Raw genomic sequence first — 136,568 nt, forward strand, 5'->3', positions numbered from 1 at the left:
ACGTACTGAGCTGAGTACCTTGGCACTTCCAGTGGAAGAGCCCATAATAGGAAGAAGGTGTTCTGCTTTTATAGTTTTATTTTATCCCCTGTGTCACATCTTAGGGGTGAAAACTGTCATGAAGCACTCACATGTGATGGCAATGAGCTTCACAGGACACTCCTTCAGAGGTGGGGCTGGCCAACATACAGTAAAAAAAGGCGTGCATTGAACTGGGAAACATTACTTTCTTACAAAGCACATGCTGCCCATCCTGCACACTGACTGAGGTGCCCTGTAGAAAAACATAAATAAATATGTTACCATGTAATTAAAAACTGGGTTATGATACATAAGCAGAAAGAAAGCAAGAAATAGGATTGCTCAGATGGTCATAATTCCAGCACTTCAAACTTTCTGAGCAACTGACTTTGCAGCCTTAATAGCCTTCTTTTAATGTTGTTTCTTGTGGTGTTTGTGTCCATGTGCGTCTCAGTAGCTGCAAACACTCAACAGTACGCATATGTAACCATTCGTTAGGTATATCTAATGTTTAATTCAGATATCACACCCAGAAAATAAACACATGCATAAACTCAAGAAAAATATCACTGACTCACCAGCCATTCAGAGTCATTCACCTCTTTTCTGCCTCTCTTTTTTTTTTTCTTCTCACTGTGTCAAGTCTCTGTCTTCCAGAGCCACCATATTAATTTCCTCCTCTCTTCCCAGGGGCAGGTAAATGTCAGCCCTGGTTTCCCTGGGAATATCAGACTCTGTGTGTGTGTGCACGGCTGTTTGCATTAGACACAAAAGTGTAGAATTCAATTTCACAGGAGGTAATACTTATTCCATGACTATGCCGTTTACCTGCCAACTACTTTTGCCTGCTCATTAAAAAGATGATCATGCTATACAAATGGAATAATGTCCCCAGGCATAACACTATTAGCACTGGTGTGCTTTTTCACGTCACATTTGTGCACAATTGAAGCTCCTGTTCTTTGTTTTCAGCAATTTGCATTGCCCCCCTCTATCAGCACCGCAGCCTTTAGTTCCATAATTCAGGTACCCACCAAAAGGTGGTTAAAGGGCTGTCCCGCAGCTCCTGGCGAGATGCTGTGTCCCCCTAACGTCCTGCTACACCACTGCCAGCCCTGCCCCAGGTTCCCAGCCTTGTGGCCCAGCTGCCTGCTGTGTTTGGCAGCAACCACATCCATGGACACAACCATCAGGTCAGAGTAAGAACTAGCTGTCAAAGCCAGGATGAAGTTCTGAGGGAAATCAGACCACAATGACTGCCTAGCACAGCGTATGGGAATAGAGCCTGCACTTGGGAAGCCAGAAAAACCAGCTGCACATTCTTTTAATGAAATCCTCCTGCAATTACTCCCTCCATGTGGTTTTATCAGATGAGATTATTGAACATTAGCGCTTGTCAGCTATTTTCATGCAGCTAGACATTTGCCTTGTGCTCCTAACAATCAACCTTTTGTTATGAACACGCCTCTTACAGAAAGGAAGAAGTATTTAAATGTGCCTCATATCCAACAGGTATTTTCATAAATTTGATTTAGATTCAGTATTCTGAGGTGCTCAGAAATCTACGGAGCCTAACAAAAATGTCAATAGCACACTTTCTATTTTTTCTCCAGAGTATAATAACCATCTCACTGCCATACGTGGAGGAAAAGATAGTGAAGATTGAATATAGCCTAACCACAGACAAGATCTTCTCTATTCAATACTGTGAGCCTTGAAATAGTTATTATAGAGCACATTATTTTTAGTTTTTAGTTTATTACCAAGAATTTTTATTTCATTTAGAATTTTTAGTTTACTTCTCTTCCACATGTAGAGCTGGGGACAGGACTAAGCACTCGCTAGCATTGGTTGTCTTTAAACAGGCTGTCTTAGTACACTTGCAAACATGTTGTGAATGAGATCTGTAGGAAAACAAGGAGTCTGCCAAATGAGAAATAAACATGGTTTGAAAGAAATATGAGAAATATGTTTACACTTTTGGATACAGCCGAGCAAAAAGAAATGCTACTTTCAGCTATGATATGTGATTGCTGAACTGTCAGCTCACCCTTTCAAGAGCTCTTACAGGGACTGATATTTAACAAATATTTCATGATGCTAGCCAGTGAAAAGCAAAGCAACCAAGACCAGTAAACCCATGTCCTTTTTTTAAAAAAATAGATTTGTGTCTGAGATACAGAGGTACAGAGTATTTGCACTTCTGGAAGTGTTCTTATTGCTATTCAAACCAGTGCAGTGGCATTTTAGCCTGTTCCAACAGATAGGGTACAGCTGTGGTGCTGCTAACTGCTGCCTTAGCACAAGCAAAAATGAGTTCATGCCTTTTTGTCCAGGACACAACAGTGACCTGGCACCTTCTGTACAGGCCAACACACAAAAAGTAGTTCCTGAACAGTGGGAGAGAGTATCTTCAGCAATAGAAAAGGAACAAAAATTTCCTATACTGCTTTTGATTTTCCATTAAAAAAAAAAAAAAAAAAAAAGAGAGACTTAAAAAATGTCCTGGTTCCCCTCTCTAAAATAGTGCTGTTATTGGGATGACCAGAGGAACCAGCTTTTCTATGTCTCCACCCTACTGATGCAGGAGAGAGTAAAGACAAATGGGTCATGCAAGGGCGGATCAGGGGTTTTAAATACTGCTGCTTCATATGTGGAAGTGAAGTATGCTGCTGCAGCTGGAAATGCTGGCCTGCCCAAATATATAATCACCCCACTGCTACAAGCAAAATCTACTCGAGAGGCAGGTCTACGCTATAGGCTGCTGCCTGCATAAATATGTGGATGAGAGTGGTGGAGGGATGTGATACCTGACCCACATAGGTGTGCTGGAGAAGCCTTACTAGCATAACTCGTTTTGCTGTGGGGTAGGGAGGGGTGGTAACTTTCCTATGATGAACAACTACAGAGCATAATTTTGCTGCTGTAAGAGCATCCACGTGCTTTGCTGGTTTAATATCACAGGATTCCCATATACCAAGGTACCAGCTTCCTAATGGAGGCAGAGATTACACCATCGTGTACTGTCCAAAGGGATAAAGTAGGAGAACCTTATGCCAGCGCAGGGTTGGGTAAAGGAGAAATTTGGAATACCTTTTAAATCATTAGAGTTTGAAATGCTATTACGTTGCAATGCTTTGGCAAGACTAAAAAAAAAAAAAAAAAAAAAGCAGGCTGAGTGTAAGCGCAGGCTTTTTAATGTCATACCTTGCATGTACATGCCGAAAAATGCCGAGGCTGGAGACGCGAATTCCCTGAGCACATTTGCCTTCTCTTCCTGCCCCTCCTATGTATCTGGGGGAGTGGCTGGCAATGTGGAAGATGAGATTTGCAGCACAGCCCTGGAATGTCACTTCTTCAGAGCTGTCACCCCTCGGCTGCGCCCCACCGTGCCCCAGACCTTCAAGGAGAACCTCTCAAACAAATGACAGGCAGCTCCCAAGAGCAAAGCTGCCCAGCCTGCGGGGCTCTACGCGGTGTCTCCCGCAAGATAAAAGGCAGGCTGCTGGGGTATATTCACTCTGGTCTTTAAGATGCTATCACAAGGGATGAGCAGGGCTGCAGCCTGTCTGCTAAGCCCTCTGTGCTTCAGAACTTCAAACAGATGCTACGGAGGCGGCAGGGCATGGGGCTGAGTCACCAGCCCGGCTGGGGGGATGCAGCCATGCCCCAGCACGTCCCAGCTTCCCTGCTCCCAAACGGGTTGTCTCAGGCATTCCCGGTGCCCTCAGCTCCCTCACAGCTCTCTTGCTTTGCACATTGGTTTAGTAATTTATTTTTTTTTTTTTTTGGGGGGGGGGGGGGTTGGCTTGCTTTGGCTCTTTTGGCTCTTCCCATTTCCCTGCAGAGTGAGGGTGGGGCATTGCAGGATTCCCTGCATGGCACACGGGAGGGATTGCTTTGCATTGCTACACACCTGGCTGCACGGCCAGTGAAGTGCTAAAGTGCTTAAGGATTTTAATGTGGGTGATTAAATTCTCCAGTATTAAGGCTACGGGTGTTCCTCTCTATAAAATAACGCCACTCATATAAACTTGATCAGTGAATACAAGCAGCCATCAGAAGTTAACACTGTAGTTGCACAAGTGCTACTAAGTTATAGCCGCTTTATAACCTTCCCATGGGCTTGGTCTTTTACACAGCCCTATACAAGAATAAGCAAAATTCAGAAAGGCAAAGCCACAACTTAGGCAAAAGGAGGCGGCTTTCCCTTCAGGACAGTGCCGAGGATGAGGCATGCTGAGTGTGGAAGCAATGAAACTGCAGATTTTAGACCAGATTATTTTCCTGGCTTTGGCAAACTCATTTCAAATGTGCAACTACTCCACAGAACTACCTGTACAGATCAAATACTCCTATTTGCGAACGAAGAGAAGCATTTTCCCCCTCTGACACCTCCTTGATTTCTTTAAGAAACCAGGTGGAAAAATTATACCCACTGGAGTCAGCGGGGAGTTACCACTAACTTCAGCAGGAAAAGTTTCTCTCTGCGGTAAGTTCAACACACTGAAAACCAACTCAAAGTTCTTTGCTTTATAAACCAATTAGACCAATGCGAGGAATCCAGCTCTGAGCTCTTCAACTTTTCTGCCTCTTGCATTTTGGGGAGCTGTTTACATATTTGAAAGGTTACTTTGTACTTTGAGACTTCCAATCTTTCCAGTTGTGCAAGCAAGCAGAAGTTTCTCATCCTTAAAATGTACCCCACAATCTGTCCAGGCTAAAAAGTATCCCATTTTCAGAAAAATAAATAATAATAATAAAAATAAATAAATAAATAAATAAAAAACAACCCACAATTATCCAGCTTTAGCCTGTGCACGTCCTCGGCCGCTTGGGTGCTTTAACTCCCAGTATCTGGAGAAGTGCCTTGCTCCCGTGGTCCCTGTTACTCCGGCCTGCCCCTCCACCGAAACGCAGCCACCAGCACAGAGCAGCAGTGACCGAGGTGAGCGAAAGGACAGGTGACAAACAAACCTGCTGCCTGCATTTAGCCAAATTAGCTCTGCAATACATTTAAATAGACGCTTGGGAAAAACAACAAGAAATTGTACTTAATAACTGGGAAGCGACACTGAAGAACGCACACCAAGAACTGGAGAGCAAAGGAAACCATGTGGCGAGGACAATTACAAGTCAGTCAACAGAAAAAAAAAATAGTTAACCTTAATTTACAGTGACCACGGGTGCTACCTGCCCCTTATCGGCGCCCTGTTTTACTGGGTCCTGGTTAGGAAGCACACATCTGATGAAGTATTGCAGTTTGCAGCAACAACTTGTCTCTTACAGATGTCCTATTGCTATTCATAAATGTATTTCTCTATTAGATCCTGGGAAAAATTAATCAAAAAGTCATAGTGTCTTCTGCATTCTTGGGGTCGTGTATTTGCTACAGTCTGGAAATCCAGGGGTTGGTTGCCAGGAAAATGCTGCCTACCTAAACACCAAAACCACCCAGCGTGATTACAGCCTTCTGAGATTTTGCTTAAGTAGTCAGCAGGTGCTTAAGTTGCAGTCATTGACTTTTCAAGTCCTACTGTGATTGTACTTCCATTTACATATGAACCGTTCAATAAACTTTAAGTGGTTTTGAGTAATTTAAGACAACAGCTGATCAAACAAGCTTTTTACAAGCCTCACATTCCAGTAGCGACTGTAACCCCTCTCTGTAACCACGCGATAGTGCGCACGAACCAGCAGCCTGCGCTTGGCAAGCCAGCCGAGAGAAACCCGCCTCGTAAACCAGCCTTTTACATCTCCGCTGGTATCAAACACTACGCAAGCTTATTTTAGCCTGCCCCATTATAACAAAACATCCCACAGAGGTGTTTTCTCTATCACCTGCGAGCTCACGGGATTTGAGCCCGGAAAGCTGTTGGAGCTGCAGAAGGCGCAGTGCCTGCCCCGCTCACCCAAACAAGAGCGAGCCTGCTGATTTCCTGCAACTGCCCGCTGCCGAGCAGTTTTTTCCCTTAAAGGACAAGGCAGCCCGAAATGTGCATGTCAGCAGGCTCTTCCACTACAGCTAATTAGCTCTCGGCTCCTCTGACTCTAAACACTGCTGTTTTGCTTTCTGAAACAAATCAAGAGCTCCAGAGACTGCTTGGAGGAGAGCTAGTAGAGTTTAACTACTACAGAATTTGCCTATTCTATCAGCTTTGGCATCCTGACTCATTATTCAGCATTCACTGCGCTCAGGATCCTTGGCAGCCTTACTTTCAATCAACTTAGGAGAGGAAAAACACTTTCAATACAAAAAAAAAATAGAAGCTCGGGTTGCATGCAAGCAACCCAAGAATAACTCAGCAGTTTATATAGCTGGCCACACGCTGCATTACCAAGCCCAGCTGTCCCCAAAGCAGAACAGTCTAATTGTGCTCATTTCCATGCCGCCCCACTCAGGGGGCACTGGCACAACAAGGGGCCCTGTGCCCCACACCCCACAGCTGGAGGGAGTCCAGCCCAAGCCCCCCATGCCAGCCTGAAGCAGGAAGCTCAGTCCCCCAAGGAGGGGATGAGTCCACCCAGGAGCTCTGTAGCTTGGGCTCCACGGCAGCTCCGTGCCTGTCAGGAAAGGCACCCCCAGGGCTGCTTGGGGCTCCCTGTCACCACCCCAGCCCCACTCAGGGGGCTGGGGGCATCTACCCACCCCTCCCACCCCCACCCACAAAATGAAGGAAGCTAGATTTATGCTTTAAATACATTTTATTTATTACCAAAATTTCCAGAAGCCATTTGGCATTTCTCATCTTCCATAAAGATTTTCTTTCCCCATGCATAACTTGAAACTTGTCAACTGCAACAGTTGCGTGGTTACTTTAGAAGAGACACTTAAACAGAGACAAACATCCAGAATACAAGTAGCTGTATCTGAATTAACAAAACTCCTCTATTACTAACCTTATAAAGCAGGACGTGCCTTCCCTTTTATCAAAACCAAGCTGATAGATCTGCCTTTATACACACCCAACAGAATAAACTCTGTTATTGGCAATGACGTTTTTCTTAAACGTTAGAAAAATATAAAGCAAAGAATGGAGTGACTGTCCATAAACCAGTCTATACTCAGTCCTTTTAATCTACTTCTTCGATGGTTGGGCCACCAGATCCACCTGCCCCAGCTCCTCCAGCTCCCTGGTACAATTTTGTGACGATCGGGTTGCAGAGTTTCTCCAGCTCTTTCTGCTTGTGCTCATACTCTTCTTTCTCAGCCATCTGGTTGCGATCGAGCCAAGAGATCACCTCCCGGCACTTGTCGAGCACTTTCTGCTTGTCCTGGTCACTGATCTTTCCCTTCAGTTTATCATCCTCCACCGTCTGCTTCATGTTGTAAGTGTAGGACTCAAGCGAGTTCTTGGCTCCCACCCGATCTCTGTTGGCTTCGTCCTCTGCTTTGTATTTCTCTGCTTCTTGCACCATACGGTCAATGTCATCCTTGCTAAGGCGACCCTTGTCATTGGTGATGGTTATCTTGTTCTCCTTACCCGTGCTCTTGTCTACTGCACTGACATTCAGGATACCATTGGCATCTATGTCGAAAGTAACCTCGATCTGGGGCACTCCGCGGGGCGCTGGCGGGATGCCTGTTAGATCAAACTTGCCCAGCAAGTTGTTGTCCTTGGTCATAGCCCTCTCACCCTCGTAAACTTGGACCAGGACACTGCTCTGGTTGTCTGAGTAGGTGGTGAAGGTCTGAGTTTGTTTGGTGGGAATGGTGGTGTTACGCTTGATGAGGGCGGTCATCACTCCACCGGCTGTCTCGATGCCCAGGGACAGGGGGGTGACATCCAGCAGGAGCAGATCCTGCACATTCTCGGACTTGTCTCCCATGAGGATAGCCGCTTGCACGGCAGCGCCGTAAGCAACAGCCTCATCAGGATTGATGCTCTTGTTGAGCTCTTTGCCATTGAAGAAGTCCTGTAGTAGTTTTTGGATCTTGGGGATACGGGTGGAGCCTCCAACCAGCACTATCTCCTGGATCTGGCCTTTGTCTAGCTTGGCATCACGCAGGGCCTTTTCTACTGGCTCCAGGGTACCACGGAAGAGGTCAGCATTGAGCTCCTCAAAGCGGGCACGAGTAATGGAAGTGTAGAAGTCAATTCCCTCGTACAGTGAGTCGATCTCAATGCTAGCTTGCGTGGAAGAGCTGAGAGTGCGCTTTGCCCTCTCACAAGCTGTACGCAGTCGCCTTACCGCACGCTTATTGCCCGCAATGTCACGCTTGTGCTTACGCTTGAATTCTTCTACGAAATGGTTCACCATGCGGTTGTCAAAGTCCTCCCCCCCTAGGTGGGTGTCCCCAGCTGTGGACTTCACCTCAAAGATACCATCCTCAATGGTAAGGATGGAAACATCAAAAGTGCCCCCTCCCAAGTCAAAGATGAGCACATTCTTCTCACCAGCCCGAGTACCTTTCTTATCCAAGCCATAGGCAATCGCAGCTGCTGTGGGCTCGTTGATAATACGCATCACATTCAGGCCAGTGATGGTACCAGCATCTTTGGTGGCCTGGCGCTGGGAGTCATTGAAGTAAGCAGGCACTGTGATGACAGCATTCTGCACTTTACGCCCCAGATAGGCCTCAGCAATCTCCTTCATCTTGGTAAGCACCATGGAGCTGATCTCCTCGGGGAAGAAGGTCTTCATTTCGCCCTTGTACTCCACCTGCACCTTGGGCTTGCCACCCTCATTCACCACGCGGAAGGGCCAGTGCTTCATGTCCGACTGCACCGTGGGGTCATCGTACTTGCGGCCGATGAGGCGCTTGGCATCAAAGATGGTGTTGGTGGGGTTCATCGCCACCTGGTTCTTGGCAGCATCGCCGATGAGCCGCTCGGTATCAGTGAAGGCCACATAGCTGGGCGTGGTGCGGTTGCCCTGGTCATTGGCGATGATCTCCACTTTGCCATGCTGGAAGACGCCCACGCATGAGTACGTAGTGCCCAGGTCGATGCCGATCGCCGGCCCTTTGCCAGACATGACGGCGGCTTCCTGTGATCAGCTGCTTGTTCGGCTGCTCGTTCACTCCCGGTCACGTCCCCGCCACCCGCTCCCGCTGCCTTCCTCGGCGCGTTCTGCCGGTGTCGCGCCGCCCGCGCCCCTTTTATAGCCCGCTCAGCCTCCTTCTGGAACCTGCCAGAACCCCGCGGACCAATCCAGACGCCCGCCTGCCGCGAGCGACCAATCGCCGCCGCGCCTCCACGAGGAGAGCCCGTCCCCTGCCTCCTAGCCAATCAGCAGAGTGACGCCCCCCCGCCAGCCCCGCCCCTCCCCGCCGAGCGGCGGCAGGCGGCCTTCTTCCTGTTGTTTCTCGATCCGTCTCGCTTGCCAGCGTGCGCCACGGCCGCGGGCCAATCACAGCGCGCGCTCCCCGTTCGCCCCGCCCCCCCCGCCCCGAAACTCTGCTAGAAAGTTCCAGTGGACGTTAGACGCGAGGGCCGGGGATCGACGTCAGCACTATCCAATAGGAAGCGGGCAGGAGGGCGAGGGGGCGGGGTGGGCGGGGGCGGGGTGTGGTCGCTACGCAACTCGCGCCGCGCTGCCAAGGGGTTGGGCACGCGTCCCCCCCCCCCCCCCCCCCCCCAGCCCCGGGGGGGCGCCCGGGGGAGGGGACGGGGGGGGGGGGGGGGGGACAGCATCTCGTCTCGCAGTGTTTGTAATTCCTGAAAGTTCCGTCAAACGCTGCGTGTCACCTCCCAGCCGGCCGCCGGCTGGTGGCGAATTTACCCTTATTTGGTCGCAAGGCAGCAGTTGCCCCCCCCCCCCCCCCCCCTCACGCCGCCAGCCCGCCCCCGTCTCGTCAGCGAGCTGCGGCCGCTGAGGCGCCCCCTCCTCCCCGCCCCATTCCTGAGGAGAATTCTCCTCAGGGCTCGGCTCGTTCCCTCTATGGCAGAGCGACAGTCCCGCCGCCAGCGGGGCCGAGGCAATTTTTAGCCTTATTTCGGCTTAACTTGGCGGGCTGACAGCCGCCGCGGCCGGGCAGACGGACGGACGGACGGACAAACTGCCCGCCGCTTCCCCCCCCCCCTCAGCCCGCCGCCCCGAGCAGCCTGCCCGCGGGGGGCTGTCACCTCCGGTGGCCGCCCAGGCACCTCGCTGTCCCTTCTGGAAAAGAGCAGCGTGGGCGGCTGGGGAGCCCTGTTGCTGCCTGTTGGCCATTCTTGAAACGTCTCCAAATTTTTGTCTGTTGTGCTAATGTGAAATGTCGTCACGCCTACATTTAGCAAAGGCTGTGAGGCTATTAACTGGGAGCGAGGCGAGGGCTTTGATGAAAATATATTAAACATGAAAATCTGCCGTGGTTGCTCCAAGTTATTCCTCCTAAATTTGAGACAAACAGTTCAAAATATTCCGATTATAGTCAGGAGAGCAAAATGCCGCGCTGAGATCTCTCTTCCCCTGAGCAAGTTGTGGATTGCTGCTTCAGAAGTGCAGCCGAAAGTCTGCTACACACACTTCAGTGTTCCGTGAAGGAAGGATTAAACGCACTGTATGTTTAAATCATCTTTCGTTAATGGTGTCCCCAGCCTTTAGCATTACGTTAAAGCAGCCCTCGTAGAAAATGTTACAGCTTTTGCCAGTATGGCTTATGCTCATGCAGTTATTACGCCCTCTCAGAAGCATCCTTGTTTCAATTAGGTTGTTTTTGAAAGCATTTTTACATGACATGGGAATTCTGCCTCATGTAGCAGGCATGTATGTAGTTTTGGGGACAGAAGGGCTTCCATTTCTGATGCTAAATAACACGCTTAGGTTAACTATTGCTCTTCCACACATCCCAGTCCTTTTTAATGCAGCGGTTCCGACCTTGGAGAAATCCAGAAGTGAATGGAAAATGGAAGGTGTCAGCCTCCGTACCTCCAGCAGGAGGTTCTCTGTACCTCCTGTATGCATATTTCTTTGATGGGAAGGGTGTCGATTTCTCTTGTAGTCAGACCAGTGACTGATTCATCACTGAACTATCTCTTCCTGTAATTCCCTGCTACTTCATTCAGTTGATTGTATCATATGGAGCAGAGAGAAATGCTGGAGAAATATAAAGAGTTGGCTGATAAATTCAACTCCAGGTGAAAAATAGATGTCATCTGTTATTTGTATCCTTGTGAGGATTGTATCGGACGAACATGTATGAAAATATATGAGGACCCTGTTCTGGTAGATGTAATATAAACTCAGGCACTGTTATTTCAGAGTAAAAAGAGGATTTCTGCCTCTGTAGAAAGAGATGGAAAGACCAAATGGACCAGGAAATAACACAGAAATCTTGATTAGCAGAATAAGCACGTAATAATGTCTTTATATCAAAATTAATTTGATATCTCATTTAAATGTAGTTGTAATCAAACAGCTTCTATCAGCTTCAGAAAGGGGATTTCATGAATTTGGCCCAAAGCTTTTAGCTGTGAGTTTCATCAGCCCAGGCACAGAATATGCACAGCTGCTCCAGACAAAACTTGTTTGGGGTGATGGTTGCTAATAACTAATATGGGCCTGGCGTAGTTGTGCAGATATCCAGATGTGCTGATAACCCGCTAAAGAGCTGTTTGCACTGATTGGGATTACTGCTTACCCTAATAGTACTCCCTCAGTCCTATTTATTTAAAATTTTTAATTGTAGTGTTGCTATCATGAATTTGGAGAAAATAGCTGGGAGGAATGCCTAAGCATGCCATTTTAATGCTAATGGTGTGAATTATGGACAATCATGGACAATGTCAGGAAAAATCAAAAGGCCTGTAGACTCAGGTTACCAAATATTTCATTTAGCCTGCTGCAGAAGACTTTCTTTTCCAGCTGAGCACACAGGTGCTGTTTTCTTCTCGTACAACAATACACATAGGTCTGAGCTTCTTTTTAAAACTTTTGTTCCCAATCAAAAATTGACGTGATTCTCTTGGCCATCATCTCTCATCTCCTACAGATGTCCTTAGAGAAAGCCCAGTCTAACTCGAGGGAACAACCTCTAAAGCCTCATTAGACTTATTCTCTCTTCTCAGCAGAGCTATTACACACCTGCTTTTTGTCAGCAGTTCTCTTAAGACTTGCAGCACAATTTGTGCACCAACTCATCTCTACAGTCATCCTCTCATATGGGAAGAGCCACATGATTTTCTTTTATGTTGCTTCATATGCAGTCATGTTACAGGTGAGCCAAACAGACTGGTTCAGAAATTAGAGAGTGCGCTTTATGCTGAGGAGTTTAGCACAAGTCTGATTTTCCCTTTAAAGAAAACGTTTGCTGGTATTCCCTCATCCCGAATCTGTAAGACATATTTTAATACTTCCAGAACAGCAGGTCGGCACCTCTGGAAGCATGCGGGGCTCTTTCGGATGCATTTATTTGCGTTTGGGATCGATCCCATGTCTCCTGTTTGGCAGTTATGCAATGTGCTGTAGGCTATTCTCCATGACACCACCCAGCCAGAACTGCAGATGATATTTAGATTTCTTCAGTGAAGCAAGAGCTCAGTATCTGGAGTAGAACTGAGCACTCAGCCCATATCTTTATCTTGATAAAAGTATGATTATTTTTTTTTCCCAACGTATGTCATAAAGCAATGCAGTATAGAAATAGGAGTGAACACTAGTCACAGTTTAATCAGATATCAGCTGCTTGGTTCATTGAGATGATAAAGTTAAAATGTAATGACCTGTCATATACAGGAGTTCAGGTCATCTGATGATAAGAAGATCATAGACCTTAAATTCTGGAGATTAGTAGCCATTTCCTTACCAAAACTGTCCAAAAATAGCATAAATCAGATTGTATCGGTGAGGGTAAATGAATTACTTTACGATACCCAGTTCAGAACAATATGTTCCAAGAACAAATAACACTTTATCTCACTACCCTTCCATTGCTGAAATTCTTCATCTCATCCCTATTTGTGAATATATATACAGGAATTGGAATTCAGACAAGAATACCAGTGTTTGAAATGGCAACAGATTCTTCTGGCAAGTTGCTGCTGTGTTAAAAACTCTAATTTTAACTTTGTAACTTTTTCTGTTATTTTTCTAATTTTTTTTTTTATTTTGTCTTCAGATAATTCCACTTTTTGCATGCAGACACTATTTGTTTTGAAAGACACTTATAATACATGTGTTTTTCTTAAATAAATGCTACTTTTTTGTGTGTGAAAAAAAGAAGAATCTGCAAGTCAGTATAACATATTTTCTGCAAATTACACAAATGCATGTTCAGGAATATGGAAATATTCAGAATAGCAGAATATAGGGCACCGTAATTTAGTATTGCCAAGCCAGAAGTTCAGAAATCATGAGTCAGATCTCCTAAAATTATAAACTTGTTTAAAATTAGGAGCTTAAGAATCACATGACTTTATTCACCTCTGGCTTTTTAATTTTTAGCATATGTTCTGATTACACTTTGGGGGTTTTCCATGTAATTTTTAGAGGTTTCTGGTTTTTGTTTTGTTTTGGTTTGGTTTGATTTTATAATTTAAGAAATAGAATATCTGATTACACCATTTCACAACTAAAAGCAGACTGCATCAGATTGATTAGACTCAATAAAATCAAGAACATTGGTAACACTGATTAAACTAACTCTTGATGCTTCAAGGAATAATGATTTTGTAATTAAGTGGTTTTAGAGCATCTCATTTACATATACTTCTGACAGTTTCTGAGGCATGATTAAAAGCTGAGGTTAGTATCACTAATGCTAAGTAGATAAACTGGTGTGCTGTGCATCTTACGCATTCCTTTCTTGACTACTTTTTATAACTGCAACCTCCGTTTCTAACAGACAGTGCCAGCCCTACTGAGAGCAACAAATAAGGGACTTTAAAGCAGCTACTTTGCAATTAATCGTAGAATCACATCAGAAAAAGACCTCAGCAGGGCACTTAGTCTACTTGTGCCTAACCAAAGTCTCCTTTCTTGCAATTTAAGCCAATTATTTTTCTACTCCTATCAATTGTGGATCTGAGAAAACATTATTCCGTTTTTGTTTGCCAGCAGCTTTTATAGGTATGAAGATCATATTTCCCCTCTGCCATCTCTTCTGTAAGATGACCTAAAATCATTCGATCTATCCTCAAAGGCAATGTTTTCTACATATCATATTCACATTGCTTTCTCTGGGATTCTCTGCATGTGACCTGTATCTTTTTTTTTTTTTTTTTTTTTTGTTTCCCCCAAGTGCCATAATCAGAACTGGAGACATGAGACATTAGTAGCTCACACCCTAGCAGTTCTGATGAGCAGATTATGCTACAGTTTATATATCAAAAATTTCACCTCTACTTGCAACAGCATAATGTTGCAGAGTCATTTTTGGAATGTGATCCAAAATAACAAATTCTTTTCAATGGAAAATAAGCAGCTGTTCCTTAACTTACACTGCTAATGATTCCAACTTGCACATGTTCCTATTAAATAACACCTTATCTTTTCAGATCATATCTGCACCTTGCCAAAATTATTTTGAATTCTTATGTTATCTTCCTTTACACTTAAAGACTAAATCTGCTTGCTCTTGTTTGAAGATATTAAAACAATGCTACATGGTACGGGTGGTTAATACATGAAAACAAAGAATTTTGTGTAGAACAGCTATGAATGGCATTAAACATACTGTAATTATTGGCAGTAACTATAGAGCTGAACAAATGATGATGTCTTAAGGAAAATGGTATCCTGTAAACACAAGAAAGACCAATACTTCGTACTCACAGGTCAATATCATTTGATTAATCTCTGAGATTCACTTAAATGCTTAATGTGAAGAATTTTGGTGATAATTCAGCTATAGCAGTGCTATGGATTTCACATATTTTTTCATTCCTGTGATTGATTTTTACTCATCTCGGTTTTCAACACTGTCACTCTGATCAGGTGAATGGGCAAAATGCAGGAGCAGATGCAGCAGATGGTAACTGGAACTTCACCCTGTTGCTGCAACTGTTATGAACTCAGGTGTAAGATGGAATTAAATAAAAATAATAAGCAGACTTGTAAGAACATTTTATTTAAAATACTGTATCAAAGCACAGATTAAGCTTTAAAGGTGATGAAAACTAACCTGGAATGTCTTCACTGGTAGTCTACATAGGCTACAAGTAATCTCTAAGTTACAGAACAGTAACAGCCTGTTCTAGATGTCCTATGCTTAAGGCTAAAAAAGGAAGAAGAAAAAAAAAAAAAAAAAAAAAAAGAAGAAGAAGAAGAAGCAAGATTTGTCTCAGTGCTTCCAGGCCTATCTTTAGGTGTTGTTATAAACACAGTTCCCTTCTCTCCTTTGCTTAGTGGTGGTCCTACTGTGAGGGTGCTTCCTGTTCTCTACGGAAAAGATACCGGATTTTCTGTTAGAGTTCCCAGCTATGCTGAGCCTTCTCCCTGAGGACTCCCCAGTGGTACCTTACATGTTCTAGATATTCACTGGCTTCCCCATTGCTCTAGCACAGCAACTGGGACAGAAGGGTTGGCGTTCCACTATTGCACTGAAGGCTTTTAAAATTCCTGTTTACGATGTTTTGTGTTAATACCGCTGATAACTTAAACACCTAAATGCTGAAATGTCTGGGGCTACGTAATCAGATTAAGCAACCACATTCAAAGATATCTGAACATCTTTTCTTGCATTTGTATAGCAACTTTATAAACTCAAAAAGAGTAAAGCAAGCACAGACATATGCCCTATACAAGCTGCAATACAGACAATATTGTACACACTTCATAACAACAGTAATGAAAATAATGCTGATTATAAATAAAATTGTAGACAGACTTATTGAGATAACAGTTGTACTCAACAATGAAACATCCTTTTATGGTCATGAGTAGAATTAGTAATATGCATAACTACAGCAGAATATAGATCAGCATGTTTAGTCTGCTTACATGTCTCAAAGTGATCCACTGTTGTTTGGAGGAGCAAAAAAAAAAAAATTAAGCCATTCTGGCCCTAATTTGAAACATTTACTGCCTTGTTTTGTTTTGTTTGCTTGTTTGTTTTCCATAAATTTGGCTGGAAATATTAGGGTTCCTACAATACTCAAATCTGAATATGAATGCCTGATTTTCTTCTTCAAACCAGCTTTTGCACGGCTTAGATCCAGAACATTGTGCACACTGTGCCCTGTGAAGGTTATTTCACGTTTACTCATCTCCTTGTTGGTCACAATTTTTCACCATTCTTGTAATAAGACCAGAGCACCATTTCTTTACTCTCCACATACAAGCACTGAGCTCCAGGGAAGGTCCTCTTCAGCTTGCAAATGATGATCATGGCAGCAAGGGTCAGCTGTATCTTTCTCAACATCCTGGCCTTCCTCAGGGGCCCTTTGTGCTCAGGTTTTAAGTTTTTTTTTGACCTTGTAGTTCAGACTAAAGCATTTTTTCTCTCTTCTAACACTTGGTAGTTTAGCATTGTAACTGTCTGAAAATGCGTGAGTTTTACTTTGTGAGTATATACTTTTAATGTTTAAGCTAAGAAGTCTAAACAGCTTTTGATAGAAATTCTAATAAGCCACGTTTCGTATAAGCAGTGCTGCAGCACAAGAACAGCAAATTCTGCAAGCTCATTTCAGTGAGCCCTCAATACCTGGCATCTGTCTCTTTCGGCTGTCTGCTCCATGAAAGAGACTTCAAATTTGTTTTTGACAGGTGTAAGTAATAGTCACAAGGAAGTAATTTTTGTAACACAGAGAAGAGTCCAAAACAACTTTTACTGAATGTTCTAATTTGACTGCTTTGGTGCCTTTTGCGACTGCTGCAGCATGTCAAAAAAGCAAAGGTGGTGCCAATGCAGATCTGGCACACGCGGTTCTGAGTTTTTATGAAATCTTTTGCCGACCAGTTCTTCCTCATGTCTTCTTCAAACCTGGTTCTCTCAGTTGTTCAGAAGCTTAGAAGTCCCTATTTCACTACTGCCATGCAGAAAAGAAATGCAAGAAAAATATTAAAAGTCAGAAGCCCACACTCTAGTACTATATTTGCTAGCATGATGTGGTCCCTCCCACCTCACTGTGGTGTGGTTTTGCTCTAAATACCAACCTTCAGTTATATTCAGAGCACCCATCACAGCAGGGAACTCTGTTTAAAAGCCATATGGTTCCTTTCCTTCAAGCCCTACCCCACCAAAACACGACTTAACCTTAAACAAAGTTCTGATCTTGTTTCAGAAACTTTTCATTTGTTTCTTTCCTTCTCCTTTGCTTTTCATTTTCTAAACAAATAAAGATTTTCTGAAGAAAAACTTCAATTCCTAAGCCTCCCAGAGGTTATTTTTGCTGCTGTATGTGTAACTTTCCAGCAGTGGTTTACGGCTTGGCTTAGTGGATGCTTGAAAAGTTACATGAGTATTATTTCCCTTCAGCCTACTCTTCTCATAGCTTGGAACACCCACCGCTCTGGAACACTTCTTACTGCCTCATATTTGCCTCTTCATTCATTTTCATTGTTTTTACTTGCCTCATTCGGGGATGACTGTTACGTATTTACTCACCCTCCCCAGTATTATTATTTTGGGTTAAATGCAGCTAAATGATATAAATATTTGCAATTCCTGTGATTTTTTTGGACCACACTAATTTACGACACGTGTGAGCAGCTTTGTATCCGATACGAACAGTCAAGAAAGTGGAAACATGTGGATGCAACTTTTAAAGACAATCCTCTGAGGGTTTTTTCTTGGTATCACTGACTTCTTTCTCTGGGTAGGTAAATCACGTTGTACAAAGTATACGATTGTCCCACTTTCACATAACTACTGGCTAATTAACACCTGATGTTCTAAGGGCACGATGACAGCAGTGGACCTAGTGGTTGCATCTGAACTGCAGAGCAGGACGGGCTTCAAGGCTGCACGGGAAGCCAGGTTTATCAGCACTGCATACCTGCTAGAGCATCCTGAAGGCTGAATTTCCTGGCACACCTTTGGGCACACTGCTAGCTTCAACAGGCTGCTGGTTCTGGCAGCGAGTATGAGTATGGTCAATGCAGCTACCTACTACACGCTTTGAATCTTGGTGGGGAATTCATTGGACTGCTGCTGTTATCTGAAAGAAGCTCTTATGTGACTAGCTCAAAGGTCAGGAAATGCATTTTTTTTTGTTTATAAATTAACAAAGGAGAAAAAATATTGTAATTACGATATGCATATGAACATTATTTTTACCCAGGCAATATCAATGCTTAATACCAATGTTTGTTAAGATGCTGGCCTACATTTTCCAAAGATCCCCGTTACTTGCCGATCACACACAAGTCATGCGGCATGACTGAGCTTCTTTACACCACCACCCTCAAATACACCAACTGTGCTGTGTGGGACCACCCTGAGTGTGGGAAGGTGGGTTGCCTGTGAATATTAAATTACATTTTTCCAATGAGACTGCAGAAATACCGTTAATTAGTGCCAACTGTGGTCATGTGGTGTACGTGCAGAGCTATGAATACCAAAGTACTGCTGGTGTTGGTAATAGTTTGTAGCCCACAGTGAGCTACATTAGAGGTAAAACGTTGTGCCCTCCTCCCAGACTCTAAAATCTTCTAGCTACCCTAAAAACAGAAGTTGTTGTAGGAATACACAGAGGATCTTCAACACTCGTCACATTAAACTCTGCTAAACTGCAGTCTGCCTTTTAAGTCGAAATGTGCGTGTTTTAAGTCAGCCACCAGATGGAGCTCATACCTCCCAGCGCACAAATCCATGAACATCTGCAAAGTTAACAAACTGCATAGATGTTACAAAGGATGCAGTTTTTTCCACTTCATAAAAGTCAGAGGAAGTCTGTGATTAGCTGGATGTTTACAAATAAAAGGGGGATCTGGAGATAGATCAAAGATAACTCTCCAGATTTGGCACGATACCAGGTTCCTGTACTAGTAGCATCTGCATGGGTTTGACTGTTACATTAAGTGGTTGAACGCGGTCTATCTCACCACGTACTAATAATGCTTTTTTAATGCTTAGCATATTTATTAGAAATCTGAATATTCAGCCAACTAAGGACCTAAGGAAGAAAGAAAAAAAAAGAAAAAAAAAAAAAAAGCCAGCACCAACCCAACTAACAGTATCTTCCAGGCTTCGTTTAAAAGAGAAGCATCTACAGGGTTTTTCGTCCCCCTGCTTTCTTTAATGTAAAGGGGATCAGGAAGGGAAGATAAGCCCTGCTCTAAAATCTGAAGGATGTAGTACTTCAAGCTCAGTAAACAGGAGCAGTAGCTCTCAAAGCCTGTTCTCTAATAATCTAAGTTAGACAGCCCATTCATACACGGCATGATTTTTGCTGAGTAGTCTATAGCTCATCGAGGATCTCAGGGATTTTGGCACAGCCATAGTGAGTGGGGAGGAAAGCTGATCTGAGATAAAAGGTTGTGGCATATGAAAGACACTGAGTTAATGTGCATGCGTTTTAAGGGACATCTTTGTTTTGACTCTGTGTAACAAACCAACATAGTTTGTGAGGTCTAGAAGGCCACAGACTATTTCTACTTTTATAGTAGTGCTCTGTTTGAAACTAGTATTTTTATTTGGGGTCTAAGCCACACTGAACTCAATCAAATAAACATTCTACAAAGAAAAATGCCTTTGAACTATTTAACTGTTTGTTTGCACAGCAAAATAAAGCAGAAAGAATTGTAATAATTACTGTGAGGTTTCTTGTGTCTTAATTAATACATTTTTTCATTTTTTAAGTTACTGTTTGTCAGGAACTGTCTCTTGTGGCAGAATGGCAACGTTAGCATCAGCCAGTGAAAGTTATGTGAAACACAACCCCGCCTGAAAGCAGACTGGGTGGGGCTTACCCTCATACGTCCAGGCACCCAGACTGTAATTGGTGCTGGGCGTTACAATACATCTAAGTGTAAAAAAATTAGGTTTAATCTATCTGATAGCAATGCAGCTCAGAGATCGGAGCTCTCCTGGGCTGTGGGAGGTACTAAGATCAGTTCCCAGGGTCGCTTCCCTGTATTTCCCCCTACACTAATACTGTATCTTTCCTTCTGCTGAAGGAAGGATAGTGTAGATTTCATCTCAAAATACTTCTCCTTTGTATAAATAATTAAATAACCAATGGCTAGAAACCAGAATCTCAGCAGTTTGTTAGTTGGAACTCTCTCATGGGATGTAGAAACCCTGTAGGCAGGGACAGAAGAGAAGTGCCATCTTTTACACCCCGAAAAAATGCTCTAACAATGACATTTATAAAAGAAAGGAGTGTGACAGACACCACAGGCCTGGTGTATTTATTGCCAAAACCAAAATTAATCTATGATATTCAGAACCCCCTATTCTTAGTCAGTGTATTGGTATTTCCACAGACTTTCATGGTCTTGTGTTTTGTTTTGTTTTCCATGGAGAGAACATCACATTATTCTTCCTATTCATTTTCTGGGGACTCAGAAGCAGATGCCCCTCTGGTAACCATCCTCAGTGTAGTGGGACAGTTACCTAAAAAAGGAGAGGATAGGTATCACTGCGTCACTGACTCTCACTACTTTTATCATTTATTTTTTAAAGCAGTAGGTTCAAATGAACATATCAGAAAAAGGCAATTTTTTAGCCCTCGTCTTCACAAACAGAACAGCTGAAAGGATGACTTTTTAACATAGCAACCTCGTAACAGGGAAGAAAGAGAACAAGCCCAAGGGAAGGGCTGATTTTTGCATCTTTCATGCTGGCAACACTACTGCTGCAGAGACCTTGGCAATGCATTGACACGGACGGCACTTTGCCTTACAGACAGGTTTGGAAACCAAGGATTTACAGATAGCCCTGGATTTCCCGGTGGATTTCTGACAGTCCACCCAGCTTCCGGGATTTTGAGACCTTTGAGGAATGCTCTCTTCTCATTCCCTGTCAGGAGTCTTGTGATGTCTATGGAACCACAAGGCACACTTGTCTGAGATCATCTCATTTACAATACACACACACACAAATGTATATACACCCAAAAATCTCATTGATGAAAATCACAGTTTGAATAAAAACAACGCCAGCATCAGGACGTAGTCATTGAGAGGGAAGTTCTTGAACAGCTCTGAAAGGGCTCGATTTTTTTTTTTTCTCCCACAGGAAATGCTAGAAACAGCATTGTTTTTGTGGTTGTAGTTGCAGGAAGACTTACTATAGTTTTAGTATGCCAGAAGGCATACGAAAGGATTAAACCTTTTTATGTTTTCTCTGAATGGTAAAAGTTAGAGTTGTACTTTTTAATCCATCATGAGACACATGCGTACTTTAGAAAACAATTATTAATATGGGGCACAAGACCATACTGCCCAAAAGAGGTATCCCTCTGACTTACAAGAAAATCAAAGGAATTGGACACTTCTGAAATTCTAGGTTCTCGGGATGAGGCGTGGCACGCTAGCTACGTGAAACAAAGGGGCAGTTAAAATCTGGTCTTTGTTTGCCCTTCTTATAATTTCAATATCTTCCCTTACATATACTAATCTGAAACTTTAAAAATACATTTTCAACTACTTTTTAATAGGAAATGTATACTGGAAACAGTTTCTCTAAAAGCATGATGCCCAATATTGACTTCAATTAAAAAGACAGAAGACATTTGAGGACAAAAATGACCCAAGGAACGATCTGATAGCATCTCTCCTGTCAAGTTGGCAGTGGTCATTGTAGCACACAAGAAGGAACACGGGCTGTTTGTTTCAGGGCTGAACATTTATAGTCATGACAAGCTGACTCCTGAGTCATGCGGTCAGTTGCCCTGTATCAAATTAGGATTTGTCTTTCCTCATGAAAACATAAAATCACAATTAGTTCCAGAAATGTAAAGTAATTCTGTAAAAAGTGGCAGAAGACATAATTTATAAAACGTGTCCTGTTTTTCTGGCATCCTACACCTTCAAAAACTCAGCCTACTAACTTGTCTCGAACACACTGCACAGTAATTTTTTAGGAAGTTTTTTGAAAGTTGGATGATAATGCAGAAAACTGGTTTATAGCAACTGAGAGCTACAGAAATGTCAGCTTTTAAAAACATGTTCCTAATTTCTAGCCCTTGGCAGACTTTTATAAAGTCAAATTAGTCATGCTCCATCTTTATGTCAGTGACAAGCTTCAAACCAATTGAGAATATTTGATTTTTAACCCTTTCAGATCAGGAAGCACCTAAAAATTCAGAAGCAGGCACAGTGGGACACTAACAGATACTGCCAGCATCTCCTTCGCTTTAAAAGGAATTATCCCAATCTCTCAACATTAGACCAAAGCACACAACTGTCTCCCATTATCACAAGATACAGAAAAGCATGGCAGCATGAGAGCAGGGTCCAGCTGTAGCCAGAGGGCACAGAGAGCAGAGGAAGGTGGCAGCAGTTCCTGGTGCTTGGCTGGCCAAGGGGCCCAGCTCATTCCTGGCCTCGGGCCCAGGCCAACCGCACTCACCCAGCACGGAGTGCTACGTCGTCTATTTCAAGAAAGATGAAGAAAGCTCCAGAGCATATTTGAGGGGTGAGCTGAAAGCAGGAAGGTTTCCAATTCTCATAAAGAGGGCAGATAGCATAGATGTGTCTCATCTGCATGCAAGAGGCTGGGCTGCCTTTTTTCCTTATCAGGAAATAGGAGATGAATTAAGAGTGCAGCTTCCACAAAGATGCTGGGGGGAGACAGAGACTTAGTTAAGCTCCAACCACACTATGAGTTCTGCCACAGCTTGTGTAAGTAAACGAGCCCCCTCCCGTTTCTCCCCTCATGCCACGCCACCCCTTCTATTGTGCTTGCACAAGGCTTGAGACAGAGGTGGAGAGGGAAGCGCAATGGGGAACTGGTCCAGCCAAAAAAAATCCCCACAGGGAAAAATAAATTCCATTGTCTATGTAGCTCATTGTTAAGCGACATAGACACATGCTCTACAACAACAGAGAAGATGGCACACAAGGGTATGAGAGCTGAAACGAGGTGGGGGGGAAGAAGGGGCTTGCCAGTGCCCAGGCTGGCACTGCCAGCAGGAACAAACTTGTATCCTCAGCAATAGCTGAGATGCTCACGATGTTTTTAGCACTGTGTGTTCAAATAGTAGTGTACTCAAAGTATTTGCTTTTCTAACAATATATTTGTTACACATTCTCCAGAACAGTAGGTTTTCTGTCTTCAGCTTTGAATAAAAAATATTGTGAACTGTATTTTCTCCATTAACTGAAAACATTAAATAGAGAAGTCCCCTAGTAAAAGTATAAATTCTTACAATTCTGTGATATTCTAATGTATTCAAATCAAGGTTTCTCCGTGGACCTGCTAGCTACAAATATTATTCTACACAAATGTAAATACTCTTTGAATTAACAAGTTGCCAATAAGCATTAACAAGTATTTTACAAGTGCGTATACATATATATGCATTAAACATCTCCTCTGATATGAATAAGAAGCTTGGCAGCTTCTGTTATATTTTAAAGCTTATCCAAGGTCTTTATGAATTCCCTCTAAGTTTCAGTAAATCCTGAACGCTAAGAGTTATGCTAGCCTCTAATAAATTATTTTTCAGGGTTGCAACCCACCCCACTGCCAAAATGAGGAAAATAACCTCTCCAGAGAAAACCTCTAGAAATAAAAACAGCAGATCACTTTGAAATATAAGACAGAACATCCAGCAAGCCATTGTTTCTTTCTGGCTATGCTTTGTCCAATGTGATACACTCACATGTCCACACTCAAGGATCCTTAAGTGCTTTAAGGGTTTTACACTCTAACACTCAAGACAGTTCCTTTGCATCCTCTTCCTGCACTATGATAACATGACTGAGAAGTACAAATTTGTTAGAGGAAACAGAACTCTAAATGAAGTATTTTTGCTTCCCCTTCATTATCTTTCAAGTATCAGTAAGACTTCTAGGATATTGTTACTGCAATTGTTTTTTCAGGTCTGCTTTAATTCTGTCTACACAGTGACTGATTTTTCTCACAGCAGAAGAGCTGAAACACATTATTTTACACTCCTGTGGACATTATCCCATTCTGGGGAGAACACTCCTGTCCTCAGGAGCAAACACCTGTAGGTGGGCTTAGCACCCACCCCTTCTCCCTGCTCAGGGCACCTAAGGTCCTCCTGGCACTCCAGCCATTTTCTTCAATAGTCCAATGCTGTTACTCTGCATACCTGTTTATATGGTTTATCACTGTAAACATTCTCCTCATCTATTTGGGAGCAAGGCTGTCTTGTTTCTGCCTTATTACCTTTTTGTTCTCACATACTCCCCAATCACTTTTTGGGCTATTTCAGTCACTCTCTTTTTCCTCTGCCTGCATACAAGTAGATCTACTCTAAGCTGCTTTGCACTGCAATTCATGCTCTTTTTGAGCCTTAGTCTAGGCATTCATACATGTGAACTCCAAGCTACAGTTTTTGTTTTGTAAGAACAGGAAAAAACATCTATTCAAGTTCAGTAGGAAAGTTTTAACAAACTTTCCTTTGAGCAGATAGTACAACACAACTTATATTTGAAAAACAAAGGTACTCCAGTGTTTGTAGAGTTAGGTATTACACATATGTATTCACAATTCCTAGATTTAACTTCTGTAATTGACACTCTACCCAAATTAGGAAGTTGGGTTTGTTTGTTGGGTTTTTATTGTCGTTGTTGAAGTATTTTTGGGTCAAGTTCAGATTTTAAAGAAGGGCTCTTGACCCTGAGCAGAGGTGTCCACAAATTACCGTTAGCCTTCCCCTGTATTCTGGAATGATCTTTTAGTTTGCACAAGTCACCTCCTCCTTTTCAACAAGATCCTTAATCTGCTCTCTGCTGTGCCGCTGCAGTCCTTCCAGCACAGGGGCTGGCCGTCCTTAGCATACGATCCACACTACGAGTCTGTGCCGTAGTGAGCTAATCATACAGGCCGATAGCTCTCCCAGCCAAGCTGAGTCATACTCACTGTGGTCTCACAGGCGTCTACAGGACATTTTATCCACCCACTCCTCCAGGCTCCCCATCCGTGCCACCTTTGAGATGTTTTCCCCTCTGCTTCCCACTGTACGACTAGTTCTGCAGAGCCCCTCCAGAGTTTGCTGGTCCCTCCTCTCCCACCAAGCCATCCCACTCCTGCAGCTCACCCCATACCACAAGGCTCCTCTGTCAACTCCCCTGGCACCTTCCAGCTCTCCACTTCCCTCAGCTGCTTTTCCTGATTCAGCCACAGCTGATATCTTTAAGAATCTGCATGCCAGAGAAATGTTGTGTGCACCCCATTAGGCCCCCAACCCCTCTACAGCACTTGACTGACTGCTTTGTCTCTAAGATGATCACTACAGACAGTTAAATATTTTAATATCCTGCTAATTACCTTCTTGCCACTGACCCAGAGTTACAATTGTTATAAGTGGCTATTTTAATTCTTATACACTTCCAGCTTGGAAGCACCGAACAAATCCCAGGAAGAGAGAAGCTCAGAATTAACTGAAACACTGGAGTGCATTAACATCAGCAGTGTTTTTAGTCCCAGTGCTATTCAGGACTTGGTTGGCTTCAGATCTGTACAAGAAACAGCAAGATTGAGCAGTCACAGCAAAAATGCAAAAAGCCTACGCTGCAACTGAAGCAGCGCCCTGGGAGCCAGCTGCAAGCTCAGGGCTGCGGCCTGGTGGCTGGGCCCGTCGCCATCACCGCGCCTTAGGAGAAATGCTCGTTAAGCACCCGAGAGAAATTCTGATGCTCGCTTAAAACTGAATAAATGCAAGACAGTGGATACTCAGTTATAGTGGAGATACTGAACTCTGTTAGAGTCTCTAAATAGTCTAACATTAAAGCTGGATACCATTCAATCTCCAAGAAACAACTCTGACAGCAACACGAGCGTGGAAGCCCTGGACTAGGCCATCAGCTCCTGCTCTCAGCACCAGCACTGACATACAAGGTGGTCAAAATTACTTTCTTCTCTCCATGGCTCAGCGGGAGATAGTGTTATTACCCTCTTTGTATTACCCTCATCTGCTGGGTGAAAGTCCAGGTAGCCTTTATTTTGTAATAGTTTTCTCTACCATTTCATATTACGATCCTGTTCCCCCACAATTAAAAACCATGCACTTAAACATTTAGACAGCTGATGCCTAAGAGTTAAAGCTGGTTGCTCTCTCAAAGGCCAAAATTGCCTCACTGAATCATTGCCAGCTAATATTTAGTAGGATTTTTAAATTCAATTGAATTAAGAGACAAGCTACACAGATTGGGCTATACTAGAATCAGAAAGAAATCTTTAAAGGCATTAAATGTCTTTGCATTTATTAAGCAAACTCTGCAGTCTTTTCTTTTTATATTCTCATTGAAAAACAGAACATTCAGAAAATTTCATGAAAACAAGAAACAAAAAAAATCTAAGATAAACATGAGCCACGCTCCCCCTTCCCCTACCCACCCAAGCAATGGGACTATCTTCACATCCATCCCACTTAACTTCCCAACAAAAGCAGCAAGGCACCCATTTACAGCTAGGCTGAGAAATCCAGTCTTCAATGCACATCACAATTCTGCATTCCTAGCGATCCACCATAGCCAGTCTTCCCTTGTATATTACGATAAGCAGGTTATACAGACCCACATGGGTACAGATAGACAATGCAAGGCCAACGTCAGTTGTACAGCAGAAGTGCCCATTACATTTCTGCTAGGATTTCAAGTCTGGAAAAATGACCACTCTGCAGGGAACTCGTCAGTTATCACAAGTCATCAACTCCCTTTCCCTTTGCGCACGCCAGTCCAACTCTGCAAGGTTTAACTGAGCCTGTGCACTCTGACCACTGGGATGCAAATTTCAACAAAGCCAAGAAGCAGAGGATCAGGACAGCCAGCTCTACCCTTACAGCAGGGTCAGAGAGCAAAGGATTATTTCTTGTCTTTTTTTTTTTTTTTTTCATTTTGAAAATTAATTTGGGGAGCATGAACAATTATGCTCTTGCATGTTAATCACTGTGATCTAAAATTTTCACATGAAGAAACAACACATGGAAATATTGAAGCACTCATCTTATGGACATGGATCCGAGAACTGTTTAATAGCAGTCAGTGAAGGGGTAACATTGTGCTTTTAATCTACAGTTTAAAAATAATGATTTGTATATCTACTTAGTAAAACAATAAAATTAAGAACAGAAACTGGTATTAGGAAACAGTGAAAATGTAATAATTAAACACATGATGCTTTTCAAAACTATATACTTAATGAGCCTAAATAGACACCTATGATTAAGAGGGTCTTAAAAAAAAATAATAAAAAATACTTATTTTCAAAAAAATTTTTTTGTAATTTTTGTCTACTATACTGTATGCCTTGCTTTGGTGTTCTCTCTCTGCTGCCAACTTAACGCTTTAACATTATGGTTACGCTTATGTTCTTTTCAAATGCTTGGCATTATAGTGGGATCTCATATCTTTTCTCAAATTAAATTTTGCTCCACATACTCCACATGTATACAGATGAACATCCATGTGCTGCTCCAGTTGCTCATTACTCGGGAATATCTGAAAGCAGACCTGGCATATAGTCTCTCCAGCTGATAAGTGAGATATCATATGCCGTACATGGTCATGTTTTCTGAAGTTTCCTTGATCACAAATGGAACAGACATACCTGGCCATTCCTTTGTGCATATCATTGTGGAGCCGCAACTGGCGCTCTCTTAAGAACTGCTTCCCACATGTCTGACAAACAAACTGTTTTTCCTTGGTATGAACAGTATAGTGTTCCCTCAAGTGACAACGCTGATAAAATCCTTTCCCACAAAGATTGCAGAAATGCTTACGTCTGTGATCTCTTTCATTCTCTTCCATCATGGAATTCTTGAACAGATCTTGCTCTAGGCAGTTTGACATATGTTCAACCACTAGGTTTTCAGTTTCAAAACGTTGACCACAATTAGGACATCGGAAAGGACATGCAGAATGCTTATATAACTGCTTTTTTTGAAGGCTGTTCATTTGGAAATGACTGTCCCTGAAGTCCTCTAGCATCTCGGCAAACATCATGTCCCTTATTTCTGACTGCTCCTCAGGGTTTTCTTCCAAGTCCATTTTTTCCTCAGAATTTCTGATACCATTCATGGTCAGGTCCTGGGGTTCTCCACAGGTCTGTGCATGATCTTGTAACTGTTTGCCTTTGACCAGTATTTGACCACACTTGCCACAGGCACATATATTTTCTATGTGTTTGGATAAATAATGAGAGGACAAATCTTCCTCGGTGATTGTTAGCCCACAAAGTTCACAGGGAGCGTTCTCCACATCTTCCTGTACTGAAGGAGCTTTCCTGTTAAGGTGCCGTGGACTCTGTAAACACTTTCTTTCATCGTCATCCATGGATAAACGGGGTTTTAAAGTCTTCCGAGCATTTCTTTTCTCTCTGATCTCTTCCTCAACATAGTACCTGTAAAGCGGCTCTTCCTGCTCATCATCTAGGTCATCATTGTCAGACGACTCATTGCAGTCTTTATCTGTCACTTTAATAATATTAAAATCTTTCAGCTCGTCTGCAGGGCTGTCCTCTGGTTCCATCTTGATAATAATCCTCTTCCTCTCAGAGGCTCTACTTCCTTCTTCACCTGATGTCTCTGATGCAACTGTGCTGCTTTTCCTGCTTGTAACGTTGGACACAGGAGACGAAGAATCATCAGCAGCCTGGCTCGAGTCCCCTTTGTATTTTTCTGTTTGTGTAGAGATTTTAGAAGTAGAGTCCTTTTCATTAAAGTCTAGTTTTTCAGCACCGTAGTACCTGGCACTTTGGTACGAATGCCTGTTAGTGCACGTCAACACGTGCTCATCCAGTAACTTTTCACAGCTAAAGCTAAACCCACAGCTGTCACAGGTGAAGCTTCTTCCAAAACGGCGTGAGTGGGACACACGCTCTTTTGTGTGAGAGAATTTGGAGGTGGTGCTTTTCTTGCAGACATCAAACAGTTGCTCGGGGAAACTGCCTAGCTGCAAAGCTTCTTCGTCGGGCTCTTTGTTATGGGATGTATTAACTGTTGAACTTGGCGGCTCCATGCCCCACCTGTTTGCTTCGCTGCCATTTCTAATGAGCGTGTCTTCATACATTCTCACGCCAAATATCATTTTACTATTCTGGGTGCTAGAAGCAGAAGATGAGCACTTTAAACTAGATGAGTCTGTATCCTGTATATCTTCTAGACACTCAGGTACGTTATATAGCTGTAAATAGTTCATGGCCACTTTAAATTGCTCAAAATTGGCAGGGGCTGTCATAATTTTTCCTAAATACATGAACTGTAAAATAAGATCAAAGCATTCAGCACTAATCTTCATGTTGCTCAGATTCAGCTGGGCTGTAGTGTGTTGATGGTTCATAAAAAACATCCTAAAATAGGAGCTGCATGCAGCAAGGACTGCCTTATGTGCTTGAAAATAAATATCATCGATAGCAATACAGCAGTCACACAGAAACCCCCATTCTCTTTGGTTGTTTAGCTGCTGAAGAACATAGTTGCTGTGGCTGGTTCTTGCCATCTTGTACTTCAATTATAGCCCTGCATAGAGAAGAAGACATCTGTTAAACCATGAGCACAAAAAGCAGAATGCCTTTAAATGTAGGGAGGAACTGCCATCTCTTTCCTCTCCCGATCTTCCTATTCTCACACTGTTTGTGGTATAATTTCCTGTCTGGAGATCTTTGCTGGTAACTATTGTTGATGCCAGTGAAAACATCCATAATTCCACGTTCTCACCACTAGACTTACAAGACTAGCAAACTAATAAACATAACCACCACACATGTCAGTCAGGGCAACGCTGCTAGAATATAAATTAGCAAATATATCTCAAAGTCCTCCAGCCAAGATTTTCAGATATGAATTCTGGATGCAGAACTTCAAAAACTTCATAGGGCAGACTTCTGTAAGATGGCCCCAGGACAACAGCTATACGAGGTAAGCCGACTGTAAGAAACCACCTGTTCAGTCTCAACTTGCCTTTTTCACCTGTCAGTCCAAGGGACATATGATGCAACACACTACTGGAAACCAGGCTGGGCTCAAACTGGTCTTTCCCTCCCCATTAAAGGCGGCTGAGAAGAGACACCAGTGCAATACCCACACCAGCTTCATCTGTACAGTTTGCTCTTTAGGGCAGCTCAGGGATCTTCTCAACCTTATCTGCGAGGCATCTTGCAAACCAGGAACCGTAAAACTGAAGCGGGTTCTCAGAAGCGCGGGGCTGGCCAGGCCCCGCGGGCCCGCTGCCGACGGTCACTAGGCTGGCTGTGCGGCAGCCCGGGGACGGCACGGGGGCAGGAAGTGGTGCATGCCGTGCCTCCAGCTCCTCTCAAAACCGCTCTTTCAGAGCAGTATAATACAGCCAAAACATTTAGATTGGAGACCGGACAAAGTAAGAAAAACCTCAGCTAATGGAGAACTGTAAAGGCCGGCAAGCCAGAGATGGAGCCTCTGAGAGATGCAGCCTCAATGAGGAACTGCAAACACTTGAGGGAAAGTTCTGTGAGTGCTGAAAGCTGGTTTAAATGAAAGGACTAACTGGTCTTAAACAGAAAAGAGGAAGAAAACGTGCTGCTTATGTTAAGAAAAACATCCAGAAGAAATATATTGCACACAGGAGGTGTGCATTCAATTTACAGAAGATAAACTGTAACCAAGTAAGGCCAAATTCAATGGCTTGTCACTACTGACTTCGGAAAAACCTTTACTGATACACAAAATTCATAGTAAATACACAGGGAGCAGGGTGGGGCAGTTTGAGAAAGCAAAAAAGTATAAAGAATACCCTAACTGAAAAGAAAAACCTAAAGCAATAATGAGCACTCTTAACATCTTGAAATATTATTGCAAGCAATAGAAATAACTGCAAGAGATTTGTATACACAAAGTGCAGGCTAGCAAACAACATAAATCAATCCGTGCATTTCATTGAGTCATAAACTGCAGTTTAATATGTTACTGTTGTTTCAATTGTCCAACATTTAAACAAAATGCACACAAAAATGCTCCCTGGTTTCTTCTTATTCCCTCCCCATCATCTCCCTGACAGCCTACATCTCCTAGAGGCTGCAAAATGAGCAGAGATATTAAATTCCACAATTAGCATTGAATTCACGAGTCAGAGGTGTTGCCTGGGTTGTTAAGTAGCAGACCTAACGTTTGTCACTGCTCTCCTTCATTCCACGAAGCACCACCACGGAACAAATGCATTCAAGCTCTCTAGACGAGGAAAGGCTCACCCCTGCCCAGCAATATTCCCTGCTGCCAATTCTACTGCAGCACTTATGGATCACTGCCAGCAGAAGACTGTCTGGCAACAGGAACCTTGAGATCTGGGTTGCATTATACTGATGAAGAGCACCTGAACAACAGCTGCTCCTCTCCCCTCAACCCAGTCCTCAAAACTCAAGGTGAGCACCATAACAATTCTCTGTCCAGTTTGGCCCACTGATGTCCACCGCAGAAATGCAACTTTTAACGTTAAAGTCCTTTAATGGTTTTCTTACTAAGTAACAAAAAGGAAGCTGTGGAAGTAGAATCTCTGAAACAACTTCATGTCTTTTCTACAGAAACTTAATTATTGTCTAAGTCACTGGGTAACTTCAGTTATTTCTGAAGGAAAAAAAACAAGGCTCTCAACACCAAGCACTATAAAAGGGCACTTAATTTTTCCAAGTGCTAAGGTGTTTTGTATTTGAGGTAATCCATTACATACTTAATACTTGATGAAGTATGCTTTATTATATTCAAGAACAGGAGCTGCATAATGACAAAGAACTGACTTTAACCTCCATATCATAAGACTGACCACCACCAAGAGGCAGCGAGAGATGCAGTCTAAGACACCTCTGGCCTCTGGTATGAATTGCCATCAAGACAAGAAAAGGCTCAGGACTAGCAGATAAAAACAACGTGTTTTAATCTTCTCCTCATAAAGTTTCAAGTTTAAACTTTTCATTTAAATTTGAAGGGTTTTGTGCACTCTAAGTATTCCACTGTTTTCCAACAAAAAAGTAGTGCAGGCAGCAAGCCTGTACCAAGAAGTTCACAAATATCTGCACGCACCTGCAAGGAGAGGCATTGCAAAACAGTGGGAGTGATCCAGCAGTCACTGGAGCGATGGCACACACTCGACTTCTCTAAGTTTCTTTCTTCTGTGATAAAGGTGAAAGGTATCTCCTGTTTTGACAGGGGAACTCTTGCAGAGCTTTCAGCACTTAAGTCCTGATATGCAAAAACAACCCTTTGGCAATGCCTATCTCCTACCACAGCTCTGTAAGAAACCAGCCTGAGCATGAGTTTGCTTGATCAGAACAGCAAGGTGTTCAGGTGCGTACACAGCCTCTATCGCTGTAGTACTATATGTAGGTATTAAAATAGAGCGCGTTTGAAGTTATCTATGTTAATGAAAGTACTGGCAGACTTCCTCTGGATGCTGTATTAACCTGCTGTATGTAACTATTTATTTACAGCTGCCAACGCTTCCCATTATGAGAGCCTGTGTTGGTCTATTTAAAACTTCAACACATCTCAACCAGCAAAGGCAGAACTTTCATTGTGAATTGCCTGCTTTGCCTTTTTTTTTTTTTTTTGCCAGAAAACTTCAGCTGAAATGGTTACAAAAATTAGGAAAAAAAAAATGTGTATCTAAATTATTACTCTTTAAAATTCAAAAAAAGTTTCTCTTCCAAAATCTTGAAACAGAGACTTCATATTGTAGAAAGAGGTACGTCTTAGACAAGTTCTTTGTCACAATACAAAAATCTACCTGAATTTGGCCAAATTAGAAGCTTAGGGGGAAAGAAGGATCAAAAGATGGTAAAACGATAAATTTGTTCACACTTCCAACTGCTGTGAGTTACTAAAATGTCAGATTATAGCCTTGCTGAGAATATTTCATCCTCGTGCAGCTCCTTTGTATACGAAGGCCTGCTAGCTAGCTTTGTATACAAGGCCATTCTGCTGCTGCGTGTCACCTCCACAAAGCCACGAACTGGTGGAAGGGCTTGCTGCAGTTTGCTCCACACCACGACTTGCCACTGGGTTTTAGCATCCTACCTGGCAGCCGTAAGGGAAAGATACCTGGTTTTCTTGGGGAGAGCCAGGGCAAGGAGCAGGCTTAGTGAAACTGCATGGAGATTGGGAACTGTAAGAAGGAAGCGAGGGGAAGGAGTGAGGGGAAAGCCCTGGGAGTAGGGAGCGCAGGGCAAGACAGGCTGGGAGGGAAATGCTGAGCTGAGAGGAGGGGATTAGGAACAGCAGTGGGAGGAAAAGATGGCGCAATGAGAATCTAAATTGGAGAGGGAAGCTGCTTGGGCAAGAGACAGGGAAGAGACAAATAACTAAGGTGGGGGGATATGCTTATGCAGGGGAACAGACAGAAAATTATTGTAGCACGCACCCGTTCAGACTGGAATTCAACCCTTGATTCCCAGTTCTGCTGTTCCTTTGCCACCAGCAATTATCACAGGTTTGCTGACAAGTTCCCTCCCAATCAAGAGCAAGCACTGAGAAAGTCATCATTTGTCATTATTTTATTTTAATTACTAAAATGTCAGGGACCTGCATTTAACACCCACATGAATGGTTCGACGCTGAAAATTATTTTTCAAGTTTTATTCGGAAAGAAAGCAGGCATTAGAATAAAAACACATCTTTTTTAAAGGAAACCCAAGGTTTCAAAGTTAAGTGCATTCACAAGAAATGACAATTAAGCTGAACTCCAATGCAGTATTAATTCAGCAGCCTGTTATGCATATATTGTAGTCGTCCAGCCTTTCTCTCACCAGAGGTTCCTTTCCTTACTCAGCACACCCAGGGATCCGTCCGGGGATAGATCCAAGCAGCAGTGCTCTTTGCACAACAACACAAGATCCCTGCTCATTTGGCATAGGATTTGGAGGAGGTGAAGCGAATCAAAACGGGGGAAGAAGAGGAGAATCTCATGACAAAGAACACTGCTCTGGAGAACAGCACCCCAGCTCTCTCTGTGGCAGGACAAGTCATGCTAACCTCCCTCCCCCCGGCCCTTTGGTAAGTTTGGCATGTATCTTCTCAGATGCCCAACTTCCTCACACAAGGAGAAACAAGCAGCAACAGCTGACAACAACAGGAGCTATACCCTCCGTGTATTAGGCACTAAGTATCTTGGAAAGTTAAAGCTCTAGGCATGTGAGTTTGTCCATCCAAAATTTGTGTGTTTGATCCTCTCTGACTCCGTTTCCTATTTCAAAATGAGAAAAGCGACCACTTGCCTGACTAGCACACTTCATTTGTGAAGCACCCAAACACTGTAGTCACAAGGATGACAGGGAAGTCCAGGGGGATCCTAAGTAACTCCATCTTCAGTAACAATTGATTTGTGCAGTCAGCAGAGCAATGGGCCTCACCGTGAGCAATACTCAACGATGCAAGAGGTGTTCTGAAAAAATACACTAGAACATCTGATACGAAAGCAAAAAGCGTAGGTATTTTAGTCAGGTAATTTCAGTCTGATCTTCAAACTCAAAGTCTCCATGGCCATCTTATATTTCTAGTAAATGTTTAAATTTACACTGCAAGGCTTTGATTCAAGCTGTTTGTATGCCATCAGTTTTTTTTCTTTTGAGTCACCACTCAGGTACAATTACAACTTAGATGTTATCATGAACGAGGTGAATTGCACCACTACACTAACCAAATATGTTGTTTAGAAGTCTAGAGTCAGAAAGAACAGGCATTTACCAGAGCTCCATGCTTTCTGTCATTTCCTCAAGTTCAAAATTTTTGCTTCTTCAGTTTTAAAACATTTCAGAAAAAGTCCTCAAGCTTTTCCTTTTCAAACCTTTTAGAGAGACTGGTAAAGTTATTTTGCTAACTTCTCTGTCTTTAAAAAAGAAGTACCACAAGGTTCAAGATTTAGGAGCCTCTCGGCTCCTAAAATTAGTAGGTGGTTTTCAAAACCCAGCATTTCCACTGCTGAGCAGGCAAAAACAGAGTGCTTACATGCTTAGTTGCTGGCTGCTTTTCTTTGGAAACCAAGAGCAGGCTGGACAAAAGTATAATAAATGAGTGGAGAACTCAGTGCTAATAGAAAATGAGACTGAAAAAAACCTCAAGAACACAACGCCCAGTTATCCAAAGAAACAGGAGCGTGGGCAGCAGAAAGCAAATTCCGCATCCCATTCTCACAACGCATCTCGCTCTGACACAGGTTGCCAAGAACTCTCCTCTCTAAAGTTAATTATTTTGCCTCAGTCAGTCAGATCCACCAAAGAATCCAGATTCCTAACTGACAGCATCTAGATGCTCTGGAGAAAATCCTACATGACACGTCCAAACTCTGCATACGATGCCTGAGAAAACTGGGCACTCAGCTAGTGCACTCACCATGGATGGAGCGATCAAAAGGCAAGAAATTTAACTAGACGTTATCACAAGAGAGCCACCGAGGTTGCTCTAGCACTGTAGAGTCCAAGAAAGCACTCAGCTTACCCAAAACTTGCAAAAAAGGCAAAAACCAAAAACAAAACAGGGGCCAAGTGACCACCATTCACCTCAACAGCCGGTATGGGTAAGCTACAGTTTGTGTTGCAAGAGTAGGCTACATGATCATGAATTAACAGTTATGGGAATTCCACATATTGCCAATGAAAATCTAATTAAGCTCCATTATTTGGACTATGAAGGACTGACAGTATAATTTATCCTCCTCCCGTGGTCCTTCCAATCAGCTGCCTTCAGGCATGCTAGTTGTGAGGCTGCTTGAGATGATGTAGATACTCATCTGCATACACAACCTGATGGCTGAATCAACTAATTTGAAACTGCCTCGTTGCCAATGTATAGCTGACACCTGGGCTCGACCTGAACCAGGGAAAGGTAAGATGCTCCAGCCCCCAGGTGAGAGCCACGGAGCCATTTGCTCCTTCAGTTCACAGAGCTCTCCATTGATTCAGCATCCACGTGCACAAATGAGAAAGCCATGGAAAGTTAACGAGTTACAATTCCCAGCTGCTAACCCAGAATTAGTTAAGAGGCATTACACGTTCGTACGTAAGAACACTCCTCAAAAGATAGGGAATAAAAAGTCAGGAAAACATGAGTGGTCAAATTAAGAAAACAGCAACTTTTAGAGCTTTAGTTCAAACTGTCTCAACTTCAACTTTAGATCTGGTCTATGAACTAAGAAGTATTACAGAGAGCTTTGTGCAGTCTTTTAAAGTAACTTTCTAGCCACAAAAGATTACTCTAGAAGTTCACAGTCATCATTTATCTGACACCTCTACAGCTGTAAGAAGTGGTCAGGCAAAGTGGTAATGACATGTTTATAAGATTTGTGGAAAAACATCCTGACACCAGATTTAAGCCTTGCAGCTGAATGATGAGTCTTTCTACCTGGCCAATCCAACTCACCCCCTTTTAACTTCAAGAGGCATCTTGGTGGTTTCTGGTGATCTCCTGAGACCCTCAAACAGATAAGTGTGCCTTCCAGAAAAGCATCCTTGGCTAAATGCAAGCTGTGCTCCAGTGTAACAGGTAGGGTACGCATGAATGAAGCAAAGTAACTCATGACACACAGGTCAGACTACATACTTCGTTGACACTTTCTTGTCCTAGATGCTTCAAAATTTACTTGCAGCACATAAAAAAAATAAGCTGCTAAGGTCTCCATTAAATGAAGCAGGTTTAAGATGGAAAAAAAGGCAAGAGCTAGCTAACTCTAGAGAGTTTTGCAATGGCAAAACATGCACAAAGAAAAAATTGCCAGACAAATTTGAGGATATAAATGGTCTTCATGCAAATTATGTCAGCTGTTGTGCCCACATACTGTGTCTGCAGCAGAACTCTGTGTGTGGTGGCGTTCACCATGCCTAAACAGAGGCAGGGAAGATAACCCAACTGCTGGGAAACCACTAGTCAAGCTTTTTAAAAAACGCACACTGTGTTTTCTCACACTATGTGCATGCAAGGTTCGGAATAACCCTAGAGAGAGGGCTAGCTGAAACCACTGAGGGGAAGGACTCCAGGACTTTTAATCAGGAAACTTTCATTATCTCAGGTCTGAGCAGCTTTCTTTTTCCCCCATACAGCAGATAAGTAGCTACTAAGGCTTTGTCCACCCCAGATTTTCAGAGCTTTCCACCATCAGCAACAATGGAAATCTGTGAATAAAGCAATTAACCTCACACACACAAGCAAGAAAGCATCTAAAACCCCAAGTCACTCCCTGATATGAGTACTCTCATCACGATCACAGCAAATCCCTGTGCCAGTGACAATGCTGGCTGATTCTGACGAAGAAAAGCCTCGTGCCAGCAGAGCTGAAGCATCTGTTAAGCCTGTGATGTTGCCCCACACAACTCCAAGCTTTCTGGCTGGGTGGAAAAGGGGGTTTCCACTTCTCCTCTGAGCTCCTCTGAGCAGTACCACCCCATGTGTTTGCTCCTAACCCTTCCTGCAGCCATCCCTCACCCATCCAAACACCCAGGTGTATCCCAGAGCGGACCAAAGCGACTTGTTGTTACTCCTCAGGTTTTCTGGCCAGTCACCCAGAAACCTCTCCGCAATCTCATCAATTCAGTGCCTGGGAAAGCCTCTGCCAGCACTGCACCGGGGCGCGTTTGGCCAGTTTTCTTCATGGCCATATGGTCTCAACGCCTCTCCCCCACGCGCCACGCAAGCTCCAGCTCTTATTCGGTAAGAACGAGAAGCCCACGGCCCCCCTGCTCGCAACTGCTGTGTGGGTTTTTCCAAGAGCTGTAATGAGGAATGTTAAACAAACACCTTTAATTAAAGGAATGTTTGTTTAATGTAATTAAATGCCTACAGAACACAAGACTGCTTCAGCCCCAGAGTTTTGCAGTATGCGCTGTACCTTGCGAGAGCGTAGTGCAGGGGGAATAACACGAGCAGACGATACAATCTGGCAGTAAACATCCCAATGCTCGGCAGCATCCAACCCGTGCTATCCCTCTACCCATGCCTACGTGTCAGGAGGAGCAGGCGCTCGCTATCAGCCGACAGACGGGCCAAACTTTGGATGCGAGTTACGAGAGAGGGATAAAAACCCAGCCCCGATCCCCTGGCGTTTTCAGTCCCGCTTCCTTCGCTCCTTTCACTACCTTTCTATCCAAAGGAGGAGAGAGGAGTCCTTTGAGGAACGAGCCTTTCAGCACCGCTCCCCGAGCAACAGTGGGCTTGTTTTTTGCGACAGAGCTATTCCTTCCTTCCCTGCCGCCTCCAGAGCGAGCCCGAGCGGTGCCAGCCCGGGGTGAAACCCAAGTCTCCCGCCTGGCAGGGTGGAGCATTCCCTTCGGGCTCCAGCTCCCCTCCGTTTTTTCACCGAACTACCGCAACTCGCTCCAAGTTTGGCTTTAAGAAAAAAAAAAAAAAAAATCTTAAATTAAAATAAAGGGAAAAAAAAATAAATAGAGCTTGGAAGGCTTGAGGCAGAAGGCGCTGCGAGCACGGCGCGTTGCACATCCGACGTGACCCCAACCCCCCCGCAGCGCGATCGCAGCAGCGCCCAGCCTCGGCACCTCCCCGGGCCCCCGCAGCCCCCCGCCCGCTTCCGCAGCGCCGAGCCGAGCCGTGCCACAGCCGAGCCGAGCCGTGCTACAGCCGAGCCGAGCCGTGCTACAGCCGAGCCAGGGCAGGCCGCCCGCCCAGCGCAAGGTCACCGCGGCGGCTGCTGGCCGAGAGCCGTGCCGGGCTGAGCCGGGCCGTGCCGAGCCGCCCGTACCTCGCAGCGCCTCTCCCCCCGCCCCACTATGGCGGGCCGTGCCGGGCCATGCCGCGCCGGGCCACGCCGGCCGCCCGGCACTTCCCACCTCCCGCCGGCGGCGGAGCTGCGGCCGCCGCGCTGCCTGCCTGCCTTCCTCCCCTTCCTCCTCCTCCTCATCCTCCTTCCCCCAACCCCAACAACACCGGGCCGGGGGCCCGCTTACCCGCGGGGCGAGGCGGTGGCGGCGGCGGCGGGGGCCGAGGGGGAGCTACCCCTACTCCTACCGCTGCTCCCGCTGCTAGTACCAGCGCTGGCAGTGCTGCTGGCAGCGCTGCTGCTGCAACAAAGGACTTCCGCCCCGCCGCGCCTGCTGCTGCCGCAGCGCCGGCTCCGCCGCGACCGCACGGGGCCGGACCCCTCCCTCCCTCCCCTCGGCCCCGCCGCCGCCAGCGCTGCTGCGCCGCCGCCGACAGCGCCGGGGCCCGGCGGGCGGCTCCCTGCCGCGCTGCCCTCTCCTCCCATGCCGCCGGGGATGCTGCGGCCGGGGGCGCCCCCTCCCCATGCGCCGCAAGCCTCGCCCCCTCCTCCTCCTCCTCCTCCTCCTCCCCTTGCATGAGGCGTCCTCCCGCCCCGGAGCCCCCCCTCCCGGCCCCAAGGGCAGAGCTGGGGGGGGATGTCTCCGTGCTGTGTCTCCATCCCACGCTGTTCCGTCCCTCACCCCGCAGGATGCCGAAGCTTCGCCCCCGGTCTCCCCCCAAAATGAGCCGTGAGGTCCCCGGGGGATGGCCCATGTGGGCGGCCGGAGATGGGGTCGGGCAGCCGCGGCCTCCTCCGGCGTGGGGCAGCTTCCTTACGAGGTGGGAGGAGGGGAAAAAAAAAGAAAAGAAAAGAAAAGAAAAACACCAAAAAAAGCAACTCCAAGTTGCACGAGGAAGTATTTGCTTTCTACTGAAATTTCACACGTCCGTATCCCTGCCGTCCCACTTTATACATTGATGCAGGGAGCACAGGAGCTGGCAGCCGCTACCACGTTTAATCACAGCTCCGGAGCAGAGCAGGTTTTTTTTTTTTTTTTTGTTTTTTTTTTTTTGGCAGATGTTTTTTTTTTTTTTTCCTTCTGTCTCTCTCCCTCTGAGTTTTCCCAGGCCCTCCTCCCATCACCCTCCCTGAACCTCTTCAGCTCCACTTGAACTGTCCCGGGTGAGCAAATGGGATTTCCTGAAGCTGCGGGCGGCCGCTCTGCTACCTGCCACAGGGCTGCTAGGAAACATCTGCCAGGTCGGGCTTTTCTCCCGGGCTTGCCACTTGACTTTTCCACCCCTAAACTGACATCGGTCATTCCCTGCACGCATCAGAAGCGTTTAATTTTAGAGCTGCTTCATTTGGACATGTTTTCTAGAGACACCATCAGTTTTGGGTCAAGCACAAGTATCCAAGATCCCTTCTAGCTCCAGGCAAGCTGAAGGGAAAAAATGAGTGGTAGCCAAGTTAAAAGATGTGATTACAGGTTTTAAAAACGGCAACAGCTACAAAAGTAACAGCAAAAAGAATGCGCCAAAATAGCCCCTACAATGTTTACATGTATCAGCATTGATCCCTGCTCCAATGACCCCAAAGTTTCCCCAAGGCATCTTACAATGAGACAAACCAAGTTTGTCCTGATTTCCAAGTGGGACACCACCCCTTCACCCAGTGCACATTTGGGGATTTTCTAACCACTGCTGAATAAAAGTGGAGTTTTCAAAATGGGTCCCAAAGACGCCCTCATTTCTCTCCTTGCCATGTTGCAGCCTGGCTCCAGGGGGTGATGCCCAGAGCAGTGCTGAGGGCGAACCTGCACACCTCCATCGGCCTTTTTCCTGCCACACAGGCCAAATGGCCTCCATAAGCCGACACTGTCATGTTTTCAAATCACACTGAAATGTTTGTTTGCCATAGTTCACCAGTCTTTTTCCTTGCAGCTCCTTGCACAGGGCAACACAAAGGGTGCTTGTGCAGCTCTGCTGTGTCCCAGCCCTCCCCATGCAAGTTGCTCCAGGAGCCTCTGCCACCTCCGGGTGACACTTGGCACATATCACCCTGTTTTTCACTCCATCCCCAGGCTCTCAGCGACCTCCCATGACACTTGCCTTCCCAATGTATTTTTTACTATTATTTTCTGGCCACAGAGGAACAGCGAGTGGACACGTCTGTGGAGAAAGCTGCGATCACGTCCTGCTCTCGCATCCCAACCCAGCAGTGCGGGCTGTGTCGCCTCATACCCACAGGGCCCTGGGACATTACAGCCAAACACCAGCTCCCATCTCCCATTGTCACTCCCAACATTTTGGCTTCGGCTTCTCCGGAGCTCTTCAAAGTCCTCTTTGGGCTGGAGTCAACCTAGATAACATGTAAATTATTAATCATTTAAATAAATAACCTGCCATCTGCAAATAGCCACTCACTCTGCACATGGCTCGATAAATATGTTAAACAACACGAGAGCAGAGCATGAAACCTCCAACCACTTTCTGCCAGCTTTTTTTTTTTTTTGAGGGGGGGCGTAAGAAAAGCGGGGATTGCTGCACGAGAGGCAGCAGGAGCGCAGCTCCGTCACACCTCGCTCCTGCTGCTGTACGAGGAGCGCAGGAGGGAACGACGGGGCCTTTTATTTCACCAGAAGAAACAAAGCACGGGCAGATGGCTCAGGGAACTTTCAGTCAAGGGCACAGCGTGAGGCTGGGGTTGCGCGGTTGCTGTTGCGCTCGGCTCCGGGCCGCGCAACAACCGCGCAGCCCCCGCGCAGCCCCCGCGGTCACTTTTTCCACCCGGCGCCGCCGCAGCGAGGCGGGGGCGGCCTAGCCCGGCTTGGCGCGGCTCGGCTCGGCTCTGCCCGGCCCGGCTTGGTGGCAGGAAGCACGGGGGGTGCAGCGCCCACCCCATCCGCCGCGCAGGGAGCGGGCGGAGCCGCGCAGAGCCGGGGCTGCGCTTCCGCGGGTAAGAGGCTGCGCGGGAGGGGGGGCTGCCCAGCAAGCGCAGCCTCCTCCTCCTCCTCCTCTTCCTCCTCCTCCTCCTCCTCCTCCCCGTCCGCGCAGCCCCCCCCCCCCCCCCCCGGGTGTAATTTTCGGGGGAAACAATAGGGAATATCAGCGTTTGTTTGCAAAGGGGCCGTCGGCGCGGCGCTGCACAATGAAGGCTTTGTTGGGCGGCACAGGGCTCCCTCTGTGTGCGCGCTGCCTTGCTCCTCTCCTCCGCTCCGGGCCGCGGGTGTAGCCGGCTCCTGAATGGCACCGGTTGTGCCCAGCCAAAGGTGTGTGTCGGGGGGCGAAGCGGGCACCTGCACGCTTTCCCCATGGGAGAAGCTGCCCTGCTCGTGGCAGCAGCGTGGCAAAGTCGGGGAGAGTTGGTCAGCTCCGGGAGTTGGGATTTGGGGTGTGGGTGGGAAGGGATGAGGCTCCCCAGAGCTCTGCCCCCATGTTCAGGATCGTTTCAGTGCTGAGAGACCCGCGGCCGAGGCTGCGGGAGCCCTGAGGTTTCTTGCAGAGATGAACGCCTTGTTCTCTTCCCCGCAGACGCACCATGGACACGAGCGGCCACAGCGTCCTCCTCCTCCAGCAGCTGAACATGCAGCGGGAGTTTGGCTTCCTGTGCGACTGCACAGTTGCCATTGGAGATGTTTACTTCAAAGCCCACAGAGCGGTGCTAGCTGCTTTTTCAAACTATTTTAAGATGATATTTATCCATCAGACAAGGTAAGGACGCACAGCTCTCTCCATACCCTTTAACCGCTCCTACCCTTTAACCTCTCTGCTTGGCTTTCAGCGTTTCCCCTTTCTAAAGGTGTTGTGCAGTCCGTAAAACCACCCTCGTTAGCCAGTGTACACCGACATTCAGTCCCCGCATCTCAGAGATGAGAAATTTGTGTGAGCAGAGGGATTAAACGCATGGTCCTGGTCCTTGTGCAGCGACACCTCGCAGGCTGGCATTGCAGGGACATGCATTGCCTTGTGGCGATGCACCTGTCACTTTGTGATGGCTTTTGGGCAGTCCCCTAGCCCAGATCCGGTGGGTTTCAGGCTTTGTGCACGCTGGCTGTTCGGCTGCCTTGAGCCAGGCGCTGCAGTTGGCTGCAGAATAAGCCCAGTGACAGGACGCTGCTCCTCTGCATGCTCACTGGAGCGCGGAGGCTTTGTGCCTTTCCAGAGAGACCAGCGAAGCCCAGTTTCAGGTCCCGCTCAGCAGGTGTCCGTGCCGTAGGCACCGCCGCGAGGCTGAGCGCTCATCCTGTGCTTTCACAGCCACCGCGAGCCAGGAGGGAGGCGCAGCCCTGCCCGTGCTCTGGCCATGCGTTCCCACGCAGCCTTCCCGGCACCAGCGTTGGTGTGGCCTCAGGAGTTACCCCAGCAAAGAGAGAGCAAAACACATTTGGCTAGATGGCTTTTCCGGCCCGGCTTGCTGGGTGGGACTGTCCCTTTTGGCAGGATCCGCGGGCTTGAAGCAATCAGGGAGCCATAGCCTTATCACAGGTCTGTGCCTCAGACTCGTGCAGATAAGGGCCAGGACTGCGATCACCCACTTATTTCAAGCTGCTGCTCAGATGTTTCACCCGGCTGGGTCCTAAGTGGTTCTGCAGGTATAACGACATTGGTGCTGAGTTCTAATCTCACCTCTGAGCTGGAGCTTGCTGCTTGTAACTGATTAATCCCTTCTCTGTTCCCCTTCCTGCCTGTGCTGGCGAGGGTCGCGGCCTCCAGCACCTTCACCAGACAGTCATTATCCACCCGCATGCAGCCCTTCGGCTGGGCGTGAGAAGACGGGCGAACTTCCTGGGCGATAGACGTTGTTTGCTGACACTTAAGTGCAAAGCTCATAAAGATTACGCAGTGGTGGCAGCTGAATTTATTACTTAAACACACAGACGCTCTGTGCCTCCTGTCGTTGGAGCGGCGCACACTGGCAAGGTGCAGCTCACACAGCACCACTGGTTACGCGCCATCACAGCTGGGTGTGCATGTGAGCGAGGGGGTAGATGGAGGCTGGCTCCTCACTGCACTTGTGCACGCAGTCGTTACAGTCCCACAGATAAATGTACGCTCAGGCACTCTGCTGCACAGACAAGGCATATGTGCTTCTGCAGGGCTTGGCAAGTGCTGCTCGCCCTGAATCTGGAGCCAGGCGGCAGTGCCCACGCTCTAAAAGCAAACGGTGGCGCAAATGAATGGGCAGATAATGGATCAGGGCTGTAATTGGGAGCTGAGTATGTACTTAATCATCTGTCTTGTTTCAGTGAATGCATAAAGATTCAGCCTGCAGACATCCAGCCTGACATTTTCAGTTACTTGCTGCATATCATGTACACCGGGAAGGGGCCGAAGCAGACCGTCAACCAGAGCCGGCTGGAGGAGGGCATCCGGTTTCTCCACGCAGACCACCTCTCCCATATCGCCATCGAGATGAACCAGGTGTTCCCGTCAGAGGCTGTGCAGTCTTCAAACCTGTACGGGATCCAGATCTCAACTGCTCACAAAACGGCCAAGGAACGTCTGGGAGCGAAGGAGACGCTGGCCAAGCCGGGCAGCAGGTCTTCTGCCCAGGGCGACCACCCGCAGCTGCAGCTCTCCCTCGCCATCGGGCTCGACGACAGCTCCCTCGACCAGCAGGTTGCTCGCCCCGCCGCGCAGCCAGCTGCTCTGGTCAAGCCGGCAGAAGAGCTGCCAAAGCTCTCCGTGTCCGTAAAGCAGGAGAAGTGTGACTCGGAGCCCGTGGTGTCCCAGAGCTGCACCCCTCCTTCTCCGGACGTGGCCAGCCCCATCTTTGCCAAGGCCAGCCTCAGGGTGCACTTGTGTCACTACTGCGGGGAGCGCTTCGACTCCCGCGGGGGGCTGCGGGAGCACCTGCACACCCACGTCTCGGGCTCACTGCCCTTCGGCGTGCCGGCCTCCATCCTGGAGAGCAGCGACCTCGGGGAGGTGCAGCCTCTGGCAGAGAGCAGGGAGGCCGGGGAGGGTCACCGCCTCGGGGCCTTCCTCCTCAAAGAGGACGAGCATCAGCTGGAGCACCCGAGCTGCGGCGACCTCGAACCTCTGCAGATCGGCCAGCTCTCCCTCATCTCCAAGGACCACGAGCCGGTGGAGCTGAACTGTAATTTCTCGTTCTCGAGAAAGAGAAAAGTCAGTTGCACCATCTGTGGCCGTGCATTTTTCCGGAAGAGCCAGTTGCTGGAACACATGTACACACACAGAGGGAAGCAGCCCAAGTACGGCCGCTGCCAGCGGCTGGAGAGCCCCGCCACCCCCAGGTTTCGTCCTTACGGTGACAGTGAGAGCGTGGGGAAGAGCCCCAGTTTATCTCAGGACCACCTGGACGAATGTATATTGGAGTCCGATCTTATCCAAGAAAGCGTGGATACGATCCTGGTAGAGTAGTCCTTCCTCCCACTTCAGGTGCTGGATATGTGGGCATTTTCTGTGCAGTGGGTGGCTGCTCTCTAGAACTGTCTTCAGCAATCGTTCCCATCACCACTGAGCTAGTGAAGAACTGTGTTTGGCCTGCGTGTTTACTTTTTTACTTCACTAACTTTTAAACTCAAGCTAATTCAATCTAAGTCCTTCCTGGAAGCCTCCATGTAACTCGGTTACATTTTGATAAATGTGAATTTATTCTTGCTCTGCTTTACTCCAGTTCTTACCGTGTTGCTGGGTGTGAGGTTTATACATCCCCTAAGACACTGAGTGGCACCAAGGGATGTTTGTATCCCTTAGAATTGCTCTTCTGAAGCTAGTTGAGGGAAGTGTAGAGGGAAATAAATATTGCTCTTTCCCAAATAATTTGTTTTTAATTTAAATAAATATCAAGGAGATAAATCCTGAAGTTTGTGTTGTATAATTGCAGTTAATAAATCTCAATATAAATACATGCGGGAGCCCTAAGACTGATCTTTTCAAGGGAATTTGTCACGGTGTTGCTGCAGGGGTGGCAACCTTGTGTTCAGCCAGCCTCAGAGTGATTGTCAGTAGAATCGTTTACATTTGCTTTGAGACATGAGCTCAAGGGCTTTGAATGCGTTTTTCCTCTTTTCTGCTCCCTCCCTTGTCAAGGATTAGTGCATGAACAGAGATGTGTGGATGCCCCTCTAGGGTTGCCTCCCAGTATTGGGCTGTCTTTGCACCTAGGGATGAAAGCTGCAGGGAAGTGTCTGCTCCTCAGCGAGCTTCTCTAAGGACCACATCCTGACCTGAGTCAGGGGATTAAATAATGCTCAAGGTTTTACTAGGAGCAAATATGTAATATGCTATTTCTTCTCTACTTCTGGAGCCACATTAAAATGGTAAAGTGGGCTCTTTTTACCCTTCATTTATCATGACTTGATTTCTGAAAAGTAATCTAATCCGAGAGGGTTTTAAAATTGTATGTGTTCCCCTTGGATTGACATTTCATCCCTGTGTAGTTTTCCACCCGAGGTACCCATGCCTCCTGCCAGACGGGCTCCGGCCCATCCATCCCTCAAGAGCAGGCTCTTGAATGGAGGGTCCCAGCCAGACACACGGTGCTCTTGTGGCACAGAGATTTCTTCTGCAGCAAAGGGCCGAGGCTCCCTCCCTGCCCAGTAATCCCATTATCCAGCTCAGGGGGAGCAGCAGCGTGCTGGGAGCGTCCTGCCAGCCCCTGGGGACTTGAGTCATTGTCTTAGTAGAGGGGCATCCGAACAATGGTGAGAACAGCTCGCTGTCAAAACGCCCGGTCCGCATCTCTTTGTAGCCAGGCCCCTTGAGCTGTGGTCTTTGAAACAGTCCCGGAGCAAGATGTGCAATTAAACCACTGCCAAACTGAAAGCCCAGCCGGGCTCTTTGTGCGGGCGGCCGCTGCCTCTGCCGGGCGGGGAGCTGCACGCTGCAGGGGACGGAGCGGCCACCGAGGGCTGCCAGCTTGTGTTTTAAGACAAAGGGAAAAACCAAACAGCCTCTGAGCCTGCACGGACGATGTCAGGCAACGCACGCTGCCGTTTGCTGTGTGCTTAAGTGCCTGCCTGGTAGGCCAAGTGCTCTGCTCGCTGTGCGTGCCCCTTAGAGCTGCTCCGTCTGCTCTCGTGCGACTGCACCCAAGCTGTGGAGCTGGGCTTCAAAAGCCTTTTTTTTTAAGGCTGGCAGACAAACACAGCCCGACCCGCAGGGCTGCCAGCTTCTGCTGAGCCCCTGGCACATCAGCGGGGCCACAGGTGGCATGCAGCTGGGGCCTCGGGCTCTCCTGGGGCTCCCCCAGTTTCTCTTTCTGCAGGATGGCTAAAAAATGGTATTTTATAACAGCCCACCTTTGTGTGTGACACTTTGTCGAGTGCTGCTTGCCTCAGCAGTCTTCCGATACTTGATTTAAGCCCCAATAGCATCACCGGGGGCGGGGGGGGGGGGAATAAGCTGGATAGGGACAGAGCTGCAGGGAAGAGGTAAAAGCTGCAGAAAAGAAGTAAAAGTGGCAGCTTTCAGACACTTCAGCGGGAGATGGGCACCTCCCTAACTTAGCTGCATGCCTCAAGTGCCTCAAGTACTCATTTGTATTGACAGTCAAATGGCCCTTGGTGCCTCTGCAAACCCCGCCGAGATCAACAAGACATGAACGTATGGCAGGCGTGTTTCATGCAAAGGACAGTAAACAAAGGACTCGCTATTGAGGACAGCAGGAAATGGGTTTGTTCGCTTTTCGGCCATTAAAAGGGAGCTGCAACAACAGCGGTGACCGCGGGCAGAAGTCAGGTTCAGGCAGGTACCTGCCGGCTGCCACGGGCACGTACGGGTCCTCGGGTGCAGGTCCTGGGGGTGATCCTGATCTGCAAATAATGCCGACAGCCAAAACATACTGTGACCAGAGCCACGGGCTGTATGCGAGTCTTTGAAAACCTAGGAGTGTAAGTGACTTTTTTTTTTTTCACCATTTCACCCCTTTTTAGTGTATTTTGGCTCATCTTTGTGGTGCCGAGCATCTGTGTCATCAAACATCTGGGAGAGGCATTTTTTTTTTCATCGTTTGCAATACAAGAAATGTATTTTCAGCATTTTTCCTCTGAAAGTGTTAAAGCGCTGTTATAATTAAAGCAGTGGAAGAAGCCTGGGAGATAGAAGCCTTGTGAACGCAGAGCCATGCTAACTGGAACCACCCCTCGCAAGCATCATTCGCTCTCAGTCTTGTGAATAGGAAATAATTTTAGAAGGCAGTTAAATTTTCTGAGCAAGGACAGCAGCTCCTCCTGGATACAGCAAGAAGTTTTAGCCCTGCATGTAGAAGGCACTCGGATTACTTAACGTGAGGCAGGAGCATGCTTGAAAAATCTGCCTGATGTACAGCTGGGCTTGAAAACTATTTTTTTTTCCATGAAAACATAGAAGTTTTGTCTCAGTATGCAGAATAATGATCCTGATAATTCCTTTTGGACATCTGTCATTGGTTGGGCACATGGGCATAGGCAAAGAAAGACCCAGGGTGATGCCACCTGTAGCTCAGGGCTTACCGACCAATGCATGCTTCACAGTTCCCCGGTGAGCACTCTAAAATATTTTTCCCCTGCCAGATCGAACCTGCCAATGTCTCCTTCTCCCTCTACCACCCTGAATTTCTGGGAGGCCAGCGGGGAGCGGTGCTGGCTGCCCAGGTGATGGTGCTGGTGGGCAGGTGGCCTTTCCCTGCTCCTTGATTCCAGACAGAATAATAAGTAAAAGAAAAAACAACCCACCCCAAACCATCAGCTTGCTGGGGGCGGCAATTCAAGGTCATCTTCCATTTCAGCCTTTCCATGAAGGAGAAGCAGGCCTGGACCGTTCGCTACCAGTGTCCAAGGAGGGAGGTTTACCTTGGGCTTGTCACAGCCTCCCCGGGAATCTGCCAGCAGCAGGTTGCGACACACAGCTGCACTCATCTTCAGCTTTGCTGCTGGAGAAAAAGCAGACAGGTTTTTCTTTCCTGCTCCTGTCTTGGTATGCCAAAAAGGAGTGCTCTACGTGGGCGTCCCAGCAGTCCAGCACTAGGAAAATCTATTCTGACTGGTAAGAAAAAAGGGGAGGATGGACCTGCCCTGAATTACATGCCAGTGAGGTATTTACAGTTGGAGCTGTGTCAGGGCTGAATTCCCTGAAACGCAATCACAGCGCGTACTGGATTTGCATGTTTCATTAAGAAAATGTAATGACACAACTTCAAAAGCAGCCTAATAGAGGAAATGCTCCCACTGAATATTCCAAAACAGGCACCTCAGCCCTCAAAACCCAGGCGCAGCAAAGCTCAGCATCTTGCCTCCTGAGTTTCACCTGAGATAAAACACCCTGGGGAAGCCGACCAGCTGCCCCCCAGCCTGGCAGCACTAGGGCTGCTGCTCCATGACCCCCCCACCCCAGCCTTCATCCCAGCCATTAGGATTGCAAATTGTGCTTTCTTAACATTTTATTCCCTCTTTTATATCCAGCGTGTTTATAATTTCTCTCTTATGTGATAAAAGCATCCCCTGGTTTGGGGCATTTTTTTGCTGAAATCCACTTTTCAGCTAAATGTACTCTAAAAAATCCCAATGTTTAGCAAAGAATTTCACTCTTCACAGCGCGCTGCAAGAAGAAAGAAACATGCAAGTGGTGGCTCCTGAAAATGCTCATCTATATTGTTCTTTAAATAACTGTATAAGCAATAACATCCTCTGATTATTTAAACAAAAACACATGTAATGTAAAGATTTTTATCTGGCTGCAAATTAAAATATTTCATTACTTTAATACCACCCAACAAGAGCTAACAAGAACCATTTCTCTGGGAAATAAAACTGCAGATGTAAAATGATATTAAAGCAAATTGTTTAAATCAATCTGTTCTCTTGGAGCATTTCATTATTTTGAATTACAGAGGTTGAAGCCCTGTATCTATAAGACAAGCAGCATTAAGGCTTTGCTGCCGCTAACACGTGAGTCCACCAGCAGGGTCCCACTTCCATCCATCACTCCCCAGCACAGAACAGAAAGATTTCCATGTATTTCACAACTTTACCCAATTTATGCTATGCATGTGTGAAATCTCTCTCAGTTTTTCATTTTATACATAAGCACACATGAAAATATCCATCATTTTTTCAGGGAAAGCATCTTAAATTCATATGCTGTATTCCTGCTTGCTGTAGATTTGGACGATTGAAGTCTGCGTGGCAGCAGCAACCTCCAGCAGCTGGAGGTCTGGCCCTCAGCAGCTTGCGCATCTCAATGCTCTTCGGGTGCCACAGGGCAGGAAAGAAAATGCAATATTTGTTTGAGCCTTCATTGTCAACCAGCAATTTTCACAAGGAATGTTTCAGCAAATACACTTGTTTTCTGCTGGGCTCAGTGTTGACATAACAGAAAAGCTTTTTATCCCTCTGGAAGTGTTCCTGAGCACGAGTTACGCTATTTAAACACTCTCTTCTTTGCTGCTAAAAATTAAAAAAAAAAAAAAAAAAAAAAAAAAAAAAGCTGTGGGAAATGAAAATACTTAAAGTGACATGGCAAAGCATGGAGAGGGGACTTGTTGAATAGAAAGCTGGATAGTCCCTGCCAAGAGGAGCACTGGAAACATCTGGGAAAAAAGCAGCGGCACAGACTGTGGGGTGAGCAGAACAAATTAATTCATTATGATGCTGCTACAAGGCAATGCTTCTGTAACCAAGAGGTGCGGCAGAGCAATGAACTCCTGGATGGGAGGGCAGGTGGCCCAGGAGCAGTCTGAACTGGTCTATAGGAGACCAAGGTTACGCACCATTCCTGTTTCTTGCAGCTGCCCATGAAGAAAACAGTCCTAAACCCAATCTGCCCATTGGTGCTCTCGCGCAGCCAGGCAGCCACATGCTTCTCCAAAAATTTATTCTCCAAAAGAATAAAGTCCTTATGTTTTATTAATGTCCAATTCTCTAATCATAATGAAGGCATGAAGAGTCTTATTTAAGTCATTAATGGCTGTTAGAAGTGTATATTTTGTTCTGCAAATAACACTGTTAAAAATGTATTTTTTTTTTTATATTGTATAAAGTGCCTGGAGTCTTTGCATGAAAGACATTATGCAAAAAAAATAAAAACAGTTAGGTTGTGGGACCCACTCGATGGTAGCAGAAAGCTCTGGGACACGACGGTTGCTGCTCTCCCCTCTGCCTCCCATCAGCGCGGAGCTGCCGGCCAGGAGATCGCGGACCTGAGGCCTGCCAGCAGAAATCCTGCAGCCAGCAGCCTCGGGAGACAAAGCCCTTTGTGCTGCATTGACAGTATCTGTCCCGAGCCATGTTCTGTGGGGCTGGGCTCTCCTCAGCCTGCAGATGCTCTGATGCTCCGGCAGAACAGATCACCCCGCAGTGAATTCGGCTGTCGGGCAGCAGGGCAGCTTCTCTTAGCCAGAAGAGGTCCGTGATCCCTCCTAAACAGCTTACTGTAGTCCGTGGGCTCCCCGGAATCTGCGAGTGGAAGCGACTGACCAGCAACCAAAAGGAAGCCTTATAAAAATGAGCAAGCCTCAAAACATTTTGGGTCTATTAATAACATTTTGATCTCTCTCTGCTCACTGTATGGCCACTTGAAAAGGCTGGACACAACTGAGCGCCGTCAGGTGGGTTCATCTGCTCACGTACAAATCTCTCCACATCTGCCCAGTCAAACACAAGGCCAGAAAACAAGAGGTACACTCGACTTTAATGAAGCAACTGCCTGTTATATGTACATCTTTTGCATTTCTTGATGAGAGTGCAGGCTTCCCCCTCCTCAGCACGGCATGGGGATGCTGCTGCCCTTTGCCAGGCGCTGCCGTGTCCCGGGCCTAGCAGGGCCCCACGCAGCCTCCATCCTGGGCATGGCTCCTGCGGGCACTGCGGCATCTCCGCAGGTAGGTGCCGTCCTAAAACAGCCCCTTTCAAAGTTACGGCAAAGTGCCTGAAAGGAATGGTATGAAGTACAAAGCCATTAATATTGTACACAATGAATTATTGATAGCTTATTAAATAAATTCACAGAAAAAGACGACACTTTTTTTTTTTTTTTTTTTTTTTAAACACCCTCTGATTTTTTCCCTGTTTTACTTGTGCAGAAACAAGTTGTGGCACTCACTGCTAGCAGTCCTCTAATAATGATGGAGATCCCGTATCAAAGTTTAAAACGTGGTTGTGCCCCGGGTACCAGGAAGGTTGTCAGCCCTTGTGTTTTAACAGGAACCCAAATACTGCACCGGGAAGAGAAACCTCCGTATTCCCACTGTGGTCAATGAGCAATCGCCAGGGGAGGCTGCTATTTCTGTACAAGCTGAGAAACAGGCAGGAGAATTTTCTCAGCAGAACAGGCGAACGTTCATGCAGCCGTACGTAAATCACAACCACACAGCTGCACTCCAAAATTATCAAAAGGCCCCTTTCTTTCAGAGGGCTGGCAGTGAGAGGTGACGCATGCCCACACGCACCACGCGTGTGCACACACGCTGCAAGCAAGCCCTCTTGTAGCAGAGCAGCTTGTGTTTTTGGACAGCACCCGGCCTTTTCGGGCATTTCATGGCAGTGTCCCCAGGCCCTGGTGTCTGGGTTTTCCCTGAGGACTTTGGTGGGGTTGCTCTGGCATTTCAGGATGCGTTTCAGACTTACTGCCACAGAGCCAGAGGAGAGTCTGGGGGAAAAAGAGGGGAACGATGCCAGGTTCGCTGCAGTCATGTCAGGAGGGCTTTGCAGCCAGGCAAAGGGACAGACTGCTGCCCGCACACAGGGACGCCGCCAGCAGCCTGACCAAATCTGCTCCTGACTTAGAGCGATTTCACCACCTGCAGCACATCACTGCTGCCGAGCTATTTCAACACTGAGGCAAGAGTTGCATGCAGCTCACTGCTATTTATATTACATGCCACATATCAAAAGTACGCTACATCCACAGACAGCTTCACCACGACAGACAAAGAAAGGCAAAGGCAAGGGGCTCCCTGTGGCAGGCACGCTCCAGACTGGCCACAGGCAATCCTGCACACTGCTCCTGGAAGTGCTGGAGCAGCCCCCAGCAAGCCATGTACTGGCATTTTCTTGGCATTTGCACAGCCTGGGGTCAGCAAGGGGAGCTGACAGTGTGCTGTGCTATGCCTGGCCATGAGCAGGCTGCTTCTGGCAGGGAATCAGGCTGGACGAGAAGCGCTGCTCGCTGCAGCCACCCAGTTTCATCCAATGTGACCACAGGGGTGACCCTTGTTTTTAACCCCTGTGTACAACACTGAATGCCAGCCCTGGCCTGCTTGGCCTTGACATCTTTATTGCACATTGCAGTCCCGTCACCTGCTGAGCCCTGTGCACCCAACTGAACCCAGGGCAGGAAGGTGCTTGCTGCCCCTCGGACCTTTCCCTAACTATACGTACACACCTACACCATTAACAGTGGGGAAATATGGAATGGATGGAGGCAGAAACGTGGCCTCAATGTAAAGATGCAAATAAACGAAAACACTGCAACGCCTTAATTTTCCTGTAGCTATAGGCAGTCATGCTGACTGCAGCCCCAGGCCCAGAGGATGCCCTGTGCAGAGCAGGGCCTGCCACACATCCCAGGACCCATTTCACACACACACACACACAATTTCACGGGCATGCAGCGCTAACTACACCATGGCCCCGGGGGGCCCCCCTTGCTCTCCCCCTTAGGCCACAGCAGCTTGAAAACGCTCCCCCTACTCCTGTTTTGGAGGCATTGCCACCATCACAGGAAACTGTTGTGTTTGTTCTGTTCCAGAGCCATCTCATTGACCAGCTGCTCTATGGATGACTGGATGGCCGCCTTCACGAGGGAAGATGCTGTTTCTATGAGGAGCAACTCATACTGATCTGAAGTCCTGTGCCCCTGGTCACCCAGGCCTTTCTCCTCCACCAGGGCACTGCTGCCAGCCTCAGGGCCCTCTTTTTGACCAAAATCAAAGCTCCCACTTGATTTTTTATTCCCTTTTTGCTTATTGTGGTGCAAAACCAGGGTCGGCTCATAGTCCTGGTCAGAGTCGTTGTTGTCAGAGTCCACGGCTTCGGTGACAGTGATGACGATGCCGACGCAGGTGCCCATGTTGACTTCAGGTTTCTCCCGGTGGCTGGAGCTGCTCTGAATGCTCGCTGCCTCGTCTTTAAATGCTGACTGACTGAAATCCATTACAGTCTCTTCAGCTTTGCACTCCTCGGGGAGATCTGTGTTCCTCTCTGATTCATCCCGTTCAGGCAGCTCTTTGCAGATATTAGCTATTTCCTGCACCTCGGTGATTTCAGGGGTGCTGTTGGGCTGCTCTGTGGAAACCGGCGTTTCGGCAGGGACTTCCCTCTCTTCCACGTGCACTGCAGTTTGGTGCGGACTCCCCTTGGGCAGCTGTTCCTGAATGGTTTCATCGACTGCCACTGAACTGGTGATTTCTGACGGAGTGGTGTGTTCAGCGTGTTCATCAACTGCCTCTGAACTGGTGATTCCTGATGGAGTGGTGTGTTCTGCATGTTCACCGACTGCCTCTGAACTGATTTCTAATGGTGTGGTGCATTCTGCATGTTCATCAACTGCCACTGAACTGGTGATTTCTAACGGTGTGGTGCGTTCTGCGTGTTCAACTGCCTCTGAACTGGTGATTCCTGATGGAGTGGTGTGTTCTGCATGTTCACCAACTGCCTCTGAACTGGTGATTTCTGATGGTGTGGTGTGTTCTGCGTGTTCATCAACTGCCTCTGAACTGGTGATTTGGGACTGAGCAGTGTGCTCTGCATGTTCATCCACGTCAGGCCCGGGCTCAGCCGAGGGCTCACTCTTCCTACCAGCATCAGCCCCTTCCTCTACTGTACCCTTGTCCTCCTGGTCCACCTTCACAGGGAGCGGGCTGGAGGGCTCAGCCTTGCTTGGCTCCTCTGCTGAGGCCAAGTCCTCTGGCTCCTCAATGGCTTTATTAAAAATGCCCATCTCTTCATTTGCTTGGACACTGCCCTCTGACTCCTCCACTCCCTCAGAGGGGCTGCGCTTTTTCTTGCCTCTTGAGAACCGTATGCAGGGCATCTTCACACCCGAGCTTGCCTTTTTCCTTGGGAAACCTTGTGTGCAGCCCTCCTCAGCATCTATCTCCAGCTGCACCTGGGAATCGGAGGGCACCTTCTTCCGTGAAGAAGATTTTTGCCTTCTCCGAGGTCTTGTGAGACTTTTAATAGCTGCCCAGGCTCCTCTGGAGGATCGTGGTTGAGCAGAAACTTTTGCCTCCCCTTGGTCTGTGCATTGGCTTTTCTCCTCCGAGGCTGCAGAAGCTCCTTCGCACGCATCCTTCATGGCCAGCCCCTTCTTACAGGACTTCGTCCGCTTCTTGAAGCAGAGCATGGAGGGTTTTTCTGCCTGTTCTTCTGACGGGGAGCACGTTGTCCCTGCACTCTGGGTCTCCAGCTCTTTTGGGTTCTCCATTTGAATTTCCTTAGCTGCCTTTGCCATATTTGCACCTCTCTTTGTGCTGTATGATCGGTTTTCTTGGTTAATGCATCAGACGTAAGAGCTGCAGGGATGCTCAAAGGGCTTTTTTTCCATACTGTTCTCAAAACAATGGTAGTTGGTTTTTAACGAGCTGATGTGGCAGTGTGCAGAGAGGAGTTCTGATAAAGCTATTGCATCCACTTTATAACTCCCATTCGTCTTCTTACTCACTTTATCACCTCTCCAAGGAGTTCTGGGCAGACTTTAAGAACCAGCTCTCCTTTGCTTCACTGGCCAGAGTCACTCTCACCTCCAGGATAACCCACTTCAAGTTGCGCGTGGTCTAACAATATGACCATGTAACAGACAGTCTGACACTGTTTTTTATTCCCCCAAAGGATGACAAATCAAGCCAAGAGTTAACAATTTTTATTCACCCCACGGACCTGGGAAGAACCGGCGTTGGCTGAGCCACCTGCAATTCACATCGCACAAGGAACTTGCTTGAAGCAACAGTAAAACGGCGGCGGTGCTCTGCCCCCCAGTGACAAGGTCAGCTGCTACTTTGCCTCTGCTTTATGCTTCAGTTCCCACCGCAGGTTAGTTGAGCTTTGCCTCGAAGTGCAGCCGATGCATCTCTGATCTGTAACATAACAAAGAAATGTTAAGAACAGCAGGGCAAAAATTAAAGTATCGAAAAGTATTTTTTAGCATAACATTTTAGTCTGAGATGCAGACGAGGGGTGGTAAAGCAGTTCTACCTCAGGATGCACCACAGCAGTTTTTTCCACTAATGAGCATCAGTATGCAAAGGCAAAATAAAGCCACTATTATGGCAACCTAGTGACATTCCACCACAGAAAATACTATTTTGCGTGGCAGAAGCAGCTATATATTTTTAATTGCCCACATTATGGCAAATATATTACACACACACGCATATATTTTCTTCTCCTACGGTTAGCTAAATCTTTCCCCCACAGCTCCATATGCACTCATAGTTCCAGCTAGGGAAATTACACTCTGAGACAGCAGATATTTTTATCTTTAATGCACCATATGACAGTATGCAAAACACAGAATACAAGAAGAGGCTGGTGGAATACAAAAGAGAAATCACATGGCTAGAAGGAAGCATATTTATACTACGTGCATGCCTTCCATGGCAACCTCAATTAACACTGCATGTGTTCATCAAAAGAAAGATGTATGTAACCCTTAAAAAAAAAAAAAAAAAAAAAAAAAAGGCCTCGAACCACCATCAGAACGCTTTTGGAGATAAAAACGCATATTACAGCGAGCAGCCCAACTTCTCGGTGGCTGTCTCGACTACTTGGGGAAATTCTTGAAGAGCGTTTCGCGCCCCGCCGCGGGTAGCGGAACAATTCCCGCGGTCGCTCCTGGCGGCACCATCCGAGCGCTGGGGCCGCGGTTGCCGGAGCGATTCCGGGGCCGGGGCCCCGCCGCCGACCCCATCGCGGGCTCCGGGCTCCGCAGGGGCTTTCCTCACCGCGCCGCTTTTCCTTTCCCCTGCCCGTTCCGAAGCGGAAAACGCATCCAGCTGCCAGAAGCACGTGTGAAGGACAGCAGCCCGGTGCTCCCGGCACAGCCCGGCTCATCCCAGGAAGTTTTTTTTTTTTTTTTTTTTTTTTTTTTTTTGGTGGATGGGGAATTTTCAGCGGGGACCAGGATCCGCCGTGCACCGCCGCATCCCCGCCAGCCCCCCGGTCCCCAAACCGCTTGGAGGGGACGTGAGGATGCTCCTCGGGGCTGCAGCGGCCCCCAGCGCCCCCCCCCCCGGAACCCCCGTTCCCCGTCCCCGTTGCGGTGCTCGCCCCCCGCCGCCCTCACGCGCCTCACCTGCTGCGCGGCCCGGCCGCGGCTCCTGCGCGGCTCCTGCGCGGCTGCGCTGCCGCCGCCTCCCGCTGCAGCCGCGCCCCCGGACCGGCGGGGAGGGCGCTGCCGGCAGCCCCCCGCCCCCCTGCCCCCGCCCTAGCGGCCGCCGGCAGCCCCCGACCCGCTCTCGGTACCGGGGGTGCGCGGGGGGAGCCCTCTCGCAGCCTCCCCGGGAGCGTGGGGATGGGGAAAGGGGGCAGCATCCCTCCTCACACGGGGCAGCGCCCGCATCTCCTGGCAGGCAGCGTCCCTGGCTCTTATGGGAAGCGTGCCCTCATCTTACGGGGAGCCATCCCTCCCTTCTGGCGAGATAGCATCCTGACGCTCCCAGGGCAGCAGCCCTTGCCCTCTCCCCGAGCATCCCTTCTTCCTCTCCCAGGTCGCGCACAGCAGCAGCAGATGCACAAACCGCAAACTACACCCGAGGCCAAGGTCCTCCCAGCGCCTGAGCTGCGGTTTCCAACTCGGATCCCAAGAGCAGCAAGGGGCTCGGTGGGAGCAGAGCACGCCCAGGAGGAAGGGGCTGCTGGGGTTTGTAGAGCAGGTACGTCCCGACAGCGTAGGAAGGAAGGGACTCTTGCTCCTGGCAGCTGTTTTTGTCCCACCTGAAACCTTTGCTGGCATCAAGCCCATGCTGTTTGGGTCACTGCACATTTAGGGCTGGTGGTAGCAGCATCCAGGTCTAGATTTAGGCCAATCTTTGCCCCAAAATAACAGGTAAGTACCTCTTTCTCATGGGCCTTTTTCTTCACATCTACTGAGATCTGACTTTAAAAAATTGCATCTCCAGCTGTTATGATTGATGGGAGGGCCTCTGGAAAAAGGACTACCCAGTGCAGTGGAAGAACTACATGAAACTGTAGTTTGAGATGCTTGAATGTCCCCATTCATCGCAACGGGGAGCTAACTGACGCCCACAAATGTTTCAAGGATGTTAACTGCTTCACAGCATGCTTGCACATAAGAAACCAGGCGAGGCAGCATACTTGGAACTTGCAAGGGGCTTCCAGCATAGGCTAGCCTTAGAAAAATATACGTGGCCTCCCCCTCCCCTAGTGTGCTCATAGAAAAAAAGGTAGAAGGGGTTCTTCTGGCTGAAATTTCAGCCAGTAGGACAGAAGCGTGTATCATGTAACCACGAGGAATTGCAATTTTAAAAGCTCCCCTAAGAGATGTGTTTGCTTGCATTCACTCAGGATAATAATCTTCATTTGGAAACGGCTCCTCTCCACGGGGTGCGCAGTGGGTTCTAATTACAATACACTTCTGTGTTAAAGCTGAGCAAGGCCCCTCAGCGCAAGGATATTTCCCCTGGCTCCAGGCGGAGGCAGGCAGCGGTAATGAGGATTGCTAACGTGCGTGCGCTACCTCCGGGGTGGCGAGAAGGAGGCAGCTTCTAATCAATCCCCTTTGAAACCACCTCGGCCAGAATTCAATTATTCCTGGCGTTTCAGGGGAAGATGGTAGCACTGAAGGGTATGAGACAAGGAAGATGGATAACAGGTTCAGATAGATAACAGGTTCAGCAGCAAGCAGCGGATCTGCTCGGAAGATGGGTAAACTTTCATACTTGAAAGAACCTAACCCCTCTGCAGGCTCTGATGGTCTTTCTGGGTGCGCACTGAAGCACCAGTGATGTGCAGCAAGCCGGCCAAGTAACACCTCCTCCTTTTGTCCTTACTGTTAGTCAAAAAATCTGTATTGTTTCTTACAAGACCTGACGCAAGACTCTCATTACAGCACAGCTAGGGGAATGGACAGCCCTAACACCAGCTAAGGACTCTGGGCCCACAAATAGCCTACAGCCTAAATTTGTACATAGTTTTTTCATTAGGCAACAGGAAGAGAAGACAACCTTTCAATCAATATCCAGTTAGAAGAGATTAAGTGTCTTGTGTGTCCTATTTGATAGGGCAAGGACCAACTGCCATACTTAGTTGCTTAGTCACAAAGTAAAGAGTTAAAAACACCGCAGCCCTATTTATGAAACAGTCCTGCAAGATGTAGGGTAGGGCCAGTGGGGAATACACTTCCTACTAGGTTTAAAGTGCTGGTTAGAAAAGCATCTGCCACTCACCTCTGGAGATGCTGAGGGCTATTTTCCATTATTTGCTGCTGGCCCTTACACTTTGTCACCACCTGTCCCCCCGTGCGTAGCAACCCCTCCAACAGTTCTGTGCCTGAGCCGCTGCTTTGCCTCCCTGCAGGATGCAGACAAGCGACCTCTTGAACCATCTCACTCAAGCACATGTCTGTGATCTCATGCTGAACTAAAAGGAGGTTAATCTTAGCATAAATTTGCACTTATCCCATTTTTCATAAGCATCAAACGAAGGTGGAACAGAGCACTTGCAGGAAAGCAGTGCAACGGGGAAGCCTCTGCAAGAGGAGAGAAGGAAGATGAAATGTAGGAACTGACAGCAGTCTTGGCAGCATCAGCTGCGGCAATCTGCTGCAAGGGAAGGCTTCGCCAAGGTGCTGCAGGTGAAGAGGCACTTTCAGCCAGGCAGTTGGACTGGTGCAATAACTGGGGAATGTCCCTTCTGACCCAAGGGCCTTTATGCACTCTAGAAAACCTGATTGCCATTAACTTTTCAGCTGAACACCATCAAAAAGGAAATTTTAGGGGGCTGCGAATGTCTCTCAAATGCTCTTACGACAGTTTAAATTACTGTCTCTGCTTCTGTGACAACCAGGTAATTTTTATACAATTATTCTCCCCTCTTGAATAACTTGCTCTCTCTATATATAGCATCTGTGTACTACAGATGCACCCTTACATTGGTGCACACCTACACCACCCATCTCCCAGTTCTCACCAAAATCCAAACATTTTTAGATTCAGTCCTGATCAAAGTAGATGGACCTGGCTGGTTTATAAAGAAAGGGGAGGCCAAAAATATTTAGCTGCAAGCAGGGCAGTCAATAAAACTAGCATCTTAATTCAGATCTTTTGCAGTCAACTGTGAGTAACTCAAATCCACTGAATAATTCAGGTAGTTTATTTCCTATAGATGACACACACCATATAGGATAAGAAACAAAAATAAACACATAGAAAAATGAAACACAGTGCTGCATTGCAGGCAACTTATTACTGCAATAATCACTTATAATTGTCAATACTGGGACTGCCGCGGTATGTAGTTAATCACAGAAATAAATTCTCCTCATTAATCTCAGCGCATATATTAAAACCCAAGAAGCACTGGAAGTATTTACCAATTTATTTGTATTAGTCAAAAATCTGGCAGCAACTATATTTTTGTTACAAAATGATTTTTGGCCTGCTGACAAAGCCTACAATAAATGACTTGATCACTACTCACATTGTCTTTGTTCACCAAAAAGGTACCTTAGGAAACAAGGCTGGTCGATGGTATAACTGTACTTACTGTTGAGCATAAAAAGGTTCAGAAGACACATTTGGTCAAAGCCATGGACATGGCCTAGAGATCCAGTCTCTACAGATCTGATATCCAGGGATTCAATTTCCAGTAAAAATACAATCTGGTAGTCATAGCTGGGCTTTCTTAAGGAGAAATTTGATATAGCTCAGGTGTCTGCAGAAATAATTCACAGCAGAAGCCAGGGTGAGCACTTCTGGAAAGAGTTGACATGGAAAAGCATTCTTCCTTGTTCCCTCTTTTAAATGAAATTGGTGCAATTTCATAACAGGGCCAATTCTCTCACCGTGCGAGACAGGGATATAGAATTCAGTACAGCAAGTAGGAATATTACAGTGCACAAGACTTCCAAAGATAATACATTCCACAAAAAACCTACTGTTATGGCAACTAAGTTGCAAGACTGTTCCAAAGAGCACCAGCTTTCGGATTTTTAATAATTAAAATCATCTCACTGAATCAAGAGGTCACTAAACCCAAGTTTCTGTATTCTGCTTCAGCTACAATTATGAAGCAGGAAGGTTGTACAGCAAGTATACTTTATATACTTAGTTTCGGCTAGCTTGGAACACAGCAGTTTAAAAATTATTATGGATTAAAAATAATCGTTTGATCCTTCAGCACTCCTCCTTCCAGTCACTTCTTGCACTGTAAGCTCAGTCATATCTTGTTTTGACTTAAAGATCATGGCATAGTTCCGTTTACATGACTCATCAGGTGTTCTTCTGGGAGCTAAAAAGAAAAATAAATTTAATTACGATTATATAGTCTGCAGGCAACTTCCAGGTTGAATTATAATCACATGTCATTTGGAAACATATGGCATAACATGAAATTGGCTTAACTCCATTTTCTCAAGTTGAGAAATAAAGCCCAAACATTTAAAGCCTTCTAACCTGAAGGTGGCACCTACCTTTGGTTAACAATTCTTTTCAGAAGAGACCATTTACTTCTCCTGACAATGGGTCCAAGTCTATATCATAAAAACAGGGTCTTGTAGGAAGTCCTGGCATAGTGCTCATCTGGACAACAAAAGATCAACTGTTAAAACAGAACCAGCGTAGCTTTGCACACAAGATCTAATACTTACTTTCTGCTGAGAACTGTGTTGGCAACAGCTCCTTGCACACCTACATACTAGCCGGGTGATGGTCAAACACCATTTTGAAGCATACTGCAAGAACCAGGAACTGGCTTAGTAGATAGATGTGGTATACAGTTCAGCCTCTGCCAGGGACTGTGGCCAGGATTTGGCAAAGCACTTAAGCATCCAGCTGACCAACCGTTACATGAGTGTTCACAGACTTTGCTGTGAGGTGACAATAATTGCTTGTGGCAGCTTGCTGGTTATTGAAATGATGACGCATGTTTTACTACAACTTTGCAGACTATAACGTCTCAATTGATTAAAACTCTAAGATTCTAGAACTTTAACTGTAATATAATTAGGGATAATTATTGTTGAAACAAGAGCTTTAATAGTTTTTTATTTGTTGTTGTTTTAAACTGCAATAAAGCTTAATTAGAAACGGACAGGTCAGCTTTCCTGACTGGAACATTTCTGAGGTATGCAAGTCAGAGTGGTTGTGCAGTGGCAGAACCGAAGCTAGCAAAACAGCTGCCTGCACTATGCTTGCCTCAGGGCAGTCCTTTCAAGTTGTCCCACTGTTGAATACCTACTTTCAGAGCTGCAAAATGCGAAGTCAGCAGGGACTACGCTTGGCCTGATTTACTAATGCAGATGACAATTTTGCCTTCACTAACTCAGTGTTTAGCCCAGCAGCGCTAACATGGACATCCTACAAACATGGACAATTCATGACCATGCTTGACAGTTTGTGCCAGTGGTCATTTACCCCATAAATAAAAATTCAATGTCTCACTTTCCATTTACATCACAAAGCCTCAGCTTTCACAACCAGTAATTGCTATGCCTGTCTCCATTAGGTTAAAGATCTCTTTAGCAACCTGGTATTTTCTCCCTGAGCAAGTATTTTGTACACCAATCAAATTTGGATAATAAGCCCAGCAGCAAGGTTAGGCATTTTCTGCAGATCTCAAAACTCTGGGAGCTTTTGGAATCCCATCCCATTTTCCTAAGCTATTTAAAAGTGCTATTACCAGTCCCATGGACTGGTACCTGCAGGACATACATGCCTTATGCAAAGGTAAAAACCACTTCAAGGTTACCTTTTGTAATGAATTCTAGGACTGCACTGACTTTTTGTCATAGCTGTTCCATTCCAGGACAGGGAAGAGTGGACCACAGAGAGGAGTGGACCTCAGATATGGTTCTCATTTCTTTACATTTAGTTGGATAAACATGTCACTCTCAAGAGCCAAATCATTAAGAGATCCAAAGTGTCTAGAAGGGTTTATCTGTTCTCACCACACCTTCTCACCTTGAAATTATATTTCCTTTTAAGCCTCAAAGGTATTTCATTAAAGAACAACAGCTTCAACTCGGAGCCAAAAATGAAAGAAAAACACAAAGCTCAGAAGTTGAGAAAATTTAGAAGTATGACATATGATATACCTTTGCAATTAACTGCAGAATAACAAGAATATGCATGCACTGTTGATTAATTTCACTTCAAGTTTCACATAGATATTCCAGGGAGAGCAGTGTTTTTACTGTTTTTAGCTCACAGTTCAATGGCTGCTGCCAAAAAATGACTCTGAAGCTAACACACCTCCTGTTGAATGGGCTTAAAATAGTGGTCTGATTCAAAATGCCCTGGGTTGCTTCTCAAAATGAAATCTCCTCCCTGGCTTAGTAGACACCACAGAAGAGTGATCTTCATGTCCCTAACCAGAAGGCTTACTGTTAATTCCGGCAGAGTTAACATCATGATTAACTGCATGTCCAAGAAAACATTACAAATTTGTGAAGGGAGCAGAGAGGAGACTCCAACTTCATAGAAATGGAAGACATCAGAAAAAAGTCAAAACATTAGTTTCTATGTCTGTAAACATCTTTCTATTGCGTATCTCATTAATGCTGTGTACTCCTTCCTTCTCTAGTACTTATAAATATCCAAAACATCATTGTTTGGATTAAATCTTGGCTTGCAAAAAAGTCATTAATAACAGGAATGAGCACACTATCTCTCATTTTATCCCAACACACATGCAGTACTCCTTAAAAAGATGTATAAGCCAGACTTTACTCAGGATGTGGTTATTTTATTTATGTTGGGTAATCTGGAAAACCCTTATTTTTTTATTAAAAAAAGAATTAAAAGAAAAAGATATTCAGTATTTGGCTCTTGGAGAGCTAGCATTTGAAGGAGGAAAGGATCCAGCTCTTAAATCAACAAATTTCAGTATCTGAGCCATTTGCCCTTAATGGTTTTGAAACAAAGCTAATTAAAACAAATATGTTGCCATGAAGACTTCAGCAAAAAGAAAAAAAGGTTTAGGCCCAAGAATAATAAGAAAAAGACAGGTTTGTTTGCTCCAACTGCTCCTGCAATAATCTAACAAGTTACTTAGCATTTACCCAGAACAGATTCTCCAGATAAGATTTCCAGTGGAGCCTTTCATCCTAACATTCTTTCTTTGGACACAAACCTGAATGCTAGTTCATTTTGCAGGTAGCTCCTCTTTCTGCCAGCCCATTCATATCAAAGCTATTCCAGGATCCTGCTTCCATGGTAGCTACTCTCTCTCCTCTTGGCTGACATTATGCCATTCATCTCAAAGAACAGAAACTAAAAACTCAAGGGCATAGGGAAATAAATTGTTGGAACAGATGGTCAGCAAAAAAAAGTCAGAAAAAAAACACCACAAAACAAATGTAAGGGGAGACTGACAAAACTGACAAATGATTAATAATACAGGTCAGCTTTGCTTTGGAGGTGTCTCAACAAAAACTGTTTGCTTTGTAAGCTTTGGAAGAGTTGTTTTGTTCTATACTGACCTGCAGATGCACACTGCTGCAATACTGCAAAGTGCTTCAGGAATGCAGCTATGGGGGCAAGGATTTCTCCTATCCCCTCCATCAGTCTGTAGTTCCTAGAATTCCTTAGATACAGAGCTCACTCTTTCCTCAGAATCCAGGAAGACAGATATGTGGGACCTGGGAAGTACACTGGGGGCTTGCTAAATATCTGAAGGGTCTGTTTTAGCTTCCCTCTTCCCCCTGGAAAACCCCAATTAAGGGCATTTAATACACTGGACTGTTAAATCATCATCTGTAGATGACAAGGACTCTGGTCAGTTAAGATACCTTTTGTAACTGGAATGCGCATGAAGTTTTTTTTTTTTTCCACACCCCGCAGTTCAGGGTTTTACTCAATCACTTACTGTTCCTACCAGCGGATACAGGAATCCAGCACCAACACTCGCCCGAATATCTCGGATTGGCAGGATAAAACCTGTAGGTGCTCCTTTTTGTTCAGGGTCATGAGACAATGATAAGTGAGTTTTAGCCATGCAGATCGGGAGGTTTCCAAATCCCTGGGCAAAGCAATGAAAAAGGAAAGAGAAAGAGGAGGAAAAAAAATAAGTGAAAAAAAACCAGTAACCGTTCCTGTATTCTGATGTAATTACACTATTCTGCCATTCTCTGTGTTATCGTCTCATATTATGCTTCACCAATTGCTTCGTCCACAGCCTGTCAGATCCACTGACCATTCTGCATCCCCATTCCTTCTCCCAGATTCTGCCTCACTCCCCAGTACTAAGGGAAGAACAGCCAACTGAGGAAAAGGTTAATGGTATGGAAGTGGTAGATATCTTGATAGCTGGCTTACTTTCTACTCTTATCCCAAAACGTTAGTTTAAACAGCTCAGAACTAAAGTTCTTGTTCAGCTGAGGTTGGTTAATTAGAAATGTCGGATCAATATAATTGCACATTGTGACGAAGTAGCAATTACACAGCTATGGTATTTCAATAGAATTGTAAAGGAATGTATGAGAGATACAAAAGCAAGAAACTAAGTACACCAGCAGTTAAAGGACTCCAAAAGCAAAATTATTCAAGCACACTGTAAACAAAGCACTGATTGTTCTCAACTTTACTCTTCTCTTCAAAGCCCTTTACAGACCTTCATTAATGCAGAACCTATCTGAAAAGCAGGTAAATGCGTAAGAATACCATGCTAAAGAAAACCAATACAACAACCAGAAAGCATCTAATCAACAACCAGACGCCAGGTTCTAAATTTGTAAAAGTAGCCATGTTTTCACAAGAAGTATTATATCAGTTGTGGAACTCTTACCCCAATACAGCTGGGGCTGCCAAAAAGGTATACATGTTCAAAAACAGTTCAGACAACTCAGTGGGACATGACAAAATAAATAAAATCAGAGACTATTTAGAATCAGTCTGAGCATTTGCAGTTCCCTAATTACCAAATTGCTGAAGGATTGGAAAGTAAAGATCACTGAATTCGCCCACCCATCACACAGTATTAGGGACATATGACTGGACCACAGGAGTTCTGTTTCTTCCTTCCCACTCCACCTTCTCATACTCTTCTGCCACAGAGGTATTCAACGAGTCCTGGGCAAGGACATGTATCGTGTGATGATTCCCTTTATACACAGTTTGAACAGCACTGTTCAGTATAACCATTCTGAATGAAAAGCATCACTGGGTAGCAGATGGCACGGAAAAACTAACCTGCTTAGTGTACAAGGTGACTTTCTCCTGTGCTTCTGGAAGTAGCTCAATGTCACTTGCCCCATAGATCTGCTGTGCAATAAGTCTGATTTTATCTGTAACAGGGAGCTGGAAAAAATACAGGCAAGTCAGCATGGCCCAACTACACAGAGCCATAACATCACAGCAGCTTCACAATCCTTCATACATGTTGCACTCATCTGCAGCTACAGGAGGTATTCCCGTTTGCTGTAAAACAAAGCTAAACAATAATTTAAGGGGGTTCAAAACAAGTTTCATTTATCTTGTTGCAGCTCTTGTTAAGAGGACAAAACTAGTTTACTACAGTCAGAAACAAGAAGATACACATCAGTATTTCTTATGAGCTGTGCTTACATGTTAATTATCACCCCCTGCAATAGACATCTGTATTTGCTCTCAAGTTGAAGCCAAAAAGCAGACAAAAATAATTTGAGAGAATACAAATTAACTGTTAAATAAAAGCACAACTAAATCAGGTTAAAGAAGAAAAATTGAAAGCATCTGTTTTAGAAGCTGAAATAGACACAATGACATAACTGTACCTCGTTAGGTACCTCATTAGGTGCCTCAATAGGCGCTTGCTATTAAAGGAGATTTTAGGCCATAACCTAGGAAATAACAGTGACTTCATTACCTCCAAGTCATTTGCCAAATTTGCTTAATTACAAAGTCATTAGAAATACATAAACTCTTCAACACAACCTGTAGTGTGACTCCATAAACCTTATTTGCAGAGAAAGCAACAAGTTAAAAATGGACATAATATGTTCCACAGCCTGTTGTATTCTTGTCCTGAGCACCAAGTGCACCCAGGAACTCTCCAGTAAGGTAGCAAGTGTGTTCAGGCTTGCTCCAGTCCATGCTGACAGGAATGCATGTCCCAGATCATGAAATAAACTTCCCCCTAACCTGGAACATGGCTGTAACATTAGAAACCCATTTGTCATCTCTAGCCAGGTCACAACAGCATCTTTCAGGATCAGAAATAAATTATATTTCACTTAGTAATCAAAACAACAAGAACTGACAAACTGGGTCTTTGAGACTGGTGGAATAAAGGTTATATTCTAGAACAAGTTTCTTAGTTTCTCAGAAAAGACTTTCAGGCACTTAAGCTAATGAAACCAGCTTATCTCCACCTTATAAACAAAGTACCTCTGTAACAGTGCCTCTTACCTCCACATTATAGAGGAACCTGAAGTTGCTGGGTGCCTGTGATGCTCTCTGAACAGCCTGGGCCAGTGCAACAGCTCCTTTACCCCCCTCTGCCCAGTGAGTGCACTCGACAGCATCAAACGCTCCTGCTTCCTTTGCCAGTTGTACTACAAGGGCCAGTTCAGCCTTTGTATCTGTTCTGTAAAGAGAAAAGTCTGTATATTTGTACCAGAATGTATGCACAGTAAATGAATAGCTTGTTCGATTTCTCATTCTTGTCAACAAGACTTAAACTCTGTTCAGAGAAATCACAGGATCCATCCACCCACCAGGGAGCCGTTTTGACTGAGGGGTTATCCACCACAAGCCTTCTCCACCTCAGTGAAGGAAGCTACTCCACAGAGGAACAGAGAGCAAGTAGGTCTGGAACTACAAGCAGAAAGCCAAGACAACTGACAGCCATGCTCTGGATTTTCTGCTTATATCAGCAATGCAACTCCCGTTTTCAGAAGCAAACTCAAAAAGACATTAGTACTTGCTGATTAAAGACGCTAAAGGTATGCTACATCACGTACGCACAACAAACTAGAAAACATAATTTCTATAGATCAGCTAATATACATTCACTTCAGATGGACTAGGCCCTTGCTGGCTACTCCACTTCAATTTTCATCAGTCTTAACACACCAGTTCAAAGCCCTTCTGCTCTTACAAGGACCACACAGATTGTTTCCTCTACAGTAAAACGTGCAGAGCCCTAAATGCTTCCTGGCATGGCACAATTATTCTATGCAGCAGACCACTGAACACAGTGGGGTTTACAGCACAGGCACTTCACCATCTATTATGAACTTAGATTCCATATCACCACAGGTACCTTTTGTCCACAGTAATTTGGCCAGTTATGGTGTAAATGATGGCAGATAAGATCTTATGATCAGTGGCTTAAGCTAAATTTAACTAGTGAGTGCACATGAAATGACTGAGCAGAGCTCCCCTATTTATTCAGTATCTTCAAGCAGTGCAAAATGTTATTTTCTGCAAACAAAACGCAGACAATACTGAAGAGAGTTTGCATTCAACATAGCATATAAAGCACCACCATTTTATTCCCGTGCATCAATTCCAGGCCCCAGCTCACTTACTTGAAAGCATTGACAGCCACTACTACAGGGACACCAAACATCCGAGCGTTTTGGATTTGTTTGCTTAGGTTACTACAACCTTTTGCCAACAGCTGAAGATTCTGTAAAGAATACAGCAAGCAGAAAGCGCATTTTATGAGGGACAGTGAAACCTTTGCCCCAAATCCACTACGTCCACAGCTCATGATGAAAGTGTCAGAAAGGGAATGAAACCACCAAGGCACATTTTCAGAGCTGCTTTCTGAACACTCTGGACTCAAAGGGAATGCTAGAAAAGAATTGACTGTTTCTAATGATTGCTGGTTTCAACTGCCAAGTCAAGGTAGGAGAAATTATTTTTTATCATTTTTTGTTATTCTTAAGTCAATACCTATGCTCATTAATTCCTCACAGTAAAGTCTCATTCTCCTCTACGGCACATTCCTCTTTAATTATTAAATATCATTAGCAGTGAATTTCACGACATTTGTTTGAAGTTTGTGGTAACAGCTTTCAGTTTACACATATTTGTTTCACAGCATCAGAGATTATTAATGGAAACCCAGACATTTCATCCCTTCCTATCATTTTAAGAATTAATCCCTACAGAAGCTCTAGAAGTTAAAAAGCTGAAGCCATATAAAGAGAGCCAGACCAATTATCTAAGTACACATAACCTTTCAAGGCATGAGGATAGAAGCATAGACTTTAGTTTTCTTTCCTCTCCGCTTTCAAAGGAAGGGCAGAAGGGGAATAAAAACTGCTGCTGCTAAGAAGAGAGTAATTAGGCGAGCACTCTGAATATTTTCAGAGACAATATTTCAGCCAAGCAATTACTCTAATACTGAGAGGGTCAGGGGACACTCAGCAGACATTACCATGAAAAACCAAGCACGTAGACAATTGTGGGAGCTCAGGAGAAACAGAAGGCTCTGGCTAGGTCAAGTACAATAAACGCTTGAAAGAGCAGAGCCAAAGTAACATCATTATAATAAAAAAAAAAGAACATTATAGCTTGTGTGAGGAAGCATTTCCCTGGCACCTAAAGAATTGACACAGACTAGCTATCCAGGCACGCACTGCATGACAATATTGTGTAATGACTGCAAATAGGTGGTCAACTGTCACAACAGCTAAAGAAGGTTACCTCTTCCGTGTACTCCTTTGGTAAAGGTACCCCTGCAGTGACCTAGGGAAGAAAAAGAGGGTACCCCATAAGATTTTTATTAATGACAGCAATATGTACTTGATTCTTGTAAAACTGCATCAAGATACAACACTCTACTTCAAGCTTTTTTTTTTTTTTCCAAAGAAAAAGAAAAAAATGAAAGCTGCACTCATAACGTAACAAATTAAGGACTGTGATAATATCACTAGTGGCCTGGCATATTTAATTAGGACAATAAAATAAGCAGCTATGTATCTGTAACATACTACAAAGAAGCAGCTTACAAGCAGCAGAGACATATGGATTCCCTTTACAACTGCAGATCTCAAGATAATTACAAGCAGATCAAACCCTACAGGGCTTTAAGTGACTGGATGGGTACAAGTAAGAGCTTCTTAGGTCTAAATTAAACCTTTTTTGGTACTTACTGCAGGCCCTCCTCCATGCATTTTCAGAGCTCGGACAGTAGCAACCAACACCACCACATTAGGCCGGAGACCAGAGTAACGGCACTTAATGTTAAAGAATTTCTCCATACCTATGTCTGCACCAAATCCTGCTTCCGTAACTAGAGCAGGAGAAAAAACAAAAAGAAAAAAAAAAAGGAGGAAGCTCGTGAAAGGCTGCTGGGTAGAGAAATCAGTGCTCTGATTATAGAGATCAGAAGCTTCTTCAAAGACAAAAAAAACAACAGAGACATTTATGATAAAAAAAAAAAAAGCAGATCCTTCCCTGCAAAACCAACAAAACAACAAGAAAAACATACCATACACTTACCAACAAAGCCCTCTTTACCCACAAGCTTCAGTGCTATTTTGTCTGCCAACACTGAAGAATTTCCATGTGCAATATTGGCAAAAGGTCCAGCATGAACAAATACTGGTGTGCCCTAGAAAATGGTGGGTGGGATGGGGGAATAGCAGGGAGACAGAGAAAATTGGAGGGTAAAATTTAGCAAATCAAATAGCATTTCAAGACCTAAGTACTACAGTATCTGAAGTTAAAGAAATTCATTCTTAGAAGAAAGATCTTAAAGCCCTCTGATCAAACATTCATTATCATTACTAAGGAAAGGTTATAGATTATTATCATCTTCAGAAGCGGAGATATTAACCCACTTAGGAAAAGGATGGCTAAATCCCAGCAACTCTTTGCCATTCTCCTGCACTCATGCTATCTAGATTTTCAAAATGTTTTCTGACATTGGAGTCAACAGAAGAGACAGCAGAGTTTAGTGCATTTCTTCAGTGTCATCACACATGCCAGCGGCATACCTGTAAAGACACTAGTCCTGAATCTTTGATAGGAAACCATGATAAACCTCCAGCTCTAAGCAGAGTTAAGTCCATGCTGGCTGGGATAAATGAACTAAAACAGTAATTTTTTGTGAATACACATACAGCAAATCACCCGTGGCTCACCTCTAGTGTCTGCATGAGGTTTGGTTTAACAGCATCTTTCATCAAGACAGTCAGAGCACCAGTCACTCCCTAAAAGGAAAAAAAAAGAGCTATCAGTTTCCAGATGTAGTGAGACATCGAGACAGTTCCTAGGCAGTTTTAAGATTCTGCTTTATGCTTGTGAGCTTTCAGGAGTAGAACCAGCAGTTGCTCCAGATGTAACTAACATTACTCAGGACAGGGCAGAATAATGCCTTTTACATCCTTGTAAAAAGATTTCTGCTGGGTGCAGCCTATTGGTTGTGACCTTGTTTGGCCAACTTGCTCTGTAGTGAAGGCATAAAAAACAACTGCTGTTTCAGCAGGTTAGTAACCAACAGTAACCCTTAGGTACATATGGTTTATTGTGTCCCATTCAGTAGAACAAGGCAGGGAGAGTTTTTCAAGACAATTTTCATACATGATAAAATACTGCACCGCATTCTTCATCCCAATACCTCAACTGTAGCATTACTGTTCTTCTTTTGCAGTACCTAAACACACTAAGTTTAAAAGTTACACATGTCAATGTTCTTGGGTTTTACAGGTAGAATCATTTTCGATATTTTTCCCCTAACTTCAGCAACGAGGCTCTAAATAATGGCCTGAATGTGTGCCTAACTAGCTGCTACATCCTGGCCAGCTCCCTCGCACAGAACTAACTTCTAAAGTGAAGCCCTGTGCTTGTGAAAAAGATCAAGCTGGCATCATGAAACAGTGGCAAACAGCGGCAAACAGCAAAGTCCATATTCCTTCCAGGGTGCAGCTGTGTGACCTGCTGCAATTCTGCTTCCTGCAAAGTGAACACTTGTGACTTCATTCACATCTGTTCCAGGAAGAGAAAAATAATGGTTTGGTCAACCTTGTAACTGACAGAGTTCAGTGGAAACTGAACTGGTTGTCACTCAGCTTTTGCTAAAGTAACTAGAACTATTATCATGGCTACTGAACCAAACGTTCAGAGCAGTTATGGAAACCTTGAACCATTATTTCATTTTCTTCCCTTTTAATTTCAGTTGGATTGCAGCATTCAATTATATGATTTTTTTTTTATAAGACATTCACTGCTTTGTTTCATTATTTCAATCTTGCCACATGAAAGCGTAGTTAACATTTAATGGATAAGCTTTAAACTTCAGTCATCTCCAGAATAATGAAAGCTACAGAGCAAGATTTCCATGACGACATTTGAGGCCTGTGTCAGTCAGCAGCACTTCAACACATCCCAATCTCTAAAAAACCTGTAGTCAGTTTTTAATTCCACATTCTTCTCAGTTTCTTTGAGCTTTCTGGTAATGCACTCATGACATTGGTTATACTACAGCAGAAGGACGTGGACATCTTACTGTACCAGCCTGCTCTCTGCAATCACCATGTTTCTGCCGGCATGAGGAACATGTAACACGCTCCACGCTAGCCAATGGCCACCATCTGCACAAACATGTAAAACTCAAGAACCCGTTTGACACATCTGATACCATCCTCCACTCGGCAGTTGTGACAAACAAAATTAAATATAATTAGGTTCAAAACAAGCAAACAAACATCTTGAGATGAAAAGACTTCTATCAACTAGACTCCTCATAAAACTCACAAAGCAACTCCCTGCCCAAGTTCCAACTGCCTCCATTGATTGGCAGCAGAAGAAACTTTTGTTCTGAAGAACAGGGGTTAACTCAGGTATTTAATGTTAAAACTTGGCAGCACATTAGCAACAGGAAGTAAAATCTCAAAACTGCCTATAGAACTTTGGCACATGCCCTTCCTCAAGCCCAACAAACGTCTCACATCAAGACACTTAGAGACAAATACTTCCCAGACCAACCCTTTTCCAGCAGGGCCAGAGTCAGGACACACTGCTAATCTACTGCTTCCCAGATTTATCATGGGATGAACGCAGAACAAAACAAAACAAAACAAAAGTCACTCAACCAAGCAAAAATATCTACCCAAGCTCTCAGACAGCAAGAGCTCAGAGACCAGGATACCCACCCTGTGGAGTCTTCTGCCACACTGGAAAAGTTTATTCAAAAAAACGCAAGACAAATACTAGCACTGCACCATGCTAATTTGCAGAGCTCTTTTTGAGTAATCAGAATTGAGGTTGTGAAAAAAAATCTACTATACAGGACAGCAGTAAGACCAATATCATGTCTCTGCTGACTACTGCAACAGTCCTGAACTGGTTCTCTGTCTTGAGGCCAAGTGGCAGGGCATGGTTCACATACAGAGCTCAATTCCCCTCTCCTTCTTCAGACAGGGTCGTCATCTCTAAAGCACTTACTGGAAAAACCATCTGGAGCACAGGCTAATCCCTGAACCATGCTAAAGCACTCCCTGGGAGAGTTCCACGTCAAAGACTCCACAAACACAACAAGAACTGCGCTAATAATTATTGTATGGACAGTTGCAAGACAGTATTGGAGCTTGTTACTGTTTTACACACTGGACACAGCCATCACCAGTGCTATTATATTCAGCATTTTGTTTAGTGGAAATAAAGGACTTGTGCCCCTCACTAAAGACTGCCTTATGGAGACCTTGCACCTATTTGCAACAAGGTCAGCTTTTATAGCATTCAGTCTCCCAGCACAAGATATTTCATCATCTGTAATTAAATTTGCACCAGGCTTTGATCCTGCTTAATGTTTTCCTTGCTCCAAGGAGCCTGAGAAACAGGATGGCCAGCAGGATGCATTTTGAATTCTTCCTATTTCTAAATATGCTTTTTATCTAGAAGCCACCATGTATTCTCCCTTTATTTCCTATGGTGCTAGCTTCTATTTGACATGCAGTACATCACAGAGAACCCTTTGTCCCTGCCCAGAACATGTGTTCACACAGTCTCTGGGTTAGGAGCTAGCCACACTGAAATAAAAAATAAAAAACTTCAGTAACTCCAGAGGCCAAGATTTCATCTTTAATTTTCAATATACTGAAGTCTCTCCGGCAAAGAATCATCATTCTGCTTTTCAATCCAAGGACTTTCAGAAGTGCTAAGAGATAAAGACTGTGACTCTCTTACAAGGTCATCTGTTGTAACTGGTTCTCCTCTCTTGCTGGAAGCTACTACCATTCTGCCCAGTCGCCTTTTCATGTCATCCAAGCTATCAGAGAGTGCTAGAACTGCCATGATTTCACTGCTCACTGTGATGTCAAACTGAGCCTGCAAGAGATGAATAAAGAACGTGAATCCATCAAGATTCCCTAGCAGAAAAAAAGGCCAGCCATCTCCATTATAATAAAAAATAAATACAAACATAAATACGTGAGAATAATTTAAAGTATTACTATCAGAACATACTTAAATCATAAAATTATGTAAATTGACAATTTTAAACCTTTTTTTTCCTTGCAAAATAAAGTAAAAACTACTTATTCCACTGCTATTATATGACTCTCCCGGCACATAAACTAGTGATTCATGTAAAAACACTTACACAGAATATATTTTAGAAGACTGAGCTTACTAACTCATCTACCCATCACTAAACAGTACAGTATATGACAAAAAAAAAAAAAGCCCAGCAAGAAAAACCTAACTGATTCTATAGGAAATGAAGGGTAGAATTCATATTCATCTGACATAACACAGATACCTCTGTTGAAGCTAAGCACCCTAGAGACCTTTCCAAGTAAAAAGAAAAAGGGTTTCCTGGGTACAACTCATTTGAACTATTAATTTGACAGTTATTAAAGGATGAGAGAAATCACAGTCCCAATTGACCATTTTTCTATGTTGATTATACAATGAATCCAGACAACAAGCTTAGATACTGTGTTGGGTTTTGGACAGATGCATCCCAATCAAAGCATGTGCAGTGGCTAAGATTAGCAATCGCCAGGCATCATATTTGCAGGGAGCATTTGTGTACCACTGTTACTATGCCACAGTCATCCCAGTTCAGGAAGTCAACATTCAGGAAAGGGCTGAAGGGAACAGAGAGCAAAAAGTCCCTTCAACCAAGCAGTTCAATTCACTCTCAATACAAAGTTTAGTTTTATTTTCTCTTTAAAAAGATACTGGTAAAAAAAAAAAAAAAGAAACATCTGGAGTTCCAGAAATTAGCTTTGGGATCGTATTTTTCAAAGTACTTTTTCAAAGACGCAAGAAAGGAGAGTAATTACCGTTCGTGAAAAGCCTTTTTCTGTTGGAGACTGTCCAATAGTGATTTTCCTGAGGAACCTGTCATTTGTATCCAGTACTGTGAGGACGCAGAAAAAAGGATGAGAAGTCACACTGCAAGTCATAAGTCACACTTCTAGTTTGTAACAGACTCATCTAGATCAGCATGAAGAGAGGATGGCAGTTTGGAAAACCATCTTCTCCTACAGAATGGCAAGCACTAATCAGCATGATTCCCTCCAAAACACAAATGCAATGCTGTTAAGATGACCACAGGCGTATGCAGATTCTGCATTGCATTCAGAGGGAGTCTACCTACCTGTGTGTGCATTAACTCCAAGTCCAAGGCCTCTCTAAAAAGCAGAGCTGCTAGTATAATTCCAATTGCTTTTTCAAATTTTCATTGCTTTTTCATCATTAGTTAAAATGAAGTCAAAAAATTATTACAGCCAAAAAGAAATAAAATTATAATTTTATCAGTTTAAGGACAGAATGGTCAGATTCAATGGTCAGATTCTACTGTTTAATGAGAATAGTTCCTTAGAGCCCCACCAGCTCAAATTATCTTTGGAACACAAACTATCAAATATCGGCTTAAACTTGCTGTTTCTTACTAGCTGCTTGAAAAACTCTAAGTATTTTATAAAATATTTCCCATGAGGCAGACTAATTTAGCTCCATTATAGGTTATGAAGCAAATTTTGGAGAATACATTTCACATTGTATTTTCACAAAAAGAAGAAAAAGCAATCCTCATGGGATCTAAATAAATTTTTTCCTTTTATGAAATTCTTTTTGTTAGTGAAATACTAATACAGCCAGACCAGAGACTGAGCTTACTTTAGGTATCTTTAAAAGCCTTTTAAAAATCTAGCATTTATTTTCTGTCATTTCCCAACAGAGCAAGTGGGAAGGTTAAAATTGAGTCTAATTCCAGAGCAGTACCCTCCCCCTGCTCACAATGCTTTCTCAGATAGTTAGGTAAAAAGACTGTTGGCTACAGTTGCTGAACTCAAAACTCTCAGTGACCAACAAAAGCACAAGCACAAACTTGCACCAATTAGTGAGGTCTGCTCTGAATTCACAAAGATTAGGATTCAAGCCCCTGTGTCAGACCCTGTAGAAATGGGATCCCAGCTGCATGCACCTATCCCACCAAACACTCAGTAGAGGCCAGCCCTGCTGTCCTTCCCATTTTCCCAGGAAACATTGTTCCTGCTACACTTGCAAACATCTTTTTTAAGATGGTTTGTTTTTTTAATAACTCTTTCATTTAATGGCTCTTGTACCTCTTTGCCATGTTATGGTGGCTGGGTCAATGTCCAATCTCACAAACAAGTTCACTTCTTCCTTTGTCAAAGCCGTAGGATCAGTTTTGTTAATGCCCAATTTCTATGGAAGGAAAGGACAAATAAGAGAAAAAAAAACTATAATGAAAAGATTCAGAGAAATGAACCTTTCACCAGAGCAATTAGCCTTTGCCAGCAGCACATGCATATTCAGAAATAAGGAGGAGATGTCCTATTGGTGTCTCTTTTCCTAAGTCCCACAACATAAAGCAATCTGTATCAGCATGCACCTGGAAGCAGAGCGTGCTGCTTGCTAACTTGTAAAGGGCAATGCAGAAAACAGAGCTCATCAGGGCAGGTTGTCACAAATTTTAGTGTAAGGCATCTACGGAAATTGTTAAGAAAGAAAGCTCTGCAGTTTCTTACACGCCTCGTTCTAACCATTAGTCTCACATGCTTACAGCCATTTCTCATTAGTTTGCCTAGGGTCACTGCACACAGCCATGCGTATTTAAAGACCCTGCTTTCAGCATGCTGGTTAAGCAGCACAAAGAAGGAATTAAACAATTCAGTCACAAGGCTGTCAGCATCCCAGAAAGTTGATCTTGAACATATTGGGAGGATGGGCAGTTTGCCAAGTTGCTTAATTGAGAGAAGAATTATCTCAAGAAGCCTGATATAAGCGCAAGCTTAGAAACGAGGAAAAGGATTGAGGTGATTTATGAACAAGCAAGCTTTTTTTTTTTTTTTTTTTTTTTAATTAACTAGACAGCTAAGTCCTATTTTCTCCAGGAGAACAGCAGGGAAAAAGAAAAGTCTGTTCTCTCCCTCTTCAAGCACAGCATTAAAAACAAACAAACAAAAAACAACAAACCCCACAGTACCATCAAAAGGATCCGCTAGCATCCCTTCTACAGCTCAACATTTAATAACCAGAGGGGTGGTTAGGGTAGAGTTCCCTTGCAGTCCATCAGGAACACCAAGCAATATGACAAAGCTGCCTTGCCTGGCAGTGGAAGTAAACCGCACATTCTCTGACAGTTGAGACATTATAGCCAATTAATAAATTAGAGTTTTGGCTTCCTAAGTAGTCTATTGGTCCTGACCTCCTTATGGGCAACTGATTGAGCAGGAATATTGTACAATCAGGTTTGCACTCGGAATACACTTAGCAGAGCCCAGACTGTCTTCGGCGACAGAAGGTCCAAGCACAATACAAAAACTATTCCCCTGTTAATCCTAATTTTTGCAGAGGCCAGGGACACACGCTGGTATAAGTTCATTTCTGTGGACTGGAGGAGCTGTGATCTCCTCAGGGTCTGAGACTCAATGACAGGTGCACTCATTTAACTGGAAATTCTTTTCTCAGGGGAGAAGAGAAGTAAAGGATGTAGGGGACAGCCATTTTTTTTCTCCTTTTCTCCTGTTTGCTGAATCTGGCTAGGACTACCTTCTCTTTTTGCTGAATTTTGTAAGTTGTCTTTTTTGTGCTGCATTATCTATATAGCTGTCAAAATACAAATTATTCATCTTTAGCTTTTTCTGGCTGTGACAAAGATTGGTTCTGGTCTTAAACTACATTAAGGACACTAAATCGATGCTATTAATAAAGGGCACTAATCCATTTGTCTCCTCCCACTGTGTTACTCACACAGCATATAATAGATTTACATCAATGATTCTTCCCCTCGGAGCTTCAACTCATTGTTATCTGTGCTGTAAGACAGACTGCCACACTTTTGTACACTTTATGTAAAAAAATAAATTCTAGTAGAATGATCTAATCATTAGTTGGTTGGCCTAGTCAGTCTCATCTCAACTGACAAGTGATAGGACACAAAGAAACGGTCTGCTGTGCCAGAAGAGGTTTACATCAGATATTAGGAAGTATTTATTTATGGAGAGGGTGGTTAAGAACTGGAACGGGTTGCCCAGGGAAGTGATGGAGTCCCCATCCCTTGAGGTATTTAAGAGATGTCTGGACACGGCACTAAGAGACATGGTTTAATGATTGGACCTGGTAAGTCATGCTGATGGTTGGACTTCATGATCTTGAAGGTCTTTTCCAACCTAGGTGATTCTATGACCTACAGTGCAACACGAGTAGTTTTGTTACCTAGCTCTGCATATATAAAGGAGGAGTAAGTGGAACAGAATCAGAAACCAATGTGAAACCAGTGAACTTACCTGTAGCCTTCGGATCTGAATCTCTGAGAACTTCCTAACACCATTGACAGAAGGCACCAAACGGTTATAGAGCGCCTTGAAGAATGAAACATGTAATTAGTACTGCTGGCATACCCACATCTTGGCCAGAGTGGGTTGGGCATGGTAAGAAGGGATCCTACCTGGTCATTCTGAGTTAGCTCATGGAATATACGTGCGTCCACAGCAGCAGCAACCAGGTTGTTTGCTGCAGTAATAGCATGGATGTCGCCAGTGAGGTGAAGGTTAAACTAGAGGACAGAAAACATATCGGTTACCTCATCCTGCTGCAATTTTCATATATTTCAATACATTGTAGACAGATGGAAAGAGACATATTAATAGCAATGTTAAAGTGGGTGAGGGTGGAGGGGGAAGAGATTGCTCAGAGCAGTATGTGGAAGAGAGGAAAGAATTTCTCTGAAACAGAAAATGCCTCCCCCACATTTATGTCATTTTACAAACTTCCAGAACAAAGCTTCCATATAAGATTTTTGCACGAGAACAGTTCTGCCAGGCTCCTTGATACCTGAGAACAGCATGGTACAGCGCATCTGCATTACTCCTCCTTTCACCTTCCTTCTGACCCACTCACATTATTTGCACAACATTTTACACATTAGCTAAGTTCTGGCTGCTCCCACAGAGGTATCTGAACTAAATTCAAACTAGCAACCTTATGTGGTGCTATCAGTAGAACTGTGACTGCACAGAGCTCTGCATAAGCTAACCACTCACACACAGTATCGTGGGCAGGACTTGTAGACCACGTACTACAGTGACAACACTAGTAGTTTTCTCGGTTCTATCTCATTAAACGATAATTTGAGTGGGTTTGTCTACGTGAGTTTTCTTGCTGCACTGTAGCTATACTGACAAAAGATTTCAGATATATAGCTTACTTGACAAACTTGCATTAGGGCAGGGAAGGGAAGAGTGTCGTTAAAACAATCCGTTTCCTCTGTAGCAATGCAGCACAGGAGGAAGATGAAAAAATGGCATTAGAAAAAGTGATATGACAGAAGCCCTTATGATACCACTTTGCTGGAGCCTTGCTGCTGTGGTCTTATAAACCAAACAGCAACAAACAGAATGGAGCTAGTCACACAGTGATTATAGTTCCTAATAAGGAAATGCTAATTGTTCTCATTCTACTTATATGCAACACGCAGCAATTATTACCTCCTCAGTTCTACAGTCCTCATTTAAAAGTTATTTGCTTGCTAATCATTTCCTGGGATGAAAGCTGCATGCAGAAACATCCAATGATGTATCAAGGTCATTATTAGGTTTACTGACTCCAGGTACTTACATTTTATGAGACATGCATTGATAAATTAAAACACTCCCAAAAGACTACAGTATGTTTTTCTACCATGTGGGTCGTACTTAAAGTCCTTTCAACCACTTTGTTTCAAGACTGGGGCTGCTTCCCAGTGCTACACACACTGAAGTCTTTTAGCTAATCTCTCATCTTATTAATGTTCCCATACAGGAGGAGATTATTTTTCCTGTCACATCTATCATTCACACGTGTTCTTGGCACCTGAGTAAGTCAATCTTCTGCCTCCTTAACGTTTTTTTTTAAAGATCTTTTATGGACTTGCTGCATCAATTGAAACAAACAGCCCTTTTGATCTTTTCTGCTTTTCCTCCTGAAATTACCGTTTCAATCTGTAGTGCACAAAAGTAAGATTCTACATGCAATTACAAGAGAGTTGGAAGAAGCATGAGAGCACGTGCTACACGTGCCTTTCAGTTCCCTGCCCCCAAACACAGGATTTTACTCGTTGCCAAGTCACATCAGAAATACATTGTAGTGCCAGTCACCCACAGACTGAGGTCTTGGCATTATTGATTCCCATTTTCCCTTTTCACGTTAGTAATCTAAAACACAAGTACACCAAAATAGGTCACAGAAGGAGTCACTGACCACTAGTGCTGACAGAACTATTTAATATGCTTCCAAAATGTATTAGGTCATTATAATCTTAATTTCAGCACTGGGAAAAAGGAGGCATTGCATGTACTTTGCTGAAGGGTACGCAGCAATTCAGAAGTAGAAGAGAGGAGGGAACAGAGGAACTGGGAATTCTCAGTTCTGTAAAATACCTTGACCATGCAAATGCCCCTCTGAAACAACCAAAGAAGTGAGTTTTCTAAAGAAAAGGCTTTGCTGAAATCAAACTTTCATTCTTGGAGTGATACACTAGGCCATAAACAAAACAGATTTCATAAGTTATATGACTGCAGTGTCTCTTCAAGGTCTTTAAGCTGTATGTGCAATGAGGTTTTGTACAAAAAATTACCTCTTCCATGGGAATAACTTGAGAATAGCCACCACCTGCAGCTCCACCTACAGAGAAACAAACAAATCATGCAAATAAAGGTCTCCCTAGCCCAGAGTGATAATGCAGGTGTTTGTTTAATGACTAGGAAAGCAGCTACTGTTGAGCAGCTTAGTTAATATCCCAGCACAGCACTTGAGAACAACACTGAAAAACTTACTCAAGGTTTTTCTTTAATAAAGAAATGCAATCCTAACTGGGAATTTTGTAAAGCTACAATGTAGCAGAATAAAAATCTTCAAATGCCATCTTTCCCCATTTAGACCACCTGCAATCAACAGAACAGCACATACCCTTTATACCGAAGGTTGGCCCTTGAGAGGGCTGCCGAACACAGGCAAAGACGTTCTGATGAAGGTGTGCTCCTAAGGCTTGAACAAGACCTATGGTGGTGGTGCTTTTCCCCTCTCCAAGTGGTGTGGGAGTTATCCTGCAGTGACAAAGCACAACAGATACAATGAAACCCTTGTTGTAGTTGAGCCTCAAAACAGGAATAAAACAGGTACCCAGTGACTGCAGCTAATGCCAATCAAATTCTGGATTGTTTCACACTTTAGCTAATCTTCAGCAATTGACAACATGAATAAGATTGGCAAGTTACCACATAGCTGCCCAAGACCTTCCTCAGAAGCATCTTGCAGGTTACTGCAGAAGTCAAGCTGCTAGACTAGAACTCTGTGATCCAGTCTGCCCTTCATTAACCTGACCTGCAGAGCAAAACAATGCACCTCCAACAGAAAAATGTTAAAGTACATTCCCACTATTTGCTAAAAGAGGTAATTCTAGTTCCCAAACCACTAGATTGTCACAACATGATTTGCTAAAACCCAGAACACTCCATACAGTAAACTTACCAAAAGACAATACAACAACAAGCCATGCTAACAAAATTTCTTTTCATCTTGACACCATCACATACATAAGTGATGCTTCTCCAGCTAAGGAAGTACCTACCCAGTAACAACAACGTATTTGCCATCTGGCTGGTTCTTCAGCCGTTTCAGAGCTGACAGTTGAACCTTGGCTTTAGTTTGGCCATAGAGTTCCATCTCATCAGGGAGCAGGCCAACTTCTTTTGCAACTTGATCAATGGGCTTGGGTATGCAAGATCGCGATATTTCAATATCACTTAAAGAAAGAGAGCAAGATCAGTTTATAAATGTCACAGACTTCTCACAAATTTCCTGTTTCTGGCAGCATGACTCAAAAGCATCTGATATGTGTTTTAAAAGGGAAGCTTCAATGTTTTGTAGTTAAATGATTCAATTCTACCAATATTGGCTATATTAGAAAACACACACATCTTCAGAGGATAACAATAAAATGAAAGATAACACAAAAACAAAAAACACCAAAGCATGTCTTTCTATAGATACTGGATAAGGTTCCATTATGGTATTCTCTGTATTTTCAACTGCTCCTTGTGGACTCTACATCAAGAACTTCTACGTTAAGGTGCTAAGTTTTTGCCATGTCAGATATAAGAATTTCCCAAAATACAAGTGTCTTTCTACTTGCCGAATCAGCAACTACCTAGGCTCACCCAAAGTATCTATGGAAAACCATGTTTATGCCCTAATATTATAAGAATGACCCAAGCCTACATTTCAATATAAGTCACAGCACCAAGGGTTAGGTCTCTTTCCTTGGGGAGATCTCACATTGCTTTCTCACTAGATCTCTCCAAACTTAACCCCAGCTACAATCTACAAAGTTGTATGTTCTACGTTATGTAAAACTTGGGAATACAAGTGAGTACTACACTGCATGAACACTGCCAGTGGCTTCATTGAAGGCATTACCTTGGAACAGGCGTCTTCAGGGTAAGCTGGTTATATTGGATGTTCCATTTCCCAGGCTGGAACTTCTCCAGAAAACGTTGTGCACTCTCCACTGTGCTCTAAATTGAGAATAAGAATGCATTATAGCAACAACCACTGCATGAACCTTGTTAACAGAGACTCAAAGGCTTTCCCTGCCCCTCTATCTTAATTTGGGATTAATAACAAAGTGCTTTGATTAAAAACATTGCTAACAATCCAGAATGAGATTTTGCTTGGAATTTTCTTGAAAGGAATACAGATAGATATAGTCCAGTGAAGATGTTATTTTTATATAATTATAATACCTTCTATTGCAGCTTCCTTAAAAAAACAACAACAACAACAACAACACAACAACAAAACAACAAAGGAGCTGTTTTATACCACCACTTTGCTTCTCTTTATCCCATCATTGTGCAAACAGTTTTAGAATTACACCCAGAGCTTTGTAAGACAAGTTAATTTCTCACTGTTTTGAGAGGCCACAATTAAAAATAATATATATATATTAAAAAAATGTTCTTCTGTCCTAACATTTCCTTCAAGACCACTTTCTTCCTCAGTTTGCAAATCCTAACTAGGCCCCTGTAAGAGCAAGAAAGAAGCACCAATTGCTTTTGGTAGTGTGCTGATGATCAGCAGCAACATACCCCAAAGGCAAATATAGAGATGGGCTGAGAGATGTCTCTCACTCTGCCCACATACCTGCATTAACATGTACCTGCATTAACATGGCCACAGTCATAGGCCCAACGCCACCAGGAACTGGGGTGATGTAGGAAGCTTTTTCTTTTGCTGTATTGTACGCCACATCTCCTACAACTCTTTTTCCACTGGCCTTTGTGCTGTCTGGAGATTCAATGAAAAATTAAGTTACACAGATCACACGTCACCAAAACAACAGAGAAGGCAGCACCGACTGAAGCTGAAGCCCTTTCCTTTGCTGGATTAACCAAAACAGATGCTGAGTACCTAAGAAGCTGCAAAATAAAGTTAAAGCAACACCACAAGATGAAGCATACTTCACTCACAGCATCAGGGCTGATACACTACATCTTCTTACTAAGTGCCATCTATCCTCAGACGGACAGATCAGTCTCCCTTTCCTTGCAGATGCAATTATTTTCTCAACAGCATGTGCACCACAGGGCAGTCTGAAGACTCCCAAACAAATGCTGCTTCTGGCAGTCAGGGAAACAAAGCGTACACCTAGTCTTACATACGTGCAAGTATAACAAACAAATGGAACATACAAAACAGATGTCACCTGAACCACCCTCTCACAAATCCTGCTGTATTGCTCTAAAGGTATAGAACATCTTCCCATTTTGAAGAAGATATGAACCAATGATCTTGAAGATGCAAAGGAAGAAACATGGCTGGCTTGTTTCAAACCCCCAGATTTTCAGTTGCTTCATTCAATTTTGGAAGAAATCTAGGCCTTTCTATTGATAAAATTCATCTACCTTTGCAGAAACTGAAAACAGAAAATGCTGAGCTTTTCAATTACCTATTGCCATTTTAATGACGTACTGGTAATTACTGCAGTTCACAGATACCAGACTTGTCAAAACAAACCTCACAGGTGGCTTAACAGAGTTGCAGCAGAATAACCTCCTTTCTGGCAAAAAAAATAGTTATCTCCTGCTGTACTACATGACCTTTAAGATCACTGGTAAGCAGAGAAAATACAAAATGCATTAGCAAACTAGCAGAGCCATCTAAGGAGCTGACCAGTTAAAGACATGGCTTATAAAAAAAAGCAAATTTAAGTTTATCCTGGAATAGCAGGTCCTCATTTCAGGTTTAAGGTCCTAGGACACTTTAGGCAGTGTGGAAAAATGTATGATAGACTTTAATATTGTTATGCTAAAACATTATATTTATACAATTATATGTTTGTACAGAACATAATCAATAACTAACATACATTTGGTGAGGGGGAGGAGTGTAAAAGAAACCAAACTCACGAGCAGCTGATAATGGTAAAACTAGAGGGAAGAAAAGCAGCTCCTGCCAACACTGATGTTTAGCTGCACTGATACTGACAATTAGCAGTTTAGATGGTTTTCTGCTGCATTTATGTTTCAAGCGACACTTCTTTTTCCTAAAATTCAAAGCTCAACTATCACAGCTGTTAACATTGTTTCTACAGCAACTGTCAGCTTTGCTGCCCAAGCTGCAGACCAATCTGGCCTTCCAGCCCAGACAGTAGTTTTAATTAAGTTTGCAAAAGGCAAATAGTATAATTATATTTTCTTCCAAGGATTCCAAGCAGCCTTACCAACCACCCCAGCCAGGAAGACTCCAGGCCTCAAAATGAAGAAAACAAGCAATGAAACATGTGACTCCAAATACAAATAGACTGCTCTGTTACACAGACACAGCGATGAGCACAAGCCAAATAAGCCCCAGTCCTTGCCCCCGCATCCACACCTCACGCCAAGTGCTGCTGAGCACAACTTAGAGGCTACTCAATTATCTTTAAAATATCCTTTTGAAGGCAAGCTCATACACAGCACTTTCTGCTTCTCCCCATTAATTTTACCTTCTTAATATTCATTATTCTGCTCTTGAAGAAATAGTTACAGAAAACATCAGTGACACTATAACCTTTCCCAGTGCCTGTGTCTTTTTTGGTACAGTAGGTTTTGTAGCCAGCTGGAACATATGAGAAACAACAACCAAGGACTTGGAAATTCAAGAAATGAAGGACATGCCTACACATATGTAATAAAGAGGTGCGATGATGCAGCAGTAGGGAGCAAAATACAAATAAAATGCAGTCTGGAAAGTGAGTAAGACACTTGTCTGCTCCAGTAAAGGTTTCAGGCAATCCTCTCTTCCTCTCTCTCCCTACCCAAAGACTCGTAAGAAATTCTGTTCAACTGTAACACAAATGCAAAAACAGATGTGCCCAAATTGTCCAAAGCGGGAGCCTTAGGAGCACACAGGCCAGCCTCCATTCAAAAGCACAACATCTACATCTCACGGTGCTACACAGCTATAACATTTCTAGATCCAACTGTGCAAGTCTGCATGAAGCTACTTGTACTGATGTGCCAAATCACATTGGGATTTGCCCCTACAGATGCAAAATATAGGTACATCCAGAGATTTCCTTTTCCTTCAGCTGCTATCGCATCTACACCTAGCAGGCACCTGGCTGTGTGCGCTTAAAGCTCCGTGAAGATGTATGACAGCTGTGGCAGAGTGCTCAAAGCACCATCACAGCTAGCACTAATACTCCATCTGTACAGCGATGTAGCTGGAGAAGCTGGCAACCCAGCTTCTCTTTTGTAGCATTGCCATTCCCACAATACTGCCACTGGTTTTCCAAAAGATTCATCTGAAATTTTTTTTCACAACCTACCAGAAAGGAAGGAGGAGATAGAAAAAAAACTCAGCAGCTTCAGAAAACCACAGAGAAGTCTGTGGTATGCATCATTCTGAAATGTGACAATTTCCATGGTACTCTCTCAAGCACCGTCCACTGAGCCTTTATTTGTCACATGGTAGTGGGGGAGAGTCCACACTGCTCTGCTTCATGCATATCAGCAGTGACCCTGTGTTTTTTTGGCAAGTTGCCTAAGTTTGGGTAGTTTGGTACAAATACTTCATCAAACAAACAGCAACAGCACAGAGTTTTTTAATTTTAATTAGACTGCAGATTAATGTTTTTAAATGCAACTCAACGTCATCTTTGAGGAACAAGATTGTTGAGCAGAAATTTCTTTACGTTCCTTTAAATAATGGCAACAAAGTGACTGATTAATTATGAAAATTACGGTTTAAAAACCTTGTGGGTGTAGCACAGAGATAGTTGGATGGTGACTAATTTTCCATATCATTGAATATCTGCAATTTGGATTTTTAAAACGAGGTGAAAACAGAAATTGCCACACTGCCTGTTCCTCAGCTACTTGAAACCCTACCTCAAAATCCATTACGTTCAAACACTTTGTTCTGTGCCAGAGCCACTGTCACCAATACTCTTGCAGAAACTGCTTTGTTTCAAGACAAGAAGCCTAAAAAGTTAGATGTTGTGATTCAACAAATCCACAGCTACTTTAAGAGATTGCTTGCCATTTATGTATTTCAAACAGAACAGCTTAATGAGACCTAACTGCAAACTAATGACAGCAAAGCTCCACACAGGAGTGACAACAGCAGCGGGATTTCACTGTGTAGTTGTGGCAAATTACATGGATATTGAGTTGTAACACTGCATAGGCCTCCTCTTTTCTCTACAGATAATCAGCCTCATTGATGGAAGAAACAAAACCGCCACTGATCTGCTTCAGGGCAGTACTTCAGAGCAACCCTCATTTTGTTCTGGCATCTTGAGGGGTTGCCATCATTACCTAAGATAGACTTCAAAGAGAAAGAAGTCCATATGGACTAGAAACACCAAGGAAACTGTATCCATGTACTTACATAGCAACATATACAAATAAATCCCCAGTCTTCATACATTACCCACGCACCTGGCACATGGTTAATTCCACAGTCTATTACGATCGCACCAGGTTTGATCCATTCACCTTTTACCATTTCAGCTTTACCAGCTGCAACCACCAGGATATCAGCTTTACCAACCTATAAAAAAAATCCAAACAAACAACATCACATCACACCAGCAGTAGAAAAAGGCAGAGCTGCTTCAACAGCAACTTAAATCAGCTCCAATTACAGTGAAATTGTGTGCTCACCCATTGCCACTGGAGGAATGTGAGGGCATCATTAGTGACGACAGGTATCTAACGGTTCCTTGGCAAGGACAAGTTTCCACAGCCAGAAATTACAGCCTATTTTCACACTCCTACCCTGAACTGTTGCTAGTCAACACTTCACAACCTCCACTGAACTCTTCTCCATGATTCCCAAGTGGATCATATACACTACTTTTAGATGAAAAACCTTCTGCATACTCTTATCTCCCTCCCTCCAAACTTCCCTGCATATTGAGCTGCTCTTCTCACTACTAGAAATACACCCAACACCCATCAGACAGCTGCCAAGAACAACCCCTACGCACGACAGTAAGCTGCAATTCATTTGTGGCAGCACTGTCTTGTGGTTTTTATGTCCAGGCCCGTATAACAAGCCACTTGGGGGGAAGTTGATTATAATTCAGCACTAGTATTTGTTCAGGCAGTACTCAACAAGCTTCATAGATCTGGTCACAAATCTGCTACTAGAAACTTGGACTGAAGTTCTTGTCACGTCTTGCACTGCTTCATTCACGTCAGCTTAGGGAGCTGCTGTCCCTTGGAATTTTTTCTTTTCATCTTAAAGGGTGATAAGCTATTTTTACGATTTCATTAAGAATTAGCACTTCAGTTCTTAATCAAACTAATGACAGTCATATTGAACAGCAACTTCATGAGGCATTGCAGTGTTTCTGATCTTGCATTTGAGTTCCACTCAAATACACCTACCCCCTTTCCAGCTTTGATACTTGCCTACGGAGCCTGGCAGTGTTGATTGCTCAACAAAATTCAAGTAGGTGGCAGCACAGCAACACACTATTCCTGTCACTCTCACTGCTAAAGAAAAAAATGGTACCAGCTCCCAGTCATAGAAAATAGACTGGAACAAAAACCTGGAGAAAAAAAAATGGTCTAGCATTTCCCAGCCATTACAATAAAAGACCACTGGGCCTTTTTGGGATAAAACAAAAACTTACGTTGTCTTGCAGGCCACTACTTGGAGAGCAGGTGGGGAAGATAAAACTCTCAGTACTCACCCAAACAAAACAAAATAAATATTTTTTTGTTTTAATCATAACCCTCTAATTAAGAGCCTTATACCAGCAGAAGAATTAATGCAATCACCCAATGAACAGGACTGGGAAACTATTTCAGATGGAACAACCCAGACCTGCTGATTTATACAACATCAGGCAGAAGTGTGCAGCTGGTAGCACTGACTTGCAGCAGATAACTACAACCTCATGCATCCATCCTTTCCTTACCTCCTCAGCCAGTGTTGAGGTCTTTGAATGGCAAGTGGTTACTGTTGCATGATTCCAGAGCAGCAGGTCATGCATAGGAGCACCGACAATCTTACTGCGACCAATCACTACAGCTCTTTTCCCTGCAACCTGGATGCCTGCACCACAGGAAGTTAGAAGAAAATAAAATCAGGTCATTGTGCATCCAAACACAAACTCATTCAAACCACTCTGGAGTCTTTTGGTCAGTTTAAGTTGACACTAGTTCAGGATGCTATTTTTCTTTTGGGTCATTTATGGTAGGGAACTGGAGAGTTGGAAGGGAGGGAGGAAAGATGAATTGCTTTAAAACTAGCTCTTCTTCAATCTGAGGAGTCAGAGATGAAACATGGCAACACAACAGAAGTTTCAGTGTGAGACAGCCTCACAGCATGCACAGTTTCTCCTCTCATTGAAGACTAGTGCACTAATGAATAATGGAAACCCCCTTACCTGTCTGACTGATGAGTTCCATGCATCCCTTTGGTGTACAGGGAATAAAGCAGTCTCCAAGGTCTCCTCTGGAGAGTTTCCCAGCATTGATGCTACTCAAGCTGTATATTGAAAGAATAAAGGCCAAGTAAGATTCTCAGATTCATAATCACCAGTCAAAAGAAAGAGGTTTAATTCTGGAGTAGCTGTCATGTTCTCCAGGGGTGATGTCAGCTTACCCATCTACATCCTTCTCAGGTGCAACAGCATTGGTTATTTTTTCTGTATTGATGGGTTTATCAGAATCAAGTGGCAGCTGCACTATAAAGCCATGAATTGCAGGGTCTCCATTCAAAGAGGCGATGCACTTGAGGACCTACAACAAGGAAAAATCAAAAACCTAATGGCTGATAAACTGAAGCAAGCCTCATGCAAGGAAAAAAACACAACCTGATCTAGATTAAAAGACACAAACAACATACTTTGTTTTTCCATACAGGACTATAAATGACTCACAGTTTTTATTTTGAGAAACACCTGCTAAATTTCTAAATTGCATGCAGTATTGTTTTAGTTTTATTATTAAAATAAAAAAAATCTCAGCAGATTCCAGTTTCCAGTTCTTTTTTTCATGAGTTAGTAGCTACAGAAAAGCAGTCTTTTTTATAAGTCACGATAGCAAAGACAATTTCATCCCTTTAGCTCAATCTCAAAATTATATGATTTTTTTATACTACTTACCTCAGCTTCTGTTGCTGTGTTTGGCAGTTTTATGTGATTGGCACTGATCCCAATCTGCAAATGAGAATACCCAGAAATTATCTGATTTCTGAAATGACACCAGAGCGCGATCTGGCTGTTCTCTCAATCCAGCTCACCCTCATCTATATCGTGTCACACTTTCCAGGTCTTATCTCCTTTTATTTGGAAATACCAATGAAAGAGAAGATGAAAGATTAGCGCTTTGCCCATTTAGACTGATCCATATTTCAGCTGTCCTGTTCACCTTTTGACATGAACAACATCATCTTGGCTTGACAGCACACTGCTGTGAAATGCCAGCAAAGATGCCCACTGTCACCCAGGAGAACAGGGACGCATAACATTCCCAGCCTTGCTGTAGCATGTCATGTACCGCTTGGTGACAGATGTCCACGTGTGCCTGCAGTTGCCTTACAAGACACTGAGGTAAGCACATGGCCACACGTCAGTAAAGACAGAACACCAGACACATGTAATCTAGCTCATTTCACAAAAGGTAGCACCGCCCCACAATATTGCTACAGGGTATTCTACTCAGCTGTCAGATTACACATCTCTATTACTTCCGTGTAACAAGGAATTCAGGCTAGCACTGGTTTCTCCAGTACAGGCAAAACGTAGCTATTCGACTTCCATCTGTAATTTCATGGTCAGATTGGATCTATTGTAGGAATCCGATATTGAAAAAAAAAAACAAACAAAAAAAACAGTTTGGGCATTACCTCAGCAGCAGCTTTCAACTTCATATTAATGTAGAGGTTCGAATCGTCCCGATTTCCAACCTAAAGTCAAAAAGACAGTTGAGTCACCCTGCAGAGTAGGGACCCAGTAACAGACTGAGAAGGGCTTAACCCTTAGCTTCCTAGAGCTATACCAAGGGGAGAGAGGTATTCTTGAATAACTACAAAACACCCTGATACAGGCTGTAGGCAGCTGAAGCTAACCAAGTGTTCTTTCAAGTAAGAGGCAGCTAAAGGGAGGTTGTCTGATCTTCTACGTAAATACCATTTACATCTCTTGGAAAACCCTTAGAAACACAGTGCTCTCCAAAGCAGAAAATATTGCCTGCCATCTCATCTGAGAAAGTTAATTAACATGATCAGCAGGTGCTGATAACATCCAATTATCTGATTGAGGCTTTCAGAAAAGTTGGGCCTCTTTGAGAATAATTTTATTCACATGCATGCCTAATTTTATTCAAATGCATGCCTTTATGGAGAGATTTCTTCCACTGCAGGTTTTGTACCTTGGGAATTTTCCTGTCAAACAAAAACAAACAACAAAACAAGAACAAAGTGATGCACATGGAGAAAGCAGTAAGTAGAACAAATACCCATCGTTTTTGGCAGTACTGGGTGACTACAGTGCCACTGCTTGCATCGTCCAGTATGTTTTGCTAAAGATCCTTGCAACCATAAGAATATGAGGGGCAAATAGGAAAAAAAACGATAAGTGAACTCTTGAAACCCAGTTCTACCTGAAACGTGGGAGCTATTGCTGGTTTTCACACTGACCACAAGATGCAGGGGTGACTGTATCGCCCAGTCACCCAGCATGCATTGTTTTCTCTTCCCTGGGCTTATACAAAGTGGCTGTCTCCCCTGCAGAGTCTGCTGAATTTACGAGAAGTTATGTCTCACACAGACAGAAGAGAAGAAAGGGAGATGTTAGCAAAAAGACCACATACAGTGTGCGGAAGAGGACATTTTTGACTATGGGACAAAAATAAAAGTTTAACTGAATTATTCTTCCAGCTCAAAGGTTACCAGATGCCTCCCAAGAAAAGCATCCATACTGCATCTGGTGCAGTTTATCAGAAATAGCTAATTGCCCTGACTTAACTGAAAAACAGACAGTTGAGAATATCTGTATTTGCAGATGAGCTTCTTTAACCTCACCCTTTTTGGTAACTTACAGAAATCTCAGAGAGTCAACAAGCAAACAAGCTGTAATGGACTTACAACTGAGACAATTTAGGATTGAAGAAAACACAGGCCAACCAAGAATTCCAGTAATACTACAGGGCAGCAATTTCTGAAGATAGTTTACAAGGTCAGCATTTCAAAAACTTCCATCAAATCATCTCTCACTAAATTTTAAATAAAGGACCTTCCCCTTTCGTTATAAAGAACTGAAGACAAGTCTTCTGTAAAGCTGATTTTCTTAAAGCTAATGGAAAACAAAACCAGAAAGAAAAGACATGAACAAATTTGATCCTGCCATTAAAGATGAACATGTTCTTTGTGTACTAAAGTTGTTTTAGCACTGAAAACCAGATACAGCTCTTTAGGAGCCCAAAATACTAAACAAGGAGAGAAGCCCCTTCTCTAAACAGACATTTTTCATCCATCATTTCTTTGTAGCCACCAAGTTGTATCCTGTTTCATGACAATTGCTACTGCTCATCACTTTCAGATCTAAGCGAAGAGTTTCCATTTCTTACATCTGCCAAGAAAAAAAAAAATCACTTAATTCTACCAAACACTGGTCCCAAACCTGCATTGATTAGTGCTTTGTCCATCCACAAGCATTTCTAGGTAGACCCTAGCACCTACTCAAACTTTTGACAGATACCAAATTCAGCAATCGGATTTTGTTCCATCCTCTGCACTCGAGGTCTTCTAGGACAGGAATTTTGTTTTGTTTCCTTCTGTCTTCATGTTCTCACGTAACAGCAGACCAAATCTTTTAATAAAGCCCCCATCTCAAAGATTTCTGGTATAAACACATCTCTGAGAGCTAACACACTTTGGGGCTCTGACAAATCTAAAGACTTGGAAAGTCTACTAGCATTGCTTCCTGTTAATAGGCAAGAAGCCTATTTCATAAATACAACACACAGAATGGCAAGGGTCTGAAATAGGAAACAAAAACAAAACCAATTTTTCTGGGCCCCAGTAACTGGGGAAAAGACACCACAGAACAGTATTAACATCCCACATGGAGATCTGCACTTCTGTTCCATACAAAAGGTTTCCATTTTGCAAAGCAGTTTTGGTGATGCTCATCAGCTGTCCACTTATCATTGCAAAGCACCACAGATTTTCCATAGTTGTCATTAGAGAAAACAATACCTGCAAAATTGCAAGTCCTGGTGTGAAGCCTGGAAATTTTTCTTTCATCTCAGCAACTTGCTTCTTTAATCTCTCTCTCACTTGTCTGAGGAGGGAAGAAAAAAACACACAAGATAGAAGTTAACCATAGGTCTGAATTCTCATATAACTCTAAGACAAGGGGTTGAAATGCAAGACAAGGGGATGAGCAGACCAGCAAACACAAATTTAGGCCTTGAGTACATCAGTCCCAACAATCTCCAAATAAGACTGATATCCAAGTCAGTAAGACATTTTGGATGTTTCATGCAGCCTCCCCCTGCACTCCCTCCTCCCCCTGATTTTTGAAGCCCACGCTGTGCTTTTTTACCACCCTCTCCACACAGCAGTCTCACAGGACACAAGGGAAAACGTAGTACAAAACATGGCATGGAAATTCCTAGGATTTCCAGCTCCCTAATCAAAAGCAAATCCCCTTTCCATACATGCCATACCAAGTCTGTCTGTATCGCACAGGCACCAGTCAACGTCGTCACACATGGTGTCTTGGCAAAGGATGACAGAACTACAGTGGTAAGACTGCAAAAGAGCCAAGCAGGGTATCCCCGAAGCTACACCTCTGCTACAGTTGGTCAATACTATTCGTTTCCCTGCTTAAGGCAGGGCTGGATACACTACGGTCCTACGCTCACCCTCCTGCTTCTCCTCTGCTCCTGTGCTTGCCCACAGGCACATGGGAAAGTGCCCTCAGGCTGGGGCTTCCAACAAGGCAAACATTTTGCGAGCAAGAGAATGGGGGAGAAAGAGAAATGAAGCAGCAAGGAAAACTAAGTCCTGGAAGACAGCTCAGGTTACCTCTTCAGCAAAGAGAAGTTTAAGGATATAATTATTAAAACACAACTTTGAGATGGGAGCATGAGAGGATTAGTTTATCTAGCTCCGATGTCAACTCAAACCCAGTTCACTATACAATGTTTTAGAGGTAACAGGTACTCACTATCAAGAAATCAGCTTCAGCAGCTCAAAAGCCACTATCACCACCCTCCCTGCCTCCTTGCACTCTAATTTCTCAGTCACTGTCTGGTCCCACATGCATGAGCCTTCATCAGGTAAGGTGGCGTGGAAGAGGTGATGGTGGTGCAGGTTTGTTAAAAATGCCAACAGCAAAAACCTGGGACAGAGTGAGTAGATGATGCCTGGGAGGCTGCAGTTCCAGCCACATAGCCCCTAAATTGCAGGATGACAGGTAGCAAGCGAAACCAACTCTCTACTGCAACCAAGCTCCAAATCAGAAACACCAGAGACAAGAAGACAGGGAAACAGGAGCAGCACGTTGCTGTGCTGGAGCCCATCAGCACCATTCCCAGGGGACAGCTGCAGCTGGCGCAGCCAGAAGCAGCCCCGAGGCCAAGTCCCACCGCAGGGAATCACCCAACCTCCTGCTGTGTCCCAAATCAAGCTCCTCTCCTGCCGCACCACAAATGCCATGTCCAGCTCTGCTACAACCAAGAAGCAGGTTCAGAGTATGTATAGGTGTTTGCACCTGGCCAAGCTGTTTGAAGGCTTTTAACAAGCTCTGGTAAAATAAGTTGTTTTCAGTCGTCCCTCAGAAATAGTGATTCCTACCTTCCCTTTAGTTATCACCTCTGCAAAAGATTTGACGCTACGGCTGGCTTGCTATGACACTGTTTTCTGAACTCACCGGGCTTGTCCCAGCAATTCTTCATGCTGAAGCAACAAAAATCCATCTGCTGGGTGGCAGCACCTCACTTCAGCTGTAAGTTCCCTAGGGAAGGCACGAACTCTACACCTGCTGACACAATAGGGTCTGAATTCACGCGGAGCCCTTAACAGCAGCGTGGGGATTGCAAAGAGTGTCTGAAACCCACTGCTAAGTGGGTGCTGCAGGCCATCTCTTTGAAGGAGCTTTTTCTGAAAAGAGCCTCTGCTGCAACCTACACAAAGCACTGGAAGGAAGACACAGCACTGGTTTGTGGCCTGCAAACAAAAGGAAATGCAAACAAACACAAGAAGGGTCATAATTCATGAGGCAGTAATGCTCTCATAAGGGACAGTCATCTGGAGAAGGTCTCAGATCTGGGATTCATTCTGAATTCAGTCTCTTCCGGTAGAAGAGAAGCAGTCCCAAAGCAGTCCCACCTGAGGGTCTAATTTCCCTCTATCTGTGAAGTAGGGCTAAGGCACGCTTTTACACCTAGCAGCCACGACTGCTCAGATATTGTATTGCTGTAATTTTCTGTAATTAGGCACTAGCTCATTTCCCCGTCAGCTACAGAAGAGAAGTAAAATGCACAAAGAGGTGCTGCCAATATTGACTTGCTTTAGGAGCCTTGATTCAAGGAATCACTTGTTAGACAGCCACCTAGTGTTAACTACCAGTGCTCTCCAGTTACTAGAAGAGCCACAGGTGAAAGGGTAAAGAGAAATTTAAGCTTAAAAAAAGAAAACAAAACCCACAATTTTAACACGTGCACTCACAAAATATGTTACAAAACAGTCTTTGCGAGTCTGCAGCCATTGTGTGACACAGTTTGCCAAATTCTATTGTGGACTTCAGGCGTTCACAAAGATTAAAAGTTCATACTGATAAATTAACAACATTTTTATTACTAGTATGAAAACACTTTCAAGTTTTCAGACAAATTGGCAGCTGTACGTGGCTGTTTCTCCCAGAGCCTTCCCTCTGGCACTAAGACCCCTTGAGTGCAGCATGTTCTTCCATGAACAAACACACTGCAAACAAGGGTCCAGGGTCCAGCCAGGTTAAGGACAGCACGTGGCTCTGGGCGTACAATGACAAAGCCAGCCCCAGAGATGAGAGAAGCTGTTAGCCTTTCTTCCTCTAGACTGCAGCAGCGGGCAGAATTTAAATTTACAAAGCGAAATTCCCAGAACAGCGAAGGACAAACCACCCCACACAAAGATGAGAGAAGCCCAGCTCCCATGCCAGCACCTCCTCAGGCAGCCCACCCCCCCACACGTATGGGATCTGTACACGTAATGGCTGGCGTGGCTGCGCTGCGAGCGTACACAGCACCGAGCTGAAGACAACATCAGGCTGTATTCCCATCCCTTCTGTGGATAAGAGGGCCCAGGGTCTATGTGAACACTGCCAAACACACAACCCAGGCAATACCTCCTTCAGAGACAATGATGCTCGAGAAGGGGCCTGCCCCAAAGAGAAAGGTTTGGCTTCACTGCCTGGGTCACAGATTCCCCAAAGGTTTCAGAAATGTGCATCCAAACTGCTCTTGCTGCAGCCGTCCAGAAACGGTTGTGTAAGGCTGATGATCTCCCCGGGTCCCACAGCATCTTGGCCAGGGCTGTTGTCCCTACAGCCATTCTTCCTTATGGCTTAGAGCACTGCCACTACTCACCTTCTTCTGTCCCCATAAAAACAAAAACAAAAACAAAAACACCCAAACACCCAACAACTGCAGAAACAACAACCTTCCCCTTCCCTGAACAACAACAGCACCATGCGCTAAGCAGCAGGTCAGCTGCTTCATCTTCAAATACTGTGAGGAGGCTGCAAGCGAGCATGCCACAAAATAACCTCCTGGAACCTCAAAGAAGCAAGACAGAAGAGCCTCTCCTGGGGGGTCTCACAAGTTGGCTGTCCCAGTGCAGTGGTACCAGATGGGAAACGCCCTAGGAAGGTCTATCTGAACACTGTTGGTAACTCAACAGATGGCTCCATTTGAGGAAGACACTACTGAGACAACAGATCTGGCATCAGTTCACAAGTCTCCTGCCCCATGCTGCATGATCCTGGCACACTGTTGCCATCTCCTAGAACTGTCTGCTTCTTTCTACCACTTTCACACTCCTGAGGTTTTTTGTTTGTTTGTTTGTTTGTTTGTTTTTTAAACCACCACTCTTTGGTTTTGTCAGCTTGCATGAGCACTCCTCAGGCCAGATAAATATATGGACACGCTTTTGCTTTTTTACAGGCTTTTCATCATGTCCAGAAAATTCATGCAAGGAAGGCCACCCTTAGATATGGCCATAAGGCCATCCTCCAATCGATAAGGACTCAAACCACATTTGTGGAGCTGCAAGGTCTTCAGACAATATTCTAGGCAATATCTACAATGGCCTTTCTTCTCAAAGAGTGATGATAAAGTTTTTTTCCCTTTCACAGGCTCTGAAGTGGCAGCCCCTACATGTGCTGCCCTCAGGACTCTTTCCATGCCACCTGGCGCTGATGTGCACAGATCAGAGCACTGGCGCCCTGCTGCCTACCAGACGTGTTCTCGCCTGCAGCCTCTTCAGAGGAGGGTCCCATTCCTTCACTGTCTGTACAGCACCTAACACAAAGGGTTCTTGCTCATATTTGGGGCTGCTCGGTGGTACGGAGCTGTACTGGACCACACAGTTCACTTTAATTTAGTGCATCCACAGTGCAGTATCTCTAGTGCAAGCCTGAAACCTTCTGGGTAGGATCTGGTTAACAAGGTCTCATGGGTGATTCTTTTTTTCTTCCAGTTTGGACTAGATTTAGCTGTAGTTTCTAAAGGAACTTCAAAAAGCCCTATTAGACCAAGTGTGAAAAAGCTGAAGTGTTGTCTTATTACTGCACTGCTTACCCCAGTTAAGTTTAGCCTGATCATTGCTATATCCATTCCTTTATATACATAAATGCCACACACTTTTATCGCTACTTTAGCTCAAAGCACTACCTGCCCTAACCCTAGGGACTGGGAGGGATGCTCAGAGTTCTCCCTGCCAGCACAACACATCAGCTGCTAATCCAGACCAGCGATGCTGGTGTGTTCCTGGTGCTAGTAATCAGTTCAAGCCAAGTCAGGGGTTTCCAAGTATATGGGCCATTTTCTAAACCTACTTCAGGTGGCACAGCTGAACACACTGCTCACTGCAGCAGAAATAAGCTGTAAGGAAGGGCCACTACAATGTTTTCCTCTGAGTATCTGTTTCAGATACAGAAACAGTATTTTTATTGCAAAGAAATAATATTAACTGAAAACAGGTTGAGCATATCGTATTTTGATTCCTTCCAGCCCTCCACATTCTGCATACTGAAAGCACTGTTTCTCCACCTCTTACTAATCATTTGTTTACTGTACTGTTACACAATAACTCATCTTTTGCAACTTATTTGCTCATGGGGCAAATCTAAGTTGTAGCAAAAATCTAAGGCTCAGTTGCTGCGAAAACACCCAGAGAAGTTGAGGAAAACCACCAAGAGATAACTCTTGAACTCAGGTTCATGCACAACCCATCCAACATTCAATATCTTTCATAAACTGTCCAGGCATAAGTGTTTGCTTCTACTGAAAGCTGTCTTATTCAGAGAAGTACTAACTAGAACACCAAAATCCTACACACACTGTGATGCCCGCTGCTCTGCGTATTCTCTCCCCACCCCTGCCAACATGTTTCACTAAAATAAGGATGTCACTACTTACCTGATCTTTTTTCTTTTTAAGTAACTGACATGACTAAAACAGTTATTTTCTTCATCTCTCTCTAGGAAAGGGGTGGTTGGTGGCAGGAGAAAAAAGTTCATAACACTTTGAAAGTTTTTATTTAAAACACACATGCAAACCCAGAATTACCTAGTTGATACACTACTTGATTCATTCACCTCCTTTGTTAATAACTGACTAACTTACAATCAGTCTTCTTGGTTAAAGTGTAAAGTAATAAAAAAATGTACAGTAACTGAAAAGACTTTGCAGGTGATGTAAAGCTAGAAACAGTCCCTTTCTACAGCAGACAATTCAGTTGAAAATTCTTAGAAGAAGCACACGCTTATCACTTGCTTCTTCTACTGACAGACTTTTGGCCTGGGGGTGGGTTCTGGACACCGAGAATCCTCTGGATCAGCACTTATCCAGAGGGTCTGGAAGAAAGAGACAGATACCTGCAGGTGGATGGCCCATTTCCTCATACCTTCTTAAGTACTCCACTAGGAAAAAGCAAAAATCTGTAAGACCCATCCCTATAGACCACACTACAGTTTTGCTATGTTGGACATAATCACATCAGAAAGGAAATCTGAAGTGGGCAGACCCCTAGGTCCATACCAGACCCCTACCAGCACCACACAGATGTCACGGAGAACACACGGGGTTCAACACTGACAAAAGCATAAGATATAGCGAAGTACACAAGGCTGAGGGACTGAAATTCACAAGTTATCATCCTAATAATTGGCCCCCAAGTTACTGATTAAAAATACACCAGCAGCCTTTTGTCATGGATATTTAGATTCAAGACAAAGTAGGCCTACTTTTCAGAAATGCTGCACTGTCTGTTGGATGTAGATGGGCCGCATTCAGCAATACCTAGGATGAGGTCCTTCGACTTTCCAGAGATTATTTTAGACCAAATCAAATTTACACCTTCTATCCAAATTCCTGGGTTACAGAGAGAACGTACCTAATGAACCTAACTAACATTAACATGGAATACCACAACGAGTGTTACTCTTTGCTAAACACTGCGTTGCCCTAGTGCATGTGTAGGAATGTGCAAGTATTACAGTGTAAGTATAGCAGCGTACTGTAAAGTAGCAGTTGGAAAAATAGGCACGCTAAGACACAACACCCAGGGCTTACCAGCTGGGTGAAAACTGAAAGCAGAAGGAAGCCTTTAGGGTCTGACAAATCTTTCAAACAGTGTTTGCAGGACACGTGCTAACACACATCCTGGTGTTGTCCAATATACAGGTTGATTTATCCTGCTTTAAAAAGGGGGAACCAATGCTTGCACAGTACGAGAACAGAAACTGAAGCACAAGTTCCCAAGTCCCACTCATAAAAGCATCCTGGCAGCAGCATGTAAATTCACAGCAGACCAGAAGCCGTCGAGCAGTTTCACCTCCGTGTCTGCCTGGGCCTTATCTCAGGGCAGACGCTGAGCTCCCCGGGACCACAGAGCCGGGGGGCAGGCTGAGCCTCTGGGCAGCAGCACTGCTGGGACGACACTTCCAGTTCTTCCCGAGGCCCTCAGTGCTACTCTCGTTTAACAGTGCACCGTTTCCACACAGGAAGAAGCCAGCTTGAATTAATCCCACGTAGTAAAAAAGCTTCGAGGTGTCTTAAAACCACCTCACCCTGCCAGCAAAGACCACCGCAGCCCTTTGCCCGGGGCTGGACCCCCCGGGCACCCTCCAAACCCCAACCCCACACAACCTCACGGCTTTCCTCCCAGGTCACAGCTAGCTCGGGGGGCAGAAACCCCCACGGACCCGCAGCGGGGGCTGCCCGCCTGCTCCCTCCTTGCTTCCCTCCCTCCATGAGGAAGCGTCCCCAGGGGGCATGGCGGGCCGGGCGGGTACATACGCGGAGACCGCCTTGCCGCTGAGGATCTCGGCGGGGGCCATGGCGAGGCCGAGGAGGCAGCAAGCAGAGCTCGGCGGGGCTCGGGAACCGTCTGTGGGACGGGCTGTCCCTAGCGGAGCCCTACTCCTTGCCCCACGTGGCCCCAAACTTGCGGCCGCCGCCGCCAGCCCCCCAGCGCGCAAGCGCTGCCACCGCCCCGCCACGGAGGAGGAGGAGCGGGGAGCCCGCAGGCTCCTCTGGGTGCCCCGGTCCCCCTGCGATGGCCGGGGGGTGCTTCCCGCGTTGCCGCCTCGGCTCTTCCCGCTACCGGAGGGAGCCGGGCTGCGCCGCGAAATGGCCGCCGGAACGCCTCAGAGGCGCCGCTGCCGGTCCCTGCCTCCTCTCGGCGGCGTTTCCCGGCGGGGAACGGGCCTTTTTTTTCATGTTTTCAACTCGTCCAACGTAAAGTCACGAAGCTCTGCTGGCTAGATAGCGTAGAAAGTGGATGAAGGAGAAGATGGGGTTTTGGCTCACAGGAGTTGCCATGAGCAATAGAGACAAGTTCCTAACAGTTGCCTCCAAGGGGTGTACTTTGAGTAGTCCCACCGGGGCTAATGAAGGTGCGGTTTCCTGTCAGGCAGGCTGCTCCACTCCGTACAATTCGCCATCTGTACTGTTTACATAGCCAACACTTAATGTTACTCTGCAGGCAAGTGCACACATTTTAGGGCCTTGCCTGAGAGAGTCGGCTTTCAATGATTTTCTCACAATGGAGATGGGAAAAGCAGTTGAGTATCATTGCTGAAGCAGACTTGTTAGGACCCAAATAAGTTACAGAACTCATCAGTTTGTCTTATCAGTTTGATACCTAGCACAACGTCAGAGAACAGGCCCATGACTCAAGAAAACAATGATAAAAAGATCAAGATGGTGGTGCTAGGTTGGGTTGGTGGAGAGGCAGCACATTCGTGTCCTGCAGTAAGGCATTATTTCTGTTACTGCTGCGGGACCTAGCACAGTCTGCCGCATGTGGTGCCCGTACAGCAAGGAAACGGTTCAGTGCTAATGCAGCAGCAGTCCCAATGAGAATTTAGGACTTAAAAAACGTGTTTGGAGTGCTTTCACTTAGATTGTTATTTTATTGCTTAGAATGCATAGGTTTGGGAAAATAAAGTTCGTGTTACAAAGAGTTTAATGAGAAAGCATTCAGTCCTACTCCATTACATCATGCTACTCTGTGACGCAATTAGTTCACAAAGGGATTTTGGGGATTTTGAGAAGGGAGAAGTCCAGGCATCACAGCTTCCACCTAGAGCATAAAACTGTGAGGATGGAAATATATAGGCAGGTCTGTTTGAGAAACTCAGAAGCTTTAGGGTAGCTTCTCTAGAATTCTAGGAGGGGAAAATAAACCATACATAGTACAAAATTTACATGAGGGTAAGGTTTTTCTTTTTGTTTCCTTTCACAGCCTAATGAGTGAAGTCTTCTACTTTTTTTTTCTGCTTCCTTTCTTATTCAGGGTAGAGCTAGTTACCTCGAGTGGTTAAACTACCTGAAGTTAACATCTTTTGATTGTAAGAATAAAGGACAGACATTTCTCTTTAAAAGTGACTTGGAAAAGAGGGAAAACTTTGCATTTGGAGGCTTTTATATCTGAAATAGAAAAAGATAAAAGAAATATATATATATATATTTTAATCTTTCATTATCATTCCTTTCCTAGAATGTTCCAACAGACAGTTGCAGTATTATACAATCAAAACGGAGATTATACAATTAACTGAGAAACGGGGCTTTTCTAGGCTACTTAAAATTCTGTGCCTTGTTTGTTTCTTCTGTTGCTTTTATCTGAGGCCTGAATGAACTCTTGGGGGAAAAAAAAGTGTTTTGAAAAAAATGCATGAGATGGAGTCTTTCAGTTAAGGACAGCAAAAGCTTACAAAAACAACTTTTGCCAAAAGAGATTTGACACTCAGGATGATAATATAAAAATGTCAACAGGAAAAGAAAAAGAAAGGTAACTTATTTAAAAATATTCAGATGACCTTATTTGCAGAGTGAGCTGTGGATTCCTACTTGCATAGTTTGCATGTGTGTATTTTTACCTCATGTACTACTTTTCTTAATGGCCTAACTCTCAAAAAAAAGATGTCTTAAGATGACACATAAAGCTTTGAAAATGACCTGAATTTATTGTAGAGTAAAAGTAATCCCAAACAACTTATTTTATTGTTTCATTACTTTTGAGCCCCATTCTCTATTTATGACAGAAAATCAGACTAGCTAACCTCCTTCTATCACAGCAGTAAAAGCTGTTTTATTTCCAACTCGTTTCATGTGGCAGTCAAGTACTAAAACTGAAAATGTTACTCAGAAGCTGCGTGGGTCATAAATTTAAGTAATAACATGTTCTTTAACATTCAGTGTTAATTGTCATCCTGAAGTTGAAATACTGGGAATGGAATGGGAAAGGAACAGAAAAGGGATTATGTGATGAGAAATGGCTGAACAGACCCTTCTGCTCAGTTCTTGTTAGAGCCATACTCAGCCCTGAAATGCAGTAATATAGCTAGATCTATTATTCATGTAAAGGAAATCTCAGAGAGAAACAGTGACAGAGGAGACAAACATGAAAATATATACACGGTTGAGAGCAATGATTAATGTTTTATGCTTTCAATGAAATTCTTTGGTCCACATTAATGCAAAAGAATAGGAAAAAAAAACTAATGCCATGGTAAGAACAGACGGCTCTGAGAAGGGTGAGCACAGTCTTGTATCAAAGCAGGCTTTTTTTTTTTTTTTTTTTTTTTTTTTTTTTTTTTCCTGATGACTGTTAGAACGAAGAAAGATAAAAACAGTTATTTCAGGATAGCTTGAAGCCTCAGAGTAACAGAGACATCTCTGCTCTCAGTGTTGCCCCAGAGCAGTTCTACCTCACTCACCTCCCCGTCAGGCATCCCTGGGTTTGATTTGGCAACTCACACAGTTTGATTGTTTACCTTTGTATCCACCCCCTCTTTCCCAACATGTCAAAAGTCATGTAGGCTGCTTTTTAAAAAAGCCATGAATGCTGCAAAATGCATGCCAGAAAGACTTTCAATGCTACTGATGAACTAACAGCAGTTAGTCCCTGACTGCCCAGGGCCCCAGAAGGCGCAATTTATATGAGAAACTGACCACTGTATCAGCAAACTAAGGCAGAACATCAGGCTTTGCTTCACCCACTAAGTTGGAGAGTCAGGACAGGCCATCACCTCCAGTAAAGGAGGAAGAACAGAAAAGTTCGATTAGCTTCATAAACTTGGGTAAGAAAAGAGATTTTGAGAAAGCCTGTTTGCAGGAGCATGCCAGAAAATCAATATTAACTGATTCTTCAGACACTTGTGGAGAACCTCTCGTGAACAAAGCAGGATTAGATAAATGACTGATGTTACTCTGGAATGTAACTTGTCTACCACGGTGGAGAACTCCGCTTAGTAATGGGGTGGCTGTGACATCTCAATACATGCTATTGGTCAACTCTTCCTCTCATCAGTTGACAGAAATTTGATGTAAGGCTTGTGATTGACCTCAGTGTACATGCTTTGAAGTAGTCCTCACAGCTAGGCTGTGTTAATGTGATACTAGAAAGTATGATCTAATATTTCTTTCATCATAAAGTGTTTCCTGAATGTAGTTATCCCCTCATTTGTTAGGGTATCTCATGTGCCCTGTCCATCTTAGATATGTCACAGAAATAACTTGTTGGTGATGCAGTCAGCTGTTGCACAGTCACTGCAAAAATGGCTGTCCTGGGTTAAGATGGTATTTGCTCTCTGGCATTCAGGGTTCCTGGGCTAGTGCCTGATCTAGCAGAACACTCTTGGACTCTTCCTCATCAACTTCCATATAAGAGCAGCCAGAGTAATCAAATTGCTTCCAAGAGAAGTTTTAACTAAAATAAACTGATTTTCTATTAAGCAGGTAAAGGGTACTTTCATTGTAGATTTTTTCTGGTAAGTAGGTGAAGCTGGCTGTGTCTAAGAGAGTAGTAATTACAAACAGGTCTCTAATGTGTTCGGACCCGTCTCAAGCTTGCCAGTCACTTGCTCACCATGTAGGAGTTTTCTATGAGTCATGGCTTATCTATCACTCTATAGACAGCAACAAGTAGGTCAGGCTATCTCCGAGCTTCCACTTGCATTTCTATGCCAGTGACAATTTGTACATACAAATTTGTGTATTTGCTATTGGCTGCTTTGTGTTGGTTTCTTTTCTCATTGCTCTTTTAGCTAACCCCCTTTAGATACACCACTTTACTTTCATACAAAAATCATCCAACACTTCCCGCTGACCTCTTAGGAGTCCTACAGAAAAAAGATGTCTCATTAACAGCTTGAAGAATTTTGTGTCACAATTGATTCCATTGAGAACAGTGCCAGAGAGCTTTGTAAGGTTGTCCTGATTCTTTGATGTTAAGAGACAATAAAGAGCAAATAAAACATTTCCTAAGTAGTCCTCTAATAGAACAATCATTCCTAATACTTCTACAGCATGTTGTGGCACTCCATGCAATAAACAGCATCCTAATTCACTATCCCAGCTTGCTTGTGAGTAATGTATTACCACATTTTCCAGGTAAAGTAACTGAGAAAGAAGGATTAATTGTCTAATGTAAAATATAAACACAAGCACTGGAGCTGTGATTAACTAGGTTGTCATTTCCAACTCTGCCTTATTCTCTTTGGCTAGTAATTTTTAGTTAGTGGCTTGGGGCTACATAGCACTTTTCCCCCTTTTTTCCAACTGCTATTAAAAATACATTTCAAATATTTTCTATAAAATAATAGTTATACCAATTCCAGCTTTCTGGTTGTGTAAGGGTTTGTAGCTGCCACACTGACATGTGCAGAGGTAGGCAGGGTGAGAGGTGAGTTTCAGGAATGCAAGTAGGAGGACATCCAGAAGACAATCTTTCCATTGCAGTTTAATCCACACAGCCTCTCAGATAATTCTCCCAGCCTAAGCCAGGTTGTCCCTAGCAGGGCAAGATAGCATAGCTAGTTTTATGTCGTCTCTACAAGAACCTTCACAGGGTGCTCTCCCAGCCAAGCAATTCTTCTGTTGCAGTGTCCTGAAGAGACAGGAGGAGGCTGAACAGATCCTGAGAAATCTATTGTAGGGGAAGTCCAAGGCTGGCATGAGATGAGATTTCCCACAGATAATAGTTTTAGCAAGTGGAGTATTCATAGATAAACACACATAAACAGACTTTTCCGCTTCAGACTTGGGTAACACAGTCATGCCTGTCTGAACAACCATTTTGAAACACTGAGTAGTGTTTGATGTTGATGCATGCCCATAGTTCATAATAAGAAAAAGCAGGCTTAAGATGTTGTGCCTTCAATACGCTTTTCCATATAGCATTCCTGATTCCACAACATGCCCTTCTTTCTGAGCCTCTAGGTCATAAGACTGTACCAGATTAGACAAGAAGTTGTCCTGGCTCAGGGTTATAGCTCTGACGTTGGCCAACTGCAGATATGCAATGAAGACTATAGGAACAGAGCAAGCAGGTGATGTTTCTGGTCTCCAATTATTTATAGCTGAAAGAATTTCTGAGATAAATGGTAATGGAAGTGGAGGAGAAATAGGATTAAGTCAGGGACAAACAGAACAGTTTTCCACATACCTCCTGTTCTGAGAGGCCTGTGAGAGATAAATCATTTCATTATATAAAATATATAGAACGTCTCATTTTTGTGTGTGTGTGATTCTTCTTTTGTGTAAACACCTCTTAACCATGCAAGTCTGTTGGTTAGATTTCATGGAAACAGGATTGATAAGGTACCTACACATGTTGTGTGAATTATTTTTTTTCCTTCTTTGATATGTTCATATTTCTTCTGTCTCTGAAATACAGAGACAGAAGATACATTTACTCACTGTGCTGTTGCTTATCTACCTTTTGGTGTTGTTCATAATTATACTGTATTTCTTAGCATTAAAAATAAAAGTATTTCCCATTGCTTGTGTTTGATTGTGCTGCTTGAAATTAGAAATGAGCAGATGATTGGAAAAGCAGACCATTGTGTGAGGTGCTACTAATATGAGCACCTGCACACATATCTATGAAACAAAAAAGATTTTTCTTTTTCACGTAATCTACATATTTGGGGATGAGTTTTAGCTTCTTGTGAGCAGAATTTGGGAAGACTTAAAAAGTGGTGAGTGCAGAGAATATTCAAATATCTCATTCTTCTTCACTCTGAACAGTATCAGAATGAGAGAGCTCAGTGTAAGCTTATTCTACACTCATTTACAATATTAAGAGCAGTAGAAAAACAAAACAAAACAAAACAAAACAAAGCAAAAAAAATACACAAAAAAAGAAACAAACAAACAAAACCTTTCTGGAATCATACCAACATAAGCCTATATATATATATATGTGAGCACCTCTCATTTTAGATGCCTTATACTGCAAACCTTTGAATCCCAAAACTTCGTCAGCTTCTTGCTGCAGTAATCATATTTTTGTCCTTTGCTTTTGCTTATGAGCTGTGTGATTTGTATGGTATTTTAAAACAAGAACTGCTCAATTTATAAATAAGGCAGAGCCTGGCAGAGGCAGCAGATTCAGAGATGCATTGCTAATATTTGCCCTGAAGCTATGGAGTGTGTCCGTTTTCACATGCTTAGCTGCATCAGAGGAGAAAAGCAGTAAATTAACTTCACAAGTCTACAGTGCTCTAGCGTCTGTCCTGCTCATCTCTGCGAGAAAGATTTCTCAAAAGAACAGCAGGGCTTGCTCATGCCTATTGCTGTGTACTCCCTCTGAACTTTCCAATCCATAATCAAGCTTGAGATCTGATTAGAAAGTCTGTGCCATGAAATGGCCCATCCTTTGCTGCTCTAGGAGCTTTAAATAATCCAGCAAGGCAGTCTAATGTTTTGTCCTATGGCCTGTGTCAGCTGTAGCAGGCAAAAAGCACATTAAGAACTCATCTGGTCCCCTCCAGCCACCATTTTGAAGCTAACCATTTTGGCATCTCAAGCCTGGGATACCTCCTTATGGCCTAGATGCATGGAGAAGAAAATGAATAATCTTTCTAAGAGGAGCTTGCTGAGCTGTGATGTTATCGGTGTCTCCTATGCCTGCCACAGCAGTGTAGGAGCAGCCCATGGATTCTGGAGAAGGCTGATTCTTCACACTAGTCCTAGAGGATCAGCAAAGAAGACATTATAGCAGCAAGTCAATTAGACAACAAATTTGGCCTTAAGGCTGTTCCTGTAGCATAATATTGATGGTAGTATAAGCATTGACCCTGTAGACCTGCATGGAGAGATGTCAGTACAGGACAAGGTCAGCAGTATGGTCTGAGCTGCTGCCACTAGGACACAGCTGGGGCATGAGTCTTCCTCCCCTTTTCATTTGAGGATTCAGTAGCATCCATGGAACTTTGTGAAAGGATCTGGTGAAGGGCACAAAGTGTTTTTCCCTTTGGGAACTGTTTTAACTCCCAGTCCTTCTTTTTTCCTATGACTTTTACAAGTTACAGGATGATGGAGCTTTTATGCTACAGGCAGCTGATGTGGCTTTCAGAGGAATGCTGAGAAGCTGCTTGGCTGTCCTGGGATCTGAAGAGGGGTGCCTTGACATTTAAGAAGGAACATTTTCACACAGGACTCTCTGGCAATTTGGATTTTCTTTAAAAATGTCTGATTTTTGTCTGAAATGTCTGAAGGTGCCCTTCACTCAGAAACAGCAAGCGTGAGTGCTCATGACAGAGAAGCATTAAGGCTTCACATGAAGGGTGATTTCTAAAGCCTGAAGAGTTGTCTTAAGTTGTGCTCACTGATTGGGAAACAGAGCTGACACATAGACAAATAGATAAGTGAGTTTCTTTTTCAAAGAGAAGTGTGACAGTTCTGCAGCATTCATATTGATTCAAGTGTCTTCATCTGTTCCAGGGAGAAGAGGGATTCAGATACCATCAGCTTATGCACTGGCAGAGAGAAGGAACAATGGTTTGCTTGGGTTCATTGCCTCACTTTATGCTTTCAGTCTGGGGCACAGGCTGCAGCTGTTACCTGGTGTAGGTGATCAAACGAACCACACACAGATGACAATGACAGTACGTATGCATACAGACTTGCTCCTGTAACTAGGAGAACACTGAGTGTGAAGGAAATAGTCTATGGAAAATCTGCAAGTGGCAACTCTTGGTATACTATAAACCAGATCATTCCTTTGTTTAGCCCCACCATCTCTCCATACACTGACCTTACAGGAAAGCTGAAATGAAATAAGGTTTATGGCTTCCGAAAGTGAAACAGTGGGTCTGGCAAGGTGGACAGGCGCTAGTCATGGCCACTGTTGAGAGTAAAGGAAGAGCAGCAAGACCTGAGAGCCTTCTTTCAGGGTGATAGCTGTTGGTGTGGCTGCCGAAGTAAAGCTGCCATATGGTAATACATATTGTCTTGTTATATACATGGGAAAGCTGTAGGGTGGGACAGGGATATGATTTGTGAGGCGTCACAGGTCTGTGTGGTTGCAGCCATGAGCTGCATGGACATCCACTTTGCCCTCAGCTTGTATCTCAGCTGCTACAAGTCCTTCCCCACCTTGTTGCACACTGAGTGAAGTTTCACAATTACCTCTAATATCTAATGCTGATAGCTCTCATTGCAATGTTTATCATGTCTTAATTAATTTGGGTTTAAGACTGAATAAGCCTTTTTAGAGTGAGTCAACATCAGTACACAGGTCCACAAAAACCTTCCAAGCCTCTGGTATTTTGTACTAATCACTGTGGACATAGCATACCCACTCAGGGAAAAGGTACTTTGTGTAACTCTGTCCATTATTGTACTCATGGCAGCAAGATTTCCTGCAAAGAGACACCAAGTTCCTGTTTGTGCAATGGGATATCAAATATATACATGCAATTGCTAACTGTTGACATCCTCATCAGTGGATTAGTGTTCCCAGGGGGCAGAGAGAGTGTTAGACCCATGGGTTCTAGGCATTAGGATGGGGGTCTCTTCTTCCTATCCGTTTATTGAATGGCTTGTACTTCTGTCTCGTTTATTTCAGCCCTCTACAGCTTGGGCTCCAGGTAACTGTAAAACTGGCACAATAAATACGTTTGAAATTTCTTTATAGTCATTTTCAGATTGGAAGAACAAAAACGCTGGAGGCAAATGAGCCACTCTTGATAACCAAGCTTTGTTGCATCTTTAGAGCCAAAGTAGTTGTGATGGGGGAAGAAAGAAGAAAATTCTTACAGGATGGAAGACATTTGGGTTAAGCACTTTCTACAGTGACACTTTCAAATAGAAGTTAGAAAAAAAGAAGTATTTTTGTTCTGCTTTTTGGTTGCATTATGCTAGCTCTTGCAAAAAGTGACACTAATGAGGAGGAGATGCTCTTCTGTTGACTCAGTGATGAGTGTACTCTGGGTTAATGGAAGATGTGAGAACAATTTGTTCTAATAACTGACACCTTTGGCTTTGTTTTTTCTTTAATCTAAAAGTTAAGGTGTTCAAAGCCTCATTAGGAGTACTTTTCAGGTTTTCCTGGGAGCAGTTCTCTCAGCTACCTACTGCTGCCCCTTCATTAATCAGTCAGGATACTCCAGAATGGAAGGAAAACATATGAACATGAACCAGTATCCTGTTCCTACAGTGCTCCCTTCAGCTATGCATTTGCTAAAGTCTGAAGGGGAGTGCCTTCATGTGTTATGAAATCAGCAAATGTGGGCATACTGCAAGTGTTCATGCCTGCTTGATACTCTCTAAGGAAGACTCAGTGAACTCTGGAGCCCTTAGCACTACTGATGCAGAGATGGCTGTTACACATTCTCCTATGAAGAAAGGCTGAAAGAGCTGGGGATGTTCAGCCTGAAGAAGAGAAGACTCCAGAGTGACCTTATTGCAACTTTTTAATACTTCAAGGGAACTTATAAAAAAGGTGGATAGCAAGTTTTTGCTCAGGCAGACAATGACAGGACAAGGGGGAATGGTTTTAAACTAAAAGAAGGGAGATTTATATTAGATATGAGGAGGGAATTCTTCACTCAGAGGATGGTGAGGCACTAGAACAGGCTGTCCAGAGAAGCTGTGGATGCCCCATCCCTGGAGGTGTTCAGGGCCAGGCTGGATGGGGCCCTGGGCAACCTGATCTAGTGGGTGGTATTCGTGCCCATGGCAGGGGGTTGGAACTGGGTGATCTTTAAGGTCCCTTCCAACCCAAACCATTATATGATTCCATGATTCTGTTCAATATATATATATATATATATATAAACACCAACAAAACCAAAAAACAGAACTTGTTTTGTAAACCAAGTTTGCCTATCAACTGAGAGTAACTTCCATGCTTTTTCAGTCACATGCAGTCTCACCAAATTCTTTAAATTAAGCTATCCAAAATGTTACCAAGACAAAAAGTCACTTGAGGTTTGCGAGTCCTTAAATAGAGGAAAGCTTTTCTGATTCAGTTTTACAGAGACGAATGAACATTTTATATGTACATAAAAAGGACTGCATAGCTTGTGGAAAAGTTTCTATCAGTTGCTTCTTTAAAGCTTTACACTTTTTCAGCACTATGTTTTAGGAAGTCCAGAGCATTCTTTTGTTTTCCTTTGTAGGCTTTGTTACAACAAGATTGCTATCAGCAAGGAAAGAGATTAAACCCAGCCTAGCTTGATTACTTTGTAATCTGGAATTTACTGAAGACTTTCAACACTCATGTTAAATGACCAGTGAGAGCTAACATTTATGTTGGGAGGAAGAGGTAATTTCCTGAAGATACAGGCATAAAATACCATTCATTACAGTGCTGAAGTGACAAAATTGTGTCCTATATCCAAAAATGAGTAGATCCCAAATACTTCTTTATGGCAGGATTAATAATCCAACAAATAGAAAGTTGTGTGGTACAAGGAGTACCCATACTGAAATCCATAACACCATTCAAACTGGATCAGCTATAAAGTCCCACTTTTTGCTATGTGCTATGGCACCCCGAATAGGGTCCTGATTTAGTACTCTTCCTGGTGTGGTATTGTGGTGGTACACTGTGAAATCCCAGCCCACCAAAGTTAGTAGGAATTTGTTCTGTGACTATGTCAGCGACATCTGTTAGCACAGGTGAGGCAATACCCATGGTACAATGATACAAACGTCACAATGTAGGTGCTTGACCCTGTGATGTAAAAGCAAACAAACAGCAACAGTAATGGCCAGCCAAAGCAAACAGAGAACTGGAGGAAGATAAATTGTTAAGGACTTTTTTATAACTTTTACAAAGTGTTCTGGATACACAGAGAGTTTATGTTCTGCTTGTTAATTAACTATCACTTTCTGAATATGGCCCATGCTCTAGATCAGATATAGCAGATACTCCATCCAGTAATGGTGGAGGGTGGAGAGGAGAGCAATTTGAAAATCTTCGCAAAGCAGAAGAGACATTGTAAGCTGCACGTAATGAATATCATAAGTTTACTCTTAGTGTTTTTTTCTACAGAACACCAACACCTGTGTTAAAAACAAAACAAAACAAAACAAAACAAAACAAAACCTGAAAGACTGTTTTGGTAAAAAGCAGTGCTGTCAATTCTAATTCTGAGGGAGCAATGGGTATGAACTGAACCTCTTCCCCCACCTTCTCACAACAAACAGAAACACAAGGACGCGCTGAACCCATTCAGACAGTGGCAGAGCTCCCAGTGAAGTATGTGCTCCCCTGAGCTTCAGGAGTGGAGCTGGCTAGGCCTGACAGCGCTTTGCCTGAGGCTTTTGCAGCAGCACAAGCCTTTCCATGCCCCCAGTTCTAGTTGGAGGGAGTCAGTTATTTATAGGAAAGCAATGGGATTTCTACCGTGTCAGTCTCTTCCTTGTAAACCATCATTTTCTCAATAAATTTTTGGCAGTGCCATGCCCTACAAATGGTAAAATAGACAGAAGTATGTTCTGGAAGAGTTTAGATATCCTGTGGCTTTGTTGGAGAGTCCTCTGAACCATTAAAAGAAATAGGAAATATATTAGGCCTAATTCAACAGGCCAATGAGCACAGATCCACTACTCAGTCCTGTTTTATGAATATTTACAGTTTTCATTAACTTGAACATTCTTGTTCAAGTGTATCCAGCTGTGTATTTGCCATTTGTGCTAGTACTAAACTATTCCTGGAATAAAATCATCAAGATCCAAAATATTAAAAGACAAAGCAGTTTTCCTGTGCCTGGTGTGAGACCAGTAGACTCAGAGAGATAGTAGAGTGATTTTCTTGCTACATGATCTATCTATCTGCCTTTGGTTTTCTTCTCAGAAATATATTTGTATATTTCTGTATGTAATGTGTATTTGTAAAACTGGAATAGGGAACATGCATTTGCATTTGAGTACCTTGGTACTGCATTTTCACTCCAGCATGTACTAAATGCGCTCCATTGTACACTTAGGTTAGTGACCATGCGTGGCTCTCGTGCGGCAGAATCTGGAAGGCTGAACAAGCACACTGAACACAGCACAGACTGAACACACTGTGCAGCTGAAGCTGTTACACTCACATTTGACACTAAGGGGAGCTCTTGTAACAGAGAAGATAATGCCATACGTCTTTAGTAGGCGCTGGAAAAGATAAAAAGCAGGCAGTAGTAATATTAGACTACCCTTTTGGCCTTATTTTGCAAAAACTAAGTGCATTTGTCTCATTTGTTAAAAAAAAAGAAAAAAAAAAAGGACTCATTTAGTTGGGCAGCTAAAGTTCACACAGCTAATGAAATAATAGAACATGACCGTGTGTTACTGCGCTCCTGCTTGTCTGCTGAAGACAAAAGCTTTCTTTCTGTCCTTATAATCCTTTAGCTTTCAGTCTACAAATTAGTTCAGTCCCTGTGACCGCTTGCTTTATAATGAGTCTAAAAAACAGGGTACATGCTTCATCTGAAGGCAAGAATCTCTGTTATAAAACAGTATCATATGTATTGCCCCATTATTATTACTAAAGGAAACAAAATACTAGCATTTTATTCATCCTCTTCTGTTTTATTACAGACAGGATAAAGGAAGAAGGAAGGTTAGGACTAACAAATATTTTTTTGTTTACAGAGTCATTATCAGGGAGCAGCAAGGGCTATCTGCTCCCTGACAGAAGGTGAACCAGGCACCAAAGGTGACCACAGCATGGGTAGTGCCCATGGATGCCCTCACTGATAGGTGACCACACCCTGTCTGAACACGGGGAGCAGAGATAGATGGTGGCAACAGGGTCTGTCCACAGTCCCAGACTAGGCAAGTGATTAACCAGATCCAGGGTCAAAACAGGGATTCCAGTCAGGAGCAAATGGAGACAGGGCCATAGATTGCTTGAGTCCAAAAGTCTATCTAGGAGACAGTCAGAGACAGGCCTGGAGACAAAGCTGCAATGTACATCCATGGGGTCATCCAGGGGACCAGCCACCTGTGGCATAGCTCTGAGGTCCTTCCAGGAGGCAGGGCCTGAAACAGGACTGGTGACAGATTTGCATACAACAGCTTGGGCAGCGACTGAAGTCCCAAAGACTCTTTGGTCCTTGCCCAAGTATATGGTCAAGGGCAATAAGGCTTATTGTACTGGTGGCAGCATCCCCTCCCAGCAAGGTGTGTTCTCACACCTCAGAGGAATTGGGGCTCAGAGGAGACTTCCTGCGGAATGAGCTAATTCCTGTGTGTTTTCCTAGGGCTCTTTCAGTGGTCACACATCCAGGACAGGGACAGGGAACTGTGAAGGGGACATGGCAAGAGTGATGGAGTTTGGCCAGGATTATGATAGAGATACGGCACAGGCCACTTGGAGTTGGGAGATGGGTGTTTCAGGCTACTCCTGAGGAGCCTAGAGGCCACAGGGACTGGCGAAACAGGTTCAGGCTGACCCTAAGGCATCCTGGAAGCCAGACCCGCTTGTGGGGCATTTACTCAGGGCTAGGTAGGGGGTGAGCACTGTGGGGAGATCAGAGCACAGGGCCAAACCTGTCCTGCTGGGGGAGCCAAGGGACAGAGTCCTGCAATCACTGTAGAAAAACAACTAATAAGGCACCTAATGAATAGTCAGCCCTGCAGGTGAAAATTAGCTGCCTTCATATTAAGATATATAAAATAGATATTGATATGTTACATTAAGGATTACAGATCCTTCAGAGTCATGGAGAAGTAGGGAGATACAAACATCATCTGTTGGGACTAGCCATGAGAGTGAAAACTGATTATTAATCATGGGTCCTCTGGCTTTTTTTCATGGCATCACAAGGATTTTTAAAATGTTATAACCTGCATTGCAGCCTTTCCCTGGCTGCAGCATGAATTGTAGAAATCGTTTCCTCATTTGCAGCCAAAATATATCTTGCTTAGTGTGTCCTATTTGCTTTTAACCCGAACAGCACAATTTATGAGAAAAACTTGTATGCTTTTTGAAGGAGAAGCACTTAGTTCTTTTACAGAAAGCAGTTTATTTTAATTGCGATATCTTTTTAACTTCCTTCCAGCAACTAGGGAAGTTTGTATTAGCAAGATATTAACTGTTTTACATCTTGGTAGTATAGACCACTTTTTGCTTGCTCACTTTCTATGTGCTTGCGTAATGGACTGGCTCAAGCTTGAGGGAAAAAAAAAATAAAAAAAATATAAAAAAAATTGTTTGGCTGCATTTCCTGTTCAAATCTGGTAAACAGCTTAGATTCTTAGCAAGATTTGAATTTTGGCTGGAAACTTTCACAGTCTCTGTTATCTCCTACAGCATAGCATCTTTTATTTTATAGCCCAGTATACTCTCCTCCTCTGACTGACCAGGTTGTTCAGGAAAATGCTGCTCAAAATAACTAAAGGTATTACCATCTGGGCCAAAAATTTATATCTGTGAAATACAAGTCTAGAGCCTGTAATCAATAAGATGCTTTGTTTTCTTGTTTTGTTCATACTGTCTTCATCTATGTCCTCATCTACGTCTCTGCCATTCTCCTGTGGTTCTCATACTCCTTACATTTTATCAGGTGGAACTGTGAACTGACTGTGATCTATTGTGGTAGCAGGTAGGGAGATAATGGTGTCTGTGTGATATCCTGGTTAGTTCTTCTAGAAGAGAAGAATGTCACATTCAAGTAAAATGTCTTGTGTCCTCCCCAAATTAGATTTCATGCATTTCCAGTAATGCACCTCTTGTTTCTGACACTAATACCTTATCCCTGGAAGTACTCAAGGCCAGGTTGTACAGGGGTTTGGCAGCCTGGTCTAGTGGAAGGTGTCCCAGCCCACGGCAGGGGGGGTGGAATTAAGTGATCATTAAGGTTGCTTCCAACCCAAACCATCCTGTGATTCTATGATTCTGTGATTCTATGTTTCTATGATGGCACTAAGCCACAACTGCTTGCTCCTGCAAAATGGATTACGCTTACACTTAGTGAGATGTTTAGTTTCCCCTGATGATTTTGGCTTTTCTGCAGTGTAGTCATGCTGTTGATAAGTATATACTTACATTGAGATCAGGTGGACAGTTTCAAAGCCTCAGTCTCATGGATGAAATTTGTGTATCATTGATGTGTCAGAATGTCACTGATATACTTCCTGGCTAGCTGGTTGGCTCATCTCCTATATTAGCTTATTCTAAAAGATCCCATAGAGTAGCAGATTTGTTTTTGAAACTGAGAGCTTTTGTAAACTGAGACCAATATTGTTTTTCAGGCCAAAAATAGTATGGATCATTTCTAGCTGATTGCCTTTCCCTTTGCAAGTGCTTTCTAAGGAGGGTGTCAGAATGGCTAAGGCTGGCACAACTCAGCCAAAACTGATACAGAAATAGTAATGAATTCAGGATACTTATAAGTGATGAAAGCCACTCTGTTGTGGTATGACTCAAGTCAACTTTATTCAAAAAAAGCATCCTGGAGATAACTGGGAACGACTGACTGGATTTTGAATTCAGTAATGTGCTAAAATATAATAAAATTTCAAAATAATTGTCATAGTGCTAGCAGATTCCTACCACATCAGTTATAAGACAGCAATGATAATAATTGGTACTGTGTTACCTGGAGACTGTACCAAGCACAGCAAACAAATGCACAGACTGGAACTCGTTAGCTTTTACTCTGATGACTGCACCAAGAGGATAGCAAATAATTGATGGTAGGGAAAACATCTACCAAAGACCATATTAAAAAAAAAAAAAAAAAAAAAAAAAAAAAAAAAAGAGGGACACACTCATGCCTATACCTAATCATGGTTTCTCAAAGGACTTATTTTAAATGAAACTGTGATTAGTTTTAAGTACCTACTTCTGATACCTGTTTCCATGAGAACAGGAACAGCAGTTAGAAATCACATCATCAGAGTTCTTGTGCATTGTACAGACACAGAAAACTGCAGATATTGCACAGAACAGCATTAGGACCAGTTAGCATAGTGTTGCGAGGAGAAGAGGAAGGTGTTTTACTCGTGTTTTAAAATCCCTTAATACCCTTATGGGAGTACTCCTTACAACTAGTATTAGTATTATTTTTAACAACAACAACAACGGCATTTTTTTTAAGTAATTTTTTAATTAAAGCTAAAACAAATAATAAAGAATAAATATTGTTTTGGAAAACTGCACCTCTCAGGAAGCTAATAGCCTGAGGCTTGAAAAAGAGAAACTGGGTGTAGCCAGATTTATGTAATTATTCTGCTCCTGCAAAACTGTCTGATAAGCATTTATGTGCCTTACATTACATCCTTTTTCTATTGATATTCTGTTGCTTATGATTTTAATATGTGATAAAAAAAAACATCTTTTTATTTGTTACTAAATCATATGTTTACTTTGAGTGAGTTGCAAAGAACAGCCTTAGTTTTATATGCCATTTGCCTAAATATTTTCTTGGACCAGAAATGTTTTGCAATAGAAATTCAGGCATGCATATTTCCTTGTTGGCTGGACTATACTGTAAAATCTGGGAAGAGATAACTTTTCATGAAAAATGATGCCATGATTTTCTCTTTATCACTATGAATGATGAAGGAAGGGAACGGATGGAAGTGAGCGGTCTCCCAAGGAATCTCTGTGCAAGATGGAGTATTATACTTCAAGGGAAGTTGTTCTTCAGATGTCTTTTATGTAAAATGGAAGTATGGTCATTTGTGCAGTAATTTAAAAAATCTATTTCTTTCATGGGCAAAGAAGAACATAACCTTAAGGTGCAGGAAGAAACCCACAGACTGCAACTGCAGGTACATGAGAAACTGCTGCATCAAAATCTTAAACCATCAAAACTCACCAGATTTTGAATTTGAGTATGAACCACATATTCCAAAAAAATCTCTAAATGCCTGCAGAATTTGCAGAACTGAGCAGTCCTGTACTAAGTATGACAGCTTCCAACTCCTTCCACAAGTTGATTTTATCTTCTAAGAAATGCAGGCTTTTCCTTCCCTCAGAAAGTGGAATAAAAAATACAATTCATAATTAACAATACCTATGCATTAACACATATTTTAGGACAAAGTTCTACTTACAAAAATATCTGATTTCTAATAGTGATCAGTTACAGATACACAAGAGCATAAGGAAAGGCTTGTGTGGAATGATCATTCCTTTGTATGCCTACCCTAATTCTGGAAGTCAGTTTGATCTCAGTTTGATTTTGTGTTTGAAGGAATAAAAAACCCACCCTTTTCCCATGTCTGGATGCAGGGACTTAATAGTGCAATCTGTTTTCTTAAGCCACTTCTTCAATAATCTGTCGCATGCCATGGCCAAAAGTATTTAGTTAATTATGCTGATTCTGTCTAATAGATTTTTTTCCCCCCAAAGTTAAAACCCACAGTAAAACAAAGAACTGAGCCTGGAGGCTGCAGGTAACTTGTGTGCATGTTACTTTTGCAGAGAGAGATTGGACAGATCATAATTGATGCAATTTGTTGCAATAACAAAATGTCCCTGACCTTTTGTTGATCACAAAGCAAATGGGCTTTTAGTATGTCAAGTAAAATCAAATTTTGTTTCTTTTCCCCTCCTGCTAGTTCTCAAGGGTCATGTTACATACTGTATCACTTAATAAAAAAAATTGAACTGAGTAGATAAAAATTGAATGTTGTAGTGTAAGACCCTAATGGCCACACAACAGCTATGCCAATTTTCCTGTTTCAGTGTTTTCCATATTTAAAATTAGAATATGTATGTATGTGTGTGAGAGTGAGGGAGCTGTTAGCACGACATTGAAGAACACAACATTTTAATGCAGGGAGATTTTTGCAATATAAAGACATAGGAAATGGTTCACAGCCAATTTCTTATGTTAACTGCCAGGCAGATCCTGCAACAAATGTTAATGGCCCTGTTAATAAACAATACTGCTACTGCAGGAATTAAGTACTTTATTCTGCTTATTGGCATCTAGGGGTTCTTGTTAAGCAAAGCACAGCTTTATAAGATATAAAACTAGAAACAAAATCCTCTGTTTCAGTAGAAGAGAGCTTGGGGAGAGGCAGAGGTCAGAGGAGAAAGGAGGAAGGAGGACGCTGTACTTCATGAAGGAGGTTGTTCCTATTTTGTGCTCCCTTCCAGCCTGGGAGATCAACAAAATGATAAGCTTTATCAGATAACCCTGCTTTTCTGCTTTGACTGTAACATGTCTCCTGTGGACTCCTCATACCAACAGATGAGATAGCTGTGGGCAAGCTAAAAAAAAAGTTTATTTTAAATATAAATTCTTTAGATTGATGTGGAACTTGGGCAATGATTATGCAGAGAACTAAACAATTGATTTAGTTATGTTTGCAGTGTGGATTAAAAATGGAAATTTTGACTTTAATAGTGCTGTAAAGTTGGAGGGGCACAAAACATCTCAGTTATGTCTGAAAGTTCTTTCAGACCATTTTACTTTACCCACCATAGAAGTTATTTTAAATGGTACTGAGTTTTGTAGCTGTCAAGTATATTTGGGGCGTAATTTTGCTACTGTTTGTTTATTTTTTTTTCCTAGTTACCATCACACAAAACATAGCAATATCCAACAGTAAAAAAGTTTTTCATTTCTGAGCTGCCTTTTCCCAGACTGCAGATATAGTGCCAAGTAGACCGTAAGATAGTGGAGCTCAACATCGTAAGAGGAGGGAACAAGGCAAATAGCAAGGTCATAGCCCTGGACTTTGGGAGAGCAAGTCCTAGATTTTGGCTTGTTCAGGAGATCTGCCTGGGAGACTCCCATAAGATATGTTCCTGATGAGAAGAATGGCTCAGGAGAGCTGGCTGATTTTCAAAGATCATCATAAATGATCCATCCACATGCACAGAAAATTAAGCAAAGGTGGCAGGAGGACAGCATAGATGAACAAATGAGTAAAAAACAAAAATAGAAAGGGAGCATAAAGAAGAAGCAGGGTCAGGAGATCTGAGAGGAGTGTAGAGATATGTTTATTATATTCACTGTCAAGTGTACAGAAATGGGTCTAGGAAAACTATCTTTTTTTTTTTTTTTTTTTTTTTTTTTCCTTTGATATGGCTTCTCTAAAGCCAGCTGGTTAACCAAAAAGGAGCCTTTGCAAGGAATGAAGTTGGAGTTAAAAATCTACAAAAAAAAAAAAAAAAAAAAAAAGGAAAATTATAATCATTCTTGGCAGTCTCTCACATGCAGTCCTTGAAAGCTCATGTCAAGTAACTGAAAGAAGTTACTGCCCCTGTAACCACTGTAGAGTCACAGTCAAATATCAGGATTCATACATTCAGTAGGGAGAACTAAAAGTCTAAGAACTGAAGAAGTGTCTGAAGTAGAATTACATGTCCTTCTCACAACTGTCAGTTTTACAGCATTATGATTGTTAACAATTTGACTATAGCATTAAGACATGTGATGCTTTAAATGAAAGGGAACTGTGATAACCTGTCTGGATCTGACACACAGTGAGGTATCTCTGCCAGGAGTTAGGAGAGAGTTCAGGCATCATTCAGCATATGTTATGGGACTGAACAGAGTGGCCAAGGGATGTGCAATGTGATGGGATTTGGAATATCATTATTCCTGGAGTTACAATATGTGGATCATCCATGTTTTTCCTGTGCTTACTACCTTGAGTGCTGTGAATAGTAATTATAAAAGGTGGAATTTATATTCTTTCATGATTGATGGTGTCACAGTACCATTAAGTAGATGTTAGTGTGGTTTCAGAGTAAACAATTGTGGGTTGGAAAGTCTCTCAGTAGGAGTCTGTGAATATTCCTAGGGACTTTATTCTGTGTTGGAAGTTACACCATGAGGTACAACTGGGGGCACTGGGACTCTCCCATTCTCCTTGTGGTACAGAATTCTTTACCTGATCACAACCTTTCTTGCTCTCTTCACCACTTCTGGAGTGGTGGGTCAACACAAATAGTGCTGGCATCCTCTGGACAGAAAGGCAGATGAAAAGATGGTATGACTGGGTGGGGTGGTACTGAATAGAGTCAGACTAAGCCACGGAGGGCAGCACGGGTAATATACAAGGATACTCTTTCAAATACCATCAGAGTATGACTGCCTCATTATTTTTTATATTGAATGCTATCATGTTCATTTAAGAAGTTATGAAGCTGACAAAAAATCTGTGGGTTGCCTCTCACTAGCAGTAATGATTGTGGAAGCAGTATGCAAGCAATGTAATTGCTTCCTCTGAGGAGATGCAATTTTAACAAGAATATTAAAATCCTGACACTACACTGAAGCTATGTCTTAACAACCATTTTCAAATATTTTAATGAAAATATAACTGTTATAGACAGTCATATGCAGTCCTGTGTCCAATATATAGGACTATTTCAGTGTTACAAGTATATATATGACTATTCATTGTCTTCATGAAAATCTATGAAAATGACATATAGCTCCAGCTTGTTAGAAAGAGTAGTAACTACTACTAGAAAAGTTTTCCTAACTTAAACTGGCTTGTCTATCTGAGAAAGACATATCCGAGATCAGAGAAGACAAGAAATATCAAAGAGAAACATGCAGTTGTAACTTTCTTGATGTTTGCTTATCCCATGATTCCACTTCCAGCCGTTTTTGTTCTGAAGAGTGCTTATTAATATTTTATTATGGACGTGTCTATAGAGAGAGGGAAAGAAGAGTATAAACAGCCTAGAGAAGAAGCTGAGAGGCCAGAGACAGGTTATCCTCTTATATGACATTAATAGCAAGAGGATCTGCTGGGATTTTTACTTACAAGGGTAAGGGTGTTCAACTCTGTCTTTATTTGCAGAGATTGTGAGTGAAATCATCACAGTGGCTTCCATGATAAGGTTTTCATGGCTCCTGCCAAGGGAAAGAATCTTTTGTTCCATCTTTCTAGAGGGGACACTTGGTTTTGCTGTTTTCTCTGGTCAAATCCATCATCACTGATTTAATAGGAGATGGTGAAGGAGCTTGTCTGCCCTTCTCAGCAACTCCAGCATGTGTGGAGCATATTTCTGGGTCAGAAATATGCAGTTGGATGCAGCTGGCTTTCAGCTGAGATAATTCTCCTTCAGGGTGGTGAAGACTAAGCACACACTCCCTGTTGTGTGGTTTTAAAGTCTAGTGGCTTAACTAATAATGAGGTGAGTGGTGATATGTAATGGTGAGTTATATTCAGGTAACATCACAGATAAATTTAAAATCTTGTGTTGCAGCTTTGTACTGAAGCAGAATAAACATATCCACAGCCAGTAAAAGCTGAATGAAAATGTAAAAAAGATGCACACAATCATCTCTCCAGTATTATTATCAAATCCCACCTGAGACCAGTACTTACCGAAAGTGCAAGAATAGGCTTAGCTAAGAGCTAACACATCAGATTATTATTATTATTATTATTATTATTTTGTATGTGCAGCAGATCACCAGACATGTTATGTCTGGGGCCAGGGCCTCAGTGGATGTGATTAGAGTCTACAGTTCAACACAGAAGTCTGTAGTCTGTAGTACAGTTCAGTCTACAGAGAAATCAGTAGTAGTATCTCTCTAAATTTGAAGCAACTTCTCTCTCTCCATTCCTGACTAAGAAACTGGGAAGGTGAACTCTAGCTAAAATAGTGATAGAAAAGCATCCTTTTTTTTTTTTTTTTTTTTCTTCCCTGTGCTGAAAGAAAAGATTCCAGGGAGACATGACATGGTGCTCTCTTTGAAGCATTATATACTTGGTTTCCCCACTGTAACCAACATGTCCCTGTCCAGCAATTTCCAGCTGGTGAAGAAACATCCTCACCAGCTGCTCCAGATCAGTGTAAGCAATGGCATCTCAGAAGTAAAATAATTCCTTTGCTGACTTGCCATTCACTTGGTATATCCACAAGTACATTAAAGGTTTGTGTAAATACTGAAATGTGTTTGTTGTTGAATAAGACTAGTATTCCCATATTGCATTATATACGGTTCAATATTACTTTCATTCCTCGACTTGAGCCATAAGTAGGACAGCAAACTGTAGCACTTTCACTAGGCACCTGCCCTTTTTAACTATGTAATTCACAGTGCTTCGGAAGAACATTGACTGGGGAAGACCAGCGCTGCACTCTAGAAAAACACTGACTGCTCAGGAAATTACATTTAAAATTAGTAGGCAAGCTAAAGTGACTTTACCTTGAGAAATACAGTAAAGGGAACAAGCAGCAGCAGTTGGCTTCGTCAACCGACCACTGATACCAAGAAAAGGTAGGGAATTCTCATTTACTTATTCTGACAATTATCAGTTGGCTAGCATTACTGTGAAGAGCTGTGTTATTCAGCAAAAAAAGGAAATCAAGATGTCCTTATTACATTGTTGTGAGAAAAAAATACGTTAATTTATGGTACCACAAACTGTGCTAAGGCACAGTGCTTGCTGTTCTCAAGTTCAACAGCAGGTCACTTTCTCTTGTTGTTGGGCTTTAGTGCCCAGGTATTTCCTGGCTACTAAGTTATGGGGATATTGGATGATGCAGGAGGGTCTTGAAAGTAATTCCGCAGTAAAGAACATAAAGTACAGGTGCTATCCTTGCCTCAGACATGAGAAGAACATTCGGGTTTTGTCCTGTAAAACAAAAAGTCTAAAGGTAATGAAATATAAAAGAGTTTTTATCCATTTTGTTGATGTACAACTTGTAAGGAAAGGGAACAGGGAGCACCTTCCTGTGAAAAGAGCACTATGGGAATACTGGGAATACTTTAAAAAGGCAAAAAAGTCATGGTCTATCTCTTAGAAAACATCAGTATATACACTATTTAATAGGCAGGAAAAAGTCCTTGCACTTTTTCTGAGTGAAGTTGGTACTAGTCAGTTGTGACCATTTTCACAGCCTGAGACATAATGCCTTGATGTAATTTTGTGGCTTTGAGAGATATGAGGCTGTACTGACCACGCAGAATACTGAAAGGAACAATAATATTTTTCTAGAGACATCCAAAATATTTGCCAAGGTCTAATTCCACAAACTTCCACATAAAGAGGGGAAAAAAAAAAAAAAAAAAAAAAAAGCAGTAACTTAAAACTCTGTTTGCCTCCAAGGACAAGACTAAAACTACCCAGAGCCTGCCTTGGTTGGCTGCACTCCTGAGCAACAGCTGCATGACTGAGTGATACAAAACCACCTAAAAAATGATATAATAAATCTGTGCAATGAAGATCCTGGAAATGTGCAAACATGGATCTGTCTAATTTAAATAGCCATTTCCTTTAGGATTTATCATAAATCTTCAAATGTAGAATGTTTTATCTTCCATCCTAGCACTGGGTACGTTGCTTTTCATTGAATTCTGCAGTATAAATTATATCCCATTATATCCCACAGGAGAACCTGAAGAGCTTCAGCTATATCAGTTCTCTAAATATGGCATATAGAACCACGTGTCCCAAAAAAACCCTTTTGTTTTTGTTATCTGCTTCACGTCAGCATCCTGAAAATCTGGAAATTGGAAAGATTAGGACTGCCTTTTAGACCTGTGCTTTTGAGAAGCATTAAAGGGGAAGGTTGCATAGAATATGTGAAGTTTACCTCAGTGAAACCTGCTTCCTTTTCAGTCTTTCCTAACACCTGCTACAGCATTTCTCTTACTTGCTTTTTCTCCACATGCAGGATACAGATTGAACATAATGACTTTGCATAGATGTGGCAGACATCCCTGCTGCTTTCCAGCCTTTCTGATGATTCTGAAAGCAATATGTTCTGCATAATTTATGATTATGCTGAAAAATGCTTAGTCTCCAAATGTCTGCTCTATTCATATTTTGAATAACTCAGACTGACAATGGCTAAATTCATCTATATTGAAAATTCACAAATTCCAAAGAGGATGTAACATGGATGAATTCTCCATGAAAAACTTTTGGTAAAATTATTACAATAAAACAGTGTTATTTGGACTTGTACTTCCACTATCTGTATTGTAGAGACAGCAATAACAAAACCAAAAACAAGTCAATGCAATTTAAAGCAAAGTGATGATACAGAATTTCCACAAATATTTACATCTCCTACCAAATGTTTTTGTCTAAGTTGATTCTATTATAGGAAGATGTCTCATTTTAAAATATTTTCTTTCCATTGGTATATACTGCCAGCAGACTGAATTGGCAGAATATTTTTCTGAGCACAAGGAGTTTTTTGATTTGCACGGAAGGAGCACAAACCAGATAACTACAGAATCTCTTTCTGCTCTTTTCAGTAATTAAGCTCAAACTTGGCTATGGATTCACTAAGTCGGATAGCTCAAGCCAGCTGTGTCTTCTGTTCTTTGCCTTTGGTATCCACAGAGTATTTTTGGTAGGAGCACATCACACAAGCTAGCTGTTCCACACAGCTATGCCACCACTTCTTGGCAGGCTCGTCTTATATGTCCATTGTTTGCATGGTTCATCCTCACAAGCCTTGTAACTCTTCCCTAAATTTGCTGCACAAGTGGGTTGTTTCTCCTTATAGCAAAGGCCAGTGACAGAAGCACTGTCACTGAAAAACAAAAGTTTTTTTGGCTGAAGGCTGCTAACTCCTTTTCCCAGCCTTATACCACACATGAAATGGGCCTGCTTTGTGAGAAAGAATGGTACTCATTAAGGCCCATATAACAGCAAGATGCACCACAGATTTAAGAAATAATACGTTTCTATGTGGCCCTACCCATGGTCTTCTGAATTTCCTCATTTTGCTCTGTTGCACAGGAAACCATTCTTAATTCTTGCTTCTTCCTAGAAATCAGGTGATTTCTCTCTCCCTTCAAATCATCAGTCTTTTCCCTTTTGTTGCTTTTCCAGAGTGTCCTCAACAAATACATTATTCCCTTTATTTGAAGTTTTTGGAAAAAAAAAATAATGAACAGTTGTAAAATATGATTGTAGGATCATATGGATCCTATGCTTGCTCTTAGAATAGGTAGGAATAGTCATAAGCATGTATTAGGATAATTTTGCTTGAAAATACAAGTATTTTTTAAGAAATATTTTAGTTTTTGTGACTAGAATAATAAATTTCACACTTGGTGAAATGTCTTTTTTTTTTTTTTTTTTTTTCCATTAATTACGTTGTACCTGAAAGTACTTGAATAACATTTTTCTTATTTTTATTTTTCGATTATTTTTCTCTTCTTACCCATTGAATTTTAAAAGCAGATGTCTACTTAATATCATTTTAATGGAACTACAATAGAGCTAATAATACATTTAGCTATATATTTTTTCTATTTAATCTATTGCATTTACTCTTGTTCTCAAAAAAATCAAATTAAAAACAAACTCATGGTCAATTTGCAGTGAAATTTTAAAATAAAACATACTCCTACACAATTTAACATAGTGTCTGTTTTCACTTAGAAATAATAATACAATGTTCAGAATTCACAATGTAAGTTGTTGGTAACCAGAAAGATACTGGCCAAACTGTTTAATGTCGGAAGTCTCAGCTGTACCATTGTGAAGGTTTTTATTTTCCTCAGTCTTTGTCTGCATTGCAGTGGGCAGTTTCATACAGACCTAGTGGAAGCCATCGAGGCTGTGGCATCAGAGAGGTAAGAACTTATTGACAGAGAAATTAAGGCTGTATGAAACACTAAGCTGTCATAGTTAAATGCTCCTGGTACTTGTACTTAGTAAAGACATCTCAAATATCTCTACAGTACAGGCATACTGTTTGATATAGTCATGCCTGTTTTGGTAGGAGGTAGAATAAGTAACAAAATGGACCATTGATTTCCCAGGCTACTGCAGTCCACTATTCCTGAACTCCTTGACTTCCTCTGGAGCGATATAGGAGTACTCTGAGTATTCACTTCCCCACACTACAAATGCAGATTAATAAAGGCAGGGCACATCTCTTGTATCCAGTGTTTTTGTAGGGAAGCAGTCTCACTTTGCTGTTAACCAAGAATAAGGAAAGAAATGGCCACCAAATTGTCTGATGAAATACAGTCTCAAGTGGGAATGTTTATTCAGCTGGCAGGTATTGCAATCCCTTGGTCATTGGGCTGTCTAGTTTTGGAAACACAAACGGGATGCAAGTACCCATGGGCATGTCCTTCTGCAGAGCATCCTCTGCAGCACCCTGTTGGACCATTATCTCTGGCAGCACAGCAGCTCTCGCTGGCCTCCATTCTTCCTGCATGGATTTGCTTACAAGAAAGATAGTCTGTAAACACTTTTAGAGGTGAACAGGGTGAGAGATACTAAGAAGGAATGAGTGTGTTCAGTACCAGAGGGAATTGTTGAATTGTAGTAGCCATTCTTGAAGAACAGAAAAATATTAATTGATCTAATTGAAATACCAATACCTCAATAAACACTCTCCTTTCACGTGAATCAAAAAAAAAAAAAAAAAAAAAAAAGATAAAATTACAGCAAGGAAAATTTCAATTCCAGAATTCTTCACTATGAGACTGAATTAGCACCGGTACAAGTAGCCCAAAGAGGTTGTGGAGCCTTAGTCCTCAGAGTTACTTAGAATTTAACTGGAGAAGACTCCAAAAAAAAATATTTCTAATGTACCTGCTTTGAACAGTGAAGTTGGACTGATGACCTAAATTGTTCTGTTATTCTGAAACATTTAGTTGCTAAATTGTTGTCTAGAGTAGCAGTGTAGCAGTGAGATTCTTACCACAAGGTTCTGAGGAAGACATGTAAAGCTGAAGATGTACTTCAAGCATTTGAAACAATTGGAAAAGAAAGCTTGGGGAGGAAAGCTTGCATACAGAAAGAACAAGATTCAAAAGAATAAATAGTGGATCTCATTAGAGCCACTAACAATAACAATAACTAACCTCTTGTGATAACAGCTCTGATATCCTGCTGTCTCATTTAAACTGTTTAGCCTTCATGAGGCAGTGGCACTAGATATTTAGCAGGAGAGGACAACTCTTAAGTCACAGGCAAATCTCAAAACAGTTTAAAATAATCAACACTTTCAGGGGGAAGGGGCAGGTACTGAACGCAAATGACAGTCCAAGTGAGTGAATCAATTGGGAACTCTATTACAATTTCCTTTCACTACTTTTTTTCCCTGTAGTGATTTTTTTCATTGTTTGTCATGGCTTTTCTCATTTCCCTTTCCTATTACTTTCTCTGATCCTTCATCCAATTACACACATTCACTTCTTCTAGAGTGCTACACATTGGTCTGTGAGGAGATGAGGAATAAATACAAATGGTACTTCTGCTGATTTCTGGGTCATCCTACCTACATCCATCTTCTCTGTTCCCTTTGCTGCTGTGTAGGACACAAAAGAACACCTTAGAATCATAGAATATCCCAAGTTGGAAGGGACCCATAAGGATCATCAAATCCAACTCCTTGCACCGCACAGGTCTACCCAAAAGTTTAGACCATGTGACTTAGTGCACAGTCCAATCGCTTCTTAAATTCAGACAGGCTCGGTTAAGTGACTACTTCACTGGGGAGCCGGTTCCAGTGCACGACCACCCTCTCAGTGAAGAACCTCCTCCTGATGTCTAGTCTAAACTTCCCCTGCCTGAGCTTAACCCCGTTCTCGTGGGTCCTATCACTGGTGTTTATGGAGAATAGGTCACCCACCTCTCCACTCCCCCTCGCGAGGAAGTTGTAGACTTGACTATATCCTTTATGCCTAGGCACTTCTATAACTTCATTTAATTGAATAATCAACTATAATTAAGGCAATTCAATTTTAGTGTAATATCTTGGTGTTAAAGCTTTGATGACATTTCCTATTGATATGCTAGACACCATCCGTGTCTTTGCCTAAAATGTATTTGAGATAGTATTCCTTGACAGACAATAATTCAAAAAAGAAGGCAAATACTAAGCAATTTTTTAAAAGACAGAAACTATTAACTAATTTCTTAGTAATCTTGGCTACAACAATGGTAACATTAATTTAACACTGCTTACATTCATGTTTCCTGTAGAACACACATGGAGGAAAGGACATGAATGCTGAGGATAAAGTTCTTTATTTTAACAGAGATCTGGATTCTTGCTGTGCTCTTGTAAGATGTGGAGCTGCTCAGTGAATAAGAACAGAATATTTCTGCCACTAAAAATTGCACATCTGACCTACAGTGAAAGGCAGTGTAAATATTCATGTTCACCTCTGAAAGCCAGTCCAGTTGATTGCTCCTGTTTTGTTCATGGTGGTTTGCTTGTTCAGGGCAGCAGGTCAATCTCACCAGGCTGCAGTAGTCTTGTGTCAGATTCTGTGATTCCACAGGAAACCATGTAGGAACCTGCTGAGCAGAAATTTAATACACTGAGAACTGGATTATGGATCTAATGATTACTCACTAGTAATAATTAAAAGTAGAAAAATATATTCCCTTTTCATCTACAAACCCTTCCTACAGAGTACAGAAATCCATAACTTTAAGCTGCTTGTACTTCAGACATGCTATTAGTTGGCAAAGTATTGTTAAAATAGCAACAACATATTTCACGTATTAGAGCAAATTTTCTTGAAGCAAACTCCAAATGAAAAATCTGATCAGTAGAGCTGAAAACAAGAACCTGTCTTTGGCAATTTATCTAAGAGCAGAGAAGAAGTACATCGCACATGCATCTCAGACAGATCTTCAGCAATCTTTTTCCTGGTGAGCCTAATCATAGAGGGAAATCGAGTCCCTTCCTAGTACTTTACAAGAAGAACATACTCCTTTTCTCTCTCTGAGATAGCTAGGCCACTAGAACATTTTCAGTGCTCAGAAACAATTTTAGTTTACTTTCCAAACATCATATAATCCAATAACTGTTACTAAATCAGTAAATTCATAAATGCATCAAAATACTTTGGACTAATAATGTATGTATGTAGAAAAGCAACTGTGTCACCCTGCCCTTACTTTCAAACCTGTTCATCAGGTTGTCTTTGTTTTAGGGAAGAAGAGATGTCAAATGTTAACAAGAGGAATCCAAGTCTTTTATAGTACATGCTGTATAAAATTAATCCTCCTAATGAGGGTAAGGGTTCCAAAGGGGGAGAGAAAAATGTGAAGAACAGCAGATAAATACAAGAGGAGATTTAAAAAGCCTGAGAAAGATGAACAGCAACAAATTTGTATGAATGCTGAAAGTTCCTTAGAACTCACAGCCATGCTGAGAAACTTCAAAACCAGCTCAGTGAAAGGAAGACACCAAACCGACAACTACAGGCTTAATTTACAATCTGAAATTTGAGTACAGCATACCCATTTTACCGACCAGGTAGGGGATATTGCTGCAGTTTTCTAAATACAGTAGCACTGGGGGAGACAATTTTCAGGCAGCTCTTTGTAAGTTACATGAATGCACACAGTGTTGCACAAGTTATAGCAGTGAGCACAAGTGATCAGCACATGCAGATTTAATGTTTTAACCCAAATCCCTATCAGCTGGAACAAGATGTCGCCATTTGACCCCAGGTGTTTTATGAAAATCAGTAGGTATGTATCTGTCTGTTTTTTTTTTGTTGTTGTTGTTGTTTTTTTTTTTTGGACCTACATATTTCCCCAAATAAAGATAATTGCTTGAAGATTTGCCCTTGATTATTATTTTCACTTTAAACTGTTTGCTGAATTGCACCGAAGATATGTATGACAACGTCTGGGGAATTTAGCTCCTTGTTTACATGAGAATTTAGCTCCTTGTTTACATGTAGAATGTATTAATGAAATTTCTGATTTATTTCCTGTCTTTATGAAATATACTTTGCAGGAAAAAGTCACAGGAGAAACCCAAATATTTTTGGAAGAATTTTAGATGACTAAAGATAAAGAGGTACTTGGAAAGGTTGTCAGTTTGAGAAGAGAACAAGTCTCTGCAGAAAGACAAAGACATCATATTGGAAGCAGTCACTAATGAGCTGTGCTCAGCCAAAAGACCACTTGAAGAAATAGCAAGACAAGGAAAAAAAAAAAAACAGCCAGGTACTTTTTTTTTTTTTTTTTTTTTTTTTTCTGCCTATTGCTACTAAAGCAAATCATTAAGCTCTCAAGAGACTCTTAAAAAGCTTATTAAACCGATTTGGGTGCTCTAGCTAATTCAAGTTGACTCTTTGTTCATACGATGATAGCTTAAGGAGTTTTTGAGAGACTTCTTCAGCAACCTGTAAGAATGATTTTTACCACAAAGATAGATACAATACATTGAAGAAGAAAATTACTGTTTGTAAGAGAGGAATCACAATAACTGTCGTGATCCTTTAAAAGGCAATTAAGAGTTGGTTTATCCAGAGTTTTAAAAAATGAACAAAGAACAATTTTAGAGATTTAATTAAAAGCAATCTTGATGTGTGTATGCTTTTATCCTAAAAACCCTTCTAGTAACAGTCTTATCACTTCCATACCAGTTCTATTATTAGCACATTGCTGTGTAAGTAACCACATTCACTGGTTCACCTCAGTGGCTTCACTTGCTGGCTTCACAGAGTATATTACAAAGATAATATATTTTAATATAAACACATTGATTGCATCTGTTATAAATACTAAATAAGTAGGGTAACTCTTTAAATTACTTAAAGAATGAGTTAGAACATCCAGATAGCTTTCAAACTATTTTTCCTTTAAGTCTCAGAGCAACCTGAATGTCAGTAAATATGTTCACTAAAATCAGAAGTGGAATGATGTGGACACTAGCTTCAAGTGATTAGAAACAGGATTCTATGCCTGGCTTTGCTCTTGCAATACACAGAATATCTCTCTTTCCTATTACCCTTTTATTTAGGCTTATTAAGACTGCAGGTGTTCAAAATCTCATGGAAATTTTAAGCCAAAAACACAACAGGCTCATTTCCTAAGGAATCTACAGAGATGAAGACTGACTAAATGGTCAGGAAATAGGTACACTTTATGAATATGATCACTAGAATGTCTCAATAAATTATGTTTGTGTATCTCAAAACAACTCTTTTCTTCTCACTGTTCTGCCCTGGTTCAGTCTTATGTTTTTTCTGTACCAACATCCAGCTATTTGCTGTTTGCTTTCTAACATTCAATCTTCTCATGGCATACAGGACAGTTAAAAATACCTTGTAAACATGACCAAAAAAGTAAATCTAGAGAAAAGACATAAAAATAAGTGTAGTTGTGGATCATCTCAGAGGAAATGTCCTATAGGAGCAAACACAGAGAAGGGAACTCAAAACCCAGGAAAGGAGGTAATTGTGACACCTATTTTTCTAAACTTTTTCATCTGTCTGCCTGCCTAGGTCTAATTTTTGAAAGATTCCTCAAACTGCAGATAACCACCAGCTGTGATTCTATGGTCTACATCAGTCTCTCCTGAAAGTCTACCAGATTTCTTTAAAATTGTTAAGGAATCAGTAAGACTGATTCCTACTGATGTTGAATCTGAGCACCCTACAGAGGAAGAAAAAGAATGTATTCCAGAAGAATGGTAGCCAAGCTGGAAAAAGAATCTCTTAAAATCTCTTACAATGGTTAATTTTATCCCATACATTCTCACTGTTTAAAGCTGATGAGGAACATGAGTAAGCCCTAAAGAGAGGAATTAATGTCAGAAGTTTGAGTTCTAACTGCATTCCACTAACTTGCTGGTACTGTCCTTCACTGATCATCTGTCTTGCATAAATCCTGCAATTCTGCTTCTCTCCCATTTCAGAGACATATTTTAGGTATAGGCTCTGGGCAACTGTCAGTTCTGTGATCTCTGCTTCAAACATTTGGGCCAAATTAGGCATTTCCAAGAATATATGCCTTGAGTATCTGCAATGGTGGATAACATAAGTCATAGTAAAGGAAGTATTTGTTAATTCTTTGTATGATTAGATTATTTTGATCCAGGGCATTACAAACAAATGAATGCCCAACTGCAATGAGAGAAGATATGCTTGTAAGCTTTCTGTCGTGTAGCTGGTGAAGAACTACATGTATTTTTTCATGCTTTTAATTTAATGAATACGTAGTCTTTGGACTCCTAGGACTGACTTCCTGGTAGACTTTACTCCAGTAACCCAGATTAATGTAATGTATTCATTAATAATTGTGTTCTTTCTATTTGTGACAAATTAAAAAAATATCCAGTTCAAAGCATATTAAATGTGGAATATTCATTAAAGCCACTTAAAGTAAAAAGTGTGAGCAGGATGTTTTTTTATTTGATGTAATGTTAATTTCATATACACATAGATTCATAAATTTATTTTGAAGTATATTCCTTTTACTTAGTTGTTTATTGCATTTGGTCCCCTAATTGAGTTCCTCTTAAACTGCAAAGCTTCCTTTTGGAGGCTGGATGTTAAAAGACTGAACAATATTCAGAAAGAACACATCACCTCCTTCTCTTACCTATTTATCTGCACACTTTCATGACTCCATTGTATCTGAACAGTAAGTAGAAGAAGAAATGATCACAAGTGACCAGTTGCCACCCCCCAAAAAAAATGGAAAACATCTAGGTGGATGTTTTTGTCTTTGCTTTGTCCTTCCAGAACTATATTTAGAATTATATATTGAACTATATGTTGAAGGAAGTGTAAAATACCTACATATGTATGTATATATGTATACATACCTATGTTTAATGTTATGCTTTAGGCAGCCTTATTGTTAAGTTGGGTGCATCTTCAGATGCAGTTGGATAATGATAATTGTAGGAGATCAAAAGTTGTTCCAAGTGTTCAGGAGGAAAATTTTCTTTCTCATACTAAGAAACAAAATGTTCAGTATCTTTCCTGTCTCTGCTACACTGTCTTCATGATACTTTTGGGAACGTGACCTGTTGGATGAAGAACATCCAGTTGCTGTAATTCTAAATATACCAAAGAACTTCAAGTTTATAACTAGGAGAAAGAATAAAAACTAGGAAGTAATAGACTATGGGCATGCTCTCACTTATTATTCATAGCTATTACCTTCTTATTCACTCTGAATGCATTTTTATTATGGAATCTGCCTTTAACATTGCTTCAGAGAAATCTAGGTATTACAAACTATGTGGAATGTTTTAGGATCTCTTATAGGCAGTGAAAAAACACTCATAGGTTAGATGGTCATTCAAACAAATTTATATGTGTATTAATCATCTGATATTCTAGAACAAAGAAAAAGTACTTACACCTTGCTTTTCTGATTATATTTTTATAAGTTGTCCTAGTAACCCAATCCAGGAGAAAATTATAAGGCACTAAAATGAAATCGAAATCAAAAGGAATGCTAGTTGGAGTCAGGTGAAAATCAGGTCTATTTGTCAAGTATTTTATTTTTTCTTACCAAAAAGGGAAGAAAAGGGGAAGGAGGAATGCAACTCAGGAAATAGTAGGCAACACAAATCTTACTGCATGCTATGTTGTGGTAAAACATCTTGTTTCCCCAGAGCTAGGAACTGTGACTTCTGTGGGGAAATATTTTTGCTACTTTTTGGTTACATTCAAGCTGATAATGTTTCTGATGATATATGTCAGTAGTACATCCCTGCTCTGGAAGCCATGTTTAACCAAGGCTGTTTCACTAACAAGAGTGGCATAACATCACTCCACACTTGAGATACTGACCCTGTGACATGAGTGGATCTTGGCAAGCATGTGCAGCCAAGCGTGAGATAGTTGGCACTGCTGGGACTGCTCTTAGCAGACCTCTGGCAACCCAGTGTTGGTTTTAGTTTCCACGAGGAACAGAATTAGTCTACAAGAAGCCTTCAAATCAAAAACTCGTATGGTGATTATATCTCTTAGGTCTCAGTGAGCTCAGCTAACAAGCTTCAGGATATTTGGCTGCTCATAGCCTAAATATGCTGTTTATGCTTGCTCTGCTTTGGTTATTTTAAATTAGATTCATCTTTAAACTGGATTCCGCAGGGAAAGGGATTGTAAATCTGAACAACAGAGAAGAACCAGGAAACACATCCTGATGTTGGTTGGACTAGATGTTAAACTCCTTTCCAACATAAACCATTCCATGATTCTATGATTTTTGGCAGAGAATTAAAATAAAGCCTCATCAATGAAGTCTTGGGATGATTCTGGATTTTGGATACTAATTTTCCTGCAGTTTAATCCCATACAGAATTAGAGATCCTGGCCATGTTAAAGCTTACGGCAAGACATACACTGACTTCAGCAAGGACAGAACTTCTCAGAGAGACCATGTCCTTCCACCAAGAGACACTTCATACAGCTTTGAATTTGGAGACAGGGCATGAAAACATCTAGAAAGGAGGTTCGTTTCCTAGAAAAAACCACACACACACACAATCAAAAACCAGAAACAAAAACAAAAAACCACCGGAGAAATAGTTTTGAAAATGATTTTCTAATTCTAATAAAAAAAATGTAATAGACCATTTTATGCTCCTGTCCTTAGGCTGTGCCTTATACCATGATCACTATAAAAGAAAATGATATTTCCTTGATTACTCATTCAAGCAGAAAATGAGTTCTGTTACCTGAAAATTTAGTAGTTTCCTGAGTAATAGGGTAGCCTTTGTACATCTTCAATTTTTGATGTTATTGGGTAGTTTAAGGTATTTACTGAGATATTTTAACTTAATCATTTTTTTGACAGGATAAAATATCACTATTACAGTAAGAACATTCTCCTGACAGAAGAAACCATTTAATAAATTAGATTCTGAATGCAATTTGCTGGTCAGCAATGCAGAATATACAGTACCTGTGCAAGAAATACTTTAAGTATCAACCAGAAACTAACAATGTAAATTACACAAAAGCATCCTTCATTGTGCTGGCCTTCTTTTTCTTCCAAGACTGCAAAAGGTATTGGCAGAAATAATCTGAATGTCACAAATACATCATATAGAAATCTGCCTGCTTCAGAGTTACTAGCTCTTCTTTCAGCGCTGAACACACTAAATATATATATATATATATATATATATATATATATATATATAAATCTAGTTTAACATTTGGAGGAGAGTGGATTAACCAGCAGTATTCAGTCAATTCCTCCTGGTACTTCCACAGTAGTCGTCAGCCTTGAGGAGTGGTTACCAAAGATAACCTCACATCTTTCAAAGCATTCGGTGGGAAGGTCTGCTGCCTCAGCCTGCTGGAGTCTCCTTGAGGCTTGCTAGTCCTGGCATGGGTTCTTGTCTGGATTAGTGACTAGTGCATTACCCAGCAACAACTGCAATTCAGCAGGTGCCAAATAAAGTTCTCCTGGTTCCTGCACCTGCTGATGTTTCAATAGTGAACAAGGAGGCAAAAGAGAGAGGGAATAAGGCAATCTTGGATTTGCATCTCTGAAACTCCCTAAACATGATCTTCTAACAGATAGTGTTTGCTTAAAGCAGAAATCAACATGGTAAAGATGGAACAGGCTGCAGACTACTTTTCTTTCTAGATTTTATTTGCAGTCCAATGAGATGGGTGACTTCCACTCAGTCAGGGATATCCAGATAGCTGCAGCTGCTTTTCTGTTCTGTAACATGAACCACAGTCCCCCTCCATCCTCCTTCCTCTCTATAAATCTACTTAATTTGTCCTAAATGTTGTCACTGTTAAGGCTTCACAGCTCCTAGTAACCCTATTCAGCTATTCTGGACATATGTACTTAAAGGAGTAGTGTACATAAGTTTAACTTCTAAAAGCAATGAGTGCTTGTAAATATTGATCCTAGTTTGGGTTTGTTCTGTGGTGTCCCTCTAGTGCCATCCTATGAGAGATGTGAGAAACTGAGGTGAAAGACCATGAAATACAGATCTCTGCTTGCCTTTGCTTCCTGCCAGGAAGTTAAAATTTATTCTCTGCTTTCACCTCACATGGACCACTCTTGTGAGAAATGGGTAAAGCTTTTTTCTACTTGGTCCAGGCTCTTTTCCAGCGGACCTGCAATTGTGCAGAATTTTGTCACTGAAGTAAAGAAGTGGCATGGGAAAAAAGGAAAGGAAAGAAAAGGAAAGGAAAGGAAAGGAAAGAAAAGGAAAGGAAAGGAAAGGAA

At 43.1% G+C, this 136,568-nt stretch overlaps 5 protein-coding genes and 1 long non-coding RNA gene across 25 annotated transcripts; 1 reads left to right on the top strand and 5 right to left on the bottom strand.

The window, feature by feature from the left end:
* Positions 1–6,707: 6,707 nt before the first annotated feature.
* HSPA2 (heat shock protein family A (Hsp70) member 2) lies at positions 6,708–9,107 on the bottom strand. The gene has a single exon (XM_035326717.1). It carries the CDS (start codon positions 8,998–9,000, stop codon positions 7,096–7,098), a length of 1,905 nt encoding a protein of 634 aa, XP_035182608.1. The 5' UTR covers positions 9,001–9,107; the 3' UTR covers positions 6,708–7,095.
* Positions 9,108–14,997: 5,890 nt separating this feature from the next.
* On the bottom strand, positions 14,998–39,222 carry ZBTB1 (zinc finger and BTB domain containing 1). Of its 7 annotated transcripts, none has more exons than XM_035326716.1 (3): positions 38,879–39,216; positions 27,750–29,486; positions 14,998–16,916 (listed from the first exon to the last, which is right to left on the bottom strand). In XM_035326716.1, exons 2-3 carry the CDS (start codon positions 29,464–29,466, stop codon positions 16,906–16,908), a joined length of 1,728 nt encoding a protein of 575 aa, XP_035182607.1. In that variant the 5' UTR covers positions 29,467–29,486; positions 38,879–39,216; the 3' UTR covers positions 14,998–16,905. The 7 variants fall into 7 exon arrangements, with proteins under 7 accessions (XP_035182607.1, XP_035182603.1, XP_035182606.1 ...); XM_035326712.1 differs by having other exon boundaries at positions 27,578–29,486; XM_035326715.1 differs by lacking the exon at positions 14,998–16,916 and adding an exon at positions 16,923–21,364 and having other exon boundaries at positions 38,879–39,222.
* A 548-nt stretch (positions 39,223–39,770) lies between these two features.
* ZBTB25 (zinc finger and BTB domain containing 25) lies at positions 39,771–45,551 on the top strand. Of its 3 annotated transcripts, none has more exons than XM_035326720.1 (3): positions 39,771–39,855; positions 42,207–42,386; positions 43,922–45,551. In XM_035326720.1, the coding sequence occupies exons 2-3, from the start codon at positions 42,214–42,216 to the stop codon at positions 45,057–45,059; spliced, it is 1,311 nt and encodes a 436-aa protein (XP_035182611.1). In that variant the 5' UTR covers positions 39,771–39,855; positions 42,207–42,213; the 3' UTR covers positions 45,060–45,551. The 3 variants fall into 3 exon arrangements, with proteins under 3 accessions (XP_035182611.1, XP_035182610.1, XP_035182609.1); XM_035326719.1 differs by lacking the exon at positions 39,771–39,855 and adding an exon at positions 41,507–41,631; XM_035326718.1 differs by lacking the exon at positions 39,771–39,855 and adding an exon at positions 41,718–41,944.
* Positions 40,588–41,422, bottom strand: LOC118167389. Its single transcript, XR_004751111.1, has 2 exons — positions 41,254–41,422; positions 40,588–41,034 (listed from the first exon to the last, which is right to left on the bottom strand). It is a non-coding gene; the product is annotated as an uncharacterized LOC118167389 (long non-coding RNA).
* Positions 45,552–51,662: 6,111 nt separating the features above from the next.
* On the bottom strand, positions 51,663–59,142 carry AKAP5 (A-kinase anchoring protein 5). 12 transcript variants are annotated; one of them, XM_035327467.1, is made up of 4 exons: positions 59,023–59,142; positions 54,323–55,692; positions 54,215–54,274; positions 51,663–54,064 (listed from the first exon to the last, which is right to left on the bottom strand). In XM_035327467.1, the coding sequence occupies exons 2-4, from the start codon at positions 55,068–55,070 to the stop codon at positions 53,334–53,336; spliced, it is 1,539 nt and encodes a 512-aa protein (XP_035183358.1). In that variant the 5' UTR covers positions 55,071–55,692; positions 59,023–59,142; the 3' UTR covers positions 51,663–53,333. The 12 variants fall into 12 exon arrangements, with proteins under 12 accessions (XP_035183358.1, XP_035183354.1, XP_035183361.1 ...); XM_035327463.1 differs by having other exon boundaries at positions 51,663–54,118; XM_035327470.1 differs by lacking the exon at positions 54,215–54,274 and having other exon boundaries at positions 59,023–59,141.
* A 787-nt stretch (positions 59,143–59,929) lies between these two features.
* On the bottom strand, positions 59,930–100,541 carry MTHFD1 (methylenetetrahydrofolate dehydrogenase, cyclohydrolase and formyltetrahydrofolate synthetase 1). The gene is made up of 28 exons (XM_035327457.1): positions 100,254–100,541; positions 92,944–93,028; positions 90,592–90,651; positions 89,849–89,902; positions 89,347–89,483; positions 89,129–89,229; positions 88,658–88,794; positions 87,168–87,279; positions 83,402–83,529; positions 82,660–82,757; positions 81,812–81,985; positions 81,151–81,287; positions 80,819–80,865; positions 78,653–78,760; positions 78,492–78,566; positions 76,305–76,407; positions 75,018–75,094; positions 73,915–74,055; positions 70,872–70,940; positions 70,228–70,339; positions 69,879–70,018; positions 69,430–69,471; positions 68,304–68,404; positions 67,180–67,357; positions 65,983–66,090; positions 64,661–64,813; positions 61,266–61,374; positions 59,930–61,084 (listed from the first exon to the last, which is right to left on the bottom strand). The coding sequence occupies exons 1-27, from the start codon at positions 100,292–100,294 to the stop codon at positions 61,285–61,287; spliced, it is 2,808 nt and encodes a 935-aa protein (XP_035183348.1). The 5' UTR covers positions 100,295–100,541; the 3' UTR covers positions 59,930–61,084; positions 61,266–61,284.
* Positions 100,542–136,568: the final 36,027 nt, after the last annotated feature.

Source organism: Oxyura jamaicensis, chromosome 5 (genome assembly GCF_011077185.1).
Source record: "Oxyura jamaicensis isolate SHBP4307 breed ruddy duck chromosome 5, BPBGC_Ojam_1.0, whole genome shotgun sequence".
In the NCBI taxonomy this organism is placed as follows: domain Eukaryota; kingdom Metazoa; phylum Chordata; class Aves; order Anseriformes; family Anatidae; genus Oxyura; species Oxyura jamaicensis.

Coding starts and splice junctions, on each gene's coding strand:
- ZBTB1 (XM_035326709.1), bottom strand. CDS start 29,466: ATGGCAAGAACCAGCCACAGCAACTATGTTCTTCAGCAGCTAAACAAC.
- ZBTB25 (XM_035326718.1), top strand. CDS start 41,919: ATGGCACCGGTTGTGCCCAGCCAAAG. Junction 41,945..42,206: donor CCGGTTGTGCCCAGCCAAAG/GTGTGTGTCGGG, acceptor TCTTCCCCGCAG/ACGCACCATGGACACGAGCG. Junction 42,387..43,921: donor ATATTTATCCATCAGACAAG/GTAAGGACGCAC, acceptor GTCTTGTTTCAG/TGAATGCATAAAGATTCAGC.
- HSPA2 (XM_035326717.1), bottom strand. CDS start 9,000: ATGTCTGGCAAAGGGCCGGCGATCGGCATCGACCTGGGCACTACGTAC.
- MTHFD1 (XM_035327457.1), bottom strand. CDS start 100,294: ATGGCCCCCGCCGAGATCCTCAGCGGCAAGGCGGTCTCCGC. Junction 93,029..100,253: donor AGCGGCAAGGCGGTCTCCGC/GTATGTACCCGC, acceptor TTCCCTCCTCAG/ACAAGTGAGAGAGAGATTAA. Junction 78,761..80,818: donor AAGTTATTCCCATGGAAGAG/GTAATTTTTTGT, acceptor TCTGTCCTCTAG/TTTAACCTTCACCTCACTGG.
- AKAP5 (XM_035327458.1), bottom strand. CDS start 55,070: ATGGCAAAGGCAGCTAAGGAAATTCAAATGGAGAACCCAAAAGAGCTG.